Source organism: Lates calcarifer, linkage group LG21, assembly GCF_001640805.2.
Source record: "Lates calcarifer isolate ASB-BC8 linkage group LG21, TLL_Latcal_v3, whole genome shotgun sequence".
Taxonomy (NCBI): domain Eukaryota; kingdom Metazoa; phylum Chordata; class Actinopteri; family Centropomidae; genus Lates; species Lates calcarifer.
In genome coordinates, this window is record NC_066853.1 from 2,413,864 (window position 1) to 2,555,681 (window position 141,818).

At 42.6% G+C, this 141,818-nt stretch overlaps 10 protein-coding genes across 12 annotated transcripts in view; 5 read left to right on the plus strand and 5 right to left on the minus strand.

The window, feature by feature from the left end:
* Positions 1-5,731: 5,731 nt before the first annotated feature.
* On the minus strand, positions 5,732-10,687 carry LOC108883134 (homeobox protein otx5). The gene is made up of 3 exons (XM_018676030.2): positions 9,916-10,687; positions 8,698-8,849; positions 5,732-8,597 (listed from the first exon to the last, which is right to left on the minus strand). The coding sequence occupies exons 1-3, from the start codon at positions 10,013-10,015 to the stop codon at positions 7,959-7,961; spliced, it is 891 nt and encodes a 296-aa protein (XP_018531546.1). The 5' UTR covers positions 10,016-10,687; the 3' UTR covers positions 5,732-7,958.
* A 13,764-nt stretch (positions 10,688-24,451) lies between these two features.
* Positions 24,452-28,904, minus strand: LOC108883136 (proteasome subunit alpha type-6). Its single transcript, XM_018676032.2, has 7 exons — positions 28,671-28,904; positions 27,468-27,562; positions 27,037-27,118; positions 26,301-26,456; positions 26,042-26,220; positions 24,948-25,042; positions 24,452-24,851 (listed from the first exon to the last, which is right to left on the minus strand). The coding sequence occupies exons 1-7, from the start codon at positions 28,744-28,746 to the stop codon at positions 24,794-24,796; spliced, it is 741 nt and encodes a 246-aa protein (XP_018531548.1). The 5' UTR covers positions 28,747-28,904; the 3' UTR covers positions 24,452-24,793.
* A 138-nt stretch (positions 28,905-29,042) lies between these two features.
* Positions 29,043-34,048, plus strand: LOC108883135 (inositol-tetrakisphosphate 1-kinase-like). The gene is given in 11 exon segments (XM_018676031.2): positions 29,043-29,372; positions 30,417-30,441; positions 31,617-31,739; positions 31,845-31,962; positions 32,052-32,153; positions 32,639-32,679; positions 32,764-32,919; positions 32,921-32,930; positions 33,054-33,121; positions 33,595-33,757; positions 33,924-34,048. Coding segments are annotated over 11 exon segments (1,098 nt in total). The 5' UTR covers positions 29,043-29,205.
* A 3,457-nt stretch (positions 34,049-37,505) lies between these two features.
* Positions 37,506-43,010, minus strand: LOC108874209 (parathymosin). The gene is made up of 5 exons (XM_018662673.2): positions 42,712-43,010; positions 39,289-39,329; positions 39,131-39,200; positions 38,659-38,724; positions 37,506-38,044 (listed from the first exon to the last, which is right to left on the minus strand). Exons 1-5 carry the CDS (start codon positions 42,755-42,757, stop codon positions 37,860-37,862), a joined length of 408 nt encoding a protein of 135 aa, XP_018518189.2. The 5' UTR covers positions 42,758-43,010; the 3' UTR covers positions 37,506-37,859.
* An 813-nt stretch (positions 43,011-43,823) lies between these two features.
* On the minus strand, positions 43,824-51,212 carry sars2 (seryl-tRNA synthetase 2, mitochondrial). Its single transcript, XM_018662672.2, has 16 exons — positions 50,816-51,212; positions 49,805-49,900; positions 49,692-49,721; positions 49,464-49,604; positions 48,603-48,657; positions 48,458-48,521; positions 48,273-48,378; positions 48,149-48,196; positions 47,953-48,061; positions 47,031-47,076; positions 46,845-46,932; positions 46,234-46,346; positions 46,055-46,148; positions 45,158-45,250; positions 44,997-45,062; positions 43,824-44,904 (listed from the first exon to the last, which is right to left on the minus strand). The coding sequence occupies exons 1-16, from the start codon at positions 51,089-51,091 to the stop codon at positions 44,764-44,766; spliced, it is 1,566 nt and encodes a 521-aa protein (XP_018518188.1). The 5' UTR covers positions 51,092-51,212; the 3' UTR covers positions 43,824-44,763.
* A 147-nt stretch (positions 51,213-51,359) lies between these two features.
* si:dkey-260j18.2 (uncharacterized protein LOC325231 homolog) lies at positions 51,360-56,551 on the plus strand. Its single transcript, XM_018662670.2, has 5 exons — positions 51,360-52,781; positions 53,842-53,995; positions 54,135-54,213; positions 54,307-54,534; positions 54,621-56,551. Exons 2-5 carry the CDS (start codon positions 53,842-53,844, stop codon positions 56,116-56,118), a joined length of 1,959 nt encoding a protein of 652 aa, XP_018518186.1. The 5' UTR covers positions 51,360-52,781; the 3' UTR covers positions 56,119-56,551.
* A 4-nt stretch (positions 56,552-56,555) lies between these two features.
* On the plus strand, positions 56,556-68,225 carry slc5a2 (solute carrier family 5 member 2). 2 transcript variants are annotated; one of them, XM_018662671.2, is made up of 15 exons: positions 56,556-60,899; positions 60,976-61,047; positions 61,366-61,470; positions 61,563-61,622; positions 61,704-61,808; positions 61,886-61,991; positions 63,099-63,179; positions 64,341-64,570; positions 64,651-64,786; positions 64,877-64,984; positions 65,060-65,210; positions 65,955-66,123; positions 66,202-66,417; positions 67,399-67,534; positions 67,609-68,225. In XM_018662671.2, the coding sequence occupies exons 1-15, from the start codon at positions 60,801-60,803 to the stop codon at positions 67,818-67,820; spliced, it is 1,986 nt and encodes a 661-aa protein (XP_018518187.1). In that variant the 5' UTR covers positions 56,556-60,800; the 3' UTR covers positions 67,821-68,225. The 2 variants fall into 2 exon arrangements, with proteins under 2 accessions (XP_018518187.1, XP_050921673.1); XM_051065716.1 differs by having other exon boundaries at positions 65,955-66,417.
* Positions 68,226-69,229: 1,004 nt separating this feature from the next.
* On the minus strand, positions 69,230-79,233 carry fbxo46 (F-box protein 46). The gene is made up of 3 exons (XM_018662669.2): positions 78,716-79,233; positions 73,038-73,670; positions 69,230-72,943 (listed from the first exon to the last, which is right to left on the minus strand). The coding sequence occupies exons 2-3, from the start codon at positions 73,521-73,523 to the stop codon at positions 71,108-71,110; spliced, it is 2,322 nt and encodes a 773-aa protein (XP_018518185.1). The 5' UTR covers positions 73,524-73,670; positions 78,716-79,233; the 3' UTR covers positions 69,230-71,107.
* Positions 79,234-80,928: 1,695 nt separating this feature from the next.
* coq8b (coenzyme Q8B) lies at positions 80,929-91,326 on the plus strand. 2 transcript variants are annotated; one of them, XM_018662675.2, is made up of 17 exons: positions 80,935-81,028; positions 81,295-81,373; positions 81,587-81,768; positions 81,953-82,091; positions 82,551-82,756; positions 82,866-82,932; positions 83,782-83,856; positions 84,197-84,316; positions 84,414-84,499; positions 85,333-85,473; positions 85,562-85,643; positions 87,319-87,412; positions 87,493-87,634; positions 88,484-88,591; positions 88,676-88,741; positions 88,855-88,941; positions 89,723-91,326. In XM_018662675.2, exons 3-17 carry the CDS (start codon positions 81,589-81,591, stop codon positions 90,017-90,019), a joined length of 1,890 nt encoding a protein of 629 aa, XP_018518191.1. In that variant the 5' UTR covers positions 80,935-81,028; positions 81,295-81,373; positions 81,587-81,588; the 3' UTR covers positions 90,020-91,326. The 2 variants fall into 2 exon arrangements, with proteins under 2 accessions (XP_018518190.1, XP_018518191.1); XM_018662674.2 differs by lacking the exon at positions 81,295-81,373 and having other exon boundaries at positions 80,929-81,028.
* Positions 91,327-133,644: 42,318 nt separating this feature from the next.
* numbl (NUMB like endocytic adaptor protein) overlaps positions 133,645-141,818 on the plus strand; it is a 22,807-nt gene continuing 14,633 nt past the window's right edge. The window contains exons 1-3 of the mRNA XM_051065719.1: positions 133,645-133,870; positions 135,909-136,059; positions 139,101-139,175. Coding sequence (XP_050921676.1) covers positions 133,785-133,870; positions 135,909-136,059; positions 139,101-139,175 — 312 coding nt within the window. The 5' untranslated portion in view covers positions 133,645-133,784. The remainder of the gene's footprint in view (positions 133,871-135,908; positions 136,060-139,100; positions 139,176-141,818) is intronic.

The window sequence follows — 141,818 nt, forward strand, 5'->3', positions numbered from 1 at the left end:
ACTGAAAGTGACGGAGGAGAAGTGTGTGTGTGTGTGTGTTTGTGTGTGTGTTCAGATGGTCTGTAGATGAAGAGAAGAGGAGAAGAAAAGAGATGGTGAGAGATTGAGACAAAGGAAGAGGAGGGAGTGCAGGGCGGCAGAGGGAGGAGGTGTGTGTGTGTGGGGGGGTGAAGAGAGCAGGATTGAACAATACAAATGTAGTGTAGCGATGGGGGCAAAGGTCAGAAGCTCAAGCAGGAACTGAGACTCCACTGTAAGTGTGTCAGAAACATTCAGAGAGAAACTGGACTAACACTCAGATTTTTCATGTTTTTGGTTGTAAATGATTGACAGGAGTGGCGTACCCGCCCACCAAAAACAGAAAAACAGGAATTTTACCGAGCAGTTTTCAGTGGTGCAGTGTAAGTAGTTTTCAGGTCAACCACTGCCTCGATCTGTTAGTTTATTGTGTTACTGTGTGATTTTCAGTGGTGGGTAAAGTAGTCAGATCCTGTACATAAGTAAAAATACTACACAATAACACAAACACATGAATAGATGGTGGCAGTGATATTCCAGCAACTCCTGTGTTCTGCTCTGTAAAATTACTGTTTTTGTCAATGGAGTCTGGTGGCAATAAAATGTCTGTCAATCATTAGCACCCAAAAACATGGGAAAATAAGGGCCAGGTTGATCCAAAACACATCTCAACAAAACAGAAAATTATCTGACAGTTAAATTACATCAGTGTTTTTGTCCTGGTAAACACTTGGGATCCTAAACTGACCCTGCAGTGGCACGGCAGAGATCAGGGTGAACCTGGGAGAGCTAGACTACAGATTAGACTACATCACACTGGCATGAAACTGGAACTGGACGGCCTGACTGGTTCCTGCTGTCCAACCAAGGACACGTGGAGACAGTCACACACAGCTACGCTTTTATTTTGAAAGTGTAAAGTGAAAAGAAATGAAACTACTAGAGATGGGAAAGTTTCATCTCCCTGTACAAGTTGTACATGCTGATGTTTGGTGGACTTCATCTGTGTTATGTCAGGGTTTTTTTCTATTTTTATTTGCAAGAGGTCAAAGTTTAATTAACAATGCTTTATGTCCCATGATGCACTGGGCCTGTGAGAGCATCTGTCACAGAGGGAACATTGGAACCAATTTGTCATCTGGAGAGGGAGAAGGTTTTAATCCCGCCGATGAAAGGAAGAGAAATGTCCAGAGAAAGATGGACATGAGAGTGGAGAAATGATGAGGAGAGAGTGACAGCGTGGAGAAGAGGAGGAAGAAGGAGCAGAGGAAGAGGAGGACGGGAAGGAGGAGGAGGAAGAGGAGAGACGGTAATCCCGTCTAATTCACTTAGTGTTGCGCTGAGGGAGCAGGACACTAAGAGGATTTGGGACATTCTCTAAATTAGATCAGCAAGAATAACAAACTGCAAGGAGAAGTGGAGTGAAGGGAACGAGGGGGCACGCGGGGAGAGGTGGCACTGAGGAAGAGGGGGCAGATTGAAGGAGGGTGGCACGAAGGAGGGCAAAACAGGAGCATGTGAGGAGAAGGTGGAAACAGACGAAGAGACGGGTTCGATCCATCAAGAAAAAAATGGATGACGGGAGGTTTAAGGAAGAAAAAGGTTTGAATCATTTTGACAAACCTGCTCTGCAACTAATATTCACCCATGAGCAAGGCATTCAGTCCCCAACAAGTGAGTAATCATAGAGGTACTGAGGGAAAATGAAGATGCACAGACATCGAAGAGTCGCCACCTGTTGCCCAACACACCTGAAAACCTGTTCTAACCAACACCGAACGCCGAGCACTCCCATAATCCAACTGTTGTAGTCCAACATATCATTAATCTGTGGCTCTAAACTCTGACTTTTACTATTAGTGATATTAACTAGGTGTTAAGTTGTAATCTGCAATAAAGCCCTTAGGCAGAAGTGTATGCTGAGGTTGACAGTGGCCGGTTGATCCATTCATACTGTAATACTGATCCTGTTACCACCACTAGCTGCAGATCACTCTCACCTACTTACACTGCACCACTGTGTGATTTAGCAGTATTACCACACAAGTGCAAATCTTATTTAACGATTTATGCAAATAACTACATTTATGAGTTTTACAAGTTGGTTTGATAATTCAGTGAGGACATAATGAAAAACAAAGGGCAGGTGTTGATATTGACATTTATAAACACAGGGAAAATTAACCCCAGGAAACAACCTCAATCATAGCTACCAAAAATAAATGAATAAAGATTAAAAAAATAAACATAAAACACACTGAAAAGAAGAGCTTTTAAGGGGACAAAAACCTGCAGCTGCCACCTGTTCACCTCCTGACTGACCACTGACCACCATTTTATCTTCTCAGTTAACTGGAACATAGCTCAGGTAAGAACAGGGGTGAACTACAGAGTCCACAGAACACAAATGCACCAATAAACACTAGATTTTTCTGTTACTGCTGAAAACCACAATCTATAATAAGCACACAAAGTGTTCAGAGTTCAGTGAATGTAATTGACTACACAGCAGTTTTACCCACATCCTAACAATGTCCCAATCCCTCAGTCAGAGAACCTAATGATGCAAACCTGTTTCCACTCTCCCTGATTGAGAGGCTGATCTCAAGACCAACTGAAAACACACACTAATCCTGAACATGTAAACTAAAAATAAACTACACATCACAACCAGTGAATTCAAATATCAAAACAACTGGACAAATTCATAGAAACGAGATATTCAGCAAAGAGTCATCATGAATAACAAAACACAGCACACATAAATGTTTCCCCTGAAAAAAAAACTGAAAAACTGCTCTAACTCAAATGTTTAAAAAGGTAAAAGTGTCCATTACTTGAAGTTCTAATAATGGCTTAACTGTTTTGTATACTAATCTCATGTTGTTATATTATTTCAACATCTCAGTGTTTGTTTTGTTCCTGTTTTTATTTTAAACATGTACTTTGTTGTTAAACTGAAAACATTCTTTCTTTAAGGAGGTGATTCTGTGTTGAGCAGGAAACCTTATTGAATTGTGGCCTACAGCACTGAGTTTGTCACTGGACTTATCGCCCATGTGTTACAATTAAAGTTGGTTTAAAAACAGCTGAATAAGGCAGATCCTCCTTCACTGACTGCAGACTGATACTGATGGAATGGAATGATGGAGTGAAGTTCTAGAATGTTCAGCACAAGGATCAAAGGCAAACTGGCAGCACAGAGGGGAGGGGCGCACACACACTAAATACTGTGGGAGGCAATTAGACACAGGTGCAACACATCAGGGCGGAGCAGACAATCACAGGAGCGGGAAACACACAATTTCTTTATGGTGTGTCCTTACTCTGATCTGCTCATTTCAACAAAGTTAAAAGAAAAATAAATGAACTAAATGTGATGCCCTCTGGTTGCACACATGAATCACAAAAGTATGAAACACCTGTAAAACTATGGAGACCGCTCTAAAGACTTAAAAATGTCACAATATGCATTTTAAGTCAATACAGTTTGAAAAGCCGCCAAAAGTCGTATCAACACATTTACGCAGACGATGAGCCACTGCACATGTATGGAACGCGTCCTCCAAGCAGAGTATTAACGAAAACAACTACGTGTCCACAAGCGAGTACAACTGAGACTTAACAGAAACTGACAGTGGGGTGACTGTGGTACCACATAAAACACAATTTTAGTCCTTTTTGAACAAAACCAGACTTGTGTTGTATTTCCAGCCGCTGTTTTAACCTGGTCTGACTCTGTCTTGTTCCCACACAACAGAACAAAGTGTTCCTCACTCAGTGATCCCACGTTATCGCTCTGAAACTCATCATGGATTTTACTTTTCGTTCTATTGTATTCTTACCCAACCAAAAAAAAAGTACAGTTAAATTTAGCAACTGTGTGTCCGTGTGTGTTGTTTTGTCTGTAGCATGTGTTTAGTGATGACTTTCTGTTTGCATGTGTGTGTGAATCTGCATGTTTATGTTTGATGATTATAACCATGTCCATGACTATGCCTGTACATATGTGTGCGTTTGGGCGTGTGCTCAGCGCGTGTATGCTTGGCGGCGTTGGGATTAGGAATCGATTAAGAGGAAATTGGACTGCAGGCAGGCAGAGGGAGGGAGGGAGGGAGAGCTGATGGGGGAGGCTGGTCAGCTCTGGCAGCAGCAGCAGCAGCCTGTGGCATGATTACAGAGTGCCTCCAGAGCAGGCCGGCCACCAGCTTGTTCGTAGGGGATTAGATAGAGGAAAGAAATGAATCATATTTCTAAGTCCTGAGTGTATCTGTGTCTGTGTCTGTGCCTCACAGTCCATATGCTGCTGCTGGGGGATTACAGGAGCACAGGGCCTGCAGAGCACAGGAGGGGGTCTATCTATCTATCTATCTATCTATGAAGATACTCTTAAAGTTTAAAATTCAGTTGTCAGAGTAACGATGTAGCTTTGTCTACAGGTGTAAACAAACAACTGTAGTCAACTGCACTTTATTAATTAGCTTTAGGACAGGACAGTGTTCTGCTGTGTCACCATGAAGCTGAACACAGCTCAGTTTAAATCCCAGTCAGAAGGCACAGTCCCAGTCGAAACACGTGGCATAACGAAACAGTGATCAGTACTGACCGTCTGTCTGATTGTGTTCAATTGTGTAGCCCCATCATGTGTTTCACAGTGCAACATTCTTTGATGTACAAAGTTCGACTTCAACTCCAATGTGTAAATTTTACTCAAAGTTACACTATAATGTCTGAAACAATGACAAGTTTTGAACCTGGCCCAACACTGAGCAAGAGGTGTACCCAGCCACCACTGAACAGTTGCTGTTGCATAAACTAACGATGCAATTGTTTGATTACGATACAACTGTTTTTGTTGCCGTTTTTTTGTCGTGTGAGTCAGTCTGAGTGGAGTTTGTGTACATGGGCACGAATTTACCTTTTTTTCGTGACAGCTAGTATGACGTGCAGTTTGTCAAATATTCACAATGTTGAAACGGGCAAACAACTTGTTTTGTATCTGGTTCGTGAACTCTCCTTCTTCTACTCTGTTCTGTATTATAGCCGTAAAGGTAACCTGTACCACCATCTTCTGACAGGTTCCAACATTCAATCCATTTGCTTCAGTTTATCCATGGTTGGGTCATGGTGGCAGCAAGCCAAGTACAGTATTCCGGATGTCACTCTGCCCAGCAACATTTTCCAGCTCCCCCTGGGGGATCCTGAGGCATTCCCAGGCCAAATGGGATATATAATCCCTCCAGCAAGTTCTGGGTCTACCCTGGGGTCTCCTCACAGTTTCCCAGAAAAGCTCCAAAGGAAGGTGCCCAGGAGGCATCCTAATCGGATGCCTGAACCACCTCAACTGGTTCCTTTTAACCTGAAGGAGCAGTGGTTCTGGATGTCCAAACTCCTCAGGTGGATTGGTGTGTAATGCGGACATTGTACCAGACCGTTGTGGTGAAGAGGGAGCTAAATTGGGAGGTGAAGCTTTTGATTTACCGATCGATCTATGTTTCAACCCTCACTTAAGGTTATGATCTTTTGGTAGTGACCAAAAGAATGAGATTGTGGATACAAGCAACCAAACTCAAGGTGTTTCGACTCTTAGAGAGTCTTAGAGAGTCTTAGAGATAGGGTGAGGAGCTTCAAAACTTTGCGGCAGTTTGACTTGACAATTATACGGAAACACAGCTATTGTGATTCAAGGCCTTTGCACCTTTAGATATCAAGCATCAACACACCATGCACTGATAGCGTGCCTAAAACCCCTCATGCAGTGCACTTTTCACAACCCTATGGAAGCTGACCTTCTGGCCTACTGGTGGCAGGAACACACAGAAACGTTCAGCAATCCAAAAATAATCTCTTGTACTTCAGTTTGGGGCCGGTGGAGTGGTTAGGACTCAGTATTATGGTTAGTTCTAATCTGTTTTCTGTCCTCTCTGCCCTGCTCCCTCTCATCTCTGCCTTATATCCATTCAACCTCTTGTATGGATTAGTGGACCGCTCCCAGAAACAGATTCCCGATCTCCTCTCCGTGGATGTCCAACACTCCCTTTTTTTCCCCAACTCCATCAGCGATATAGAAGGATAACACAGTCAGAGGTAAAGCACAACCTTGATTCAACACTTACAGCCAATGTTTAGTGATTAAATGCTCAGATCCAATGACTTACAGAACGCAATGAGTTTTAATGAAGTTGTTTAATGTCTCAGAAACATCGTAGCTATCTAGCATGGTAGTGGTGAGACTGGTCAAACACAGGAGACAAATGAAATATACAAAATAATTCATGTCAGAAAAATAAGCAGAGAAGATTATAGTAATGCAAAAGATAAAAGTACAGTAAATGATTAGGAAGCATAAACAGAATTGTATCCTATTACTGCTACTTTTATTGGATAAACCCCTGAGTTTGAAAACAAAAAACAGAAGAAGCAGAAACCAGAAAAAAATATAAACAGAAAAAATAAAAAGTTGGCAGTTTTCTAGAAAGTTAAGAAAGAGAGATTCTGTTGGGTGGAGTGCCTGCGTAACAACACATCGCTGATACCAGACATGATTGCATTTTCAAGTTTTAATATTTACAAAAAACCCAGCAAAAAAAAAAAAAAAAAAAGAATATTAGCAATGTCTGTGTCAGCTGGAGACATAATATTAATGATGATAGTAATAATACTGATAATAATATCAACTTCAAAACAAATTACGACAATTTTTACTTCGACGAATTCACAAATTTTATAATATTGTTTAAGTCTAATACAAAAAAATACATCAAACACATAAAGTGGTACCCATCACATCTTTACAGGTTGGACGTTGAGAGAGGCACCGAACTCTCTGTGCAAAGGGGGACGGGGGGGGGGAGGATGTTGGGGGGGAGGGCGAAGGGGGCTGCATGGCGGCCGAGTCCCTTCCCTTTTTCTGGTGCAGCCTCTTCTCTCCGAATCAAATAATTTTAAAAAAGACAATGAGATGAGAATTGCTTCGACAATCCTCAATCCTCATACGAACACTGCAAGGTGGAATGGGGGAGGAAGGGGGGAAGGAGGGAAGGAGGGAGGGAGGAGGGGGGAGTAGTCGGCTGCCAAGAGCCACAATGTGACTATTGTTGCCCAAATTGTCTGGAAGTGATCCTATTAAACTAACAATGTACAAGCCATTCTGCTGATCATTACAACCATGCTCAAAGGCAACAGGTTCGTACTGCAGTCCTACCTCCCCCCCTTCACTTGTATCACCCCCACAGGCTGCAGAGGGTCGGTATCAATACAAGGCTACTGGGAATCATCCACCGTCTGTTTCCACCCCTGTGAATGTGAAGACACCCCTCTTTGTTTTTTTGTTGTTTTTTTTTAGTTGTCTGCGTGGGATTATCGCAAAGTCAAGTTGTTTGGCTCAAAGCTCGGTGGTGAAAAGCAGCTTCATGAAAGAAAAGACATCACAGAAAATACAAGACAAAAAAAATCAGTCTAGGAGGAAAGAAATAAAACGTAAGCAAGCTCGGGATCTCATCGGGTTTAACACGTCGATTTTCAAGGCTTCAAATTTGGTCCAAGTCGAGGCCAAAAAGGGCGAATTCTGCATGTGATAAGTAGCCTCAGTAGTAGTTTTTAAAATCAAGAATTTCTGAGAACTTAAGCTGTTGTCGTGATTTTATCGTAAAGATATCGCAATCTTGCGTTCCTTTTACACATGCGCCCATTCCTTGATTGATTTCTATGTTGTTAAAACTTAAAAACACTACTGTTGTCTCTTTGTTGCGATCGCTGAGGCTAGCATCAACAGATTAGTTTGACGCCTCCACACGTATTTTCGTGATTAGTTCGTCAAAATATGACTAATTGATTTCTGAGTCCCAAGTTCTCTTCCTTCTTCTAAAAACACACCAAAAAGCAAACTTGAGTTCCCCTCACCTCCCTCCCCACCGCACCCCACCTCCACTTCCTGTTATTTACAGGACCTGGAACTTCCAGGAGTTCTGGTCTTTGTAGTCTAGACAGTCAGTGGCGTTGAAATTGAGCTTCCAGGCAGCTTGGTCCTTGTAGTCTAGACAGTCGACAGCTCCGAAGCCCAGCGAGGCGGCCGTGTAGCCCTGCGAGGAGAGCGAGGCGGGGGACTGGCTGAGGGGGCCCCCCATTGAGGAGGCCGTGATGGGGCTCAGTGCTCCACCGGTGCCCGACAGCTGCGGGTGCATGGGGGACAAGTAGGAGCTACAGTCCAGGCCGGTGAAGTAGGAGGAGGAGCCGGCGTAGCTCTGGCTGTAGGCCGGGGCCTGGGTGTAGGTCATGGGGTAGGTGGTGGTGCGCTGCATGCAGGGGGTGGTGGAGGCAGACAGGGGGTCTGGCAGCGGGGAGATGGAGGCCGGGCTCCAGATGGACACCGTGGCGCTGGCTGAGCTGGAGCTGGGGGTGATGGCGGTGCCCGGCGGAGGGGGCGGAGGGCTGTAGGGTCCGTTGGTGGGATTGGCACTGGCCTCTGTGTTGGCCTCACGAGCCGGGGACGCCTTCTTCTTAGGGGGCCGTGGTTTGGACTGGCCTGTGCTCTGCTGCTGCTGCTGGCGGCACTTGGCACGACGGTTCTTGAACCAGACCTGGAGCAGGGTGGAGGGTGGTTATAAAACCAGAGTTTAACTGAAAAGACAAACCTAAAACACACAATACTAAATGAAATACTGATGTGTGGTGTGTTACCTGGACTCTGGACTCAGGCAGGTTAATCTTCAGGGCCACCTCCTCCCTCATGAAGATGTCTGGGTAGCGGGTTTTGGCGAACAGAGCTTCCAGGATGTCCAGCTGTGCGCGTGTGAAGGTGGTGCGCTCCCGACGCTGTTTACGCGGGGTGCCTACGAAAAAAAAAAAAAAAAAAATATATATATATATATTATTGAATTAATTATTATTCGCAGTTTTATGATGTTGGTTTTTAAAAGATTCTTCACAATTTAAAAATCATTATCACACTAAAATATCCTGATTATTTTTGTGTTTTTATAAATAAAATTTTAGTTTTTGTTCGTGAATAAACAAAATAATTATTTTAGTTCCAACCTCGCAGCACAAATCATAAAACAAAGACCTGTAGTTTCTCCTTTACTTCGTCCGAAAATGTCGATTTTTTCCGAAATTTCTTGCAAATTACCGGATTAGCGATAATTTTCATCATGTTTCATATACAAGACGAAATGTTTCGTTAACTTTCGATGATTGATGCATTTTATTGGATCGAATAAAAATGACAAAACACGTCGTATGTTTTTATCTTTAATAAATGAGACCGTTAGAATCGAAATCTATATTTTAAAGAAACGAAAGTTTCTCCACATCTATTTTTAAAATGGTTTTTAAACGTCTCTAATCTGCGACAGGAAGGCCGAGCTCTAACACGCCTCCTGTCACCGATGCCAAAACCTCCGCATCACTTTACTCCTCTTCCTCAGGAGGATGACAGATGCTGATCAGGTCATAAACAATATAAGAAAAGTCCCATTCATTCACGAGAAAACACTAAAATACAATGAGCATCATTTTTCTAAATAGGTTAGACGATAAGAGCAACAGATTGGAGTCTGTTTCTGATGTTAAGTCTGTGTGAGAACAGGCTGCGTTTCTATTCACACACATTATTTATTGTTTTTTGACTCTGTAATCCGCTAAACTTATAGGTCAAGTGAACACATGTTCTGACGCCTGAGGAATCAGACACTTCTGTTCATGCACATGAAGTAAAACTCAGCTGAATTTAAAATAAATAAATAACAAACAGGAGATTTCTTCCTTTTTTACTGATCATTTTACGCAAAACAGTTTCAGTTGCAGCGTTTCAGAACAAATATTTTCGCTACAAAAATAAAATAAAAAGCGATAAACGACAGATTTAGATAAAGATTTACAGGTAGAGTTAATACTCACTGGGGTATCCAACGGCGGCGGTGTGGAGCAGATCCATGCCCGGGCCGGACAGCGTTAACCCGTTCACGGCGTAATGTGGTTGCTTAATGTAGGACATCATGTCTCCTGCCGGCTTTAAAACACTCCCTCACTCCCTCACTCTCTCTCTCCTTCTCTCAGACCGGGGGCCGGGTCTCCTAGCTAGTCTCCAGGGGGTGTCTCTCTCTCTCTCTCTCTCTCTCTCTCTCTCTCTCTCTGTCACTCCCTCCCTCTCTTGTTTATCTTTTTTTTTTACCCTGGGTTGTTTGTCACTTAGTTGTTTTTGATTTTTCTCTCTTTCTTCTCCTCGCTGGTCTTTACTCTGACTTTGTGCCGTGGAGCCAAAGTGATGCGTAAAAACCTGATGCAGCAGATTTAAGAACCCGGATCGTATTTTCTGCTTCTTCTGTGCAGATAAGAAGAGGAGCAACAACTCAAACCAACCCTGAGTTTTAAGACCCCGCACTTAAAAAATGAAGGAGAACTAAACGAGACTATGACACAACCGCTCCAACCGAGTCGTGCGTAATTACCGTGCGCAATTACGCATGTGAAAGTTGCCCCCAAAACAGCAGCAGTTCCCAAAATAAAGAAAAAAGTTCTTTCGCTTTGTGGCCTGACGGGTGCTGGGACGAGTATCTGGGCCCCCTGACGGTCTCTGGTCCCTGAGGAAGACAGGATGTGGATCAGCTGCAGGTTGGACAAGTGAGGCGAGCGAGAAGAGACTGGCTAATTAGAAGTAACTTCTTACCCAAGTAGACACCCAGAGCCCTCCCTCCTCTCTCTCTCTCTCTCTCTCTCTCTCTCTCTCTCTCTCACGTGGGCGCGCTCACTCAGACGCGCGCCCACACACATGCTGTCATTGTGTATTCATGTTGGGCCTGTAAAACTTAATATGTCGATGATATTTGATGATGATAAATTTGCGCAAACTCGTTTTTATTTTTGAATTTGTTGGAGAAACTTCCTCTTGTAGCAGCAGCAAACACGTGTTTAGATGTGAGCGACGTGTAATTAATGCAGATTTATTAAAAAAAGAAAGAAATAAAGACAGAATTAAAGTTTGTTAAAGACAGATAAAGTTTAAATCTTGATTTGAATCTTGTCCTGGTGCCTTGAACCATCTTCTAAACATCATTTTTAATTTGTTTCTTACGCACAATTGTGAAAATTGGCCTCCTAAAATAATGGGGAGTGTGGAGGAGGCAGAGGTAGAGCAACAGAGAGGCGAAGAGAATAAAGGGGAGGTGGTGGAGGGGGTACAGGCCGGATTAAAAACAGGCACAAAGACCGCGTTGTTCTGCTATTAAATCCCCTTCTGATCCCCAACATGCTCCCTTCACCCCATTCATCCTTTATTCATTCACCACACAGTCAATACAAATAACAATAACAGGGAAATAGGTGTTTATTTAATTATATGAAGTAATGCAGCTGTTGTAAATTTAATATTTGCACTGAGATAATTCGACACATTAACTTTAATTTCCTATAAACCTGAAGGCCTCAGCGCGGTGAGCTGCTCTCCTGCTCTGCACCTAAAATAAATCTAATCATAAATAAAACATGGAGCGCTGTGATGTCGGTGTGTTATTCTGTGGATGTTTGTCTTCAGCACCGTGTCGCTGTGTGTCCGCTCTCCTGTGCCATCCTCGCGCTGCGGGCGAGACAATTTCACTGCGTCCAAAGCCGATTCTCTCGCGCTTGTTAATTGAATCGGATTTCTTATAGTTTAAAATCCACACACACACACACACACACACACACACGCAGACCCATGTTAGCTACAAGCCCAAACTGTATAAGGGGTTTATCTGGCTGTGTAAAGCCAAAGCGGAGATATAAAGACACAGAGCGACAGAGAGACTTCACCGGAGAGTTTCAACCGTTTCCTAAATGTCCAATAAAATGTCTTCACCTGCTGCACGAGGGCGAGTGTGTGTGTGTGTGTGTGTGTGTGTGTTAGGCCTTCATGTGCTGACGTTTGGATACCTCGTGTCTCCAGTGGACGCTTCACCTGCTCCACATCCAGGTACGATCTGTTTTTGTTTTGTTTTGTTTGTTGTTGACAAGAATGTCTCGAGACCCCCAACTGAGAGAGAAGAAGAAAAAAAAACGGCGGGAATAGAAAAGAGAGAGAGAGAGAGAGAGAGAGAGAGAGAGAGAGACCTCAGAATGCGCGCGACACCTCGCTGCTACGCACGCGCGCGCGCGACACTTCACGCACCTGCCTCTCCCAGACTCTGAACTAATTTACCTTTCAGATTTAAACATTTGCTCTTATTTTATTATGTGTAAAGTTTTATTTAAGAGTCTGTTGCAGAAAATGAACAAATCGATTCCTCAGTGTTTTTAAAAATGTTTTAATGTTTATTTACGAACAAGAAAACAAGATGAGAGAAGACAAGCTGAAAAGCTCCTAATTAATCAAGTAATTAGCCCAGAATGATCCATTATGAATAAATACAAGAGGCCTTTACATTCATCTCTAACTCTGAATGAGCCTTTAAAATATTGTCACATTGTAAAATATGGTTTAAAACGGTTGTTTTTTAGTAACTGAGCAATGACAGTGATTTAGACACAGGTCCACTGTGAACCTGGAAGAATAACTGGTATTTTTGAAACTTATTTTCTCCTGTTTTTTGGTGTAAATGATCGATAGAGACAAAAACAATTCAGACAAATTTGTCCACGTCAAAGTACGTTCACTAAAGTCCTTGTTTTTGCCACTGACAGATTCAGATTGTTATAAGTGTCTGACAACATTATGATATGATTCCTACAGAGACAGAGCTTTTTATTAAAGAGGAGGATCCTTTTTGTTTCACCAGAAACATCACTATTTATCACTACCAGACTCCACTGAGAAAAACAGGAGGTTTTCAGTTTGTTTGTGTTATTGTGTGATATTTTTACTTTAATAAAGGATCTGAAAACTTCCTTCCACCACTGAAAGTCACACAAAGACACAAACTAACTAACAAATGAGGTAAATTAGCCACTCCACTGTTCTACTCTGTAAAATTCCTGTTTTTCTTAATGGAGTCTTGCAGTGATAAAATGTCTGTTTCCGGTTAAAGAAAAAGGATCCTCCTCTTTAATATAAAGGTCTATCTCTGTAGGAATCCTCTCCATAATGCTGTCAGACACTTATAACAATCTGAATCTGTCAGTGGCAAAAAAAGAACTTTAGTTAGAACAGTTGTGCCGTTTATTTAAGTTGTTCTTGTGCAATCATCTTGTGCGATCATTTACACCAACAAACATGAGAGAAAAGTCCCAGGTTCAAAAACACTGTCAGTTCCTATAGAGTATATAAAGTGATTTGTACAGTGGATTAAGGAAATCGATTGGTGAGTAATTTAGTTTGAAAACTTTAATCTTGTTTTTTTTCCTTTATGCTCACATGTATAATTATACAGGCACGCTAAGTACGATATATTAATGCTCTTTAAGATTTCATTGTTGCACGACATGTGATGTTTTCTGGGTTGTTTGTGGGGAAACTGCTCCGTGATGACGAGCGGTAGTTTGGACGCACTAGGACCCGGAGCAGAAGCAAATTAAGGACAACCAGCACATAAGAGGCTTAGTACATCTAATCTACACACACACACACACACACACACACACACACACACACAGCATTTCATAAACATCCTATTTTGAAATAAGCACGCATACACGTCCCACCGGCAAACACAGCCATTGTATTTTTTTCATTTAGTTTTTCATTTTCTCCAAACTCTTTTTTCCCCCCTCACCGCCGCCGCCGCCTCGTTGACCTTAACTTCCATCCACCACTTTGTCGCCCATATGCTCCGCCATTTCTCTCATCCATCCTCATCTCATGATGATGATGATAAACATCGCAAACGCACAGTTTTCCTCTTGAATGAGCTGTTTTTACCGTTAAATCGATCAGAAATGAGTTTAAACTGACAGAAACTTAAACTTAATTCCTGTGTAGCTGCACAGAAAATGGAGCTAAAATTTTACCCAGAATCCTCCCTGCTAAACAAGGCTTTGTCGTGTGCGTTTCCTGTCATGTTGCCGCTACTGAGCGGCGTTAAAAAAAACACACACACACACACTTTTCCAGCTGTTAAGCACCTCTGACATCATGTTGTTCGATACACAGTGTGTGTTTTTGTATGTCTGTGTGTGCTTATAGTGTTATGTGTGTGTATGTGTGTAACTGTCACACACACACACACACACACACACACGCACAGAGTTCAGCCGATTTATCATAATATGCTTTATCTGAAAAGTAAGTATCTTACCTCGGGATAAAGGGAGGAAAGAGGGGTTTGTGGCCAGATTGACAGAGGAAGGGTGGATGGAGAGAGAACCGAGCGCCGTTTGCTGCACGGTTGGACGGAGAACCGGGACCTTTACAAGTTCTGCAGGGGCCCGGATCGATCGTTATTGATAAGGTAACTGTGTGACGGTGGTGGTGGGGGTTATGGGATGGCGTTGGACAGAGAGAGAGAGAGAGGCTGAGACTCGAGAGAATCGTGAGGCGTTCAGGGACTGGTCGGAGGTGGAAATCGTTACTGGGCGGACAGGGTGGGGTGGAAGGAAGAAAAGGAAGGAGGGAAGGAAGAGTAGAGGAGTGTGGTGATAAAACAAGGCAGAAATAAGTGGAAGGAGAGCGAGAGGGGGAGGCAGATGGGGAAGGGGGGAGTATGGGAGGGGCAGTGGGACAAACCTCGCCTACAGATTCCTGCTGATGTCTTTAATTTGACATTTTTAAAGTATCTGCACTTGAATTTCAAAGTGAATTTTAAGCGTTTATCAGGTCACCTCCACTGCTTTTACACTCGTTCAGCTAAAAACATGGTGTCTGTGTGGTGTGTGTGTGTGTGTGTGTGTATTGAGGTCAGTGTGTGTTAACTCCTCATTAAAGTGATGTGAGGATTTACTCTGCGTGAGTCCAGGGCCAGACCATGTGTCTCTTCCATCTACACCAAACACAATGGGGCCGCATGAAACTGAGAGCTCCCACGCTGCACACAGGTTACATTAAATGGACCTGCTGTTAGGCCGCCATTACACGCCATTAATGTGTGTGTGTGTGTGTGTGTGTGTGCGGAAGCATGTGTGTGTCCATGTAGTAGGATTTGGGTTGTCAGCTGTCTGTTATGGGTCCAGGCTAAAGATAAACTCAGGCTATCGACGCTTATATAATTATGAACTACATAAGTGTACATATACAACATATATATATATATATATATATAACCTACAGGGGTTATATAAAGAGATTCAACAGTAATGGTTAGTTCACTATCACTTGAACGCACTGTAAGTTATTTTCTGCCGCAGTCAGTCAAAGACGTAGTTAAATGACGTTGTGAACTAGCTGCAGCTCAGGATTCCTTCAGCGTTCATCGTTCAGGAGCTGAATTATCCACAGAGGTCTCCTCCTCTACGAAACAAACACACCCGGTGATTTAAAAAAGTAAAAACGGCGAATAAAGTAGTTTCATGTTAAAAATCAGGGTTTTTCTAAAGCGGTTTGGTGGGCACAGCATGTCACACGACGTCTGCTCAGCTTGTTTCTCTGATAACTTCAGATCCAGACGTTTAATAGAAAAATTTGTAGTTAAAACCGACCAAAATCTAAAAAGTAAATCTTAAAAATGAGGCGTAAAACTGGGAAAAAAGTTTTTGACGCTTCTAATCGCCACAACACTGACATACGAGTAAAGTGGAAGTGACATCATTGACAAGATGGAACTACAGATTTCTTTAAGTGTAAAAATTGTTGGAAAAAATTGGGATAATGTAAATACACAACTCAGCAACGTTTATAACATAGATCTAGTTGTTTCTAAACATAATGTCAAAAAGGTACGTATTATACCTTTAACTACAGGATTGAAACTGTAAATACAGTCTTAAACATTCAGGTTTATACATAAAATATTTAGATTACAATTTTATGATTAAATATGTTTTATATGCAGCAAAAAGAGCGAGCTTCATCTACAGCAACATTTTTAGAATCAAGGTAAATATTTATGGTTCTTAAGATTAAAATAATTTAAATAAGTAAAGTCATATTTCCCACATTTAAGAGAAAAAAACTCCTCAACCATTATATTTCACGCAAATCAGCGTCGAGCTTATTAACACGGCACGTGAAAATATAACAATAACAATACCTAAATTAAATGCTCCCAAAACATCTATCCCATCAGTCCAAACATTAACCCAATGATCAACATTCACAATCAGAGAATAACCAGCTCTTAACTCAACTACACTCAGGCTAAAGATGAATTTCAGGTTGGTTAGAGTGTGAGTTCATCTGTAATAATGTCTGGCCAACATCTCGATCAATTTCACAGACTGCCGACCCCCCCGCTGTGTGAATGTGTGTGTCCTGCTGTCTTCTGAGGGTAGACAGATCTCTAATCCACTGCAGACGGCAGCAGGTGGGGGGGGTATGTGTGTGTCATCGTTTAGCCCCCCCCCCCGTTGACCACTGTCTGGGGGTTTTAGCAAGTTAACACCTGTTCACGGCCTCATACTCATACACCTCGATAAGATGAGCGGTTACATGTCGAGACTGTTTGAATTTAAGTGCTAAAAAATCTCGCGCGGGACGACGTTCATGTAGGATTCGTAGAAATTAACGTACACAAGATGTAATATGAACGTTAGCAGCAACAACAATGGTTGAAGCCTGAATCCAATCTCCAGAAGTAAGAAGCTAATGTTAGGCTATAAACCAACTACACCACGGTCACATGACGTCAACGTCTCCACCACTAAGCTTCCAACTGGTCATTTCATTTAGCTCTGAGCTCTTCTACAAAAGCCTTTCTTCTTAGAAAGTTAGTGAGAGTTTGAAAGAGCGTGAGTAGAAACACAACGAGGCTGTAAAGGTGGACTGGTGAGTAGATGGGTTTTCATCTTAACGTCCCCGACAACCTCTGTAGTCTCATTTAGACACTCGTTAGCAACCGCCTTTTTTAAGACACGTAAAAGCTTCAAACATCAGGAGTGGGGGATTTACTGACCCATTTTATGTCGGAGAATAAAACCTGAAAATGTCCTGAGCTTGTGTTAAAACCACAGACCTTATTTCAGACATTTAACCAGAAACACACTGACTTTGGGACGAGGGAACAGGAAGAGCTAACATGCTAACATGCTAACTTACTTCCTGGTTTTAGGACCATGCTATACACCAATTTCAGAATTACTGTACTTATGTATATCTGTATGATGTGATGTGACGACGCTGTCTTTTCCTGCTGTGACAAAATAGTAACATTTATCATCATGTTTACAGTTTGGTAGCTCTACACGTTCTGAGCTCTCTGCTGCGCCCTCTAGAGGTGTCCTCCAGTAACACGGGTAGCACAAGTAGGAAATATGCGAAATATCTATTACGTTCATGATGCAACAATGGATGGCAGGTTAATAAGAGGGAATGCATCCTTCCTCGTCCCACTTTGTCCGACTCCTCAGAGTATCTGGTCCTGAGAGGGAAATATTTTATCTTCTGTGACTTATGAGATACTATTTACCAGATTTTGTTACATTGGCCGAACCCCTTCTGCTCATCGTGTGCAGCCATCTTTGGAGGGTCGCTACCGGAAGCCAAAACACTTAAAAATCTAATATTTATAAACCCCAAAACAAAACCAACGCTTGACTGTAATTAAATCAGGTTCACCTCTGAATGGAAAACAAATAATCTCAGATGCTGTTATTTACTGTATATATAGATATATAATTATACTGCATGTTACAACAATTTTTCTTCATAATTTATAAAAAGTCCAGTTAAAACACCAGACATTTAAAAATAATATGATATAAAATGGATGGTGCTTCATTAAATCTGTAATTTAATTTATATTTATTTATTACAGAATGAGTGTCTTGTCTTACAGTAAACAGTCAGTGAATATTCTTTCTATACTCAACATATTATTCTATTATTGTCAATATTTCTAGTGTAATTTATATTTATGTTTTCTGTAAAACACTACTTACTTTTTACTTTTACCTTCTTATCTTTCTTACTGTATCATTATATTATTTATTACTTTCTTGTTTATTATCACTGTTTTGGCACCAAGACAAACTCCTCATATGCGTGAACTTACTTTGTGATAAATGATTCTGATTCTGTTTTAAAATAATCTTGTTAATTTTACTGATATTAGACGACTGAGCAGAGAAGGAAGTTTTTTCTCGGACACACACACAGCTCATTAAAACAAAGCTCACGCATGATTTCATTCATGTGTGTGGTTTAGGTGGACGTGGGTTGAGTTTGAGTGTGTGTCTGTGTGTGTGTGTGTGTGTGTGTGTTTGTATAGTGTGGTACAGTAGCTTGCATCCCCCCACCCCCCACCTGCACCCCCCACCACCCCATATGGCAGTAGACAGCAGTAGTAATCATGGAAGTGGAGCAACAGGCCCTGAGCCTCACTAATCCTCAGCCACGCTCCGACACGTGCCACACTGATGCATATACCCACTCTACACACACACACACACACACACACATTATATACACATGCATACACACACATAATATACAACAGCAACACACAAATGCACCAGGTGGACTCACTGGTGGTGCCTTCACAAACCCAGGATTAACTTGCATCATTAAGTATAAAATAAACTCTCATATCTTGTGACTTGCAGCCACTATGAAGCACCCACTACCCATAATGCATCACTTCTCACACAAGCCACAGAATGAGGTTGCACACATTTAAACCGCAAGCATGCATTTTCATTTAAAACCTCACACAAGTGCAGCATGCCGATAGAAAAATCACACAGTCTTTTTGAACGACAAAAAAGCACCTTGCACACACACACACACACGCGCACTCTCCGTGACACGTACACACACACACAAAACCCTTTAACTGTGACGCACAAGGAGCCAGGGCCACAATGGTTCTCTTATTGTTAATTGGCTGTTTAATCCCGAGGAATGCGTCTGATTAGTCCCCGTCGGTGGGTCAGGATCTTGCTCAACACTCTCCTTCACAATGGACGGGCTGTAACAGAGATCTGGGGGCGGGCACACACACAAACACACACATGGACAAAGGTGTGTGCATAAACATCGCAGTCACACAATCGGGCGTCAATACATGTGTGTGCGGCCACGGTGGCCTCATACACCCCCTGTATTAACATACGGTGGAGAAGATCCAGGTCTGACTTTGTGGAGGTTCTGCTGTTTTCAAGATGTCGCAGTGTCGTGTCCCGAGTTGTTTGAACTGATCTGACTCCAAAAAACAAGAAGGTTCAGTTGTCAGTCGGCTGCTTGTGACGAGAAAGAGAAGAGGAAATGGCTGCAGTTGATAAGTTTCAATTCTTAAAAGGATGAAGAAAAACAAAGTTTGATGCCAGTGGGTGCTAACGTTAGCTAGCAAACCTAGCTAACGTTAGCACCAGTTAGCACCCTCTGGTAAAAGCGGGTACCCCTGATCTAAGCTATGGGTTTTACAGGGTGTTTCTTGCTATGAGCCTGCATCTTTGTGTTTCAGTTGTCAGTCCATTTCTGCGCTGTCCAGCTAAGGCATATAAAGGTGGTATTAGCTAGCTATCTTCGCCAAGGTACGGTGGAAACAGATGACCTTAGCTAGCTATTTTTAGGCAGCACAGACAAGGACTGACAACCAAAACACTGATGTGAGCTCATAGCGAGAAACACCCTGTAAAACACACAGCTTATATCAGGGGTACTTGCTTTTATTGGTTAGCTAGCTAACTTGACTTTTCTTTACTTGTTTAAACTGAAACTTATCAGCTGTTGACTCATATCAACTTATTACTTTGCTGCTGTTTTTTTGTAAAGGTCTGCCCTGCTATAAATTGACGATTCGATGCGTCCACTGGGGAGGGTAGAGCAACTTGTTTCTATTGGCCGCTCCAAAGCTCTCAGCTCCGGCGTCTGTTCTATTTGCTAGTCGAGAGAACATGCACAGCTAAACCAGAAACTACTGTTGTCATGGCGAGTTAAAACCGAATGACGACACTGTCAGCAACCCGGCAGGAGAGGCACTTCGCAGTGCGTTAGGATTTCAGAACCAAGCTGTGACAGAGACGTCGCAATTTCACGACTATGCAGAGGGCTTTTACTTTGCAAAGTCGGTTATAGGGAGTGGAGACAGTGGTAGTACCCAGTTGAGGCAAGAACGAATTGTCAAATCTTTGTCTTGAACAGCCAAATCCGATTCGACTGACAAAATTCAAAGTCTGCTGTGGATGCTGGTCTGACTGAGCCCTAATGTTTGTTTTGTGGTCTGCATGCATCACAGAGTCCAGTGTGCCTCAGCACATTTACAGTAGCGTGAAAAGATTAAAACAAACTACAGGAAACAAGTGATTTTACAGCACGAAGATACATTTCTAGCTATTATGAATGGATAGAGGAAGTGACATAAGAGAAAGGGATGATGGGTAGACTGGTGACAGGTGGACAGGTAGGGTCATAGTCGACCAGGATCTACGTGTGTGTGCTGGTGTGTGTGTTCTGTAGGAGGTCCAGTTCAGGCTGCATCACTGCTGACACACTGCTGCTGGTAAATCCAGCTTAGTGTGTCTAAAACAGGCCTACGAAATCTGCCACAGGGCCCCTAATGCTAGGGCCGCTGTCACCCTCAATCACTCACACACACCTAATCCCCACGCCGTGACCCAACACACACACACACACACACACACACAAAGACACACATGAGGCCTGGCTATACCCGATGCTCTGGGCCCATTCGGCTTGGCAGGCAGTCCCAGTACCAGGAGACACCAGCCACAGGGTCAACATTTCATACCAGGGGGTGGGTGGGGGAGGGAGGGGGGAGCAGGAGGAGGAAGGAAGGGGTGTGTGGAGGGGTAGGAGGGTGAGGAGGTGCTGAGTAGGTGGAGGTGAAGAGAGGAGGGAAATGGGAAAGCAGCGGAAGTGTTGGAAGGTTAGGATGACGTATTTTTGTAGAACAACCTGGAAGTTAGCATCACCTGGTTTCCTCTACAAAACGCCAGTAGGATTATTACAGAAAATAAACTGATGAATAAACGTTTATGATACTTAAATGCAGTGTTCAGCAAGATAATATTCACAAACGAACACCACTTTGTGACTTTTGAAGCCTAAATACAAATGCCAGAAGTAAAAAGCTAATGTTAGCCTAGCCAAAAAAATAAGATTAGAAAAACAACAAGGCTGTTTTCATGTTAACATCCCCGACAACCTCTGTAGTCTCATTTAGACACTCGTTAGCAACCGCCTTTTTTAAGACACGTAAAAGCTTCAAACATCAGGAGTGGGGGATTTACTGACCCATTTTATGTCGGAGAATAAAACCTGAAAATGTCTTGAGCTTGTGTTAAAACCACAGACCTTATTTCAGACATTTAACCAGAAACACACTGAGTTTGGGACGAGGGCACAGGAAGTGCTAACATGCTAACATGCTAACTGACTTTTGGGTTTTGGGACTCAAGTGGAGGGGAGAGGCAGAGGAGGGAGGTGGGGGTGAGGAATGTAGAGTAGGGAGGAAAGACACAGTACTTTGTGGAAATGCAGCATTATTAGTATTAATAATATTTCAAACTATTTCAGCCACTAATTAACTGACTGACTTATTATTTAATGCGACACATTGTCTTTGTTTACAAGTTACACCATTACAAACGTACTACCAAAAGAGAGAGGACACTTGTAGTGCATCAGAATTGCTTTAAGTTAAATGTAGCTGAAAGTGATGTATTTGTTTTAAATTCTCATAAAGAAATGTGGGTTTAAGATTGTGTATGCTAAAAAAATCATTAGCATTTTCTGCTGCAGATACAACAGGCATCATTTTACAAGGGGCAATTGATAAGTTGGTGTCCTCAGGTAAAAGAACTGCCCCCATTACCTGCATGTGAACTTCAACTCTTTGACTGATTCTGCAGAAAATTTGAAGTTGATAACTTTTGTGGTTTTTCTGTTTCGGGTGATTGAAAATTGAAAGTCAGCTCTGTCTAAGAAATGGCCAACTACAACTATGATGTCAAAATGGCGCCCACCGAGCCTCCTTCTTCATCTTGGGGTTTGCCTGCTAAGATGAGTCAAAATGGCTGCTCTGAAAAAGCCTCATGTACAAGCTGCAGCTGCTCCAGCTCAATGCCCAGTATGGACAATTTAGCAGTGTTTGACAATGCCTGCTGGTCTTAACCAAAGCTCAGTCTTTGTGTTTTTTCCCCAGGTTGTCCTGGACATGAAGATGAAGAGACAAACCTGAGACTCGTTTTGAGTCCTCCAGTGTTTACCCATATCCTGCTGTTTCTGTCAGGAGTTGTATGTTCATACACCAACCTTTCCTGGCTGGTGTAGTAAAGTGGACAAGAGGCAAAGAATTAAGTTAAGAGGCCTATCAATGTAACTTAGGGCCGTCTTGCTTTAAGGAGACTAACAGGGCTTTTTGCTGCTCTAACTGAGAGTCACTGATACAAGCCTCTCAGCCTAAATCCTAATTGTGTCTGCATACAAACTGAGGATCCACTAGTTAACTACTTATACATAACTATAGTTATTTTAAAGGGATTTCTGAACCTGGGTCCTATGTTTTAGGAGACAAAAATCTTTGGAATCAGTGCATAATTTAGAAAGAACGATAAAAAGCTTTTGCAATTTGATAAAATGATGCAACTGTACATCCACAAAAACATCATTTACAGGCTCAGGTTGTTATTTTAAATGTCTGACAACATTATGGATAGGATTTCTACAGAGATAGGCCTTTTTATTAAAGATTAAGATCCTTTATGACTTTTTGATCCTGTTTGACCAGAAACAGCTATTTTATTTTTATTTTTCACGTTAATAAAAAGGTCTATTTCTGTAGAAATCCTATCCATAACGTTGTCAGACACCTATAATAAGAACCTGAGCCTGTTAGTTACCTGTTTGCCTTGCAGGTAAGTCAGGATGGAGTAAATAGAGAATATTGTTTTTATGTACAATACAGTTTACTCTCTGGTTTTAATAAAAGAAAAGGAAAAAATACTTATGTTGCTGTTTTCTGTCGTTATATGTGTTCATGTTTATATATATATATAAGTGCATTAAGACTGCCAGTAACGTTCAGTAATTGAAATAGACATTGATCCGAATCCTCCGATTGGTGGGTCACTGTGGTGGAAACTCAAGAATGACGGACACACACACACACACACCAAGATTATCTGTCTGACACACACACACACACATACAAATATACACAGGACTCGGAAGTGTAACTGTTTACAAGAGTGAAAATAGATTTCCTTAAATAGAAAAGTACAAACAGAAACTTTGACTTCTGTTATGAAAGAGTTAAAGGCAGACACAACACTGCCACCTAGTGCTCAAACAGAGCAACGTGCTGTTCTACACAGTAGACAGAGAGAAGACAAAACACTAAACAGAGGCAGAATAATTGATTATAAATTCTCTATAAATACTCTTCATGCATCTTGGTGTGGATATGAGTAACTGGACCCTGGACCTGCTCCCTGTTCAGTCCTCTAGACCAGAAAACAGACCTGCTACCGTTCTGTAATAAGACCTGAGGTACTGTTAACGCCTCACTGATGCCATCTGCTGTTCAACAAGGGCAGTGCTGCTCCCTCAGGACAACCAATATATTTCTGTAATCTAAGCGATCCCACAAGTTATGATTCATTTAATCAAAGCTACGCTTACGTATTCTGAGAACCTTCATTGATTCTAGATGGGTATTGATTCTTGGACAAAAAATGCAACAATAAATTATTGAGAACTAACCTCATTTCAATTTGTTTCCCCTCACAGTTGAAAAGAAAAAACACACTCTCTTTTCTAGTTCCACCTGAAGTAAAATAAGTTCATTTTTAAATAATAAATAAAATTTACCCATTTACTGTTTTGTTACATCAACAATTTACTTTAGATCTAACACAGAAACAACTGAGCATTTATTTTTCTCATGTAGACTGGTCAGGATCTTTTGGAATATGTTTAAATATTAGTTAACTTCCAAATAAATAAACATCCAAAATATATCATATCAAAACATAAAGTTAGATTTTCCCCAAAAAATGGAACAGTTTGGAAATAAAAATTTGATTGTATTGGAAAAATATTTTATGCACAAATATTGTGTCCTAAAAATCACACAGATTTTTAACGTATATTTAAATGAGATAACCATGAAGATATTTTGCTTTTTTAAATCTACAATATTTTAAGTATTTCTTAAAATAGAAATATTAAATTATCTAAGTAACTTAATTCCTGACCACTTTTTTAAAATCATTTATTTTTAGTTGCTCATTAATTTTTCTTATTTTCCTTATTTTATATCTTGATGTTGATATGTTGCTGCCATTCACTTGGTTCTTGGTTTTGAAACTGAAGTGCCTATTTGACTTGTGTTATAATAACGGATCAATTTTTAAAAAGTCAATAAAGCTCCTTAACTATTTAACCTAAAGCAAAACATCACATTTCTTCAAATTATCTTTTCTGTTCTGTTTTATTATGACAGGTGTTTTATGGACATTTTTGTTGCAATGTTACAAGGGTGGTGTTAAATTAAGCTGTATGACAAATGCAGGTGGTTTAATGTGTCAGATCAGAATTTAAACATCACGTTCCTACAGTATATCGAATTAAAAAAGCCCAATAGAAATGTCTCAGTATGAATCAAACCTACATCAGTTTCTTCTTCAGGTGTGCACAGTTAACCTCCAGTGTACTGCTGCTAACAGTGAGTGTTGTTAAATCAGGCTTTGTTGAGCACTCTAAGAATGAAATACTATGAATATGAATTGTGGTCTGATGCTCGTGAAGGCACCTTTACTCCCGTTCTGCGATGGCGATCAGGTGGGTTTCGATCTCCGCCTCTGTCAGCGTCCTACAAGAAGGAGCAGAGGGCGATGAGTGAAAACAGGAACAAGGTAAAAACGATAATCTAGAGCACTGGTGATGAGCAGAGTGTGACTCAAATTACCTGAATTTAGGTTTTTCTTTGGTGACCACGCCGACCTCCAGCTCACTGGCCTTGAAGTCCAACGACAAGACAGAGGATAGACAGGAAATGGCCAACTGGAAAGACAAGGAGGGGGGCATTATGAACAATATGGATAGGATTCCTATAGAGAAAGATCTTATTACGAAAAAGTAAGATCCTTTTTGTTTAACCAGAAAATCGTTGTTATCTGTACCAGACTCCATAGACAAAAACAGCAACTTTACCAAGCAGGAAAACAGGAGCTGCAGGAATAGCACTGCCTCAATCTGTTTGTTAGTTTGTATTATTGTGATGTTCTCTTACTTATGTAAAGGATCTGAATACTTCCTCAACCACCGAAAGTCACAGAATAACACAAACAAACTAACAGATTGAGGCAGTGGTATTCCAGCAGCTCCTGTTTCCCTGCTCTGTAAAATTTGTGTTTTTGTCAATGGAGTCTGGTAGTGATATATAGTGACGTTTCTGGTTACAAAAACAAAAATGATAAAATTTATGGACAGGATTCCTACAGAGACAGACCTTTTTATTAAAGAGAAAGATCCTTTTTGTTTAACCAGAAACATCGCTATATATCAATACCAGACTCCTCTGACAAAAACACAAATTTTACCAAGCAGAACATGAGGAGTTGTTGGAGTACTGCTGCCTTGATCTATTAGTTTGTTTGTGTCATTGTGTGACTTTCAGTGGTGGAAGAAGTATTCAGATGCTTTATATAAGTCAAAGTACCACACAATAACACAAACAAACTAACAGCTCCTGTTTTCCTGCTTGGTAAAATTACTGTTTTTGTCAATGGAGTCTGGCAGAGTTACACAGCAATGTTTCTGGTCAAACAAAAAGGCCGCAGCACCCGTGTTCTGCCATGTAAAAGCAGAAAGATAACCTCAACTCACTCCTGGAACTAGTACATAACCATATATATTAATTTTTGATATTTATATTAGAGAGCAAGCAGATACTAACACTTAACCTTTATAAAGACCAAACTACTCTTTCTTGGACTACAACCATAATTCATAACAAGACTGTCTTATTGGCACAGTCCACTTCATTACAGTTCACTCTACCTGCACAGTTCTGTCGTGGGTCAGTTCAGGCTTCTTCTTCAGCTTCTTCTCCAGGTAACTGTTGGCCTCTGTCTGCTTGGCCCCGACCGCCGTGGCTCTGAAGCCACAGTAGTAACCCGCCGGGTCGCATTTATACAGGGCAGGCCCCTGCTGGGGGTCGATAGCCACCATGATCATACCTGGAGAGAAGAGTGATGAATTTAAGAGGCTGAAGAGCAGGATGAACAGTTTAAGAGGTAGAAATCAGACTGTCACTCACAGCAGCCTAGAGGCCTCATCTCGGCGTTTTGCGTGTAGACCTGGGAGATGTCGGCCAACCTACGGCACAACACATCTGCGGTGATGTCATAACCAAACTTATATTTCCACTCTCCTGCCTCCATCCGCGCCCGGTGAACCTGAGAGCGACTGTCCGCTGCACAACACACAAGAAGTGGGACCATTAAACACAACAATCTGCTTTTTAAAAGATATTAACCCAATATAATCTCACAGATCTCAAAGATAACTGGGGATTTTTCTGATTTTTCTCATGTTTTAGGTTTAAATGATTGATGTGGGCAAAAATCTTGCCAATCAGTGCGGTATTAAGAGACAACGGTTAGCCATTGTTAGCTGTTATATCTCTACCAGACTTCGTTTTTGTCAGTGTGGTAGTAATACACAGTGATATTCCTGGTTTAAAAAGGGATCTTACTCTTTAATAAAAAGGTCTATCCCTGTATGAATCCTAACCATATTGTTGTCAGACACCTATAATAACAATCTGAGCCTGTCAAAAACAAACACTGTAGTGGACGTCCACTGATGTGGACAATGAAGTCCTTATCATTTTTTGTCCCTATCAATCATTTACACCCAAAAACATGGGAAAAATAAGGTTAAAAATACCAGAGTTATTCTTTAACCCTCGTCACACTGAGTCATGGATATTATATTAAAGTATTAAAGTTACTTGGACAATGATGTGTGTGTGTGCTGAATACATTTTTTACCATTGTGTCCAGTCATCACGCAGCCGATGCGAGGAGTTAGTTTGAACATGTTGGTCACAGTGGAAGAGTCCAGCAGCTTGTCCTGCAGTGGAGAAACATCACAGTATAATGATAGAGAGATATTGTATCTACTTGTACAGTAGTGATATGTAAATCAGATGCATGTGTTTTAGATGGAATGTAAAATCTACCTTATGTAAATTCCATTTTACACAGTTTTGAATAAAAGTACTGGGTTTGCTATTCACTGTATTCACTCTGGCTTCGTAATGTGAGTATTATTACCACAGTATCTTGTTCATATTTGTCAGCACAACACTGGAGTCGTGACTCTGTTGGGCTTCACTGTTTTCACTTCCACTCTCAGCATCCTGGTGAATGTCTGAGAGTGTGTGTATCAGGTGTATATGTGTGTGTGTGTAATATCTTACAGGTACTTTCTTCTGTGTGACCACCACAACGCTGTCTGTCCCCCGGACCCCTACAGACGTCAACCCGCTCTGAGAGATGGCTTTGAAGGCATACTCTGCAAAGTTTTTAATGATAGCAGTATGAAATATTATTAATAGTATTATCAATTATGGATTATGTCTGACAATATTATAAATAGGATTCTTAAAGAGATAGACTTTTTCATTAAAGAGTAAGATCGTTTTTGTTTAACCAGAAATATCACTATATATCACTGCCAGACTCCATTGACAAAAACAGTCATTTTACTAAGCAGAAACACAGGACTTGTTGGAATACTGCTGCATTCGTCTGTTAGTTTGTTTGTGTTGGTGTGTGGTGTTACATTACTTATGTAAAAGATCTGAATACTTCTTCCACCACTGAAAGTCACAACAACACAAACAAACTAACAAATGGAGTCAGTGGTATTTCAGCAGCTACTGTTTTCCTGCTTGGTAAAATCGCTGTTTTTGTCAATGGAGTCTGGTAGTGATAAAATGGCTGTTTCTGATGCAACAAAAATGATCTTAATCTTCCTTTAATAAAAAAGGTCTGTCTCTGTAGGAACCCTGTCTATAATGTTGTCAGATACTTATAATTACAAACTGAGACTGTCAGTGGCAAAAACAAGAACTTTAGTGGACATAATTAAACGTGGACAATTGCCCATTGGATTACATTGCGGCAGCTGTTTGTGGTTCCCATTTTTGCTGAATACTGCACCCACTCCCTATCAGTCATATATACCCAATGACATGGGAAAATAAGGCCCAGGTTCAAAAACACCGGAATCAGCCTTTAAGGGACTATCATATGTATGGCTCATTATACTAAAAGAACGTTTTCAAACAACTAAACAAAGAACGTGACACTTTTTACCGTGGTAAAACACACCACAGCTTAACAAAACCTCCAAATTGTGCAGTTTAATGTAACTTTAGACTTGAAAAGTAACTTTAGGTTTAAATATTAAAGAAGGGAGAAACGTGAGAGGACAAACTTTGATGCTAATCACACGAGACTATAGCAAACATGCTAGCACCTTTAGCACACTTAATATGTGGGAATCTGTTTGAATCACCTGTAGGTCCTGGTAACCTGTGTAACACTAGTTTGTGATGTTAGCATACTAGCTGCTCCACAAGTGGCTAAAACACCAGAGAAAATATATCTCTTCTTACCGACTTGGTAAAGGCGGCCCTCCGGTGAGAATATGGTGATGTGTCGGTCAAAGCCTGCGTTCGAACCGCGCGACATTCTGTTCTGTCTTTGATCCGCGTGACCTCAGATGAACTTTGAAGAACTTAATGTATCTTAAAGGTATCAAATCAAACGACGATTAATGTCGTTTTCAGAGGTTTTTAGTGAAGAGGAAAGAGCATGACTGTGCAGCTGCTGCCGGGGGATAATGGAGTAACTTCCCTGAGAGAGTTTTACTTTCTCTTTCATTTGGGCATAGAGTGAGGAGGTGTAGCGGCTCCATGACACCGGCCTCCCTCCCTCCCTCCTTCACTCCCTCACCTCTTATTATGATCGGCAGCAATAAGGAAGTCAAGTGACTCTACCAGTCCGACTGGCCCCTTTCTCTCCGTGTTTGCACCTGTGAATCATGAATCAGGAGGAAGCACTCCTCAGGTTTAGATTTCAAGACACGTCGGCGTAGATTTTAGGGAGGAGGAGTGGGAGGAAGAGGAGAAGGCGGAGGAGGAGGGTTGAATGGATCAGCACTCGCACATCATCCCTCTCTTCGACCGTGTCTGCGGTCATTTGGCCGCTGGTGACCCCCGGACACGCAGACCAATGTCAGGCCGCAGGGTTGGCTTCTGTCTCAGCGATAAGAAACGCAGGAGAATGAATCTGGACGCCTTTGCAGACTTCTGTGCGTAAGTTGACGTTTTAAAAATTCATACAGAGCTCATAAACATTACAGTTGTCTGTTTGGACTCCATGAGTTCCTTGAAACAAAACTGAATTCTTATAGATTCAGAAAGAAAAATTCTAAATTTGTTGCTTGCTCAGAGACAGTTGATAAAGTATTCCTGTGGGATTTTCCATTTGAATAAACTGTCTAACAAAATATAGTATGATACAAAAACTACTATCAAATGAACGGTACTACTGGACTCAAAACAACTTCAATTTGAATACAAGTTTTGATCCATCTGATATTTAGCATGTCAAATGTGTCTACTAATTAGGGCCTGATAAATATATGGAGTTAAAAGTTTTGATTTTGTCACATGTTGCCACGTCTTTACAGTTTCCACCGTTAACAGAAAAAACATGCTGGGCTTTTCCTTATCATAATAATACACTCATTATCCATTAATGGGTTCATAGATATGGAAAGTGAGGAACATATTGATTTCATTTTACTGAGAATAACTATTGTAAGAACAGGCAGCTCCCTCACTATTATCTAGTGTTCACAGAAAATCTGTGACGCTTCATTGTTACATGAGAAGCCTTGTTCATTGTCAGAAAGCATTGTTTTTAATCAGGAAGCTGTTTAAGTGGTAGCTCACATACTTGAAATGACATTCAGGAGAATGGTGGAAATCCTAATCTTTTGACATTTAACAGCTTGGTTCAGCAACTTGAGTGAGTTGTTGAGTGTAAAGAGCAAAAAGAAACAGGGACGGTGATTGGCAGCTGGTCACAAGAGCAACTTTGTGATATATTTGACGTCACTGTTCACAGGAAGGTGATACGTATAATCACAGTTACCTCACAGCCTCTGCTCTCAGAGCTGTCAAAGCACTCGTATGCAGGCATCAAACACTGAATGACGGCATCAGTGCTCATGTGCACTGTTGTATGTTGTTTATGTTGCATGTTTTTACCGCTGTGTTTCGTGCTAAAGTCACATCAGTCACTCCTGTGTGATCATCACTGTTAAAATAGAAAGATTTCATATCTCCCTGCAGGTCACATGGAGTGGAGGTGGTGGAGGTGAGTTTTTCTTCACATGAAATCAACACGAGAGTGTGTGTGTGTCTTTCTCTGCTTCTGTGTGTGAACCCGATGTTTTCATACTTGACATTTTATTTTTATACATGCCATAACACCCACACACTCACACACACACTCACACTGTAGAATGTCTGTTCACTCTAAACAAAGGTTATTAAAGAAGAAATAAAGTATGACAGTAGATGGGAACACTGTGCAGCCACAGACTCACATGTGTCATGTACAGATGTCCACAACTTTAGTAATCCATGTCACAGCCACCTGCAGCCACCTCCTACAGTCAGCTTCTAGCAAAATCCCAAACAATGGCTGCCTGACTGTACCTGCTCACTCATTTCACTGCATGTGGATATTTGTACATTTCACCTTCCCCTTCATAAAGTTACCTCAGATAGATGAGATCATTGCAGAGAAGAACACGACTGATTCATGAGTTCACTGAATCACTGCTCTACAGAATGTTAACACTCACTGCTATACACTAAGTTTGTACAGTTTAAACAACAGGTGGAACAAATAACATTAATTATAATACAGTCCATGTGCTGTAGGTGTGTCAGTGACAGAGGAATAGTTACACCTGTGTTTTTTCTGCTAACACCAGTCAAAATGTTTGTCACTAGAAAGGTCAACTGAAATTTTCTTTTATGGTAAACTAAAGCCAAGAAAAAGCTGTTTTACAATTCTTTGGTGATAATTAATTAATATATTAATCACCTCTTAATATATTAATATTAAGAGGTGATTAATATATTAATAATTCATAGAGCTGTCCTAGGTGGACTCTCACACCATGTCAACCCCACACTCCTCAAAGTATAGGTGCTATAGCTCATGTATGGATGGTTAATAGTTTAGAACCCAACTGACAGAGGGTTCCGGAACATCTCAACTGTGATGTCATCATAGAATGTTGCTTTGTGTGTAAATGGAACCCATTAAACCCACCAGGCTGTTCGCTTTTTTGTGAAGTCACAACAGGCACATTTTGAACAGGCAAAAACATAGTTATTAGAAATCTTAAATTTACCATATATTATCACGTTCCCAAAATGTTAAGGAATATAAGGAAGATTATTGAGTCCCAGATTTATCATATAGGGTGTAAAGGGTGTAAAGGAGTGTATTTTATTTTATTTTTTCACCTGTGGCAGATTGACCTCGCCCAGCCGCTGGCACCTCAGGGACCCTTTGACGCCATTGTTCACAAGCTGTCTGATGTCATCGTGGAGGCGGAGCACGACAGCCAATCACAGCAGCTGCTTGCCAACTTTGAGGTAAGGCTGAAGAAGTATGTCTCTTGTGGCTACTCAGTGCTTCAAACAGTCATACTGAGAGTGATATGTGAAAGTGAAATTCCCCCTCTGTCTTTTACATTACAGACTTATGTGTCAACTCATCCCAGTACAGTTCTTCTGGACCCTCTGCCTGCAATGACCCGACTACTAGACCGCTTCGCCTCTTACAGGATCATGAGCAAGTTGCACAACTCACTCCGAGGTGCATTGTAGCTCCAAAGTCTTAATTACTGCAGTTTTCTGTTGCATGTAGATGTTAACAGCACCTGCCTTTCCTATTCTGTTTGACAGACTGGCGTATCTGCAGTCCTCCTTACCTAGAGGTCCACAGAGCCAGTGACCTGCCATCCATTCAGCAGGCTGTGATGGCCCAGGGTCTAAGTTTTCCTCTCAGTCAGTGCACTTTCTTATTGCCTTCTTCACTTAGTTCTTGTAAATGTATCTGTGAGGGTTAATAATATGCATTTAATTTGAGTTACATAGATTCATCCACTTGTATATTATTTGTATTTGTGGTCAGAAACATCTCTATATATCAGTACCAGACTCCACTGACAAAAACAGTAATTTAACCAAGTAGAATAAAGGAGTTGCTGATCAACCACTGCCTCCATCTGTTTGTTTGTTTGTGCTGTTGTGTTGTACTTATACTCCTGTAAAGGATCTGAATGTTTCCACCACTGAAAGTCACACAACAACAATGGTTGATCAGCAACTCCTTTATTCTACTTGGTTAAATTACTGTTTTTTGTCAATGGAGTCTGGTACTGATATATATCAATGTTTCTGGTCAAATAAAAAGGATCGTTGTGGAAAACATAAGTATTGTCCATTCCTGCTTCTCACTGACACTTCCACTTTTTCTCTGTTGACCCCAGTTTGCAAAACTAGAGTGGCACATGGCTCACTTTCCCATGAGGTAAGGGGTTTGATTTTTTTTTTCCATTTTCACTTCATTGTTTTTTCATCCACTGATGTTTATTTCCTCTTCGTGTCTCTGCAGATGTCTCTGATCTTCAGTGCAGGCAGCCTGGCTGATATCCATCCTCCCTGTGTGCTGCAGAGCTTCGTCAACCACGGAGCTGTTCTACACAAGGTCTTTGTGGTAGGAGACAAACACTTCTGTGTAGAGAGGCCCTCACTCAAGAACTTCCCCTCCCGGTCCCTGTGGTCAGTCTGCACCCCACCAACAGACATAATATATCTCCTTTCCTTTGCTTTGTCCTGTTTTACCATGTCCTGCTGTCCTATCTCATTGGATCCACTGTAGTTCTGGTTTCTCTCTGCCTCCAGACAGGAAAACCATCTTCTTCAACAGCCACCAGGTGTCCAAGCCAGAGTCGAGCTCTGATCTCACAGCTGTGAGTATATGAAACAGTGCAACGAGTGTAACCAAATTAACCACACCGTACTTACTACATGTCACATTAATAGATGTGTCCAAATATAAATTTAAATTCAGATAGATATTAGTAACAGATGGGCAGATGTAACTAGAGTTACTGCTTTGCGGTTGATTGCCTCCGCTAACCAGTCCAGTTTCAGTTAATTACTATCTTGAGTTATAGTCAAATCCATTTCCTGTAGGTGAGAGCACATCTCAATCTTCAGCTGTGTCTGGACCTGATGCCTGATCTGGAGTTCATATGTGAAAACCACTCAAGTGAACATTTGTGCAGAACCTGAAGACAGTCCCTCGAAGCATTCTGGAGATATTGCATTCACCAAAATCTAATCTAACCTTGAGTCAAACTGAATGTTTGTTCTAAATCTCAAGAAATTCCTTCTAGGTGTTCCTGAGATAAATCCTTTTTTTGCACCTTTGCCCTCCAAGCTGGACGAGCAGATGCCGTGCCTCCCTCCTCCCAGCTCCCAGGCCGTGGACGCCCTGGTCCGGGAGCTCCGAGTTCAGCTGGGCATGGCGCTGTTCGGCGTGGACGTCATCATCAACATACACACACACACCCTCACCGTCATCGACATCAACATCTTTCCAGGTACTACAGCTACACACCCACACACTCACCAGTCAGGCCTAAATGCATCACGTTGCTGCCATGTGATTGGCTGAAAAGATATTTGCGTTAACGAGCCAGTTGAACAGGTGTACCTAATGAAGTGCCTTGAGCAAATATACTCTGATAACCTCTTTCTCTCCGTCAGGATACGAGGGAGTGCCCCAGTTTTTCTCTTCTCTGCTCAATCACATCGAGTCAGTGTTGGACAAACAGACGTCAACTACCAGCTCTCTGAAGACGACTACAGGTGGTCCACCTGCTGGCCTTTAACTCACCTCAGAACCAGATCATCAGCCTCCCAGGACAAACAAATGTCACTGGCTACAACCTGTTTAAACTGTTTTGTCAGGACCAAACAGACTTTGCTTCAATTCTAAGAAGTTATTTATTTATATTTTCTAAACATCCCCTGTAAATAACACCAACACTCACAATGGTTTGATTTCCGTTTATTGATCGACAGGTAGCGTAGAAGAGGATACAGCAGGCACAAAATACAGCACTCTGATTGGCCAGTAATATTACAAATGGTGTTTTTTATTATAATTTTTGTTTGAAATGCCCCCTCCCCAACATGGCAAAGACATTTCCTACGTCTTTCTCTCCTTGTGGAAACCATTTTGCACTTCCTATAGAAAAAAGAAGAAAAACTACAGTACATTCATTTTTCACTTATTTCTCAGGTGAACAAACATCTCCTCTTTGGAATAAGACAGCGTGTTGACTGATTACTACGTGTTTACGGCTACTTTCCCAGTGTTCAGATACATAAACATGTTGTAAATCTTGGCTGTGTGTAAAAAAGATTATATTTGCTAGATGACTACAATATGATGCAATATGATGCATTAAAATACATGAAATTATGAGTTATTCGAGTACTTATTGCATTCACATGTGCTGTAGTTGTGTATTGTGTTATTGCAGTTACTTTGGGCCTCCCAGTGGTAACCCTGTTTATCCTGTGCATTTCTACCCAGTGTCCTCTTGGGGGCGCTGTTACTTCATATTTCCTGTGACCTTGGCTTGAAGACTGATGTCTGATATTTACACAAATGACATGACAGCTGTGGAAACTGAAAGTAACACTACTGAGCTTTTTTTCTTCTTCTTTTTTTGTTATTGTTGCTGTTACCAAAAGACAACAAAAATGGCTTTAGTGTCTCCCCTTTCTCCCTCGACTCCTCCTTGGCCTTGTTAAAGATAAGAGTGCAAAGCTGGCTGAGAACTCGAAGTGACACTTTTAGACCTTGTAAGCTCTAAGTACATCACGTCCTGTTGCCACAAACTAACCACGTGCTGCTCAACATCAGATTTAACGTGCAGAATTACAATCAATTTCCTGTTTTTGTTGTTCGTGTCACTCCGGTTCGTCACAAACAGTCTGGTTTTAACAGTGCATGAGCCAAATAAAACACAATCCTCGTTTCTACTTTATCATCAAAGAAATTAAGAGGAAATAATGACTTACTCCTGTGTAGAAATATCAGTAATATACATCGTTAACAGTCAGACAGCAGGAACAGCTTACAATTATTGCACAAAATATATATAATATATATTGAAATACACATATTACTTATAGTAGGGAATCTGTTTGAACACACCATCGAGGATAACTGCCAGTATTCATGACTCAAAACTAAGGGGGCAAGTTTCCGTGAATTTTCAAAGTTGGAAACTTCCCATGGGAATAAACTGGGAAAATTTGGTTAGCCTACAGGTTAGCCTATAACAGGGAGCTTAAATGTAGTTGAAAATAATAACTTGTAGAATAATCTTGGTTAAAACAACCAGATTTAATGTAAATACACTTGAATTTCTACCTTGCACAGACAATATCTAGAATCCTGCTCACTACAGCCACACTACTGCATCTGAGCCACAGACTACATCCAGTCAAGTCTGTTTGGATCATATTACTGTTGTAGATACATTTGATCCATGGTATTAAAGTCTAACTTGTGAAAATAAATCAAAATGTGTTACAGTAGCTAGCTAGCTGGTAAATCACATATGCTAAATGTAAGCTGGCTAACTAAGAGGCATATTCAACATTCACGTTTTATTTTTGTTGAAAGAATGAAATTTCTACTCAGATAAATCAAAGTCAAAAATGTCATTTTTTAAATTTACATTTGTATTAGTTTGCACACACCATGACAAAACAAAATGTTTATGTTTGATACAGTTTGTATAAATTACCCAAAGTTTCCTGTTAATTCCCATTAATTTCTGTTAATTTTCATATATTCCCATGTATTCCAGTTAATTCCAATGTAACTTTTCCAACTTGGAACATTTCAAAAATTCCCCAGTTTAACTTCCCATGGAAAGTTTCTGGAAATTTACCAGAACTTTTCCACCCCTTTGCAGCCTGCTCACAACCTGCAGTCAAAAATCAAAATCTGAATGAAAGTGCTGAATGCTGTGCGTCTATGGCAGGGTTTTTTACGACTGAGGGAGAAATATCCTGTTGACCTTACAAAGAGTTTTGTACCGGTACAGAGACAGGGACACAACAAACTTTCAAATTCTCCCAGAAAACTCATCTCTTTTTCCTCAACGCTTAAAAACATTCAAACATGCACTGGGGAAAGAGGAAGAGCTTTTTCTGGGCGATCTAAACGCAGAAATGAAACAACAGTTATGTACAGTTTCTACTACTGTCCATTCACAGATTCACATCTGAAGATATTTCTCTGAGTGCTGAAGGGATCTGAAGGCTGTTAAATTGAAAAATGTGAGAACTGGATGTGTGACTGCGAATGTAACAAAGGAGGTTTTGTCAGTCTGGTGTGTTTGTGTGTTTGTGTGCATCTTATCCTCTGCGAAGTTCCCTCAGCTCTGCAGCAACTTTGCGCAACTCAGCCTTCGATCTTCCAGTAGCTCCTGTCGACAAAGAAAATAAGTTGGAAGTAGTAATTGCTTCTGTTGGGCTCTCAAGTCTGAGGGGTTAAGTAGTTTTCATGTATAGAAAAACAAAGACTATCAATTTCCTCCACTCAATGAACTGAAACATGCTGATATTACCCATGATCCCCAGTTTCTGGAGCAGGAAGTGTTATCGCTGTGACAAACACATCAAACTCTGTTTCTAATTCTTGACATTTTCAAAGTGATGAATGCTGGGTGATGGGTTCCATTACAAAGCCACAAAGCAACATTCTATGATGACATCACAATTGTAATGTTCCGGAACCCTCTGTCAGTTCTTACTGTTTGACAGAGGCTCCATTAAAAAGTATTTTCAAACCCACACGTTAACTTACCTCCCTTCATCCTCTTCAGCATTATCCTCATCGTCATCTTCCTCCTCCTGACCCTCCTCATCCTCCCTGACGTACTCATCCTCGTCTTCCTCATTCTCTCCATTTTCCTCCTCCTCCTCTTCCTCCTCATGCTCGTACCTTTCCCGCTCAAACTGCCGTGTGGCCTCATCACTCGCTTTCTCCATCACTCTCTTCTGCAGCGGCTCCTTCACCTCCTTCACTTCCTCTTCCTCCTCCTTCTTCTTAACTTCATTCTCTGCTTTCTCATCAGGCTCCTTCTCTCCTTCTCCCTCCTCCTCTTTTCACTCTCTCCCCCACCAGCGTTTCCTCTTTCTTGCCGCCCTGCGTCTCCTCTCCTCCTCCTCCTCCTCCTGCACCCGCTTCATCTTCCTCACAGTTCGTCCAGCTCCTCCTGCTTCTCCTTCCTCTTCCTCTCCTGCTGTGGCTTGTTGCTGTCCTGCTCTTTGAGGAGCTCTTTCAGCTCCTTCTCCACCTTCTCCTTCTCCACCATCAGCTCCACCTCGCTCTTCCTCCTCTCCTCGATCTTCTGCTTCTCCAGGTCCTCCTCCGTTTCTGCTTTGTCCTTCTTCTTATCCTCCACCTCCTCCTTCTGCTCCACTTTCTGGACCTCCCTCTCTTCACCGCCTCATATCTCTTCTTCTTCAGCTCTTTAAGCAGCTCTTTGAGCTCCTCATCGTTCCTTTCCTCCTTCCCTTTCTTGGTGATTTCCTCAGCGAGCAGCTCCTCCAGCTCCTTCGCTCTCTCCTCTTCCTCGTCCGTCCCTCTGTCTTCGATTCGTGGATTCTCCATCATCTTCTCTTTCGTGTCGTCTCCCCTTCCTCCTTTTCCTCCTCTGTTTTTTTCACAGTGTCAGCCTCGTCTTTCTCCTCCTCCTTCTCCTCCTCCTCATCCCTCTGCTCAAAGTCGCTCTCATCGTTGGCCAAGTTGTACTCGTAATCCTTCTCCCTCTCGTCCTCATGCTCCCTTTCTCTCTCTGCAACATTCAGATCACAGAAGTCATTTACAACATTGGTTCCACTAACAAAGTCACAAAGCAACATTCTATGATGACATCACAGTTGTGATGTTCCGGAACCCTCTGTCACTTGGGTTACCAATTATACATTATTCTCCATCCATCCATTAGCTATAGAGCTCCCGAGTTGACATCACACAATCCCAACTTTAATATCTTGTTTATTTTACATGCTTTTATTATGATTGCTAATAGTTCTATTTTCATAAAAGGCACTTTAGACCCATGCTTTGTGGCGTGGATTTTTGTGGGGCTAACTTGTTGGATGAAGAAAGTTGCTTGTAGATTTCTGAATGCTGCAGCTCTGAAACATTGTCCACACTGGGGAACAGTAAGAGTCAGCTTGAAATCAGCACATTTTCGGTCATGCTTTTACTGCTTACATGGTGGTGTAAACGAGTCACGTGACGTCCGGAGCTCTATTACAAGTCAGTGAACTATCAAAATGATTCTGACACTGTTATGTTCAGGTAAAATAGTTAAATAATGTTGCTTAATTGCAAGCAAACAAAAGGAAACACAAATTCAGGGTGTTTCAGAGTGATGTGTGGGTGTGAATTTGTGAGTAGTACCATCATCAGCCAACTTCTGCAGCTCCCTGAGCAAACCCTGATGTCTTTGCACCTCATCGAGTTCCTCTGCAAAGAACGAAAAGACACATTAACACTTGGATAACACTAACAAATGTAACAGTCATCTTGCAAATGCCGACTAATCATTGTAAAAAAAGACTGATCACAGATTAGAGTGATTGTAAATTTCATCAAATAAGGCAAAAGCTTGTTTGATAGTTGAATTGCAGTATTCCCATGCACTTTTAGATTTAAAGTTAGTAAAATTACTTGTTTGATCTCCAGTCACTTTTTTCTTGTCTTGACCTTCCAACAGGTCAAACTATTACATTAACAATGATATTAAACAGAGAAAAGCAGCAAATCTTCTGGTATTTTTGCTTAAAAAAGACTTTACTGATTAATCAACTATCAAAATATCATTTCACAGCGTATTATTGAGTTCAGATGTACAGATAATTAGAGACATCACCTGTTAGCTTTGGGACACACTCATGTTGTGACCCGTCTTCATTCAGTGTCTCCTGAATAATACATTCAACCTGAATGCACAACACAAAAACACACGATTAGTGGCTGAGTAATTAAAATGATGAATGATAGGGGAAATAAAAATGACTTGTTTCTGACCTTTGCATCATTGAGTGGTGAGGTTACTGGCCGGCTTCCCACTGAGGCACAAAACAAGAAGAGTTTAAGGGAGAATGTGAATAAAAATCTGTATATTTATGAACAGCACCACAGATTACTGTTACTTAGCAGTGGTTTGTCCTGCCGGGGCGTGGGTGGAGCTGTTCCCTCATTAAGGTTAAGCACAGTTATCTTGGTAAAGTGACACAGAAAAGAAGCTTAACCCTCGTCACTCTCTCTCTCTCTCTCTCCCAGAGGCTTTATCTCACAGGTAGTTTCCCACCAGGACTAAACCAGTCACCGATCGGCCTTTTCTCACGGAGATACATCGACACTAACAAGGACCTAAATGTCAGAGTAGTTCACGATCCGTGTTCGGTCTGCAGCCGGCGACCTTTTCTTTTATGGTTATGTGTGGGGACGAACTGAGGAACAAGATATGATGCTGTTCAATTACTGCAACTACTTCATTTACCCATGACTCTAAATGTCAGCCCGTCTCACTTTCAAATTGGAAAGTTTTTTTTTCTTTTTTTCTGTCCAAGTTATAAAGTAAATCAAACTTAAATGAAGGATAATTCTTGCAAAATGTCTCAGTGTCTGACAACATTATGGATGTGATTCCTACAGAGACAGACCTTTTTATTTATGAGTAATATCCTTTTTCTTTAACCAGAAACATCACCAAATATCAATACCAGACTTCATTGACAAAAACAGCAATTTCATCTTGCAGGACACAGGGATTGCTAATCTACCGCTGCCTCAAACTGTTTGCATTAATATGTGGTACTTTTACTGTTATATAAAGGATCTGAATACTTCTTCCACCATTGAAAGTCACTCAATAACACAAACAAACTAACAGATCAAAGCAGCGGTAGATTAGAAACTGCTGTGTTCTGCTCTGTAAAATTACTGTTTTTGTCAAAGGAGTCTGGTACTGATAAAATGGCTGTTTCTGGTTAAGCACTCTTAAATAAAAGGTCTATCTCAGACTTAAACAAAAGCTACTCCTTTTAATCCAGCTGCCTTTGCTCCTTTGCATGTGTAGAAGCTGTAAATTCAATCTGAACTCTGTGCTCAGTGTCAGCAAACAGCCAGATCAGTACAGACCAGAATCAATAGGACTAATTGATACCTTTGACCAGCGTTGAACCCCCCATACAGACACGTGAGCTGGCTGCAGTTTGTCCCTGTAATTCTCTGCAAGTCCATGTGATGAAGATAGAGAGTGTGTATGTGATTGTGTGTAATCCACAACCTCTTCCTCTAAGCTGGGACACCCCGGCACCATAATTAACACAGTGATCTGGCTCTGGTTTCACTGGCTCGTCCTGCTGCTCGCGGTCAACCAAACTCCATGTTAAAAATTAAGAAATTAAGAAACTATAAGCATCTGTCCAAGGGGCTGCAATTACAGTTACAGTTTAAATAGTTCCTAATCAAAATAGTTACATTCTCAAAGGGGGGTTACTTTTAAAAGTCTACATTATTCACTCTGAAATTTACAAGTAGTTGTAGTTTAGTTTAGCACTTGAAACCTAGCAAGCTACCTATTTAGCTGATCTGCTAGCCGACCGTAGATCAGCCTGTTAGCATAGCTGCTAGCTTCCTAAGTAGCTCTAGCTAAAAAAACAACAAACCACCAATTTACAGCATACATGATGTGTACTGTTTTGGTCAGTTATTTCTATCCAGTAACAGAGTGAATGCTTTTTACAATGTGGGATTTAAAAGTAGTTGTAGTTTAGTTGAACACTTGCTACTTTGCGAGCTACCTACTTAGCCGCCCACAGATAAGCCTGTTAGCACAGCAGCTAGCTAGCTAAGCGGGTTCAGGTAACAAACAAACCGCAGGGTGGACACTAACCAATTTACAACATACTTGATGTGTACAGTATTTTTGGCCCATTATTTCTATCCAGTCACGAAGTGATTGATTGTTTTTATTAACTTCATTCTCTTTTAAATTTAAACGTAGTTGTAGTTTAGTTGAATTCTTCCTACCTAGCGAGCTACCTATTTAGCCGACCACAAATCAGCCAGTTAGCATAGCAGCTAGCTTGCTAAGCAGGTCCAGCTAACTAGCAAATCATTCATTTACAATATACATAATGGGCAGTTATTTCTGTCCGATTATGTGTGTATACCTACATAAATGTCTAACTTATTAAACAAATGTTTGAGACCTACAACTTTTCACTGTGCAGCGTTGCAGATTAACATTATTGTTATATTTATCTTTTGGGAAGGTAAAACTGCCTTTTCTGGATGCTAGCAAGAAAGCAAAATGTTCTGTGTGGCTGTAAATTCACATTTTTATTTTCACCTTGTTTTCTGATTTTCACTGTAATATGCTGTGGAAAATAAAAGGTAAAGACAGAAAGTCAGCATCACAGTGACTCTACTTTAGGCAGCAGTATTGTGTGAATGCCACATTCAGTCACAGTGTTACATGCAATAATAATAATAATTTGTAGTAAATTATTTGAATAAATTCTATTTAAGGACGTGTATTCTGTAATCTGTGGAGAAATATAATTTTTTTATTTTGAGTTAGGAACACATGCACCTCCTGTACAGGGACAGATGCACAATAATGACTTTTTAATGGGGTTACCTCTCTTCTTGGTATTTGCTGTGGAGCTGCAGAGGCATTCTTGGTACACTGTGATTGTTATATTACCTGCAGATGCTGGTTCTGAGGTTTTATGTATTTATTTGTTAACTGAGTGTAGTTACAGGTGCAGCTGCACTGTGTCAGGGCGGGGTTTGACTACAGTTAAATATAAATGAAACCCACAGTTTATATTCTGCTCTATGTAGGTTAACCGCTGTGTTACTGAGTAACACCCCTGCAACCTAATATCAACCCTGTTCTCACACGCACGTCCCTGTGGGGAGGTGGAGACATTCCCCTCTCATCCTCACTCATTTTAAACAATCAACACCATCTTCACAGCCGCCGGCGCACGTGCATCATGCAGCACGCGCTCGCGTGCGCAGTTCCGCTCACCTGTGAGATTTAAAGCGAGAATTAAACGTACAGTCTCACTGTTCGGCGGTTAAACACGACTCTAGGTGTGAAACCAAGGTTCCCAGCATCGAAAACGGAGAGAAAACAGAAAGGTGGGCGCACAACAAATTATGTAACAACGCATTTGTTTAGCCTATTAGTCTAAACCCCTGAGGCTGTCGCCATTAGGTGAGCACACACCTAAAGCCCTGCTGCCTCAACTGTTACTATAATGACTGTTTTTTATTATAAGGCTGGTTTCATGCCGGTAAAATGAGCAACAAGGACAAAGGCACACACGCGTTTTGTATCGTCAGTTCGTACTAAGCGCCCAAAAACACACGCACGCACAATACACACACGCACATACCGGGGCAGTTAAATTAACATGATGGATGTCTTACCCCCGACGGCAGCCCACAGCAAAACTGCAGTTATCAGAATTCCCATAGGATCCGAGGAGTGAGGCTCCTGCAGGAGAGATAACCTTGAAATAACGGGGCTGGAGGATTCTTCACACACCCGCCGAGCGAGGTGGAGCCGAGCCGAGCTGAGGACAACCGTGTGCGGTGTGCATGTGTGCGCGTGTGTGATCTCATATCGTGTCAGGTGACTGAGGGTAGATCAAACCCTGTTAAGGTGCCAGGGATGTCAGATGGTGGTTGTTGTGGACTTAACACCATGTAAACGACACATTTGTACGTTTAAATAAAACACAGTAAATCTCCGGCATCAGTGTAAATCATAGCGAAATTTAACACATTAAACTTGCAATTCCACTGAATATACACAGTGAGAAAACAGTTGTAACTTCTTCCTCTTCATTTGCAAACATCATCACCTCCTGTGGCTGCAGGTTAATCACTTTTACACACCAATTATTGGTGATTTGTAACAGCTGGTTGATGTAACACACATTGCCTGTAGCTACAGTGCATCACCTCTGGGACCCATTAAATATTCTACTGTGCAGCCCCCACCACCCTGCCTCAAGGTCACAGTGTTATTCATGTTATTCTTGAATTGCCACCTTGTGGTTATGCCTGTTTTGTGAAATCACAGTGACCTTGACCTTTAACCCTCAAGCACCAAAATCTACTAGTTCACTGTGAGTACATGTGATTGTTAGTACCAAATTTGAACAGATTCTCTCCAGGTGTTACTGAGATATCCCAAATGTAAACCCAAAACATCAGCATTGCCCCCTGGTGGCTGGCTGCGGTAAACGTCATAAACTAAGCCCCGCCCCTTCTATTTTAGTGAACGGGACATGAGACAAACTAAAACATCAAAGCACACACCAAATGAATGATTTCTGTCGATTTAGGTGGCTCATGTTGATGTACATTCAATGTTTATTTTATCAATAAAAAGAGGTGTAATGTTATGACTGACAGCTGTGATTGACTTGTGATTGGTCGGGCAGGTGTAGCAGCGCTCATATCTGTGACCTTTTGGCTGCCATCTTTAAATACAGGAATTAAAAGGAAAAAGAAAGCAACAGATAAGACAGAAATTAAACACTTACTTTTACTTATTTTTCCACATTAGGGTTCTAATTATGTGAACAAAACACATTCAAGCTTCCATTCACAATATCATGGCATTCGACATAATAAGACATAAATACTGTTTATTTACAGTGACAGTAAACTGCTTGGTTTGAAGTCTGATCCCTGATCTACCTCAATTCACACTCAACTCAAAAAGTCAGACTATTTTATTTTATATGAAGCACAGAGATATATATAAAGATCATTTGTAACAAAATATGTAAAGCTTCCTTCTATGTGTTAGTTAAAGGGGATATTTGTATGTTTTCTCTCATGTTGAACATGGTTTCTTGCTTGGAGCAGGTGGAGGTGATGGTTGCTCACAAAGAGCTTCAGCCATCATTAAGTTTACAATACAGTAAGTTAGAATACGTCCTCTGAGCAGCGCTATTTCTTCAGGGCAGCTACAATGAGTTGCGATCGGAAAGTGATGAGAAAGGTTGGGCTGAGGCTAGCTGGTTAGCATGCTAACGTCAGTAAAAGAAAAGAAGTGGTAGAGGTAGAAGCACCCCTGTACACCCGCATCTGGCAATACTTTAACATAACTCCAATCACCACTCTTCATGCTAAAGCTAAACCAGGGGAACTTTTCACAGTGCTAGCTGGTTAGCATGCTAACTTCAGTAGTGATAGAAAAAGCAGCAAAACTTTGGCGTTGCTTTCGACTGTTCGTGACAGCTCTTGGCGCATTGAGGAATGAAATTTGACGCTGAACTTGCAACGTTCCTTTTAGACTGGTAAGTAAACACCTGCTAATGCTAACGTTAGCTACGTAGCGATAGCAAAAACATACATATAGCACCTTTAAATATGGACTCTCTGTCTGACTTGGTGGTGTTGAATGTGAACCGACTCCCACCTCAGGCGTTTCAGGACGACAGTTGCACTACATGTGTGTTAGCATCATGTAGTCTTAGGACCAGGTCTGGGTGGTCGATGGTGCTGGTTTGGTCCGATGTATCTCAGCGGAACGTACTTCGGCTTCTCGATCACTTCGAGACCCAAATAAGGCTGCAGGGCTCGGGGGACACGCACTGTTCCCTCCTGGAAAGATGAAGAGAAGGGCAACAAACATCAATAATGATCTATTATCGTAAATATAACAACCAGAACATCATTTATTTTCTTGGTCTTACTTTTGTCTGGTGAGTCTCCAAGATGGCGATGATGGTTCGGGGGATGGCACATGCTGTAGCATTCACCTAGAGAAATAAAAAAACAACACAAACAAAACCGTTATGGAGGTGGTATGGTGTTTCGAGCTAAACCAGCAGCGCTGCCTCATCTGCAGTCTTACTGTGTGGGCGTACTGCAGGCTGCCGTCTTCTCTCTCATATACGATGTTGAGGCGTCTGCTCTGGTAGTCGGTGCAGTTGGACCCGCTGGAAATCTGATAAATATACAGAATATAATCATCAGGAACAAGTAAACCTCTTTCAGTACCAAGTCAGCCTTTTTTAAGACCCAACTGATTGAGGCAGTGGTATTCCAGCAGCTCCTATTTTCCTGCTTTGTAAAATTGCTGTTTTTGTCAGTGGAGTCTGGCTGCGATAAAACGTCAGTTTCTGGTTAGACAAAAAAGATCTTACTCTTAAATAATAAGATCTCTGTAGGAGTCCTAACCATAATTTTTATCCTCTTTGTCTAACCAGAAATATTGCTGTATATTTCTACCAGACTCCATTGACAAAAACAGCAATTTTACACAGGAGCTGCTAGAATACCGCTGCCTCGATCTGTTAGTTTATTTGTGTTATTGTGTGACATTTAGTGGTGGAAGAAGTATTCAGATCCTTTATTTAAGAAAAAGTACCACATAATAACACAAACAAACTAACCGATGGAGGCAGCAGTATTCCAGCAGCTCCCTGTGTTCCGGTCTGGTAAAATCACTGTTTTTGTAAATGGAGTCTGGTAGTGATAAAACTGCGGTTTCTGGCTGAACAAAAAGGATCTTACTCTTAAATGAAAGCTCAGGCCTTATCCTTTAAAGACCTACTTTTAACTGTTAATGCAGCATTTTTAGATTCTGCTAGATTTTACTCTGACAAATCTCTGGTCATTCATGGGCACTACAGAGTCTGCTCACTATGAATAACTGAATTAAGTATTGGACTTTTTTAAACCAAGGACAACTACAAAACATTTATGTTATGATATTTTGTCTGTTTTGTAGTTGTTGTCTGGGGCTGACCTCTCCATAGCTGCTCCTCCCCGGCATCCAGGCTTCGATGTCGTACTTCCTGTGAGCAGGAGGGCCCAGCTCCTGTGTCGGCATGTCCAGCACTCTGAGGGAAAACACACACAAAAGTACAACTTAGAGCTCAAAAATCAATCAGTATAATACATACTGATATTCAAAATGTTCCTGACCTGTAGTGTAACTCCAGTGCAGAGAACATCTCCTTCTGTAAAGAGACAAACTCCTCCAGCAGCTGAGAACTCTCCTCTCCTGTCTCATCCGCCGTCACCCCAAACATCTCAACCTGAACACACACAAACAGATCATTAGCATAATTATAGTTGGTACTTATACATGACATCCACTAGTGTCTGACAATATTATGGATAGGAATACAGAGATTATAATCTGCCAGAAACACAATACCAGACTCCATTGGCAAAAACAGTAATTTTACTGAGCAAAAACAAGCAGAGTAAGATCCTTTTTAACATCTGTTTTATCACCGTACTTATAATCTGAGCCTGTCAGTGGCTCCAACATCTGACAAAACTCCATTGACATAATTTTACCAAGCAGAACATGAGGAGTTGCTGATCTACCACTGCCTCAATCTGTTAGTTTGTTTGTGTTACTGTGTGGTACTTACTGTGGTGTTCTGCTCAGTAAAATTCCTGTTTTTGTCAATGGAGTCTGGTAGCAATAAAACATTTCTGGTTAAAGAAAAAGGATCTTACTCTTTAATGAAAAGGTCTATCGCTGTATATTCAGAAGTTTTTATGTGGTGTTTCTGCCCTTTGACCTTGTTGAAGTGATGAACTCTGTAGAGGCCCCACGTCTCTCTGCCGGTGTCGGTCTCTGCTCTGTAGCAGGTGCTGCTGCACACGGTCCTGCAGAGAGAGACGACAGCACATGTCAGCTGTAATCACTCAAATATACTGTTGCATACTGGGAGTGGAGGGGGGATGAGGGTGGTGGTGCTCCTAACCTGACAGGCAGGTCCTTCCAGTTTACTGCATGATCCATGAAAAAACCTGAGGATGACACACAATTTTTTGTTGTTATATAATTTTATTTTATTTTAAATTGATAAGTAGTGTCAGGCAACAGCATGGATAGGATTAGAGATAGACCATTTTATTCAAGAGCAAGATCCTTTTTCTTTAAACAGAAAGAGCCGTTTCATTGCAACCAGACTCCATTGACAAAAGCAGCAATTTACCAGACAGGAAAACAGGAGTTGCTGGAGTACTGTTGCCATTTGTTTGTGTTATTGTGTGACTTTCAGTGGTGAAAGAAGTATTCAGATCCTTTACATGAGTAAAAGTACCACAAAATAACACAAACAAAGAGAGCGCTACCAGAGCAGCTCCTGTTTTCCAACTCTGTAAAGTTAGTGTTTTTGTCAATGGAGTCTGGTACTGATATGTAGCGATGTTTCTGGTGAAACAAAAAGTAGCTTACCCTTGAATAAAAAGGCCTGTCTCTGTAGTAATCCTATCCATAATTTTCCATTCTCTTTGTTTAGCCAGAAATATTGCTCTACATATCGGTACCAGACTCCATTGACAAAAACACAAATTTTACCAAACAGAACACAGGAGCTGCTGGGATACTGCTGCCTGTTATTGAGTGTGTTATTGTGTGATTTTCAGTGGTGGAAGAATTATTGCTTTATATAAGTAAAAGTGCCACACAATAACACAAACAAACTAAGAGCACTAACAGAGCAGCTGCTGTGTTCTGCTCAGGTAAAATCTGTGTTTTTGTCAATGGAGTCTGGTACTGATAAAACGGCTAAAGAAAAAGGATCTTACTCTTCAATAAAAAGGTCTATCTCTGTACATTCAACACTGCCAGAATTATCCTTTAATACAGTGCATTAACATTAACAAAGAACCAGGTTTCACCTGCCACCCCGACCTCTCCGGTCCCAGCCAGGTTGAGATCCGGGAAACGAGCCGGGTCCAGCGAGTAGACCTGAGAACGATGAGCGTTGGGCTGCATCCCACAACCCTCCTAGGAGGATGAAACAGAATGATGGATCAAAGGGAGAGAGGAGGACTCAGGGTCGTAAAATATTACTTTTGAAATATCAGTACTCACAAACACCGCCCCCTTCAACATGTCAGGTACAACCATGGGAATGAAGCCCTGAAAATCAAAAAGAAAACTCATGTTTAGCTCGTCTATATGTTAACAAATATACGCTCATTTTGCAGAAATTTACCCGTCGCTGCAGGGTGTCGAGGGTGAAGTTCTGGAGTGCGATCTGAAGTCTGGCCCCTGCCCCCCTAAGATAATAGGACCTGTGGCCTGAAATGTGAGACAGATGCCTGCATGGGAGGAAACAAAACATAATGATCCACATTCATATCAATTGGTGGAAATATCAGCCACCGGAGTCGTCCTCACCTCTGCCTGATGAGACCCAGCTTCTCCCCGAGCTCCACGTGGCCTCTGGGCTTGAAGTCAAACTCTGCAGAGGATTGTGAGAGTCAACATTAAAAAATCCATTCATCCACACTTTGCTAATAACAGCACAGATCGCGTCAGTCACCTGGTTTCTGCCCGACCAGCTCCACCACCTTCGCCTGGCTCTCATCTCCAACTGGCTGAAACAGGAAAAAAGACACTTGGATTAAAGGATAACGCAGATCCTTTTTGTTTAACCAGAAAAAGCTGTTTTATCAGTACCAGACTCCATTGACAAAAACAGGAATTTTACCGAACAGGACATAGAAGCTGCTCTGTTAGTGGTCTTAGTTTGTTTGTGTTGTTGTGTGGTACTTTTACTTATGGAAAGTATCTGATTACTTCTTCCGCCACTGAAAGTCACACATTAACATAAACAAACTAACAGATGGAGGCAGCAGTATTCCAGCGGCTCCTGTTTTCCTGCTCGGTAAAATTTGTGTTTTTGTCAGTGGAGTCTGGTAGTAATAAAATGGCAGTTTCTGCTCAGGAATCCAAAATGTTGTCAGACACTTATAATAATAATTTGAGCCTGTTAGTGACAAAAGCAAGCGAAATAGGATCCTTTTTGTTTAACTAGAAACAGCTGTTTTATTGCCACCAGACTCCATTGACGAGAACACAAATTTTACCGAGCTGAACATGGGGAGTTGCTAATCTACCGCTGCCTGGGTCAGTTAGTTTGTTTATGTTATTGTGTGGTAATTTTACTTATGTAAAGTATCTGAATACTTCTTCCACCACACAATAACACAGACAAACTAACAGATTGAGGCAGTGGTAGATTAGCAACTCCCCATGGTCTGTGAGGTAAAATTAGTGTTTTTGTCAATGGAGTTCTGTGGTTTTTAACAGTGAATGTACTTTGATACAGACAGCAGCCCTATAGGTTTGCACTGGATTTCGTAGTCTCTTGATGCCGTGGACAGATCAAGTGTGTGCTCACCACGTCAGGGTGTGTGGTGTTGGGCAGTCTGAGCGCTCGGCTGTAGTGCTCCTCATCCAGCACGGCCTCTCTGGAGAGGAGCTGGCTCAGCCTGTTGCGAGTGTCTCGACCCTTCTGCAGAGCCTGGGTGTACTCTGGGACCTGTCCGGTAAACAACAAGGACTCAGGAAATATTTAACCTCTCGACAGGAGACTGAGAAAGTGAAAAAGTTCTGGAGATGAACTCACGTTGGCGAGAGCTTTCTTGTCGTTCTTGTTCTGTGGGGAAAGTTAGAGAAAATGATTCAACAGTCCTTTAGTGACGAGAGATAAACATGTCTCCTGTAGTAACCTTTACTGACCACTAGGTCTTTGACTGTTTCACTGATGTGTTTCTTTAGCTTCTCCAGCTCAGAGATCTCTGTCCTCACCGCCTGGAGCTCCTGCCACACACATACCTGCAATATGGACACACACACACACACACACACACACACCAGTGACCATCAGTGAGATCAATTAAAGACTAAGATCATTTTTGTTTAACCAGAAACATCACTATATATCAGTACCAGACTCCATTGACAAAAACAGGAATTTTAACTCACAGGAACATGGGGAGCTGCTGGAATACCACTGCCTCGATCTGTTAATTTGTTTGTGTTATTGTGTGGTACATTTACTTATATAGAGGATCTGAATACTTCTTCCACCACAGAAAGTCACACAACAACACCAACAATCTAACAGATCGAGGAACTGTACTCCAGCAGCTCCTGCTTTCTTCTAGGTAAAATTGCTGTTTTTTTCAATGGAGTCTGGTAGAGAAATAAAGTTTCTGGTTTGAAAAAGGGATCTTACTCTCTAATAAGGAAAGTTTATCTCTGCAAGAAGTGTAGGCTCATGCCCACAACATCCTTTTTGGAACTGGAAACATTGCCACATTTCAGTACCAGACTCCATTGACAGAACAGTCATTTTACTGAGCAGAGCACAGGAGCTGTTAATCTGGTGCTGCTATGATTTGTTAGTTTGTGTTATTGTGTGACTTTCAGTGATGGCAGAAGTATTCAGATCCTTTACATAAGTAAAAGTACCACACAATAACACAAACAAACTAACAGATCAAGGCAGTGGCAGGCAAGTTTCTGTGAGTTAAAATTCCTGTTTTTGTCAATGGAGTCTGGTAGTGATAAAACATAAGAGATCTAAATGTAGGATCTATCCATAAGTTGAACATATAGTAAAAAAAGTATTAAAATCTCCATTGTCGACGTAGTGTGACATCATAACTAGTGGACGACCACAGCCACAGAAGTAACGTTCGGGAACATTTTGTGTCCGCTAGTTTAAACTTTGTTTACAACACTTACAATCTTCCTGACATCGTCCGCGCGCAGGTCGCCCTTCCTCCCCTCCACGTTAGCTATGACTTTGTCGGTCTCCTCGCACACCGCTCTCATGTCCAGCTCGGGTTTGTCGCTGAAGCCCTCGCGGACATGTTCGTACAAACTGCTCCGGACTCCGTGCGACAACCGGTGCGGGACGAACACGCTCGTCCTCTGCCGTGCACACTGTCTGGAGACCGGCTTCAGTACAGTGAGAGCGGCGCCTCCGACTCTCGCAACCATGCCGATGCGCGTCGCCATGTTTGTCCTGAGGTCGGTGTTGCATTTAGTGCGTGTAGGAATTATCCGGTTTGTCAGCCTTTTTGACTATGAACCTCAATAGTTGTGCGTGTGAATTAAATGAAAGCACAATAAAAATGAATACAGACATATATAGATGTAATATAATTTGTAATTTTTAAATGTATCTTTTTTCCTTAAAATCTGTTTTACTGTTTTTCAATTGTCAGCATTTTCATTTTTATTTTACTTATTTATTCTGACTTTTTAATCTTAACTTTTAACGTCTTGTCGTATTATGAGCTGTCATCTTGCCACTGCACAATCCTGTATGAATGGAACTATACAAATAAAGTTTGATCGATCGATTGATTGATTGATAATACATGGTTCTACCAGGGAGCACTATTTATGGCTGTAAAAACGGTCTATCCGCCCTGAATGCAGCACGAATGCGGAAATTAATATTCCGGAATAGGATTAAAAATAAACATTACAAAAACACAATTTTCTACATGTTAATTTAAATATACAGCAGAATTTTAACGTAACAGTTCTCATAAAAAAAAAACGTTGAAAGGCAGTGGACGATATTGTAATATTAGCAGTGACAGAAAAACGACTCATGCTGCGTTCAAGACCAGGGTAAACTCGGAAAATTCTTAATGGGAACTTGTTACGATAAACGTATCACGTTTACGTGATAAATTCGGAAAACAACCCGCACAAGGAACACATAACAAAGTTCTTGCAGATCATTGAATGTACTTGTATGTGTCGACTCGTGAGCTATTATTAAATAAGACAAACGTCTAAACAAAAACTGTAACGCTGGAGACGTCACTTGTGTGTTAAGAACGTAAATATATCACGTACAACAGCACATTACTCGTTTAAAGTGATTAAACCGCATTCACAATGCCACTGTCCCTTCCAGTCACGACAGAGGACGTCATGATTGTAGTTGCTATGGTGTCAAGTCAAGGACCGGTATTTTCGCGCGAGTTTTCCTAGCACCTTCTTTCCGTTAAGGTGCCTCACCACCACTTATTATTGGAGAGTGGAGCGGAGTTAATACGACCGATTCAAGCGTTTAATATTTTTTTTCGAATTGTACTTTCCGACTTACCGCCGTGTCGTAAACGCAGCATCGGCTCCAAACAGTCGTCACGAGCCAAAGGTCAGCCAATCAGATGAGCGGAAGTTTAACGTTGCGGTAATCCGGTTCAGACATGACAAGTGCGGCCGACTGAACCTGAACTCAGTCCCCTGATTTTCTGCCCCGTAGGCTCCCCCAAAAAACTGCCTCCCCCCGTGCCTCTCCTCGCGCCGTCTCACCGCCGACCCGGACGTGAGCGCTTCCTGCCATGGTGGACTGAGACGTGTTGGGTCCTTGTTCCTTTGTGAGCTAGTTTTTGGTCCGTTAGTCAGTCAGCGGTGATGTTGTGTTCACGGGGCTGGAGGAGGAGAAGCAGCGGCGGCGGCAGCAGCGAGTAGCACTGACGCGTCTTCACCGCAGGCCGGGGACGAGCCTCTCGAGCCGAGCCCCGGAGGACCAGGACGACCAGATGGGAGCCGGGAAATCCTCCAGGAACTTGTGGTAACAGTCGGGTACTTGGACACGGTCAGTCTGCTCCAAACTGCCTCACCAATTCCTGCTGAGAGTGAGACCCGAACAGCTTTCACGGTGGAAACGAGAAGAAGAGCAAAGGTAGTGAGAGCTAAAAAAAATTAAAATAAACCCCGAACAACCTCAGTTTGTGTTATTTAATTTATTTAATTCAAGTGGTAAAAGAATAATGGAAATATGCTGTAATAATGGGGTGTGGTACATGTGTAGCAGACAATATTAGCTTAAAAATAACCTGCACAGCTCATATGCTACCATGAATTGTGGCTAATAAAGCAGCATTTTTCACAGAGATAGGTCTTATCTGGGTCATGTCTGTTAAAGGCCTCTATCTATAACACAAAGGCCTGTGTGTTGCAGATAGCCTCTGCATGCATGAAGGTAAAAGCCATGTAAAAATGAACTAAATGACATTTCCCACATGGTTATAGCCCAGTCGACTTATTTAACAAGTTACGTCTTTATTATCTGCTCTAGCTTTTCCACATTTCTGTGCATAAATATGGTAAGAGTAATGCTGTAAAATGATGTGAATTTGCATCATTTTTAATGAAAAAATAGAAAGTTTTCAGGGGTGAGAGACCTGCAATCTCCCTCCACAAATATGTGAACCTAAACATGCCACAAACTTTGGGAAAACAGGGTAAAAGTGGAAAAACCTGGCCCTCAAACCCATCAGAGGACCTAAATATTCTCAGGATTGTTTTCATCTTGAGCTAATTAAACTAGCCAAAGGACTGGACCAAAATAGTCACATGACTCAAGTGGAGGATAATGAAATAGGTGAAAACCCCACAAACCTGCCACCAATTAGCGGTGGCAGGTTCGCTAATTGGTGGCAGGTTTATGGGGTTTTGGAAGGTGGTGGTGGTGGTGGTGGTGGTGGGTGGGGTGTTAATGTGGTTTACCCCCATCCCGACACGATATTGTGGACATTTTTATTGTAGTTTCCATCTCCTAATTGTGTGTAATCCTCAGTTGAAAGACAATAAAATAAGTGTAAACCCCACAAACCTGCCAAAAATGAACGGTGGCAGGTTCGTGGAAGGTTCAGGGTTTATCGTGGTTTACCGTATCCCGACAAAATATTGTGGACAATTTTATCGCGGTTTCCGTCTCTTGATATGTGTGTAATCCCCAGATGAATGCTGTGCGGGGGGGCACAGTGACCTGGCGTCCCCAGCCGTGGCAGGACGGCGACGGGGGAGGAGGGGAGCCTCTGTCGGACAGCGACTCGGAGGAGGAGGACTTCCCCGACGACAGCACCACCCCGCTGGGCGACTACATCACACATGGTGAGACAGACCTACACAGATAAGAGGATAGAGAGGGTGGTGCTGGGACTTTGGAAACCAGCCCTCGTCGTCCGGCTCTCACCTTTTCACCTCCCTTATCCCTCCCCTCCCTCCCTCCTCACCCTCCACTCTGTTTTAGGACTGAAGCAGCTCCTGGATGCTCAGCAGCTCTGCGACGTTACTCTACTTGTCGAGGGGAAGAAGTTCATGTGTCACAGGTATCGTCTACCTCCATATCCCACTTTACACATACAATACTTCCTCCTCCCTCCAACCTCTCTCTTCCTCCCTCCTCCCTCCTCCCCCCTCAGAGTCCTCTTGGCCGCTGTGAGCCCCTACTTCCGGGCCATGTTCACCAGCCCCCTGGTGGAGTCCCGCCTCACCGAGATCCGTCTGGAGGAGGTGACGCCATCCGTCATGGAGACGGTAATCCAGTTTGTGTACACCGGCGAGGCGGGGCTGTCCCTGGACACAGCAGAGGACCTGTTTGTGGCTGCCAACCGGCTTCAGGTGATGCCGCTTCAGGACCTGTGTTCCAGGTAAATCTGTAGTGTTGACTTTTGTTTACGTTTTTCCCGCCCTCCTTCTTCTGTCACATTTCATCCTCTTCCTCTCCTTTCGTCAGGTTTCTGTTTGAGCACCTCTCGGTTGATAACTGCCTGGGGATGTACTCTCTGGCTCGCTCTCACCACGATCAGCTGCTGCTTCGTGCTTCCCTGCGGCTGGTGGCCCAGCACTTCCCCCGGGTTGCCCGGCAGAAAGACTTCCTCCTCCTTGATCACGGCACCTTAGGCAGCCTCCTGAGCTCAGACCGCCTGGGGGTGGACTCCGAGGCGGAGGTTTATGACGCAGCGCGCCGCTGGGCCGAGCATCAGCCTTTGGACCGCTATGCGCACATGCCAGCGCTGCTTCACCACCTGCGGCCGGGGCTGCTGTCCCAGGAGGAGAGCCGAAGACTGAGCCAGGAGCTGGGGCCGGCGGCAGCTGGCGAGGGCCTCGGGGGGCCTCTGAGACCTCGGGAGGGGATGTTTGAGAAAAAGATCGTCTGTGTGGACCTGACGCCTCGGGAAGACGAGAATTTAGCCACGAGAGACTACACAGTGGACTGCTTCGATCCTCGGACAGGGAAGTGGGAGAAGTTGGCGGCGCTAGGATCACTTGTGAGTCCTGGTTGCACTGCGGTCGGTGACAGGCTGTTTGTAGCTGGTGGGATCCTGCGGACGGGCTCCGTGTCTGCAGCCGTGCATGAATACGATGCAGTGTTGGACCGCTGGGTAGAGCGGCCGTCGATGGTCCAGCCCAGGGCTATGCTCGGCCTGCTGGGCTGCGGGGAGTCGCTCTTTGCCTTGGGTGGCAGCAACCGCTCGGCTCTGCTGGACTCCAGTGAGACCCTGGAGCTGACTACGCTGCAGTGGGCTCCGGGGCCTCGGCTACCGCTCCCACTTCGCGCTTTTGCCTGCGCGGCGTTACGTGGACGACTTTACCTTCTGGGTGGAACCACGCTAGAACAGAACCGGGCCGTGGTCCACTCAGGCGTGCTTATTTATCACACCCTCACAGACTGCTGGACACGTGTGGCACTGGACTCTGGCGCCACCTGCCTCGCCGGAGGAGTAGCAGTGCGAGGGGGAGTCTGTGCAATTGGGGGATACATGAGGGACACCACCAAGTTCCTGGATGGAAACTACACTAATCTGGAGACCTTAGACGCCACTGGGCGCGTCCTGTTTTTCAGAGAGGGCAGGGGGTCCGGGGTGGAGAGGGAGGTGACTGGGGGCGGGGTGATGGTCACTGCAGAGCAGCGAGGGGGTGCGGGGGGTGGGAGCGACCGAGCCCCGAGCCCTGTGGTGTTTCCCGGGCTGCCTCGGCGGATAGCTGCCGGCGGTGTGGCCCGATGGAAAAGGAGGATTTACGTGCTGGGTGGGGAAAACGGTTCGCGGTTCTACGACAGCGTGTACTGTTGGAAGCCCGGCTGGCGCAGCTGGGTCCAGAGACGCGAAAAACTCCCCGGGGACACTGGAGGAGTGAGCCAGTTTGGGTGTACCACTTTAAAATTCCCTAAGAAACACATCCTGTCCAGACTGAGACTAGCCAAAGAAAACTGCAAGAAAGCCGCTGATTAGCTTGACAGGGACCAGTATGAAGTGAAGTCGAGGCAGCCGGTCACGTGACGCCGAGATGAGATGCGTCAGTGTTGAGATGAAGTCACGAGGAAGAGGCCATCGGAGCCAAAAACTGGTTAAAAACAGGCAACATGCACCTGAATGTAACCTAATCCACGAGCTGTCAGAGCAGTAGAGTCCTTTGAGAAAGAAAAGGGGCCTTTTTAATCGTTTTCTCACAGCGTAACATCGTCAGGTTTCTGCTGGTGTAATATTTTTTCAGGCTTTTTAAGAATCATTTCAACGCTGTGAAGGTTTCAGCAGTTTAGACGGAAGGATACCTGCACATTTCTGACGAGGCTGTTTTTCACTCTTACTGATTTGGCCGTTCAAGACGATTCGTTCTGGTTTTTCATTCGGACATAATCTTGGCTTCTTGGTCGCAGCTCAGTTATAAAATAATAAAATCCTGCCGCACCAGGAAGTGTCTCTCCTGCTGGGCTGCTGACAGCGTTGTCAGTCGGGTGTAACTCGCCATAACGCCGGTAGTTTCCGCTTTAGCTGTGCGTACAACAGGCAGAGTATCGAAGCGTCCAAAAAATAAATGAGTCGCATTGCCCCTCATTTTATAGTTTTGTTGTTCAGTCATTTTAAGAGAAGACTTAATTGCCTGTGTGAACTTTGAGGCAGTTAAATGAGAAAGTGTAATGAAATCAAACAACCTTTATTAGAGCCTGAATCTCCTTGTTGGACTCAGCACTTCCTGTTGCAAAGTCTTGATAGTTACTGCTTCTGTGACTGAAAAAATTTCAGAAAACAGGAGAATTCAAAAGGAGTTAGTATTCTAGTATTAGTAGTCAGTATTTAGAGACTGATTACACTTACACTAGGCGTTTTTTAAGCCAACTTTATTTGTAACAGGTGGAGGACGTGTACGGTGACAAACTTGGTGCTGGGAACATTTAACCATCAATTACAGAGGAAACGAGAAGAATTGAAATGTTTAAATAATATACATTTAACTAGAGAAAATTTATGTTTTAGTTTATTCCACAATGAATGAATCTTAAAGATTTGGAGCCCAGCCAATCGAGAAGGATTTTAAGAAGTCTCGGATTGTATGGTTTGGAAATGTTTTCTTAAAAATTGTTGCTAGCTGATCGTGTCACAAATATAAAACAGGAGCTTGTTGCATCTACGTGTCCATGCGTTGCTTTAAACACTGCTGCTGCAAAGAATTGTGGGACAGTATTCTCTCCTTTCCTTTCATAAAGGAAGACCCAGTGTCTCCTCTGCTAAAGGTGATAAGATATAAAGCATCTTAACATTTAGAGAATTCGACCAGCTCTTATCATGGCTCCCACTGAGATACTTCAGGACCTTCCTAAGCAAAAAGGACTGTTTGACTGCAGACTTAATCTTTTCTTCTGCATTTTATCACTAAATTCGTAAACCATTGAAGAGGTGGGCTTCCTGTTCGGTCTATCTTAGAAGCGAATCCCAGACAAGTCCGGGCTGCTTCACAGGAAAACTCCCCGCACTGATCTTTCCGTCTTTTTCTCGTCGATCTAATCCTGAGAAAACCCTTAGTGTTTGGTACAAACAGAGTCCCGCGAGTTTTGGTAGAAACTCTGCTTTTATTCATGTTTTGAATGTTCTCTGCCAAGTCAAACAAGTGGAACATAGTGTTGCAGGAAATGTGCAGGAGGAGGGAATTAAACATGACAGCTTCTTCCAATATCAATATACAACAACACGTCTTCTAGGGATGGAAGTTCACAAGGTGTCGAGGTGGTTTGGTAGACGACGCTGCTGCAGAGTGATCGCTTCGTCTTGTAAGTTACACTCTGTAAATACGTGTCTGGACTATCGCATCTTTTCCGAAAACATTCAAGTCAGGCAAACAGTTCGTCTTTTAGGTGATTAAACAGCCGTATCACATTTACATTTTTCTTTCGGTCGCTCCAGGACTTGTGAATGTGTTTAACAGAGGTCGTGATTTATCAGAACACATTGGCATTGCACATTATTTATTTAAATGTATTTTTAAAGGGGTTTTTTGTGAATAAGGAGCATATTTGTTTAGATCTTAACGTGACTGAGGGCTTTGAAGCAACTGAATTATGAAATTATGAATTTATGAAATGTCAGAGTTTTGCCCAGAAATGTTAGCACATTGTTTTGCTGTCAGCTGCTTTTTTCTCTTCTGTTTTTCCTGTTTTTATTTATTCAAATTGATTAAATCCAGATTCTCTTGGGGGGAGATTTGTGCGAATGGAAAACACTGCCAACTGTGTCTGAAATCTGAGAATCACTGAAAGATGTCTGAAAAATTATAATTATTTTTGGCAGGTTTCATTACTGTAGTCAGTTTCAGAGGTGACTTTAGATTAGTGAACACTGATACAGTTTAGATACTGTAATGACATTGTCAGGCTAAAACAGGAAATGAAAATGGACGTGCTTCTGTAACGGAAAAACTGGGTTTTTTTATAATCCAACTCTTCTTCCTGAGACTCCTGAGTATTTTTTAACCCGGGCCTTACTTTCTCATGTTTTTGGGTGTAAATGATAATAATGATGATAAGGACAAAAATCAGAGTATAACTGCTGCAGCACTGAGCAAGAGCGGTGAACAGCTGCTGCAATTTAAACCAATGGACAATTGTCCACATCAATGGACGTCCACTGACAGGCTCAGATTGTTATTGTTATAGCATCTGACAAAATTATGGAGAGGATTCCTACAGAGATAGACCTTTTTATTAAAGAGTAAGATCCTTTTTGTTTAGTCAGAAACAGCTGTTTTATCACTACCAGACTTCATTGATAAAATCAGCAATTCTACCAAACAGGAAAACCAGAGTTGCTGCAATACCACTGCCTCGATCTGTTTGTTTGTGTTATTGTGTGACTTTCAGTGGTAGAAGAAGTATTCAGATCCTTTACATAAGTAGAAATACCACACAATAACACAAACAAAACAACTGATGGAGGCAGTGGCACGCCAACAGCTCTTGCGTTCTTCTTGGTAAAATTGCTGTTTTTGTCAATGGAGTCTGGTACTGATGTTTCTGGTTAAACAAAAAGGATCTTCCTCTTTAATAAAAAGCTCTGTCTCTGTAGGAATCCTCTCCATAATGTTGTCAGACACTTATAATAACAATCTGAGTCTGTCCGTGGCAAAAACAAACACTTTAGTGGACGCCATTGACGTGGACGATTGTCCATTGGATTACATTGCAGCAGCTGTTCACAGTGTCCAGGTACACTGTTTTTGCTCAATACTGCATCGATATCATTTGCACAAGAATTTAAAGCAGTTAAAAAGCAGTGAGCAGTTTAGTGAGGAAAATAGAGGCTCTTCACATTATATAACAAATTGAAGCAAAATTCATGTATCTTCCCAAAAAACGATTAAAATCAGATTGTGGTTTGTCTCAGCAGCTCTGCTTTTTACTGCTTTCCACTGCGTCGCCCTGAATCAACCAACTGAAAACTACATTTCATAATCTTCAGTCTGGCCATCCTCCCTTTTTTAAACTTTCCAAAGTGTTAAAATGACTCAGTTTCTCTTGAGAACAGAGCAGTGGAACTTCCCCAGTTTTCCAGCCAGCAGCACAGATAACAAGAAACTCTGCAGTAACACAGCTACTGTATCACTTAATTATAGCACTGTGATCACCGCTGGTCCTCGTATTAAGTCTGTTTTAATACACAACGTGCTTAAGTTTATTCCACTATATGTAATTAACACATAAAATCAAACAATATTTGATTTGTGACACTTGTCACTTTCAGTTTTATTTCCCACGACGACGTGATTTTTCTTTCACTTTGTGCGCTTACAGCTTGTATGACGTGAAAAAGTGATTATTGTGTGCGCATGCATGTTTTCTATGCCGAGGCGTAAAAATCTCCTTCAACACAAGCTCTTTGCACACGTGTGTGTCCATTCAGAGAAGTAAAAAAGCTGCCCTCATTTGTACAATCCAATGAAGTTTGTTAACTGGAAGGAAAATGGATGTTTTGATGAAAGCAGTGCTATCAAACGATTAAAGGACTATTTGCTTACTTGGTTTTCTTTTACTGATGCCTTTATTACAACTGTAACGAGACACATTTCACATTATTTAAGTGTGATAAGTCCCAATTTAATGGCTTTAATGCATCCATTGACTAATTATGCATTAACTGTTTTACCTTAAAATAACAGCTTATAATAATGCAGAACTGTAAAGGAGTTAAAAAGACGTAGAAGTAATTAAATATCCCATGAGGAAACTCAATATCCAAACTAAAACATCAAGAATTCTGAATGGAGTTTGGTGCATTTTTTGCATTTTGGAGCATTTGTGCTCCAGAAGCCGGGGATCGTGGGTAAAACCCAGTGTTTGAAAATGTTTTGGCTTCTGTTTCTCCACTTATTTTCCAGGCTTTTCCTTTAATTTGTCACCCGTCTGTAACACAACCCTGTTTTTCAAGCTGTGCTGTTAATAATTACTATAATTAATAAACTGCTGAATCTGCCCGTTGCCACTGCTGGACAAAGTTCCCCCAATCCCACCTCTCTGGCTCGTACATCAGTCAGCCAGAGGTATAGTACTTCATTTCTTGTAGCTGAGTTTAGGTGTTTTTTTGGCTGCAGATAAATCAAAAGCAGGTTGTAGTTTACTTAAGTGTTTTCAGGCAGAAGTGGAGCCATGGAGAAACCCTCGTCAGACAAGGTGACCATCAACAACCCGGCGGACATCACCATCATCATTGTATATTTCATCATGGTCATCGGAGTCGGCGTTTGGGTGAGTGTTTTAATTAATTGTTAGTTATTAAATACACACATCATAGCATAACAGATTTGTCCTGTCTGTGTTCTAGTCCATGTTTCGGACCAACCGTGGGACAGTTGGAGGATATTTCCTTGCAGGACGGACGATGACCTGGTGGCCGGTGAGTTCAATATGTATTTAGACCAATAACTGACAACTGTCCACGTCAAATGGACGTCCACTAAAGTGCTTGTTTTTGCCACTGACCGGCTCAGATTGTTTTTATTAGTGTCAACAGAGATAGCCCTTTTTATTAATGAGTAAGATCCTTTTTGTTTAACCAGAACCAGCAGTTTTATCACTACCAGACTCCATTGACAAAAACAGGAATTTTACCGAGCAGGAAAACAGGAGCTGCTGGAACACGATTTCTACCACTGAAAGTCACACAATAACACAAACGTGTTGTGTATGTGTTTCTATTCTTTTTTTAATTCAGGTCGGTGCGTCTCTGTTTGCCAGCAACATCGGTAGTGGTCACTTCGTGGGTTTGGCCGGCACCGGGGCAGCTAGCGGCATCGCTGTGGGAGGGTTTGAGTGGAACGTAAGTCACAATGTAAACTTATATCAGATTCAACTCTGCACCTGAGATGATATATAATAATCTAATCTAACATGTTGTTGTTGTTGTGTCAGGCTCTGTTCATCGTGCTGCTGCTGGGCTGGCTGTTCGTACCTGTCTACCTCACAGCTGGGGTAAGTATCTCCAGGTTTAACGATGCTTTCAGTCTGTAAACTGATGACTTTTGATTTGATGACTCCTGATTTTGGTCTCAGGTGATCACGATGCCCCAGTACCTGAAGAAGAGGTTCGGTGGGACCAGGATAAGCCTCTACCTCTCTGTTATCTCGCTGTTCCTCTACATTTTCACCAAGATCTCAGTAAGTCGTCCTGCCTGAGAACTAAACAACTATATAAACTGTATTCCTGTCCTCATTCTTCTGCTCTGCCCCTACAGGTGGACATGTTTTCAGGAGCTGTGTTTATTCAGCAGGCTTTAGGGTGGAACATCTACGTCGCTGTCATCGCCCTTCTGTTAATAACAGCCGTGTACACCGTTACAGGTACAATGTTTGTGTACGTCTGTATTGAACCTGGTCCATGAAGAATAGCTATTGTAAGTAGGAGGGAGAATGTCTTTCATGGTGCCCTGATGATGTCATAGTGATGTCATCAGCTAAACCTCTGAGTACCCGAAAACGCGATCAAATGAGAAAAAACAATATGGACGCCCACAATAACATCTTAGCACTGTGTTACAAGGAAGACGTAAGCTAGGATTAACAATAAAAACGCATAAGCTAGCAGTAGCATTACAAATTTGCTGTGGATTTCGACAGATGTGGGTGTTTACGCTGTGTTCAAGATGACGCTAAATTTGGTAACTTCTGAGCGGGAACCTCTGAGTTCCAAAAAAACACATGTCCACACAATCAATTCAGAAAAAACAATATGGACGCCCATTTTAACATTAGAACTGTGTCGTTATTAGCATTGCGAACACAAAAGTTAGCATTAGCATTACAAACTTGTGACGTGGAGTTTGACAGTGCGTTTGACAAGACTGAACTTGGAAACTTCTGGGCGGGAACCTCTGTGTTCCCGGAAAAAATGCGTCCACGATCAACTCAGGAAAAAACAATATGGACGCCTGTTTTGCACTGTGTTGTTGTTGTGAGTAACACATAAATTAGCATTAGCATTACAAACACATAAGTTAGCAGAATAAGATAAATAGAAGATCAGATTTAAAGGGGAAAATACACTTGGTCTCGCCTTCAACCACAGAAACAGCCATTTTGTCACTACCAGACTCCATTGACAAAAACTGTAATTTTACAGAGCAGAATATGTGAGTTGCTGGGATGACACTGCCTTGATCTGTCAGTTTGTTTGTGTTGTTATGTGATTTTCAGTGGTGGAAGAAGTATTCAGATGCTTTACATAAGTTAAACTACAAAACAATACACAGATTGAGGCAGTGGTAATCCAGCAGCTCCTGTCTTCTGCATGGTGAAATAGCTGTTTTTGTCAATGGAGTCTGGTACTGATATATAGCGATGTTTCTGGTCACACAAAAAGATAAAAAGGTCTGTCTCTGTAGGAATCCTATCCATGATGTTCATCAGTTTTTAAAGTATCACTGTATTTAAAGGTGTGTGTGTTACCAGGTGGCCTGGCTGCTCTAATGTACACCGACACCGTTCAAACCATTGTCATCATTGCCGGGGCCTTCGTCCTCACTGGCTTCTGTAAGTACTAACTATACAGCATCGCACACCCCCACAGCTTCACAACAGGAAAGCATTTAACCAGGATCACTAATCATTAATTTCACTGCAGCGATGTACAGTGTGCTGACTCTGCAAAGCTCTCTGACACAACAACAATGACTGCCTCCTACAACCTTAATCAATATATATCAGAGTCTAATCCTGGTGTAAAGTGTAAAGAAACCAGGAGGAAGAGCAGCCTCCTCTTATTGTGAACTAGTGATCCGTTGAGCTGATAGTGCTGACTCATATCTTCAGTTAGGACAGTATCAGACAGCAAGAGAGCTCCAGCCTGCTGAACTGAGTAGGAAATAAGAAATATAGTGCACTTAGTTTTAACATTACATAGTCCTGTTTTTCAATGTTAGACCATGGCCTTTTCTGTCTTATATTTTTGGGTGTAAATGATCGAGACGGACAAAAATCTATACCAGACTCCACTGACAAAAATGTTTGTTTGTTTCTGTTATTGTGTGACTTTCAGTGGTGGAAGAAGTACTCAGATCATAGAAATACCACAAAATAACACAAACAAACTAACAGAAGCAGTGGTATTTCAGCAACTCTTGTGTTCTGCTCAGTAAAATTAGTGTTTTTGTCAATGGAGTCTGGTATTGATAAATGCTATTCTGGTTAAACAAAAAGGATCTTACTCTGTAATAAAAAGGTCTATCTCTGTAGGAATCCTATTCAGAATGTTTTCAGACACTTTTTGTTTAACCAGAAACAGACATTTTATCAGTACCAGACTCCATTAACAAAAACAGTAATTTTACCAAGCAGAACATGGTAGTCGCTGGACTACCACTGCCTTGATTTGGTTTGTTTGTGTTATTGTGTGACTTTCAGTGGTGGAAGAAGTGATCAAATCCTAAAAATACCACACAATAACACAAACAAACTGTTCGAGTTACTCCAGCAGCTCCTGTTTTCCTGCTTGGTAAAATTACTGTTTTTGTCAATGGAGTCTGGTACTGATAAAATTTCTATTTCTGGTTAAACAAAAAAGATTTTACTCTTTAATATAAAGGTCTGTCTCTGTAGGAATCCTCTCCATAATGTTGTCTGACACGTAGAATAACAATCTGATGCCAGATTCATCCTTTACTAAAGTCACACTTTCTCCTTTTCCACTTCTAGCCTTTGCTGAAGTCGGAGGCTACAGCACTCTGCTTGACAAATACCATTCTGCCACGCCCAGGAATTTCTCCTCCATGGACCCCCAGCGCTACAACATCTCCCCCCAGTGCTACACCCCTAGACCGGACGCCTTCAGCCTGCTGAGGGACTCGACCACGGGCGACCTGCCCTGGCCTGGGGTGTTGTTTGGGATCGCTATAGTGGGCGGGTGGTACTGGTGCACAGACCAGGTGAGTTATTCCAGTCTGTGGACTCTTTTCTCACCATGAATGCACAAAATAATCTATATCCTGTTGTTGTGTGTCTTCAGGTGATAGTGCAGCGGTGCCTCGCAGCTCGAAGTCTGACCCATGTGAAGGCCGGCTGCATCATGTGTGGCTACCTCAAACTGCTGCCCATGTTCCTCATGGTGTTCCCCGGCATGATCAGCAGGGTCCTCTACCCGGGTCTGTGGTGTACACTCGTCTTTCCACATCAAAAAACAAAAGACGAGACAAATTAAGAGTGCAGTATTGTGTGTTTGTGTTCACCTGTAGATGAGGTCGGCTGTGTCGTACCTGAGGTGTGTAAGCAGGTGTGTGGGACGGAGGTGGGCTGCTCCAACATCGCGTATCCTAAACTGGTGGTGTCGGTCATGCCCGACGGTGAGGACGCGTTACAACAATCTTTTAAAGAAGAAAAGGTGTAACGTTTCTCATCTCGCCTTCTTCCTCTTCCAGGTCTGCGAGGCCTGATGCTGGCCGTGATGTTGGCCGCCCTCATGTCCTCCCTGGCCTCCATCTTTAACAGCAGCAGCACCCTGTTCACGATGGACATCTGGACTCGCATCAGACCACAGGCCACAGAGAGGGAGCTCATCATCGTGGGCAGGTAAATGAACGCCGTCGTCATTTATCCTAAAGTTTGGAGAGTTTCTTTAAGATTTTGTGAAGTTAGGAAGCTTGTGTAAAAAACTTCTTAAGTCAGGATAACAACACTGACTTTGGAACTATACATCTGTAATGGTCCTAACCCTAGTTACCATGGTTACCAATCAGTTAAGATAAGATCTTTAAGTCAGGAAACTGTGTGAACATGAGAAGAAACAAATCTCTTTCTGTTTACTTCTGGGGTTTGGGTTATGACTTTTTGAAGGACCTTTTTATTTACCAGACTCAAGCAGAACACAGCAGCTGCTAGAATACAGCTGCTTTGATCGCTTAGTTAGTTTGCGTTATTGTGTGACTTTCAGTGGTGGAGGAAGTATTCAGATCATTTACATAAGTAAAAGTACCACACAATAACACAGACAAGCTAACAGATTGAGGCAGTGGTATTCCAGCAACTCCTGTGTTCTGTGAGATAAAATTGCTGGTTTTGTCAATGGAGTTTGGTAGTGATATATCTTTTCTTGTTTTTTTTTTGTACATTTTTCCAACACACATTTTTAAAAATAAGAAACTGTGTGCACATGTGTTATGTTTCTACATGAAAAGAAAGTTGTGCCATTAAATATTTGGAAATGTGGGTATTTAGTGATCAAAATATCACAATGTTCCCCATTTCCTTCTTTTATTATCATCACAGAAATATAAAAAAAACTCATATCTTTTGTCGTATTTTCCTTTCTGTTAGAGTCTGGGTGCTGTGCATCGTAGCCATCAGTATCTGTTGGATCCCGGTCGTCCAGGCAGCTCAGAGTGGTCAACTGTTCGATTACATCCAATCGGTCTCGAGCTACCTGGCCCCCCCCATCGCCTCAGTCTTCCTCCTGGCTGTGTTTGTTAAGAGGGTCAATGAGACGGTGAGATGGATTTATCACATCATGTTAATTATTAGTTATCAGAAACACACAACGTTTCATGTTTTCATCTCCCTTCAGGGAGCTTTCTGGGGCCTGATGGGAGGTCTGGCGATGGGTCTGTGTCGGATGTTACCTGAGTTCTGGTTTGGTACTGGCAGCTGTATTTTCCCCTCTAACTGTCCTTTCCTGGTGTGTGGGATCCACTACCTCCACTTCGCGATCATACTCTTCTTCTGTACGTCAGTGCTGGTGCTGCTGGTCAGCTACTGCACCGAGCCCATCGACGACCAACATGTGAGTGACTTAACTCAACTTAGACCCATCAGCATCAACGTTAAAACAGCTGACAGATGAAGTTACTAACACTGATATTGCTTATGCCTAAAGTAAATGGAAAAGACCTATTTTTCTCTTTAAACTTTGCTTTGTGACCTGTGTAATGAAATTTCAAAACACATTTTTCAGAAAATTCAAGGTAGATTCAGTGCTGAGTAGCTGAATGAGAGAAGAGCATTCTAGAATGTTGCAGGAGTTACAAGTCTTTTCTCTAGAATGTTGTCGAACTTGATCCTGGAGCTCAGAGAATTCCCCAAGAAGCTCGGTGGGAAGGAAAAAGAAGCTTAGGACTTGGTTGAGTAGTTCGGTGGTTTGGGTCTTCTTGGGCGATCACAAGGCTGAAAATCATGTCCTAACCCTAGTTACCATGGTTACCAATCAGTTAAGATAGGATCTGTAAGTCAGGAAGTTTCTATAACACAACACCAGAAGATCATATGATACAAAAAAACACCTGTTATCCCCACACGGTTTACTATGCACATTAAAAGAACACCATGTCCCAGTAGTATAATGTAGTATATTTTTTTTCTTTTCTTTTTTTTCCCCAACACACATCTTTAAAAATAATAAACCATATGTAAATGTGTTTATAAATCTAAAAGTAGCAGACCTTTCAGACTACTACTAGGTTTCAGCGTATGACTTTTTGAAGGATCTTTTTTGTAAATGAATGATAGGGAGAGAAATCTGTCTACCAGACTCCATTGACAAAACCAGCAATTTTATCTCACAGAACATGGGAACTGCTAGTGGAACTTATGGTGACAGAAGACTTCAGATCCTTTACATAAATAAATGTTCCACACAATAACACAAACAAAGATGGAGGCAACAGTATTCCGGCAGCTCCTGTGTTCTTTTTGCTTAAATTACTGTTTTTGTCAATGGAGTCTGGTACTTATTAGTGGATGTCTAATCTCTCTTCTTTTCTTTCAGCTCCATCGTCTGGTGTTCAGTCTTCGCCACTCGAAAGAGGAGAGGGAGGATTTAGACTGGGAGCAGGAAGAGAAAGGGAGAAGAGCCCGGGAAGAGGCTCAGGAGAGGGCGAGGCAGAGAAACAACGGCGATGCAGGTGAGAAAGACAGGAAGTCACCAAGACAAGACAAATCCAAGAAACATAAAGCACTAACTCTTCCTCCTTTTCAGTGGCAGAGGAGGAGGAAAAGTCTGGTATCCGGCGCCTGGTTGGACGTCTCTGTGGAGGGGGCAGCGGCAGCTCCCAGGACCAGGAGGAAGCACCTGAGGCAGCGGAGCAGATGCCTGATATAAGTGAGGACCCGGTGTGGAAGTACATTGTGGATGCTAATGCTATCATCATGATGGCTGTAGCAGTTTTTATGTGGGGTTACTACGCTTAACAGAGTCCAGAGCTTAACGTCGATGTTACAATGTAAATTTTTATCTTCGTTAAATTGGGTTTAACCACTTTGGTGCATGATACAGTCATAGAGATAAATGCAGTAGTGCTGCCATCTGGTGGTAATGTCTTGACACTACACAAATAACATGATCTCATCTCCAAAAAGGTTCAAAATAGACATGTAGTCTCACTTCTCTTTAGAGCACGTTTAAATACCATATGTAATGCAGAGTCTAAAACTGTTTTATCAGGTTACAGCACCATTATTATCTACTGTTACAACCTGATTTAATTACAAACTCAGTCCTAACCTGCTGCTAGCTCTGAAATAAAAGGTGTGAGACAAAATTAAAATTTGGAAACCGGATAAAATGTAAACTTAATAAAGACTCAAGTAGCTCGATTTGTCTTCAAAGTTTTTTTTTTTAACACTTAAGGCTCAAGAAATCAATGAAAATGGTGGAGTCACTTTACAACATCCTCCCCCTCGGTACAGTAAGAGAACTAATGCATATCTTTGCTTCTACTGAGTTTCTGACTTTTATTTACTTGTGCTTGGTCATTTAATCAGGAATAAGTACATCACTAGTTAAAGGATAACTCTTTTATTTTTGAACCTGGGCCTTATTTTACCAATGTGTTTGGGTGCAAAAAGATAAATATCTTTAGAAGCGGTGCAGTATTGAGGCAGGCTACCGTTATTCAGCTGCTCCAACTTATACAAATGCGTCAAAGTACATCCACCAAAGTGCTTGTTTTTGTCATTGACATATTCATATTGTTAGTATAAGTCTGACAACATTATGGATCTGATTCCTACAGAGACAGACTGTTTTATTAAAGAGTAAGATCCTTTTTGTTTAACCAGAAACATCACTATCTAATTGTACCAGACTCCATTGACAAAAACAGTAATTTTACCAAGCAGGAAAACAAGAGCTGCTGGAATACCACTGTCTCCATCTTTTAGTTTGTTTAAATAAAGGCTCTGAATTCTTCCACCACTGAAAGTCACACAATAACACAAACTAAGTAACCGATAAAGACAGTGGTAGTCCAGCAACTTCTGCGCTCTGATCGTTAAAATTACTGTTTTTGTCAGTGTAGTCTGGTAGTAATAAAACGTCTGTTTCTGGTTAAAGAAAAAGGATCTTACTCTTTAATAAAAAGGTCTATCTCTGTAGGAATCATATCCACGATATTCACTGCTCTTGCTCAACACTGCACCGAATCTTTATCATCCAAAAACATGGGAAAATAAGGCCCAGGTTCAAAAACACAGGAGTTGGTCAAAGTGCAGCTCTGATAAGATGTGATGAGCATTGTTACTCTCATTGATGATTTAATCAATCACTGTAGATGTAAACAGCTTCACACACAGCACACAAAACCAGGCAGTACTTCAGATTTCCAGTTTTTAATCATCACTTCTGTTTTTATTTAAGCAGATATTTTCCATTAGCATTGTACATGTCTGGAACCTACAGAGTTCTCCCATTACTACCCAACCCATCTTCCCACCTCCATGCAGAGTTTCAGCATCATTCATCACATCAGTCCTTTAATTTCCAGTCTGTCAGCTTGCAGGTGGGGGAGGAGGAGGAGTGTAAAAGCAAGGGAGAAAGAAAGGGGAGGAGGGGAGAGAGGTTTATTTTCCCAAGAATGAAGAGTCAGAGCCGTCGCCAGGCACTGTTTGTCCTCCACACTCAAGAGTAGTGGGTGGATCCAGTTCAGAGCTCGATTCGAGTTTATCGGAGCGTCTTGTAATCTTGCCACTTCCCGTGCAAATCCCAATTACACATGATCATCTGTGAGGTATCTGATGCCTCTGGGGGTGGGGTGGGGGAGTTGTTGGGGGGGAAAGAGGTAGGGGGGCTTTTAAGGCTGGAAGCTGGTGTAGAGAGAGAGTTTTCTGCAGTCTGTGTGTAGTTGTAGTTGGTTTCACTCGCTTTTTCGAAGCATAAACGACAACAAAGATGGCGGCTTTGGCAAAAAACACTGCCCTCTGCCGAATCGGGAGGACGGAGGAGGGAGGAGGAGGAGGGGGGAAGGAAGGAAGGAAGAGAGCTGGGCTAAAACAAAGATGGAGTATTTTTTTAAGGTATGAGTAGGCCCACAGACTGATACAGGGAGAACACAGTCCTCAAGAATAAAAGCAAATACAACAGCAAACATTCTCTGACACACACTCCAATAAAAACAAAAAAATGGCAAACAAGCAAGTCAATCAAACCATACAAAGTGACATCAGGCCTTTCCAAAGTGACATCAAGTTTCTCTTTTTAATCCCGTTCAATCCCACTGGTCTTTAATCAACAATTAAGTCCATCTCCCATAATTCTCTGTAAACCAGGAAGTACTCGGTGGCTCCTCTTTATGGCTGGTCAGCAAGGTTAGGGTCCACTCTGAAAAGAAAAGCCGACGGGAACAGGTCCTCGGTCGTCCAGAGCTGAGACCGTGGAGACATGTTGCCCATCGTCCAACCAATGGTATGGCTATTTCAGAATCAACATCAGTGACGCAGGCAATGATTTCAGCAGCATTATCAGGGGACTGATCGACATAATACGTTACAGCACATTCAGAAAAATAGAAACGCATGGCAGGCGCAGGGGACAGGTACAGATGGCGATCTTGTACAATGGAAAATCAAGTTTGCTTTATACAATCACATTTCTATAGCGACGCTGAACATTCCTCCACTCGGCTCGTTCCTTGAAAAGCACCATTGTACAGCTATTAACATGGAAGTTTTGTGATAACGACACAAGACCACAGAACAAGTATCGGGGAACAGTAAAGCAGGCTCTAGGGCGTTACATTTCTATGCGTCACTTTTATGAATCTCAATCAAAATACACTGCAGAGTTTTCAACGTGAATTCACCAAACGAACCATGTGTGGAGTTAAGACAGAAACCCAACTGATTACGAGGCAGAAAGAGGGCTGACTGACAGCAGCAGGAGGGGACCCCAACCCTGGTATTCAAACTTTTTAAAAGGTGCCACTTTTAAGAGGTGGAGGGAGGGGGATTCTGGAGGGCTTGAAAAAACAAACAAAAACAAGGCAAGGAGAGTGACACACCTCTCTTCCTTCTTTACCTCTCAACCTCCCTCCACTGAGGGCAAGTATGAGAAAGGACTGCTGGAGCAAAGAAAAACAAAAACAAAAAACAGTCCTGGAGTGCTGATTTCTCCTTGTACTCCTCAGAGATGAGGGGAAGGAAGGAGGTGGTACAGAGGAGGAGATGAGAGTTGGTTATCCGTGAGGTGTACTCTGTCCTCTCTACCTGGCCTCCTCCCTCCTGTCCTCCCTCTTGGTGCGGATAGGCTGAGAGCCGTCAGCAGGCTGCTGGACCCAGTTGTTGTCGTGGAGCCCAACTCGACAGCCCGGCGTGTCCTTGTCTGTGCGCCGGCAGCACATCCAGTAGGAGCGTCCATAAGGCAGGTCGTGGTGGTAAGGTTTGGGGTGCCAACGGCACAAGGAAACGTCCCCGCGCTCATATTGCCGCTTACACTGCTTGCAGGGGTCGTCCCTGTACAGAGGGTCTTGATTCCAGCGCGAATCCACCGCCCGCACCCCGTAAGTCTCAATCAGCGCCTTGAAGTAGTGGCAGGTGCACTTGAGGGCCGCCAGGGAGCGTGTCGGCAGGTAGCTGAAGATGTTGACCATGATGTGGTCGGGCAGCAGCAGCATGTACTGGCGCGGTTCAAGGAGGCGCTGGATCTGAAAGCGGATCTCCAAGAAGTCGTGAGACACGTGGCGGTAGAGGCGACACAGCGAGGGGTCTGAACAGTCCTCCACGACGCTAGGAGAGTCCGGTCGTGTTGTTCGCTCCCCGGAGCCCACAGCGACCCCCGCCCCGGGGCCATTGTTGTTGGCACAGTCCAAAGAGCACATTCCTGACCCACTGCCAGGGCCCATTCCTTTTACATCTTCCTCCGGGCCCCGAGGAGGCTGGAGGAAGAAGAGCTGTCCAGGAGGGGGGTCGTCCGATGAAGGGTCAGTGGAGCTGCCTACGCCCCCACCACCCCCTCCCCCATTAGACATAGCAAAACACACAGTCTCCTCCTGCACATTCTCTGTACTGTCCTTGCCATAAAACACACATTGGTCCACAGCACCTGTCACCACCACCTCCACATGGAAGCCAGTCACTCGCTCCCTCCCCACGCCCACAGCTTTCTTCTCCCCAGAGGAAAGCTCCTGAGCTGGGTCTGGGCTGCCACAGGCCGGCCTGTCTGCATGATGGTGGTCTCCGTCTGGTTTGGGGGCAGCAGTTGTGGCAGCAAGCAGGAGACTACTGGGGTCTCTTGAAGAGGGGCTGACGAGCTGGTAGAGGTCACAGGTGATTTTCTCTTTGGCCCTGGCTGCTGCCTGGTTGCCTCCACCACCACAGCTCATAAACATACAGCGGGACCTGCCAGCTGGCTCCAGCTGCGACCGCGGGTCCAGATTTGAGACTCTGAAAGCTATCCTGACCTCGCCGTGACTGTGGCTGGGGGGCGGAGGAGGGGTTACGATTCCAGACTCCCCTCCTCTCCTGCGCTCCCTTTCTCTGTCTCGATTGGAAGAGTCTATTCCAGGACCGGTGCCCAGGTTGAGCCGGTTCTCCAGGTTCTGGGACTCAAAGTGTGCAATGGCCTGAGCAACCCTGCACGACTCTTGCTGCTCCTCCTCCAGCTCCTGGTCTGTCTGGATGGGAGACGATGACGATGTCTCCTGGGCCTCTTTGGAGGGCTGGCTATTCGAACTGTCCGACACAAACACCATAGGCGTGGGATCCGACACCGTGCCCCGGAGTAGAGTGTGCTGGTGGGGTGCAAGGCCCTGATTGTGGGTGGTGCTGGGGGGCTGCTGGTGCTGGTTCCCATGAGCAGCCACAATCCCCTGGAGGGCCATGGCGGTCCTCTGCTCAACCAAGGCAACCATCTCTGCCACAGACAAGAGGTCCGTTTCATTCGCCCCTCCTAATGGTGGCTCATCGGGGCTAGGAGGTGCAAGGGAGGAGTCATGGTTGAGGTGTGGCTCTGAGGCTTGGGAGCGAGTCGGAGGGTCGTAGGAGGAGCATCGTCTTCGTCTTTTGGCTTTACTGCAATCAGTCGCCCAGTTGCCTTTGACCTGGACGGATGGGAAAAAATAAATAAATAAGCAAACACCAAGAAAACAAGAACAAGAAAATCATGTTGCTGTTTTTTTTGTCTCAACCTCTTACCTTCATGGCGCTGGGTCTGGGCTGGCCTGCTCCACTGAACTGGTGTGCAACGAAGAAGGCAATCTTCTCCTTGGTGTTGCCCGGCTTGATGACATACCAGGTGTCTAAGAGCACGCGGCCATCCTCCATTTGGGACCCGGAAGAAGGTGGCGAGGGAGGGGCCGAAGAGGTCGGAGGGGCTTGGCTCTGCGTCAGGGAGCTGGAGTCAAGTTCGGGTTCGGGTGGTGTGTTCTCCGAACCCACATCCTCTTCCTCTCCGGTCTCCTCCTGCACCCCGACTATCATCCCTCCATCTTCACTTCCGTCCACCGTCCTCCTGGCGCCCGGAGACGGCTCAGCCTTGCAGAGGGAGGGAGACCCCGCTCCTCCGCCGCCTCCACCTCCGCTGCTGCCCCCTGAGCCTGGGCTCCTCGCTTTGTTCTGGGAGTAGGTGCCAAAGGGGCGCGGGCACCACAGACGGATGTGGGAGAAGGTGTCTCGGTCCATCAGGATGCGGACCACCGGGGCATATCTGCATCTATGCTGGCCAGCAAACACCCAGAGCCAGAGCTCTCATCGTCAACTCCCAGCCACAGTGCCAACCCGACAGGCACCGTCTGCCACTAAGTTCACCGGTAGCACTGGGCATACAACCTAAGAGGAAAGGGTGGAGAGAAAAGAGAACAGCTCAGTCACTGAAAACAGAGTTCATATAACTTGACCAACAATGCTCATCAGTGCTGGGATCAATTCAGATAATCAATGACCAATTGAGGCTGCATTGAGGCAACTGTTCAGATTGCCTTTACAGGGTGTCAGCTTGTACACTAGCAGCACAGAGAGAGACCAGAACTTATCACAACTGGCCTTGCCTCCTACTTTGGCCAAACTCAATTAGCAATTACATTTGCTGCTGTGCACTAAGATCATCTCCTCCCTGCTTTCGGAGCCTCTAAATCAAATTAAAGGGATTCCATTTCAGGTTCGGTGTCTGAGGCTGGCAGATGAAAGGGAAGAAAGATGGAACACAAAAGCTCCAAATGGACCCTCCCCTCACCCCTCTCCCCCTCTCCGCTCCTCTCCTGCATCTCAGTGCTTCAAAGAGGACTTTGCTTAATAGGAGGCAACACAGGGAGGAGCATGCAGGCATATGCTGGACCTATTTTTAGCAAACAGCAGGAGGGGGTGGGGTAGTAGTGAAACTGCTGTAGCGGTCCTTCCCTGTTCTCACCCCTTTTCTCTCTGCCAAAGAGCCTATGCTACAGGCTGGGAGGGAGGGAGGGAGAAGCCTTTAGTCCACCCAGCGTGCTTTGCTTCTGCAGCTATGCCAGCTGTCAGGGCTGCCAGGAACGTGCCTGCATGCTTAAGGAGGGGAACAAGTGGCAATGGAGCAACACGTTTGGCTCGGCGCTGGTCTGAGAACAGCTTGTAGCAAATAGTACAAGTTGTTAAAGCTGTATTGTAGGATTTAACTGGATGTGACCTTTCTTTTTCATGTGACTGTGACTTGACACAGTGAAATTTCCCACTAGAGATAAGTTGCAACAGACTAAGACAGTGAGTGCATTTGCACACTTGTATCTTGGTTCGGTACCAACAACGAATGTTCAGACACCTGGATAAGGTGTTTACATGCCACGGTATCCCTGGTTTCTATACTCCTAGTGGTTTCTCAAAGCTGACATTAGACCACATACAGATTTATGAAACCAGGAGAAGACGTTTTCACACTCAAAATATAATAATAGTAGTGTGCATGTAAACACAGAGTGCTGAGTACAAGTTGGGGTGTGGTAGCAACTTGAAACTGGAATTCCTCCACTAACCAGTCCAATTGCAGTAATGTGAATTCTTGAATTATGGCCAAAAATGTGTTTTGTGCGGTCACAGTAACCTTTGACCTTTGACAACCAAAATCTAATCAGTTCATCTTTGAGTCCAAATTTGAAGGGAATTCCTCAAAAGGTTACTGAGATATCACATCCATGAGGCAAAAAAACCCGTTTTGTTGGGTCACAGTGACCTTGACCTTTGACCACCAAAATTGAACTGCTTCATCCTTGAGTCCAGGTGAACCCTTGTACCAAATTTGAAGAAATTCCCTCAAGGTGTTACCGAGATATCACATTCACAAGACTGGGACCGATGAACAACCCCAATTGTCCCCATTACTGGCAGGTAACCAAGCTCTAGTACTGGCTCAAATTTATCTATATAACTAAGGGAAAGGACACAAAATAGCAAAGCTGACAATAAACCAAAGTCTACAAATTCTAACAGACAATCCCTGTCTAACCAGCTCACCTTGCAAGAAGAATAATATACTTAAGTTTGGTTTCAGTTGCCTTTTTCCCCAATCCATAGCCTTTTCAAAGCAGGTCAGGTTGTTGAATGGGTGGTGCTTTGTACATTCGGACTAATGGAATGGCTCAGAGAGGTGCAAAAAGCAAACACCGCCCACACACTGTGGTGAACCAATTCAAATGTTTCCTCTATAATCACACAGCAACAACTCGGCTGAGAGCAGCCAGATTATACTGCTGTGAGAGAGTGAACCTTTTTTTATTGTCCTTTCTCTCCATGACCCCTTATGACTCGCTCTCTTTAACCACTTTTACTCTCCATCAACTCCTCTCCCCTCCCTCCCTCCCACGGCATCATGCAATCCATCTTTCGCAACAGATTGGATGGTATTATAATAGAAAGTCAGCCCACTGCAGTGCTCGAGTACAAAGTCATACTTTACTCTACTACACCCTTTTTAATTTTAAAACTCCAGGGTTGCGTTTTAGTTTTAAAACTCTGGGGTTGCGCTTTAGTCTGGATGGATAAAAACCGAGACTTTTGGAAATGATGACGCTTCCTGCAACCCCCATGTGTTACTTCCAATAACAGTTCTACCTTGTCGTCAGTCCAAGCAAAAGAATCTCTGGTCTTTCTTACTTTTCACCATTGCCGTTCCTTGTTTGTAGTCATTTTTGCAACCAACTCCCTGTTTATACTGTCATGCACATGCTCAGTGTATGTAAAAGGTCATGTGACATGTGTTTACAGGTGTGTTAGCATGAAATTGCTAAAATCTGGAACAAGATTGTTTTCATTTTAAAAACGTGGTTTTAAAACTGCCACTAGTTGGTGAGCAGTAATTTCTGTGCTGCTGCACTGAGACTGTCAATCAATATAACCATTTCATGATTGAGATATCATCTGACAACATAAACATAATGACACCAATTCTATTGTGTGATTGTCTTAATATAATACAAAAATACTCACTAAAATCGTGACTTGGAAATAATCATACCTGTCAAAATAATCATAAATAATTACAAACCAGTATTTCCTGTTCTATCCACTACCGGAAAGTGTCTTCCAAGAACTAATTTTCTGGGTGTGAAAGAGGTAGACTTAATGTAGCCTTGGATGCCAATTAAATAAAACTTATTAGGGTTGATATTTATTGATCAGTTTGCAGACTTGTGCTGCTGCTGTTCAAAAATAAACTACAAATTAATACAAGTAATGCCATGAATGAACCACTGAAGAGAGTCAGATGCTGAACATACACTGTTCTCTCCTGTATCCACAAGTTTAAGTTAGTACTGAGCTACTTTTCTTTTCCTTTGAGAGAGTTCCTGCAAATGAAGGGCTTGGGTTTGGTTTTAAGCTTTCTGCATCAACCTAATCCTTCAAATCCTGTCAAAGCACAGTGGCAGCCAGCGACACCACAGCAGCGCTACAGTGCCGGGGACTGCAGCGTTAGGTATCCAAGCTGTCCGACAAATTAACTGTCAAACGAGAGTGATTCTCTGCATGTATTACTTAACACTTCGCTAATGGTGCAGTTCTAAATGTAGGCAGCAGATAGGACCTGGATGACACTAGCTACTGTACCACAGTGTGCAGGGACGGTGCAACTGAACCTTAAATGTTTGTCTGTCGAAAATTAAGGAAATTTGGAGTGGACCAGATACAGCAGTTATGCTATTTAACCCACATACATCTACATTTAGTCAATAATCCAGAGTGCGTCACTCCTCCTCTGTCTGGACGATTCTGATTAAAAGTTTTTCTAACGTTGCGAAATATGTCTAGATACACAAATGACTTACTCACTGCTGGAGCCAGAATGTGGAAATCCACACAACACATAAACATAAACAAATGTTAACAAGGTGCTGATGTGTTCAGAAATGTCTATTCTGCTGTTTGTATAGTAACAGATTGACTTTAAAACTTAAGTTCTGCTAGACTGGGTCATTTCCCTACACAAATCAAGACAGTTTGGCATGCACTTTTACTACCATAATGGTTTCACTATGATAGGTGTGTGCAGCTCAGAAAACATAGTGTAATACATCTCAATTATATGCTAATTTAAGATTTAAAGGTTGGATTAACAAATGTTGCTCCGATCATCTCACGGGTCTTAAGCAACCTTTGCAAAAACACCAAACAGTGTCACTCCTCCCGCTCTCTTTTTTTAACAGCATTTCAGCCAGATGGCCAAAAGCTGACAAATGATAACACTGAAGCACGCCAAAAAAAGTCTTAGCTCAATCTCCCTCTCTCTGCGTGTGCGCCTGTGAAGACAATGCAACAGAAGCAGGGCCAGCAGGCCGGCTTTGCTGCAAACTGTCAACAGAACAATAGAGCTGAGTGCATCACTCCGGCGGCAGCAGTCTGCCCGGGAACATTATATGAAGAGCTGCCTTTCTGTCAGGACACCTGGGGAAGAGTGGCTGACTGTCCTGCAGGGCTGTCTGAGCGTGTGTGTCTGCACGTTTGTCACGAGTTAGACTTTAATGCAAGTCTTGATACTACAATCCCAAAGGCCACAGTGTAAACAAAGTGTGCTTGAATATCTGAAAGGCTGAGGGCAAATCGTGCATCCTCTAACAATATCACATTAGACAGCTCTCCATATAAGTGGGCTACTTCAAACTCTACAAAACCGATGGTTTTATAACAACCACAGAGGGAGATTTAAACAGAAACAAGCAACAGATTCGCTCTATTTGTTCATCTCGACTCATTTGCACATATATCTCCTTACAGCACTAGTTGTGCAGCATAATGCACCAATTAGTTATATCGCATATACAATATCAACAATCAATATTGTGGTGCGTACTGTGATTCACATTTCTTTGTCGAAAACGAAGGCCTACAGGTCATTTAACCACTACTTTTCCTGCTTCTGTTTTAGATTTAACCCTTTAACCCTGCGCAATTAGCGGTAATTAAGCCAACTCCTCCGGTGACAACCAACAAGTGCGGTGTCTCAAGAACATAACAAATAACAGCAACAACATTCATCTTATTGTTCATTTTAACTCTGGTAAATCACCTTTGAACGTCTTTGACCAGACACTAGCTGGTTACCCAACTAGCAAACAGTTAGCCTTCATAGCGTCGTAGTAAAAGGTTCACACTGATCAAGTGGCACCTTGTACGTTTTTCCGTCCATTAATATTTAACGTTAACTAGGCCCAAACCAGTTACGCTTCTAGGAACTTTGACACATAATCCAGTTTATTAATAATTACTTACAGTGTAAATAAATAGACCCGTCACTAGCTAACGAGCTTGCTAACTCGGCAGCACAACTTACCTGCATAATAACATAACAGCGTTTGCTAGCAAGCTAACAAGATAAAAAAAAAACCCTCAACATAATGTTATGCTAGCCAACTCACCTTAGCAGTGTTGATCTCCACCGACAACCTCTTTGATTCACAAACTGTCGATGACAAGTGTTTCCTCGCTGTATTTCCCTCTAACCAAACCAGTTTGTCTGGTGAAATGCAGGTGACACGAGTTAACTATCCGTGTCCACGTAGCTAAGCTAGCTCACTCGGCTGGCTAACGTCGACATTAGCCAGCAGCTACTTCTGTTATCAACCTTGTCTAGTGGTGGCTGCTATCGAGGCGTGTGTGTCCCTGTCAGTTCTCTGATCACAGTCCGGCTGACTGTACGCCTTGTTAGGACTCTCAGCAGTCGGTCTCCCACTATCTATTTAGAAGTGACACAAGCTTTTACGGTATGTTCTCGGGGATACCAAAATAATCAGTGTCAAAACGGCAGGAGGAGGAAGGCCATCTTGTTGACAAGCAGCTGCATAAGGCCCACAGCCAATAGCAGTGCAGAGTCGATGGTGTGCCCATATATGGCGTCTGCACAGCTCCCTCCCTCTCCTGCCCTGTGCTCCCCCCACTCTCGCTACACTGGACCACACGGACAAGCCGCAACATCAAAGGTCACTGTGCCAGAGACAGGTGGGAGTGTACTGACACAGAATTCTGAGAACGGAGAATTCTAGAATTCTGAGATTAAAGTTTTAGAATTCTGAGGTGGAAATTCTAGAATTCTGAGTTTTAATAAAATCCAAATAAATTTTTCAAATGTGACCCTGTTCCTCTTCTCTAAACAATATTTATGTCTTAATATTTTTTCTCCAACAGTATCTGCCTTGCATATTTTATATATTTATGTTTCCCCATGTGAGTCTGCTGTTATTTTTGCCCATCTCAATATGTCTTATTTTTATACTCTTGTTTCAGTTCTTTATTATATTTTTTACTCACTGTGTCTCTTGCAATGACCCAGTTTGCCAGCAAGAATCATTAAACTTTCATCTTAGCTTCCAAAACCTTTATGTGCGTGTGTGTCAGAGATGAAACAAGAATTTTTAGGCATCAGCTGTTCTTCACTAGTATGGCTATATTACATATGCTTATAGTACACATTCAAATCCATCTGCAGATAGGTAGTGGTGGAGGAATACAGCGAGTGTGTCATAGTGGTCAGTGTGTTTTGCACATGTTTGCATTTCAGATAGGTGATGGAGAGCACGACCTTAGGGCAGAACCTCCCCGGTCCAGCAGAGGGCCAGACATCACCGCACTCTGTGTATGTGCATGTGTCCATCCTAGAAACAGTATTTCAGTGGTGAAGACCTCACTGACATTCATTACAGAAGTCACCATCAGCCTCTTTGTTTTGCTCTAGTCAGATGCTCTTCATAGCATTACACTCTGACAGACAGAGGTGATCAGTGTGTTACAGGAAAAGATAATCATGAGGCAAAGGACAAAACTTAGGCCTGTTTTCATAAAAAACTAATATTCTGTAAAACACAGGATCAGTCTGCCTGGGCAATTCAGTATTCTCATTTATCAGTTTTTATAATAGTTATTATATATATAATAGTTATTATCATATAGTTATTATATAATTATATAATGTTAATGTTTTGGAAATGTATCTTTTTTTGTCCAAAATGAATTATTCTAAACAAGTTGTGATTAAAAACAGGTACTTTTCTTTTCCTCTGAACTATTAATGGTCATCTAAATTAAGAAATAAACTGTATCATAATACACACAAATCTGTCTTATTGAGAGTACAAAAATACCCCCAATGCAGAGTGAGAGTTGTATGTAATGCATGATGTTAAAACTCATATCATACAAACACGTTTCCTTTGCATTCTTTTTCTTCTTTTCATACACAAATGTTGTAGAACTAGTAAAAGGAGCATGTAACAACAGAACGAGTATTTTGTATATGATGTCTGAACTGTAGCCGAAGTGTGTCGTTGCATAATCCCGCTTGGAAAACATACATAGTATGTACAATACTTCTCTTCTCTAGTTTGGTAACTGTACCTCGCTCCACGTGCATACAGGCATCCTCCAAAGCGACAACACCCCCTTCATTCTCATTAGACGGTGTTTCATTCTAGACCCGCCTTACTTTGACTCTAATTGGACAAACTGTCCCCATAATTTCATTTTCTGCACTGCCATTGGTTAAAGGAATAGACCCCTCCTTGTTTTAACTTCTGGGTCCCGCCCACTTCAACTCCACCTGGCTGCGATTGGATCCTAACCACATCAGTCAAAATTAAACTTCCGGGTGTTGAGTCGTTGCAAAACAGACCATCCAGCAGCACAGTGGTAGAGGAGGACAGTCACCGAGAATCCTGGATAACGAAGCTTTAGGAAAAGTGAGTAACTTAATTTATTGACAGTAGAAAATCAATCAATATCGTATTTTTTCACGTAAAAGACAAATACGTTGATTACGGTTAAGTGTTTAGTTGTAGCTAGCAGCTGCAGACGTTATACAACATGGCAACACTGTGATATAGAAGCTAGCTTATGAGTAAGCTAACGTAGCCGAGAGTTTGTAGATGCTGTTGTCTTTTACAATGAACGTGTCTTATAAATTTGTGTTGCTAGCTACTGTTCGACACTGTAACGTTTATTGCAGGAAACACGTGTTCATGACACATTAGCATGTCTTGGAACATGAGCAGCCAATCACAGCCAAGGTTACACCACGTTGCAGGGTAAAGAACATGATACATTGTTGCCCCAACATTCTATACATTGTTCTGTCACGTTCCAAATAACTGTAGATGTATTATCAGGCAAACAGGGGTTTATTTGGTTTGAAGAGTGAGGTGGGTGTGTCTGGTGAGGTGTGTACATTTTCCTATATTGTAACTACCCGTCTCACATCATGTAACCTGTCTCCCTCCTCCTCCTCTCTCCACCTGAAGTGATGCTGTCAGAGGTGCTGCAGGTGCTGCGAGGAGCAGGTAAAGTGGGTTCTGCCCTGGTCACCACGCAGGGAGAGCAGCTCCGGTTAATGGCCTGTAACTCCTCCCTGGGAGCAGGAGTCAAAGCTGCTCAGGACGTGGTGGAGGGATTCATGGGCACTTTTATGGGAGGCAGTAATGCGGTGAGGCTCTAGAAAATATTTTCAATCTATCATTTTTTTAGGCTCTGGGAACTTGAAAAATTATTTATTAAAATTTTAGAAAATAATTTAGAGATTAATTGATGATTTTAAAAGACGGTCCAGGTTATATTCACACAGAGTAATTACTGACTAAATGATCCCTCCAACTCTGCTGTGTCTGTAGCAACAGTCAATAAAGGAGGATGTGTTTCCGGATGCGGAGGGCTGGGAGAATGTGGACCCTGATGAAGCAGCTAAATGGGCTGTTGGGTCGGACTTCTCCCCTGATGCAGAAGCTGGAGCTGCAGGAGATATACCAACAGGTACTGTCAAGGTCCACTTGTTAGGATGTACATGAGGTGACATTTCACTGACATTGACTTTCAGTGGTGGAAGAAGTACTCAGAGCTTGTACAAGTAGTAAGTCAAAGTACCACAAATTAACACAAACAAAAAAAGATCGGAGCAGCTGTTGACCAGCAGCTGCTGTGTTCTGTGAGGTAAAATTACAGTTTTTTTCAATGGAGTCTGGTAGTGATATATAGTGATGTTTATAGTTAAACGAAACTCTTAAATAAAAAGCTCTGCCTCTGTAGGAATCATATCCATAATGTTGTTAGACACTTATGACAACAGTCTGAACCTGTCAGTGAAAAAAAACACTTTAATGGATGTATTTTGACATGAGATATAACTTTTATCTTGTGTGCTAACAGGCCAGTCTCTCATGTTCAGGTCATATATTTAATAAGAGATTCTATCATCTCCTCTCTCTACATCAGGAGCGCATCCTCCTCCAGGGGCAGCAGCTGGGGGGGCCGGCTGGCCGGGTCAGAGTGCTCGGTTCCTCCACACCTTTCCAGGCCTCCACCGGTACTACTGCCAGACCAGGTCTGTCCATGACACTGTGGTGGCCAGACTCACACCAGAGGACATCAAGAAGGCCAGGGAGGCGAAGCAGGCTGCGGCCAAACCTGTCAGACAGAAGGTCTGTAGAAGAGTTAGACCTGCTGTAATATTTTACACTACTTTACACTCACAGATGTTGGACTTTGTGATGTAATTCTTATTTTATTATCTGGTGTGTCTTCCCTCAGCTGAGCGAACGTGCCAGAGAGAGGAAGGTTCCTGCCACCAGAATCAGCAGGCTGGTTAATTTTGGGGGTAAGAACAGTGGACGCTTTCTGAATCGCAGACATTCCTCCTCAGGTCGCCACATGGCTCAAGCCTTGTACAATAAAATGAAACGTACAAGCTCACTGTTTGCTGTAAATACAGAGCCTAGTTCAACTAAAGTGTAGGTGTCAAGGAACAACTCTACAAGACAGAGGTTCAGATGTTATTATACACATTAAACATAACACCTATGAACACCTTCGTTATAAAATCTGTTAAAAGTTCAAATGCAGCCATGAGTGTTTGGCTCTGAGTCTGAGAGGTTACGTGGTTTTCATGCACAGAAAACAAAGCCTGCCACTCTCTGAACTGTGTGTATTACCCATGATCCCCAGCTTCTGGAGCAGGAAGTGCTGTCACCACAACAAACGCACCAAACTCCATTTAGAATTCTTCATATTTTAGTTTAGGGATTAAGTTTTCTCACTGCATATCAGAGATAAACGCTGTTTTTAACGACTTCTACATCTTTTTAACTGATCTACAGTTCAGTTTTACTCTTGAACTTGCTGGGTCTGATTCCAGCAGTTTAAGCCGCTGTCTCACTCAGTTAGTGAAGGGATCGAACCTGCTCACCAGGATTACGGAGCATAAAAACAGACATCTCTCTATACAAGTCAGTGAGCCATCAAAATGACTCTGAAACTGTCATTTTAAGGTAAAATAGTTGCGTAATAAAGTTGCTCTAAGTGACAGAAGTTAAAAACCTTTAGCAGAAGATGCCAGACTTCCTCCAGCAGCAGCAGCAGCAGCTGTGTCAGATCATTCCCTCCCCTCCATTGTCTGTTCAGTGGCTCTAAATTTAAAATCACTTGTGTCTCGGTCTCTGTGCTGCAGGACTGGCAGTAGGTCTGGGGATCGGTGCCATCGCTGAGGTGGCAAAACAGTCGCTGGGCGGCAAACAGAAAGGAGGTAAGAGTACTCTCATCTTCCTGTAAAATAACTGCTGGTCCAGTTCACATCTGGCTGATCCAGCAGACGGACAGACAGCTGCTCGGCCTGTGGAGAAGTTACATTCTGATGTGTCAGCGCTCGACCGGGCTTTAAATCAAACCTGCTAACAAGAAGCTTTATATGTGTTAAATGAACAGTGTTTAATGACGCCCCAGTTTTTACACTCTGCTGTCTGCACTCGGCCCAGTTCAGGGCTGAAGCTTCGTTATTTACAGGCAGTTTGAAGATAATTACTAAGATAAATGACTCTTAATTGTGCTGTTGTAACTAATATGTCGTACTCTCTGTGTTTCTGTAGACATGAATGCTCTGTTAGACTCTCCTCTCCTGTCGGAGGCCAACGCTGAGAGAATAGTCAACACGCTGTGTAAAGTTCGTGGTGCTGCGCTGAAGATCGGACAGATGCTCAGTATTCAGGGTACGTACCGAAGTCCTCGCAGTCACACAGGATCTGTAGGTGGTGAAAATGTTTTCCTGACAACCTCTCGATCTCTTCTTCTTCTTCTCCTCTGCAGACAACTCCTTCATTAACCCCCAGCTGCAGAAGATCTTTGAGAGGGTCCGGCAGAGTGCAGACTTCATGCCCACGTGGCAGATGAATGTAAGTAGAAATATCTTGTGATGTGGTTATTTTAATATAAACTTGAATGTTTCCGTCACCACATAAGATCCATGTTTTTAAATTACTGGTTTTTGCCCCAAATGGTAAAACTTTAGTTGCGATTTTGCCTTTTCTTCACACGACAACAGTGTTTTGAGCGGTGTGAAAACACAAACTTTTGAAACCAGGTTCCAGAGTGTAACCTTTTGAAAAACTGAGACCGTTGTGATTTTAGTATATTTTGTTCATTTGTGAATAGAAGGACAACATTAATCAAGTTACATCGCCGTTTACTGGCGCACACAGTGCACGCGACTGTTGATTTCAAAGATCGCAACTTTGTCATGTGAACGCAAAACTTTTTTTAAACGCAAAGGAAAAAACTTTTCTGTTTTTAGCTAAACTTGTCATCAAAACAAAGCCTCTCACATTTTCTAAATCTAACTCTTGGTCAGTGTTTGGTAATGTTACTTTTTTAAAGTAACTTGATATGTTACAAAATTACTAGTCTTAAAAAAGTAACTTGTTGCATTTGTTACTCTGTTGTTACTGAGAAAAGTAGCTCATCAGAGTACTTTTGTGTTACCACCAGGGTGAAAGCCGTAGCACCGACGTCAATAATTTGCATTTCACTGTGATGTTCTTTTCCCTTTCACTCATGAATATTTGTGAATATTTCCACAGTTTATGTCCCTCTCTTGCTTCAAGAATCTCTTTGAGATTTAGTTCTAAGTGTTTACTTCACTGCACTGAAGCTTTAGTGTTGTCCCTGACTTGTAGCGTCTCCTGTAGTGAATATAAATGTAACTCTCTGTATTTGTGTCCGTCTGTAGAAAGTTTTAGAGGAGGAACTGGGACCAGGCTGGCGAGAGAAACTATCGTCCTTTGAAGACAAACCATTCGCTGCAGCTTCCATCGGCCAGGTGCATCATGGGGTGTTGAAAGACGGTAGAGAAATAGCCATGAAGATCCAGGTACTCGCACATGCTCTATATCTCTGTCTGTCCGTCCTCTTTGTTTTTCTGTCTGTGTCATTTAGACTTTCTGTAATTCTTCTTGTAGTATCCTGGGGTGGCGGAGAGCATCCACAGCGACATAAACAACCTGATGTCTGTGCTGAAAATGAGCGTCGTCCTGCCAGAAGGTAACAATCACCTGTTCTCTTTAATTCCAGCAGCAGTGTCACTGTTAGACCAGAGGGGGGCGCTGTAGCTGCAGGTTCAAACTAGGTGACACAGTTTGTCAGAGGGGACTGAGGATGTCTGCATCATTCATGGGAGATGTGTTAACGTGTTTTATGTGGTAGTCAGTGGTGTACACCAGGGTTTTTCACAAGTGCATGTAATGTTCAGCTGGGTGACACAAGTTGTCGGCTTGATTGCATTGTTCAACAACACATTGCATTTTATTTGTAGGTCAGGATTCCTTCAGTGTTCATTGTTCAGGTTTTTACAGGCAGCCGAATTATCCACAGTGGTCATACTTTATAATTAAAACTGGAACACTGAATAAAGTAGTTTCACTTTAAAAATGTGTGTTTTTCCGGCGCTCTTTGGCGGACCCTACGTCAGTAAGGGGCTGCGGCTGTTAGCCGAGCTGCTGCTAACGCTAACCTAGCTTATTTTTAGGGTGGGATTCCTTCAGTTTCAGTAGTTAAGGAGGTGCTTACTGGAAGCCGAATAATTCACAGAGGTCTCTTCCTCTCCAAAAGAAAAAGACTTGATACTTAAAACCTGAAAAAACACCGAATAAAGTAGTTTCGTGTTAAAACCAGTGTTTTTCCGGTGCTTTTAGGCGGACACACGCTGTCAGTAAGGGACTGCGGCGATTAGCCGAGCTGTCGCTAACGATAGTTTAGCTTGTTTTTAGGCTAAGATTCATTCACTGTTGATCAATCAAGGGTTTATTTACTATAAGCCGAATTATCCTCAGAGGTTTCCTCCTCTCCAAAACAAACAGACCAAGTAATTAAAATAAGTAAAAACGCGGAATAAAACTGTTTCACGTTCAACATCAGTGTTTTCTGATACGGGATGTCAGTTGATAGCTAAGCTGCCGCTAACGTTAGCTTAGCTTGTTTTTACGCTAGGATTCCTTCAGTATTCATTGTTCAGGTGGTTTTCACTGGGAGCCGAATTATCCTCAGTTTTCTCCTCCTCTCCAAAACAAACAGACCTGGTGATTAATATCAGTAAAAACACTAAATAAAACAGTTTCATGTTAAAAATTAACATTTCTCTGTGACGCTCTTGGCGGACACAGGACGTCGAGAGGGGCTGTTTGCTCAGCTTGTCTCTCTACCTAAGATCCAGACTTTTAAAGTGATTTTTATTTATTTATTTATCTTATTTAATGGATATGTTTTTATCTGTTTTGCTACTCTGCATTTCTATTTATTCTATTGTATTTTCTGGATTGTTTTACCTTTAATTTCTAGTTATTCACTTCAATACATTTTTTCTCTTTTAAAGTATTTTTATTATCTTTTTTCACACCTCACTTCTCTATCATTGTCTTTTTATATTGCCTCTGGTGTTTCCTCATTTCAAATTCATGAGATTTATGACAGCAGTTCCTGTTTTTATTGAGTCCTTTATTTATAACAGAAGTGTTTATTGCTTTGAGGGTGGATTGAGGTTGTGTTACATTGTATTTGTGTGAAAGTGTTCTACAAATAAAGTCTGATTGATTGGTTAATTGATTAAAGACCCAGATGTATCACGAGAATTGTATTCACTCCTTTTTTTTTAATTGCAGAAACCTTGTCGATACGTTCAAAGTAGCTGAAGTTTGTTTTTTCTGTGTTTATTTTTCCACAGGTCTGTTTGCAGACAGCAGCTTAGAGGTTCTTCAGAGGGAGCTGGCGTGGGAGTGCGACTACAAGAGGGAGGCAGAGTGCGCCAAGAAGTTCAGGTGGGTTTACGTGACATTATCTGAGCTGTTAAACCTCCTCACCGGCTACTTTTCTGAGTCATGTCGTGTCTGACCTCCAGGTCCCTGTTGGAGGGAGATGAGTTCTTCCAAGTCCCAGAGGTGATCGACGAGCTGTCGGGAAAGAGGGTTCTGGCCATGGAGCTGGTACAGGGAGTCCCGCTGGACCGCTGTGTAGACCTGGACCAGGAGACCAGGAACCAGGTATGAAGTGACTCAGCAACAGGCAAATGTAATTTCTGACAGGGGGTATATTGTTATTATAAGTGTCTGACAACATTATGGATAGGATTCCTACAGACATAAAGCCTTTTGTTTAACCAGAAACAGCCGTTTCATCACTACCAGACTCCATTGACAAAAACAGCAATTTTACCGAACAGAACATGGGGAGGTGATGGAATACCTCTGCCTCAATCTGTTAGTTATTGTGCGGTATGTTTACTTTTATGTAAAGATCTGAATACTTCTTCACACAATAACACAAAAAAAAAACAACAACAGATGGAGGTAGTGGTATTTCGGCAGCTCCTATTTTACTGCTTAGTAAAAGTACTGTTTTTGTCAACGGAGTCTGGTAGTGATAAAATGGCTGTCTCTGGTTAAAGAAGAAGGATCTTACTCTTTAATAAAAAGGTCTGTCTCTGTAGGAATCCTATCCATATTTTTTATTTGTCATTTAACTAGAATCATTACTATATATCACTGCCAGACTCCATTAACAAAAACAGTAATTTTTACGAGCTTAGAGTTGCTGGTCACACTACTCGATCTGTTAGTTGTGTTATTGTATGACTTTCAGTGGTGGAAGAAGTATTTAGATCCTCTACTGAAGTAAAAGTACAGCACATTAACACAAAGAAACCAACTGCAACTCCTGTGTTCTGCTCAGTAAAATTCCTGTTTTTGTCAGTGGAGTCTGGTATTAATATCACAATATTGCTGGTTAAAGAAAAAGGACCTTACTCTCCGTAATGTTGTCAGACAGTGAAAATGAGACTGTAATAAGAGCTGTAGCATGAAAATATCTCTCCTCTCTCTCTCTCTCTTCAGATCTGTTTCAACATCCTCCAGTTGTGTCTCCGGGAGCTGTTCGAGTTCAGGTTCATGCAGACGGATCCAAACTGGGCCAACTTCTTCTACAACTCTGACACTAACAAGGTGAGGTGACCGGCTGTAGGAACCATCAATGAACCGTCTGTGTAGCAGGTATATAACACACCCACACCCTCCTCTCGCCTTCAGGTCGTCCTGTTGGACTTTGGAGCGTGCAGAAGTTACCCAGAGTCATTCACAGACGACTACATACAGGTAACGACAAATCTAAAATTATGAGACACCTACCTGTGAATTTCTGTCCTTAGGGGAACGTCTTTAAATAAACAGGGTTACCATATCCGTGCGATCGTTTTGTCCGTGTTCAGGTGGTGCACGCAGCCTCCGTGGGCGATCGAGCGACTGTTCTTTCCAAATCGAAGGACCTGAAGTTCCTGACAGGCTTCGAGGCCAAGGTGAGGTATTTTAGTCTCTGCTGCTGCTGTGCTCATTTATTTTTGATATGGTTTATCCTCCTCTTTATTGGTGCCTCTTCTTACCTCAGTTTCACTGCCTCCTCCTCCTATCTTTGCTAAATAGGTCGTGTTTACAGCTCTGTTTGAATGGATTTCTGTGAACATAAAAAGAAAAGGGGATGATTCATGTTTGAACGTGACAGTAAAACAAACTGTGAGACAGATGGATGTGTCAAATGTATCATCGAGTGTTGGTGTAGTGTCATCTCTCTTATTATATAAAGTAAGACCCAGAAGTTTTTTGGGTGTACCACACTCCCTTGACAAAAACTGGGAATTTTACTGAGCAGAACACAGGAGCTGCTGAAATACCACTGCCTCCATTTGTTAGTTTTTTTATGTTATTGTGTAACTTTCAGTGGTGAAATTAGTATTCAGATCCCTTACATAAGTCAAGGTACCACACAATAACACAAACAGACGAACAGATGGAGGCAGCAGTATCCCAGGAACGCCCATGTAAAATTCCTGTTTTTGTCAATGGAGTCTGGTACACCCAAAAACATGGCCCAGGTTCAAAAATACCATAGTTATCCTTTGTGTATGGGCCACATAAGATATTATGCACACTTCAGGTCTAGTGCACACATTCAAAAAAGCAGTTTCCACTGTGTTTGTACTGTGTAAACCTTCAGTGTACTCTTCTACTTTACAGCTATTAGCCTCTGTGTTATTATACACACAAACAGTGATTATAAGTCTAACTCCTCTCCCTGCTCAGGCCTTTGAGGATGCCCATGTGGAGGCGGTGATGATCCTCGGCGAAGCCTTCGCGTCGGCGGAGCCCTTCGACTTCGGCACGCAGAGCACCACCCAGCGCATCCAGAGCCTCATTCCCGTCATGCTGCGCCACCGCCTCACCCCGCCGCCCGAGGAGACGTACTCCCTCCACCGCAAGATGGCCGGCTCCTTCCTCATCTGCTCCAAGCTGAAGGCGCGCATATCCTGCAGGGACATGTTCCTCGACGTGTACAACGCCTACAACCAGAGGAGGCAGGCGGAGCAGGCCAGTGTGTAGAAGCTCACGGACGAGGTTAGCGCCTAAATACGCCCAGGACTTTTTCAGAGTGGGTGACCAAGTAAAGGGACAGAGGGTGGAGACTTGAATCTGGATCAGACTCTACACCACGTAACTGACTACACCAGTGTGCTCAGGTGACGACTGTAACATGGAATTTAAATATTAATGAAAACGGTGATAAATGTGTCATTACTAGGGTTGCAAAATTCTTGGAAAGTTGTAACCTTTCCATGGGAACTCATGGGAATATATAGGAATTAATGGGAAAATATGGGAATTAACAAGAATAAAGTGGAAATTTGTGAAATTGCAGGTTAGACTATAACATGGAATTTAAATGTAATTGAGGAAAAAAACATCTTGGAGCATAATCTTGCTAAAACAACCAGATTTAATGCAAGTTCAGTTGAATTTCTATTGTCTTCTAATTTATTTGTGAATATTGAAATAAAATAAACATATGCCCTCTGATCCTCTCACCCCCAGGGTAGAAATTCAACTGAATTTGCATTATATCTGGTTGTTTTAACCAAGATTATGCTGCAAGATGTTTGTTCTTCCAACTACATTTAAATTCCATGTTATAGGCCAACCTGCAATTTTGCAAATTTCCAGTTTATTTCCATTAATTCCCATATATTCCAATTGATTCTCATTGAAAGTTTCCAACTTTGAATATTTCCAAACTTAATCAGCTTCTTTCCATGGAAAGTTTCTGGAAATTTACCAGTTTTCTGCCCCTTTGCAACCCTAGTCATAATAAATATATACTGACGCCCAGATGACTTCATTACTAATTAAACCTGTATGTTAATTGATGATCTTTCATTTTAAGTGTTGGTGTGTTTGATTACATCAGTTACATTTCTCAAAAACAAAGATGTATATTTCACTTTTTTTCCTCCTTGACTTCTGACTCCAGCGACGTCCACCATGTTTCCCAAAGAGCTGGGAATCTTCTGTCTTTACAGGACAGATCATTGCCAAGCTGACGCTGCCAAGTGCTCGCTCTCTCTCTCTCTCTCTCTCTCTCTCTCTCTCTCTCTCTCTCTCTCTTTTGTTAGAAGGACTTTGATGTGCTGCCTGATGAGTTGATGAATAAAGCTTTCTCCTAAACTGGCAGACTAGATGAGCAGATTATCAGAGGGAATTAGCGAAGGCAGTCTAATGGAACCCCGCTGAGTAATGGCCTTGCATTATAAAGCATATTTGACATAAAACGTCATAATGCAAAACACTGATGGTCCTTTCTTTTTTAAAGGTTGTTGCGTTTTCTTTTATAATTAAATAAAATGTGAAAAATATTTATACGCATCCCATATTGAGCTTTACTGGCAGGTGTTCAAGAAGAGGATACAAGCCAAGGATTCTCCACGCTGTATTGATCTTTCCATTTCAGTTCTAGACCTCTTTGGGAAAAGCCATCGACCGAAGGCCATGTTCGACCTCGCACTCCTCCTACAGTGTTCTGGTATTGACCAATTGACCAACAAGCATCATGGTGCAACAGTTGAGGATCAAATAATGGAGGACATGATGGGTCTTTTTGTTTTTTGAGGATCTATTTTTGACTCTTTGTCTTTCTGCAAGCTGCTCAAAAATGTTATATTTCGCGGCACAGGAGCTGGGATGCGAGGCGTTCACTGACATCGTAAAAATCTGATGGAGAAAGCTGCAGAATTTTACTGTATCTCCATTAGTACTCTGCTGTTAAGTGCCTCTGCTGAGTGAGGTTGGCTTTTGATGCACTACATCTAAATTAGAGTTTATTTTTCTGAGTTTTTTTTTTTTTTTTAAGGAATTGGCCATGGTTAATGACTGCAGCACATGTCGAGCACACAAACGCACATTCTTCTCTTGTAAGTTTGCGCAACGGAAAGTTGGAGCCTTTCTCGGCACGTAAGAAGCAGCTGGCTTCAGTTTATTGGAGGAGAATTTGCTCTTTTTCCTTTTTTTTTGTTTTGGGCACAGTCTCAGGCTTTTCATTAGGGCTCACACTGGACTGTTGAGGGATGATTTCTATCAGGACAAATTCATTTAAAAAGTTAAAAACAGGAGACTGACTCTGAGTGAGTGTTTCAGTGTCTATATTTTTGAAAAGTCTCAGATCTTTACCATTTAGATTATACAGGCTTAACTGGCTGCATCATATCTATAATATATCGTGAAGGACACTGAGGTCACAGCCTCTAGTTTACTGGATTGGGTTTCCAGAGCCTGGCAGGAGTTTGTATTCTACAGTGAAGAAGCATCATTTTCTGAATATTTCATAGGCTGATTCCAGACTTTGTTTTAGGCTGAATACATTTGCTAGTCTCGGGGCAACAAAAAATAAATACATAATGAATTCATAATTTTCCCACCAGAACTTTTTTCCAGTGGTGGAATGTAACTAAGTACCTTAAGATTACTATTTGAATAGCTTGTTTTAATGCTACTTTGTACATTTAATCAGATTCAAAGGTAAATATTGTACTTCTTACTCCACTGCATTATTCTGACAGCTATGTACTGTTAAGTATTTTTATGTAGGATACATTTTCACTTACATGAAAGGGGGTCATAGACTGAAGACCTCGGTGTTCTGCTCTGTTCAGCAGACACAGTGTTCCATTCATATTTACTGTAAATACCCATTAATGTAAAGTGATATCAAGGCTGAACACTGACTCAAGACCAGACCATAAAGAGTTTGGCATTAATAAACAGAGTGTATGTAAATACTGTAAAGGATTACCTGCTCACTGTAATGACCTGAGCTCAATACAGTGGCGGGTTAGAGATGTATAGGAAACATTTTTTGGGGGAAAAAAGTTAGAATCCTGAGATTAAAGTTAGAACTTGTGAAAACATTCTAGAATTCTGCTTTTGATTTCAGAATTCTGAGATCAAAGGCAGAATTCTAGAATGTTTTTACTTTGAGCCCCAGTCACCTTCCGTCCACATGGTCAACCTGTAAAACATCCCAAACGCTCTCCCGTGCTGTTCAGAGAGAAAGAAGAATTTCCCTTCAGGGATGATTGGAATTAACATGTTACTACAGCAGGTTAGACACCACACGGTGGCGCAGTGGAGCGCCTGAAACAGAGCGCTGCGTTTTTTTTTTTTTCTTCTCTGGAAAACATCAATGGGAAGAGTGGATTTGCATGTCCGGCCGTCTGTGCCAATGGGTGCACTGGAAAGGCTGGGTTAGCGGGTGGAGCCGGGGGAAGCAGCCCAGTAAGTGCACAGTCAACAACCAAAGCATCCGAGATTACTACAGATACACCAATTTTCACCGAGGTCTCCCTTCAAAGCCTCGTGTCCGTGCGCCTTTTTTGTTTTGGTTTGATTGCACGAGTGAGGTTGAATCGCTGTTGTTGCTTTTTTATTTGCACGCGCGCGTGTGTGGGTGTGTGTGTGTGTGTGTGTATGTGTGTGCACCGACCAGGTTGATTTTCGGCTCCACATCGCCTTCATACATCGCTCTCTCAGTGCGGAGGAAGAAGATTTTTGTGAAATTACCCGTTTACAGATCATTGTCGTGTAGACTCCTTTTCTGTCCGGGGTCCTGGATTTACACAGAGGAGGAGCGGGGAGCCGATCATCCGTCGTTCTCTTGGGTGAGTTCACTGGTTTCTCGTCCACATTTACTGACACTTTACAGGGTTATTTAGAGACCCGGTGATGTCTTTGTAATGAATGAATCCATATTCAGGAAGTGAGAGATTCTGTCAAAACCACGTTAAATTCTTGATTTGTGAGTTTCCCTGATCAGAGTGTTTTAATACGACTAAAGCAGTCGTATCCCTATGGATCGCCAATGGGCCCATATGTCTGAAATGAATGAAATATGGAAGCTCCAGCGTTAATGATAACGGTTTACATCCTTAATACATACCCAGAGTGGAACAATATTCTAATAGGACTGACCGGCTCTTACACATGAATATCACCTTATAGGAATATTCCAATGATGCCATATTGAATGAAAAACTGTAACTTTACAGGTCTAATGTTCAAATATAGCTTGCATTATGATCCAATTACACCTGTAATTGAAGTTAATTACGTCATTATTGGTGTGGGAATGAGATAATGTGGTATTGATTAAGCTGTAAAGAGTCAGGTTGATTATTGGGTCATTGTTGGTTCATGGGTTTTCTAGGTATTATCTCCAGGACAGTGTGGCCACTGAAACAAGCGCCCTGAGTTTGAATATGTGAGACTATTATAATTCTACCTGTCTCTATGATTCCCTCTATCCCCCACCACCACCACCTCCCATTGCATCATGCTATGTGATGAATCGTGTCTTTTGGGTATGGTTACATCATTTTTCAGAGTTATTCGGGGCTTATTCTGCAGCTCGCTGTGATCTCTCCTGACATGAATGGGGAGATTGATAAAACGTGACAGAAAAAAGTGTCCTGAGTATGGCATTCAAAGGACTGAGAGAGGGACTAGAGTCGTAATGAATTCAGACACACACTTACACACTTGGCACATGCCTTCGTATATAGCCCGAGTAAATGCATGCGGCTCTATTGTCTGTGGAGCTCCATCTGTTCCATGACATGGCATTCCTCAGACAGCCAGTCATGCTGTTAGGGGGTGGGGGTGGTCCACCCTGACCCATTGCCTCACAGAGAGAGAGAGGGAGTCACATGGGGTGTATTAAGTAGGTGCAGGGCTCAGGGTGTCTCAGCCCGCAAGCCCTGGACCACCTGCATGGACAGCTCCTGGGCTGGGGTGGAGAGCTAAGTTTGGCCGAGGGTGGCCTGAGATTGGACTGAGGATGATTTGGTTAAGGCTAGGTTTGCTGGAGTTGGTGCTGTGCTAGGGCTGGGTGTGGGCTGTTGCTCTGGCTAAAAGGTCTAGGTTTGGTGTGGCGAGATGGGGTTACAGAAAGGTTTGGTTTGGTCTGGAGCTGGTGATAGTTAAAAACTAGGTCCAGGTTGTGACTGAGAAAGACTAAGTTTGGTCTAGAAATAAGGCTAGAGGAAGGTTAGGTTTGGTCTGGAACCTGGTGATAGTGAAAGGCCAGAAATAGGGCTAGAGGGCAAGATGTGGTTAGAGAAATTTTAGGTTTGATCTGGAGCAGGTGATAGTGACAAGCTAAGTTTTGTCCAGGTTTGTGTCTGAGGAAGGGTACGTTTGGTCCCGAAATAGGGCTAGAGGAAGGATAGATTTGGTCTGGAGCTGGGGGTGGAGGAAGCTGATGTTTGGTCTAAAAAGCCGGGACTTGAAGAATCCTGGGTTTGGTCTGGGGCTGGGTTTAGAGAATGGGTAAGAATGATGATAGAGGTTGCTTGTAATTGAGGTCCAAACGAAGGGGCTGCTGGATGTAAATTGGCTTTGCTGTAGCTAATCACTGCTGCAACTCAGTCATCACAACTACAACATAATTACAACCCCACCACCCCCTCATCCATCCACACAGCACTACACACTCTCCATTTCCCCTTAGACCATTTCCCCTCTTCCACAGCTCTGATTGCTGCATTAGGACTTGGCCGTCTTTTGTTGTACTCACTCACTCACATACGAGGGGGGAGGGCTGGGCCCAGCTGAGACCACAATACAACGGGGATCAAAGGTCATCCAGCTGGCCAATCATGTTGCTGTCTGGGTTGGTTGGCTGGTGGCGGAGGAGGGCGTTGCGCGCTCCCCCCACCCCCCCACCTCCCTTTTGTACTGGTCAGGGTGGGTCCGCTAAACAAGTAGCTCCACTTCCAGCTCCTGCTGTCAGCAGCCACACTGTGCTTCCTCAGAGCCAGCCACACCAGGACCAGGACTTTATTAGACTGCAGATCAGGGGCCTGTCCAGTTTAGAGGAAGTTCTTTATTAGTTTATGATTAAATTACTGGTGGTTAAAGCTAAAACTTGAACCCTTAAGTATGAAAAGTTATGATTTAAACTAGAAACTATCAACACAACTGCTCCAGTTTATTTTCTGTGGCTGATAATTGGTGCTGTGTTTGCATGTAGAGTAAATTTGTAAAACACAGAACTGTTTGTGCGCACGTGGGTGTTAATGAATGAAACCAAACGCTGCAAATAAACCCCTCTTGAATTGATTATGCATTTCTATTTCTGGTTCTGGTGGTGGGATTTGATTGAAGAAACAGAATAAGACGATGAGATTTGAGAGAGTGAAGGATGGCGAGAGGGTGATAATGTAAAAGAACAAGAGGGGAAAGATGGACTGAACAGAAGGGAGAGAACAAAAAAAAGTGGGATTTGGCCACCAGGGAAACTGGAAACCATTTGCTCTGCTGGTGGCTTCCTCCTCATTGGACGCGAACTTCCGACGAAGATGAGGCATTTACGTCCACAGACACACTTCCATCTTTGCTGTCTGATGCCTAAGTGCCTTCAGTATGTGCTGAGTGGAGTTATCTGATTTCTGCATTCTAGTTAAATGCAACCACTCCCCCCAGTATTATTCCATTAGTGCACAGGCTAATGGCACGCTCACAGTGCAAAGACCCAGGCCTGTTGTTTCGTCTGTTTGTGTCCATAATGTTGATGTGGATTGATAAATGATGGATTTGAATGGATGTCTAGTGGACATTTGTGTGTGAAGGCAGTGATTTGTGTTTGTCTGCGCTCACTGGCTTCTGTATGTATGTGCCTGTTTCCCTTGCGATCAGCAGTTTATTTCTTTGCTTCAGTGGCTTCTTTCTCTCATGCCGATAACACTGAAAGTGGAAATGGGTCTTTTCTCTCGAGTGCAGCGCTCATTGCAACTAATAACTGTCAGTTTGAGTCGGGAGGGTCACATTTTTTTGCTTCATTGTTGTCTTGATTTATGTTTTGGTGGTGACCTATTTCAGCTTGAAGCTCAGATGCAACAACTCGATGGAGGATGATGCATCTAAAAAACCAAAAACCAAAAAACCTAAATGCTAAAAGAGTAAGCCTCTGAAACACCACATGCCTCCCTCAGGGTCTGATTTGATCTATATCCTTTTTACAAGCTTTTAGCAACTGCTTTGCTCGCTGCTTGTCAATTGTTTTCACATGGTTTGTCCCAAATTACACTTAGCACCTACTGTGAACGTCCAATACAAAATGCTTTTAACCCCGTTCCTCCTTCTGCAGTGTGAGCACAGTTGTTGTGCTGCCTTTGCACAATTTTTTCAACAAAAAAGAGTTCCATAAAAACAAGAGGCTTCACACAGATACATGGCAGATTGACAGAATCACCAACTGTGTGTTTGTGAAATGTGATGTTACAGTGAGGAGACGATTAGCTCGATATTCTCATTCTAATGCTCAGGTAGAAAGCTAATAATAATTATTATCATCTAATTTCCTAGAATGTGGAACTTCTTTTTCCTCAAAGATGTGTGATGACTTGTGTGTAATGGATACATCACTATATATCAATACCAGACTCCATTGACAAAAACACAGGAGCTGCTGAACACCACTGCCTTCACCAGTTAGCTTGTTATTGTGTGACTTTCAGTGTTCAGATAGTATTCAGATCCTTTATAAAGTAAAAGTTCCACACATAACACAAACAAACTAACAGATTGGGGCAGCAGTATTTCAGCAGCTCCTGTGTTCTGCTCTGTAAAATTCCTGTTTTTGTCAGTGGAGTCTGGTATTGATAAAACTGCTGTTTTTGGTTAAAGAAAAGATCTTACTCTTTAATAAAAAGCTCTGTCTCTGTAGGAATCCTGTCCATAATGTTGTCAGACACCTATCAAAAAACGAGCACTGTAGTGGACGTACTTTGATGTGCTACATTGCAGCAGCTTTTCAGTGCTAGCTGGGTAGACTGTTCTTGCTCAATCTTGCACCAGTTCCAAAGATCTGTGTTCCATTTACACCCAAAAACAGGTTCAAAAATACCAGACTTATCCCTTAAAATATCCTTGAACAAGACGCAATGCCCCATCTCTTGTCTGATAGAGGATTATATTTGTTCCTGGTCAAGTTCAGTGGCATTTAGCTGTGTGAAAGTATGGCAGTATATATCTGCAACACAGTATACATGCTTTCAGTTTTCCCCTGGATTAAAAAAAAAAAAAACAATTGCGTAATCATCGGGATTCTCCATTTGATCTATACAGGGAGGTAAATGAGTCCAGATGGTCTGTCAGTGTAATGCATCGGAGAATCCCTGGCATTGTCAGTTTTTAATCTTGTGTTATTTACAGTACCTACAGCCCACGTACGACGACTTTCTCCCTGCACTCTGTTTTAATTCAAAGCCCTGTACAATGTGTGTTCAGCTGAGCTTTGGTTTCACAGCGTAGAAAAAAAAACACCCTTTAATATGACGCCGGTTTCTCCTCTGCAACTATTTCAGAGCAACGCCGGGGGAGAGAGATTGTTAGCAATAGACAGAACCCAAGTTAAATCTTCCAGAGCACAGAGGAGCCTATTCACTGTGCTATGTGAAGAGTGGAGAGGGGTGGGGGGGCAGAGGGTGAGGTGGGGGTGGGACAGAGGAGTGGGGTGACACTTAAAGTGGTTTTTATGGTCGATGGCGTGCATCTGTGTGTTGTATCGCTCCACAGGCCTGCCTGAAGCAGGGACAGGGTGAAGGATGGGGGACAGCTGATAGCAGTCGTCTGATGATGGAGGACACATGGAGAAATCAGATCTCTATACGGGTGTTGAGAGAGAAAAAGCTTCATTTTATGTGGGAAAGCAGCCACAACTTTGCAGTTTTGTACTGTATGACAAAACGTGACGACCTGACGAACATGAGTATAAATCAACACTGTACACAGGGGGTGTAGGAATGGAAGGTTGGAGGACTGCTCTGTATGGTTTTCTAATGAAATACAATACTTAACCACGCTTATTAGAGCTTGACTGATAAATTACTCAAGATGATTTATCATCCTCAGAAGATATTAGCTTATTGCAGACATGTTGGCGTATATGCTGTCTGATGAGAGAAGAATAATGGAGTACAGAAATGGCAAAGACTTAAATCACCAATGAGGACTGCCGAGTTTATTTTTAATTGTAAAATGTGTCAGGTTACAATTTTTAATTACCAAATTTAAGGGAACTTTATCTGTGACAGGTGTGTCCTTATCCAAATATGATTAGTTATCTTACCATTAATCCAGAACTCTCTGTGTCTCTGTCTGTCCTTCAATTTTCTCGTCATCCGCTCATCCTATCGACTTTAAACCTGACGGGTGTGTTACTGAGGAATCGAGTAAGTGCAGCGTTGACTGTGAGGTTTTTTGGGTGAGGGGTTCTCGAGAAAATCGAACATACAGATCTTAACCCATCTGAGGGTTCTGTGACATCACAGCTGTAACATCAGAACTGTGACATCATCACGGAATGTTGCTCTGTAAGATTCTAAATAGAACCCCTGACCCTGCCACGACAAAAACATAGTTACTAGTGTTACGCTGTTATATATATTTCTTGAAATACCATTATATTAATGTAATTTTATCTTACCGTTCTATTTTAAAAAAAAAAGCTCAAATATTGACGTTGATATCTGCCCAAAAACTTGAAAAATCTGTGTTATTGCTGATGCTAGGCTACTGTTTAATGCCCAATGAAGTGTGAGTAAGTTTTATTCATACTGTTGTAGCCATAATTCAAGAATATAAATCTTGGTGGAAGGATAAAGAACATTAGCGCTCTCACTTTGTCATTGTTGAATCAGCTGGAAGCCACTTTGCCTCAGTCCTCTCTGCACTTGTATGCAGTTCTTTGGTTATTGCAGCAAATTGTGGTCTTTCAGTTCTTTTTGCTTGAAGTTCATGACCATCAGCTGGTCAGTTGTTTCAACTTACGGCCATCTGATCTTGTATTTAGTTTCTTTGTGATGGAGATGTAATGGGAACAGAATGGGACATCAGCCATTGCTTCAGGAAGTGCTGTAGTAGTTTGGTCAGAGAATTGACTCCCCCGCTAAAGTTCATCATTGACGCCAGGAACAAACAAAGAAACGTCTGTTTTTTTTTGGTTTTTTTTGGCTCGCAGACTCTGACAGGTTCCTCTTGTAAAGTTAACTTGCAGTAATAAATCCTCCTGTTTAAAAACAGACTTAGCAGCATGTGTTATCATTTGTGCGGATCGGTCTTCCGGTGGCAAACGATGAACGTGACATGACGAGACTTATAAAACATTCTCTCTGTTTACCGGCGCTATGACTCACGGTTGCTATGGCGAGGGGCTCTGACAGCAATGCAGCTGATCAGGAGCATCTGACTCCACATGACTGTCCTCCCTTCATCTCTCTCTCGCTTTCTCTCTCCGCCTCCATCAGTCTTTTTTTCCCTTCTTACTTTCATCGCAGGTGTCATGTCTTCTCCTTTTCCATCCCTCGTTTTTGGCTCAGCTGGACTCACCAACCTTTAATATTACCTATAGATTTTCTTATCACACCATTGCCCTTCAGTACTCCTCTTTTCTCCCTTCCATCTGCCTGTCTTTCTGTTGGGGGGCCAGCTGCTCGCCAGATGTGGCCCGCTCTCTCCCAGCTGTTGGCATCGTGATCGTGAAGAAGAGAGGAATGGAGATGGAAACGATCCCACATAACAAACGAGGCGTAGTAATCCTTACAAAACACGTGAGAAGGATAAATAAATAAAAATATCAGAAAGGAAATAACACAAAAATTATTAACCACAGCCCTCGTACAGGAATGTTAGAGTAATATCCTGCTACATGAGATTAAAATAACTGATTAGCTTTATGAGATTTAAGGAAAGCCAATAATAAATACTGTACTGAGTACCACAGACACGCTGTGAATCCCTATAGGGCCATTATAGTGATTCCAGAGAAGATAAAAATGCCATTAAGTCGAGTAAGGTCACTGTTGAGCACCACAGACGGACTGTACTGTAAGTCCCTGTTAGAACATTAGAGGCTTGTGTTGGTCAGAAACCATGTAACAGAAATACATGGCAATATGTGAAGCAAGAGAACATGATGATGTTTTCAGTAATATCAACAACAAGAAATCAGATGAGAACATAAGGAAAACTACAGACCGAATTGTGAGCAGAGTTAAGATGCTTTTTCCTGAACGGGAAACATCACTATATATCAATACCAGACTCCATTGACAAAAACAGTAATTTTACCGAGTAGAACACAGGAGCTGTTGGAATACTATTTGTTAGTTTCTGTGTGTTATTGTGTGGTACCTTTACTTAAGTAAAGGATCTGAATACTCCTTCCACCACTGAAAGTCACACAGTAACAGAAACAAACTAACAGATCAAGGCCGTGGTATTCCTGCAGCTCCTGTGTTCTGCTTGGTAAAATGACTGTTTTTGTCAATGGAGTCTGGTATGGATATATAGCAATATTTCTGGTTAAACAAAATGGATCCTCCTCTTAAAGAAAAATGTCTATCTCTGTATGAATCCTATCCATAATGTTGTCAGACACTTGTAATAACAATCAGAGCCTGTCAATGTCAAACTGCGGACAGAGGTAGCCTAGCTGTTCCCCCTGTTTCCGGTCTTTGTGCTAACCTAAGCTAAGCTAACCGTCTATGCTGATGTTTTTACCCACAAAAGCGATACTCCAGAAATGTGTAGTGGCATGATATTTACAGGTGATAAATATTAGTATAAAAACATGCAGAACATATTTTATTTTTGGCTGAAAGTAGCTTGTAACTGTGGCAAATGTTACCCAATTTATCCATCACTTTTTCTGAACTTTGGTCCAAGATATTAAGTGTATTTACATCCTGGTCCAACCCCAACACCACCATCTGAACCTGCTACAAAAGCTGCTGTCAAAAAGAGACGACACAGCAACAAAAAGACGGGAGAAATCTGGAAAATATATCTGACCTAGCTGTTAGCGGAGAGCAGATGGGTGAGGCTGGAGGCCAAGAGGGAAAAAAGGTGTAGGTGCTGGGGAGATGGACAGAGTACAAGGGAAGATGAAAGGGAGGGCAAGATGGAGGGAGGAGGGAGGAGAGAGGGAGGGGAAAGGTGTCTTGTTTTACAGTAAAATGCCACAGATGGAGATTGTTGATAGTGTTAGCATTTAGCGTGGATTGTTCCTGTCGTAGCTGCTTTAGGGGCTGTGAGGCTAATGCTTTTTGGAAAGGGCAACGTTTTGATTGATTGTAGGTTACAGGAGCCATATTGGACGATATACAGCTAATCGGCAGCTCCCGACCTGCAGACCTTTACTCTACATCTCCTTTTCCTCTTTCGTTTTTTCACACTCTTTCCTGTCTTTTTCCAATTTCCTCTCAACCCTTGCTCGCTAAAAAGCTCCTCCTGTCTTTCCTCTTCTGCTCTTTATCTTTTCTCAGTCCTCTCAAAACATCCATTTCTTCTTCTACCTCACTTCCACCCCCAGTTTTTCTCTCTCGGTCAGGGGGGAAGCGGCGGTCTCGGCCTGCCGGCTCCCAGAGGAACTGACCTGCCTTTGTCTGTCTGAACTGTAGGAAGATGAGTAGCCCGGTCCACCCCAGTAAAACTCAGCAAGATCAGTAGGGGATTCAGGGTTTGTCTGTGGCTAACTAGCCACCCAGAACGCCTGTAAAGCAGACAGCCACTCAAGCCAGGGCCTTCCTGATCTGCAGGTATTATGACAGGCACTCACCTCATGGTGCAGACGGAGACAGAAAGACCTTGGTTAATGTTTTCCAAGCAGAACCAAACGTACAATGCCATTAAAAAAAAACTCCCGCATTTACTTGGACAACTTCCAAAATGTGAAATTATTGCAGCCCAATTCATCACCTCCTGTCAGGAAGTGAGAGCGACCAGCAGGAACTGCCAGATGATTTAAAATACTACATGACATTATAACGTGTTTTTAGTTTTATTGTTGTGTTGAACGTAATTAAATTATATTTTTTCTTTCTTGACTGTGCACTTCCACTAATTATTATAAGTGTCTGACAACATTATGGACAGGATTTCTACAGAGACAGACCTTTTTATTAAAGAGTAAGATCCTTTTTGTTTAACTAGAAACATTGCTGTGTATCAATACCAGACTCCATTGGCAAAAAAAATTACAGAGCACCACACAAGAGCTGCTGCCTTGATCAATTAGTTTGTGTTATTTTGTGGTACCTTTACTTAAGTAAAGGATCTGATTACTTCTTCCACCACCACAAGTCACATAATAACACAAACAAACTGACAGATCGAAGCAGCAGCTCCTGTGTTCTGCTCGGTAAAATTCTTGTTTTTGTCAATGGAGTCTGGTATTGATACATGCCGATGTTTCTCGTTAAACAAAAAGGATCGTATTCCTTATTAAAAGGTTTATCTCGGGGGGTGGTGGTGTTGTGGTTATGTCTTTTTGTTGCAGTACAAGATTGTGGATGTTTGTAGAATACAGATTCCTAATGAATGTCAAATTATTCCTTTAAAATCCCACTGTAAAGAAAATATACAGTGACGATTTAAGAATTAGGAGTAAATGCTAACACTTATTTAGTTTCGCTGAGATAATAAGTCAGACATCTGTTTCTCCTTCAGCAGTTTGAAGATTCCCAGTCTTGTTCCAAAATGAACTAAATAATTAAACTTAATAAAAGAAAGAAAGCTCACTGGTGGCAGGTTAACTTCTTATCTGTCTGTACAAGCTCATTTGATCACACCTTCCTCACAAACTCCTTCCCTCGACCACATCCAAACCCTTTTGGGACAGGAAACCAAAAACATCCAGCAGCATTGATTTTCTATTGTATTTCAAAGCTGAAACTACTTTACATCATTACACACAACATGATCCTTCTGATATCATTTCCACGGCTTTGACTATGCTCTGATATGACGATGAAACCGAGAATAAAGCCAGGTTTTTTAATGTTATGTGTTAATGGATAAGGCTCCAGGCACCTGAGGCCTCAACAAGCCTTAACAAGGAGATCAATAGAAAAGTATATAGACCGTCCTCCCGCCGGCTGTGTCAGCTCTTGCCTTGGATCACACGGAGGAATATTTTGGCGATGCCAAGGCGACACGCAGCCAGCGCGGAAATGATTTGATGTAATGGGAACGCTATGGTGTGATTAGTGGAGCCTCTCTTCCTTTATCTCTCACCCCTGTACACCACCACTACACCCTCTGTGAAGTCAATATGTCAGGGGAGGTGAGCCTGCATTTGCCATTCTCTTTACACCTCCCTCCCTCACCTGCCTGTTTTCAAAGGATGATGTGAGGGTAAAAGCAGAGTAGTATAATGTATTTCACCACAGATTACAGAATATGTTCCCTTAGATATTCTGTTAAATTCCTCAAATACTTTAGATTGCTTCAACATTGACTACATTATTATTATTGCATATACACTGTGAATGTGTATCACACAATACTGCTGCCTAAAGTAGCGTTATGTTAGCGTGAAAACCAAGAATTGTGTTTTCAGTTTGCTGTCTTGCCTCTTAAAAAAGGGACCAGTTTTAACTTTGTCTGTTTTCTCCAAAAACATATAAATAACCACAATGTAAATGTACAATGTTGTATCAACTCACTACCAAAAAGTTGTAGTTCTCAAAATAATCAAAATGTAGTTCTCAAACAGTTCTTTAAAAGTTCCCAGACATATTATGTTGGTATATATACACTTTACTGGATAGGAATTATTGACCAAAAATACAGTACACATCCTGTGTGTTGGAAATTAGTGATTTGCTTGCTAGCACCTCCTTACCAAGCTAGCACTATGCTAACAGGCAAGACTAACAATTTGGCTGAGTAAGTGGCTCATTGGGTTTCAAGTTTTCAACTAAACTACTACTACTTTTACATTTTAGAGTGAATAATGTAGACTTTTAAAAAGTTAGCACTTTGTCACTGGATAGAAATAATTGGCAAAATAGAGTACACATCACGTATGTTGTAAATTTAGTTGTGTCCACTCTGTGGTTTGTTTGTTAGCTAAGCTGCGTAGTAAGCTAGCTGCTGTGCTAACAGGCTGCTCTGCGGTTGGCTGGTAGGTAGCTCACTTGGTAGCAAGTGTTCAACTAAACTACAACTACTTTTAAATTTCAGAGTGAATAATGTAGATTTAAAAAAGTAAACACTTTGTTACTGGATAGAAATAATACAGTAAAAAATACAGTACACATCATGTATGTTGTAAATTGGTTGTTTTGTTTGTTAGCTGAACTTGCTTAGCAAGCTACCTGCTATGTTAACAGGCTGCTCTGTGCTTGGCTAGCAGTTTGGATAAGTGGGCAGCTCATCATATTGCGATTATTTTTGACAGATACTTCGATATTAGTCACAATAAATAATGGATTTTACCTTTTATCAAAAAAAATTGCAACTCCTGTGGTTTGGATATCGCACTTAGCTAATTGCGAATTTTGATAACAGTTTGATGGATTCAGCCCTGTAGGCAATCCCTTCAGGTAACTGATAATCAGTAATCGAGTCACACCTAGTTAAACTGTAACTAGAACTAAATACAGTTACTCATATTTACTCAGTTACTCAGTATGGGTTTCGAGGAGAGGGAGAAGTGGTTGTGAGGAGAATGAAGATAAATGGCTGCAGGACTGGACAACAGTCTGACTCAGTCCAGGTCCTGGTTCGTCCAGTTCACCAGATGGCTGCTTGACATGTGCAGGGAGAGAACAGACCAAGACACACCAGACCCTCTGTTCCTGTTCCTGTGTTTACATGCGATCCGTCCGACGTTGCTCGCTGCGCTCCACATAGGGAATGTGTTATTGCTCTCGCTCTGCATTCTTGAGTCAGAGGAAAATCTCAACCCCTTTTAACCCAGCTGTAGACCAGCTTTGAAGCTTTTTTCTCTCACACCCTTACACTCTGCACACAGCTTCTCTCCTCACATGGATTTTGTTTACATCCTGGCAGCCAACTCCCACAGGCTGCATGGAGGATATACTATATACTGTAGGTATGTTCTCTCGCTGTAGTGCTGCACAGTCGAGTATTTGCATTTTCCCCTCCTTTCTTTTTCCCCCGGAGACTTGTTTTGATGGACAGATCCTCAGTCGTCGGGGCTGTTTATGCAGGCTGCGTAGTTGTGCGATGCCCACTGCACCACAGCAACTCCTGCACATTGTTTCCACAGACAACAACAAGGATTTCTAGCCGACGTGCTGCTCTGTGGTGACGTGATAATCACTTGATCGCCATATTACCCGTTACGCTCCTTGCACGACAACGTGTGTGTGTGTCCATGTCTCGTTTTGTGAATGAGATAAGATGTTCAGAGGCCCCGACGAGGCACACACAAACACACAAACGGAAACCACCCTGTTCATGCATTATGTATGCACATTCATATCCCCATTATGCTGCATTCTGCATCGCCCTGCACTCATTTCTTTCTCTCACAATTTTCTGCACAATTCCCCAAGCGCACATCTACGGTTTTTAAAAGTTGCCTAACGTGCAAAGAAAAATCTATCTAAGTGTTTGCCTGAGGCCCCAGCTTTACAAAGTAAAGTTAGACAGATTTGGTTAGCCCCCACCTGTGTGCTGTGTAGGCCCCTCCTCCCCATGTGTATCAGTAGACGACTGTATATGTGTCTTACAAGACAAATGAATTGTTATTGTCCTTATTGGAACTCCAATGGAGTTTGGTACTGATACGTAACAATGTTTCTGGTTAATATAAAGGTCTATCTCTGTAGGAATCCTTTCCATAATGTTGCCACACACTTATAATAACAATTTGAGCCTGTCAGTGGAAAAAACAAGAACTTTAGTGGATGTACTTTGATGTGGACAAGATGCAGCAAATGAAATAACTTTGTAAAACAAAACTAATTTATTTAGCAAAATGTATTGTTGTGCAGCACTTATGAAGTATTCTTCAAGTATACACTTCAGACCATCTGTGTTTGTAAGTCATAAAGCTCCCTGTGTGTGTGAATCTGTGCATGGCTCTATGTAGGTCTGTGTTATCTAATACAATCTGTCCCCATCTAATATTCACACTGAGAACCCTGGAGGGTAAAGAGGGAGAGGAGAGGTCTTTGCCTGCCAATAAACAGAACTCTTCCTGGAAGTCTTCTGACTTTAAAAGGGAATCCTACACAAAACAGATTTAATACAAACACACGCACACACATTAGCAAAATGCTATTGCACTCAATTAGCCAGTGCCCAGTCCAGTATGTCTGCACTGTGCTACAGACCCTTCAGTAGTAGTTGCATTAAAACACAAGTGTGCAACTGATTTAAAGGTCATGGACTCACACACACACACACACACACACACACACACACACACACACACTCACTCACTCATGGGAACTGTTGCTGCAGGATGTTCACTATGAGCTTTAAAGACCCAGAAACCAGATTTTCACAATATAAACACACATTATCCCGCAAACCAAACAGTTGTGGTTCTGCTGCGTTTCTGTATGTTGTTTTAAGTGTCTTTCTCATTGGTTTAAGCAGGCGGAGCTGTTGATATTGTGTATTTAGTCATGAGTATTTAATGTCATAGAGTGAGGGGTGTAACGATTCTGAAACGTGATACAAACGTCTACGACTGCGACATGCCCCTCAACAAACCTCATTTTTTATTTCACAGTTAACACCTCAACAAATTATTATTCAATTTAAAGTTAGGACAAGCTGCATTTTTTGTAAATATTACACCTTATTGCCCTCCAACTGTGTGTGTCATGTGACTAGTTTGGTCCAATCACTATCAAGTGATGACGCCTGAGATAAAATTTAAGTTAGTTTCATTAGCTTACAGTGAATAAACCCTGAGGCTCTGTGTACACAACACCACTTTAGCTAAACAGAATGAGCGGTGGTGAAACTTACTATATTCTTCTTTATGACGACTTGGAAATATTTGTAGGCAAGGTGTCTTGTCACTTGGACATAACGTAGCATTAGAAAATACGAGCTAACTACTAACACGATATGACAACAGCTTTGCTAAAAACAGAAAAGTTTCTCCTTTAAGTTTCAAAAAAGTTTTCAAAAAACACAGTTTGACAGTCCACCATTGTCGTCGTTGTCCTTCTATTCGGCATATGGCTATTAGGCTAACAACGTGACAGCTATGTGTGAGGTGGGGCAGTGTCGTAACAGCTTGTCGCAAGAACTGCGTATTTCCTGTTTCCATGGCGACAGTAAGGGTGACGTTTTCAAAAGATTACACCTTCAACCCGGTTTCCCCAAAGCAGCAGTGTCGTGTGAACAAAAGGTAAAAGTAGTTGTGTAAAATTGCGATCGCGGAGTAGAAGAACAGAGAAATATTTTATAGATATATGTTGATTGAGTCCATCTGTCTTAAACGGGCTGTAACACGGATCAATCATTTTTGGATGTAGTTTTTCCCTGAGCCAGTCACAAGGCACGGTAGGTAAAATTCAATATGTTGTAAAGTGCTTCTAATTAAAACTGCGAAATTAAATTCAGGAGAGATTCACTGCAGCTCTGAAGTGACTTTCCTGACTTTGCCAATGTTCTGCACGACTCTTTGCCGGAGCTTCAGCTTAATGTTTCTTCTTTTCTCTCTAAAACAATCAGTGTTTTTGGCCTCGGTCTTTTTCTTCTATTTGCTTTCTCTCTGTTTTTTTTTTTTTTTTTTGGTACTGTTGTCCTCCTCCGACACACCAGATTCACTCCGCCAGCTACACATGATGGTGAAACAAGAAACAGAGCTTGAATGAATTACTCTGTGTATGCACTTGATTTAGTGGTGCTCTGAATAAGCACTTCTGAAGTGGTGCTGGCTGCATCAGGCGAGGCAACGTTTTCTTTTTTTAATATATAAATCAGAGCTGATCTGCGCTGATCTGCTGTCAGCCTGAATGCAGATCATAATGAAGGAAGCAGTAAACGGGGAGGTGGTGAGATCCATGAGTCAGCCTCTCTCCTCCAAGAGGCTTGATTTGAGAAATATGAGATGCGCTGCTGGGAGAACGGCAGAGGAGCGCCATAATAAATTATTCTTCCATTAAAACATCATATTTATGTCATAAAATCTGACAGAAATGGTTTATTTTTTTCTTAAAGACGTTATGAAAGGCGATCAGCTTCGGTTAGCAGAGGCGTGACCTGAACTCGCAACATAGTGTAACTTTGCTGAGCAACAGCGCCCTCTGCAGGAATAAGTGGTAATTAATTGTGTTAGCAATTAAGTGGTTTTCATGTACAGAAAACAAACTGTTCACTGAACTGAAACACAACCCAACAGTGTATGTTAAATGCACCAAACTCCATTTAAAATTCTTGATATTTTCAGAGTTTCCTGGCTGGATATCAGAAATGAACACTGGTTTTTAATGACTTCTGAGTCTTTTTAACTGATTTCCAGTTCAGCATTACTCTGCTGCTGATTATCACTCAGTGAAAGATCGAGCATGTATTTTGGGCGCGAATGAAATGAGGCTCCATTCTCCCTATTACAAGTCAGCGTAGCATCAAAAGCATCTGAAGCTGCTATTTTAAGGTAAAAGTTACATAAGGTTGCTTTAAAAACTTTGCACTGTCTTCAAAAGACGCTGCTTTCGTTCCATTTCCAGCGCTGCTGAAGATAACACTGCTTTTCTGCTTCGTGTATGAGTCACAGCCTCTGAGCCGTAGTGATCTATCCAGGGAACCCGTCTCTGGGTTTGAGATGTCAGAGGAGGCTTGTTGGGAGACGTCGGGTTAAGAATAGTTCCATATCTCCGGGGCTTTTGTTTGGGGCGTGGTTGCTGTGTTTCACCACCGACTGTCTCCATCACTGTGTTATGGAGCAATCAGAGAGACAACTCCTACTGACAGATGGTCGTGTGTGGTGTGTGTTGCTGCCTACATTTGGGTGAGGTTTTTGGTTCATGGAGGGGGAGGGTAAGTGGAGTTTGGAGAGGAAGAGGAGGTGGAGAAGTGTGGGGAGAGGTCAGCAGGAGGCACAGCTGGTGAGACCCCCACTCCAACCAGCTGCTGCCTCAAAAGAGGCCGTCAGCAGCCTGCCCGCCTGCCTGGCCGTACGTCCCTGCCTCCCCCCACCACTCACCCTCTGTCGCCTCCCTGCAGCCTCAGCCCAGCTGTTCCAAACTTTCTGCTCTCCTCCCCTGCCACTATGCACCCTGACCTCCACCCCCTGCCCTCCCTTCCTGCATTTACAAACAGGCATGCATGAGCTCCAACAAGTCACATCAAAGGTGTCCCAGGAGAGGTGGTGCATCTGTACGGCCTCTTCTGGACCGAGTACAAGCCTGAGGCTGGAGTAAATCCACCAGCTGGGTCTGGGCCCTCCAGGGTGGCTGTGGGCATCAGTTATGCTGTATGACATGTATGAAATGCCAGAGCTATTTTGTGCTTATTAACTACATACTTTGAATACTACCTGGAAGTCATTACGTTCATTTTATCCTGTTACAGTATAAAAATCAACTGGCCAAAACTTGAAACACACTTTGGCTAGCCCATCTTTCATCGTGCAGGTAGGTTAGGTTTTATTGCTAGGCGACCTCTAGTGGCCACAGTGATAATGACTGGAGCTAATGAGGAAGTTGGGTGATATATGTAGAGGAACAAAATTCAGGTTATACACACCCCACGACCGGTTCTGGACATATTTAAGGATGTTGGTGGGACAGTTTGAGTAGAAGTTGCTGGAATACCACTGCCTTAACTGGTCAGTTTGTTTGTGTTATTGTGTGGTACCTTTACTTATGTTAAGGATCTGAATACTTCCACCGCTGAAGGTCAGTGAGTCTGATAGTGATAAATAGTGATGTTTCTGGTTAAACAAAAAGGATCTTACGTGTTAATGAAAAGGTCTGTCTCTGTAGGAATTCTATCCATAATGTTATCAGACGCTTATATAAACGATCTGTACCTGTCAGTGGATGTACTTTGATGTGGACAGTTGCAGCAGCTGTTCAGTTGCCTGGTTCACTGTTCTTGCTCAGTATTGCACCGATTGCAAAGATTTTTATCCCTATCAATCATTTACACCCAAAAACATTGGAAAATAAAAATCAAAAATCCCACAGTTATCCTTTAATAATAAATTATTAGCCTCACCAAGTGTACACCGTTCAGACGGAACACTGCTGCGGAATGTTCCTGCGGAATGTTCCTTTGATGTGTGTTTTTTTTTTTTCTTTTCTTTACCATATTGATTTGTGGCTATGCTGCTCGTTATTTTCTCTTGATTAAAATAGCTAAACCTTCCAAGTTCAAATCTTAACCCAGGGCCACCCAGGATGCACCTTGCCATCCCCTGTTGCAGTGGGTGCTGGGTTGCCACACCCTCCCTCTCCCCTCCACAGTGCTATTGTTCCCTGGATGACAGGGCCCACGTGCCCCCCTATTCAGCATCCTGGTGGTGATGGTGGGGGGGGGTAGGCGGGCTCTTTGTCTGGCTGCCATTGTCCCAGACACACGCTTCCATTTGACGGACACACGTGCTGACAAAAGAGAAAGGGAGCGGAGGAGGAGGAGGAGGGGCTACCACTGGCCATTATTCTCGGGCGGTGGTGGCGGCGGTGAAAAGACGAGACGCGCTGGCCATCTGTGGTGTGTGTCTGTAATCTGTAGTGACGGGGGGGTCTGCACACATACACAAACATACACACACTTCTCGGTTTCTCAAAGAATCCCTCTCTTTTGTCTCGCCACGCTTTTCTAAGGGCATGACGCCTATTGAGGCAGCTTCCCCTTCGAAACAGAAAGGGAGAGTTTGTGTCAAAGAGGCCGATATGGTTGAAGTGAACCAACTATCTCAGGAGAGAAAGCGACTACAAGAATGTCGTATATCTCCTCTCTTCTGTATGTTAAAGTGTCCATTGTTGAGCAACAGGCCACTTGTTGTTTTCTTTTTTTTCCTCTGGCCTCAGTTGACCCACGTCCGCTCAAGGGTCTTCACCTCTGCAGTGTTTACTCTGCTTCTTCGGAATCCCCTTCAACTTCCCTTTTTTTTCTGGAGAGCATGAGGCTCGGACATGGGCGAGTTCCTGGAAGTCACTTGTTGACCCTGTGGACGTCTTGTTCCTTATTCCTGTGTTCACTCATTCACTCCTACTTCCCTCCATTCTCCTCCAGTCCAGTCTGTGTTTAATTCCCTCCATCCTTCTTGCCTTTTTTCTTTCATTTCCTTTCCTTTCTTCTAATTCTTCACCCAATCTGTCTTTTCTGTCCTTTCACACAGCAGTTAATGAAGCTCATGAACGGAGAACAGCCATCTTTTCAGTTTTCTTAATCTTATTAAATAGTTATGGGATTATTTCGTTTCAGATCCGACAAAATCCAGTCTCTGATTTTGTTCAAAGTTCATCTCCCAGAACCTAAGGCCTGTAAAATATCTGTTCATTTCCAGTGTTTTCATATGTTTTTGTTACTGTCTGTAGCAAAATTCCCCAAACGAATGATATTGAAGGTGTTATAAACCCATATGATAACAATCAGGATCTTTTCTGCAAATATATTTTAATTGTTGTGCCAGTATCTGAGGTCTCTGCCACTAATGAACATGAAGATATTAAGAATAAAACATTTTTTGGACCAAAACGTACGTGGAATTTAGTTTACAAAGTGCCAGTATCCTTCCATGTTCCCTTCATAGATAAATACACATAATTAAAAGCTTTTCTGCCACTGTGATTAAAAATTGAAAGCTGGTGATGGTTGGTATCAAAGGGTCAATTTTGCCCAGATTGCAGTTTCATTAGCAAATAATTAGCAAGTGTGGAACCTACACAGCTCCCAGGGCTCATTAATATCCACACATGGATTATTATTTAATATTTACTCTGTCAGACACGTCAGTCCAAATGTTGTGGTGTCTGTGAAAGCAGTGTGAGTCAGTGTCACCACAGTGCACGTCTGCTGTTTCTGCGTGACCAGCTTTCGGCTTTTAGTGCCGGTCGATAAGACGCGACCACCCTGTGAAGGTCATTTAGTCTCGCCCTCTCTACACAAACAAGAACTCCCAAAGCTGGCCTGCTGGCACAGACCAACATTAATATTATTTTATTTTTTTCTCCTCTTGTATCTCTTTGCTCTTTGTTCTTTTTTGTGATATCTCAGTGTAGGAAGTTCCTGTGTCACCAGATGTTGCTGTAAGGAGGATTGTTGCTCCTTGTGGCCCAGAAAACGCTGCAAGATTCGGTCTCTGAGGACAGATTTCAGGGCAGGGAGACAGATGGTGGATGTCACCGGCAGATAGACTGACAGATGGAGAAATAGATCAAGATAAGAGATACATATATATACACAGAAAAAGGGAGTAGATCTGGGACAGAAAAATAGTCTCTGCACTACAATTGCAAATGTAATTTTGGAGCTATAGCATTAAGTCATCCTGTTTAGGAATGCACGGACATCAGCCTGTCAGACAGAGTGACGGAACAGATGTTAAAAGCTTTAAAAGCCTTATTGATCTCAGCGTTCAGACCTTGTATTCAGTTGCTTTACATGCATAAACATGAATTATGTATGAGTGCATTGTGTCGACGTTCGAAGTCTGATTTTAAACAGTGTTCATGTTAAGACAGCGTGTGTGTGTGTGTGTGTGTGTGTGTGTGTCAGCAAAAATCCTCTTCCTGTCTGGACAGATCTGACAGGAGGTCAGAGGTCAGAGGTCAGAGAAAGTGACCTGGATAATCGCACACACACACACACACACACACATTGTAAACACAGGCAGCTGGTGTGTTACCATGACAGCATGTTATACTACCTCTGTCCAGCAGGAGTGCTGTCACACAGGAAACAGAGATCTGGGATTTGGCCTCTTTTCTCTCCTCCTCTCTCTCCTCTCCTTTCCTCTCTCCTCTCCTCCTCTTTCCTCCCCCCTCTTTCTTCCTCTGTCATCTCTCCTCCTCTCCTCTCCTCTCCTCTCTTTTCCTCTCTCCTCTCCTCTTCTCTGGAGAATAAGGGAGTAACAATTTCTCAATTTTCCACCATTTTGATCCAGGCTGAAACAATGATTTGATGGATTACCATGAAAATCTATACAGATGTTCATGGTCCTCAGAGGGTGAATCTTAACTACTTTAGTGATCCTTTCATTTTAGTCTAGCACCACCCACAAGTCAAAGTTTTTTTTTACATATTCTGTGAGATGTGTCAACATCTATTGGACTGTTTGACACAACAATTGGTACAAGTATTCATGGTCCTCAGAGGGTGAATTCTAAGTGCTTTGGTGATCTTCCTTTCTTTTTGTCTAGCGCCACCAGCAGGTCATAATTTACATGTACTGTGAAATATGTCAGGCCCTGTTTATACGACGACGTCAGTTGGACAGATTGGCACAAAATTTGGTACAAATATTAATGTTCCCCAGAGGATGAATCCTGAGTACTTTGGAGATCCCCTGACTTTTCCTCTAGCGCCACCAGCAGGTCAGAGTTTGCCCATATTCCATCAAAAACATCATCAATTAAATGGATTGGCACAACATTTTGTACAAACATTCATGGTCCTCAGGGTGAATCGTCACTACTTTAGTGATCTTTCTTGTAGTTTCCTCTAGCACCACCTGCAGGTCAAAGTTTTTAACTTACTTTGTGAAATACATCAGCATCTATCAAATGGATTGGTACAAGTGTGGTACAAATATTCATGTTCTCCAGAGGGTGAATCCTGACTACTTTGGAGATCCTTTGATCTTTTGTCTAGTGCCACCTGCAGGCCAAACTGCATTTACAAATGACTGAAAACCTGCAAAACCTGCTAATTAGCAAATGTTGCCATGCTAACATGCTTAACTAAGATGGCTAACATGCTAAATATTAATTAATAACAATAATTCTGCTTAGTAATAGCATACTTTTGTTAGCATTTAGGACAGAACGTCGCCATATTTATTGTTATGTAAAGGCTGTAATCTAAAACGTCACTAGAAATGAATCTAAGGAGGACTTTTCCGTCTATTTCTATCTCTTCCCTGTTTGTTTCTTTTCCTTTATCTTGTTTTTCCTCCTCGACAGGAAGACCTCGTTGTGATCGGCGCAGAGGGAGGTCTCCTTTCACCCACAATGTTGTCACTGTCTGTCCTTCTCTCTCCTCACCCCCTGATCCTCACCCCCATCTGATCTCAGCACAGTGAAAGAAATGTGTGTGTTTGTGTATTCATGCTGCCTCCCCCCTCCTTCCTCCCCCACTTCCTCTCTCTTTTTCTATTTTTGTTCTTTTCCAGAGTTGCCGTTTTTCTCCCAAATATCTGTCATCCCCCTTCTTCCTCTCCTTCCCCCCTCTCTCTCGCAGCCATACCATCGGTTGCCATGGGATCTGGTTGCCATGCAGCAGCGAGGTTTTCACATGGCCCTCGCGTGAATGCGTGTCCACCGTAGTGTGACGGAGTTTGGATGCCACGTTGATTGGGAAGAGGGAGAGAGGCTTGTAAACTAGCCGCTGCCATCCACTCATACACAAATATACAGACGCAATCCTCAAGGATGGAGAGCTATTGATCATGTAATCTAGTGTCAAGCTTGATCAATTAACACACACCCAGCCGATACGTATATATGTGTGTGTCCAAAGGCACTCGAAGGCACCCACTCTTCCATCATCTCACAGCTGGTCAATGAGGCTTTGTCTGTAACTACAGGCTTTGCGTTGGTCTGTGGAGAAAGATAAGTCGGGGGGATAATGGAGACATATGATGATGGAGAGTCATTGAGAGAGGAGAGAAGGATGAGGGGAGGGAGAGAAAGAAGAAGAGAGTTGTATTGACCAGAGGCTGAAATCAATGAGCGGCCTGTCAGGATAAGGGAGTGGATTTTGGCCGTCATGGCCGTCCAAACCGAATTCTGTTTTACAGAGAGTGATTGAATGAAACAGAGGATTCTTTGGCCCGGGCGACCGGCTTATCGAAATGTATTAGGGTTTCTTATCAGCGGCTGATTGGATGGATTGTGTTTGGTTGAGCAGAAGTCACCGAGGCAGGAGAGATAACATGACGATGAGTTGCAGTGGCTGAAATCTCCTAACGAAGCATGTAAAGATTACCCACCTGCCTCTTTAGAGATCGCACTTGATCGGCTTTAAAAGCTGAGATAAATCCTCACTGAATACCACTGTTAGGCCCTGTTTATACAACGTCAGTTGGACAGATTGGCACAAAAAATTCATGGTCCCCAGAGGGTGAATCATAATTACTTTGGAGATCCTCGGACCTTTCCTCTAGCACCACCTGCAGGCCAAATTGCATTTACAAATGACCAAATATCTGCAAGACTACAAGTGGTGCTTTGTGTTTGTTGCTAATTCACAAATGTTGGCACGCTAACACAACTCAGCTAGGATGGTTAACATGCTAAATACTATATCTGCTTAACATCAGCATGCTCGTGTTAGCATAAACATGGTAAACCTTTGTTGCGGTTTCACCTTTTTTCACAAGAGCATTTTGGGGGCGAGAATCTTTTGAAAACACCATCCTTACTGTTCTTAACGTGCAGTTAGGGCGTAAACTGACAATACTGCCCCACCCACAACAACAATGCTGGACTATCGAGCTGTGTTTATACTGCAGACTCATCAAGTTACATCGCCATCTACTGGTCTGGCATGATACTGTGTTTCCGAACGTTTTTAAAACGCAAAGGAGAAACTGACCTGTTGTGTAAAGGGCCTTAGTAGTTAGCTTGTATTTTCTACATTATGTTATGTCTGTGTCAACAGACAACTTTCAGCTTGAATGTTTCCAAGTTGTATTAATGTTGGTGCCACTGTCTTAAAGAAGAATATAGCAAGTTTCACCACTGGTCATTCTAGAAAGGTCAATGAATCATCTGTTGTTTCTGGCTGCTAGCATTAGCATTAGCAACATGGCTCCTGTCCAAACCTTGATCTCAGTGCTGTGATAAAGGCAGAGTAAAACACCTGGTTGTATTAATAAGTATCAGGTGTTGTAACTTACTGACTGTTGGGTTTGAACCCTCTCTAATACCAGGGCTCTCTTCAGAGTCGGACTGGTCATGGAGCTACCAGGACAAATCACAACGGGGCCGATGGACCATAAAAAAATCCATATAGTCAGTCTCAGTGGAAAAGTCCAGGACTGAATTTCTGTCCCAGTCCGACTGTGACTCTCTCCATTGAGCGATTGCTTGTCCAAGGTTTCTATTACTCTCACTCTTTGCCTTCTCTGACAGCAGAGCTCTTTTTCTTTTGCTGGGTAAAGTTTCCACAGTCACTTCCTGTTGTTCGACTGACCGTCATTTCCTCTACCTGGGGGAAGCTATCGATAGCTACCTGGGACAACAGAAGCCCTGTCCTCTTTCTGTTTTGGTTGTACTGTGGCACTTCCTTTGTTCCATTATATTCAATCAACATTCGGTTTATAAGTTAAAGCAAAAAGTTGTTCAGTGTCACTTTAACGCTATGTTATTGTTGGATTTAAAGCTCGACGTGTTGCTGCATAGCAGCCACAAAATGATAAACTCCTCACATCCGTCATTCGTAGCTGTTCTGCTGAGTTACACACCAGTCGGTCCATGTTTTGCAGTCACACATTGGGGTTTGGGGTTCATGCCTAAAGCATGTGGTTCGTTAAAGGAAATGATGTCATGGACAGCGGTTGGTTTTTAATTTCCTTCACTTGACTCAGTCGTGGTCACAGAAAAGAAAACAAGAAAGCAGAACATTATTTTTGTTTTCATCGGTTGTAAATCAGTCATGTAAACGTTGAAACTCTTTATTCCGTCACATGGTTTTCTTAGTTTGGCCTGAAGAGAAGACTCATGGCTGTAGTTTGATGTAGACGACGCTGAATGCATTTCCGTCCTCATAAAACATTTGTAAAGTATTTTAAACTGTTTACATCCATGTTTTCTTCCTTCTTCTACCCTGTCTTTACTGGTGCATTGCAGCATACTGTGTGTTTTGCTGCAGGATACTCCATTCAAGTCTGCAAACGTTTACTCCGCTGGGTCGGATCTTTTCGAGCACGTTATGAATTCAAATCGTGTTAATTTGAAGTGAGAAAAAAAGGCAAATCAGCTTTAATAAACTTCTGCTAAACGAACGACTCGCTCAGTGATCACACTTCATTTACTTTAGTGTCATTACAGTTTCCAGCGAGGATACAGTAAGTAGGTTACTGCTTGTTACTATAGGCTTGCCTGTGCTCGAGGGCCTGCTGGTCACTGGTGCTTTGGAGGATTGCTTATTTGCACATAGAGTTCGATTATTGACTATTTGTACCCCCACAGATCATTAATTGTGGCTGCTTGTGTGTGTTAGTGGGAGACTAATTTACATTCAGGCAGCGTTGGTTAAAATATCAGGCAGGTGTCAAGTCACTGAGGCACGTCGGTGGCACAAACCACAGTGTCTCACATTGAACATGTTCGCAGATGTGATTATGTGTCTCTGACTCGAATCACATGCCTCAGGGCTTATTTATCATGAGCAAGAAGTGTGTCTGCCACCACCTGGCTGGTGAGATCATCATGTTTCATAACTACTACAGCAGCTTTAAATGGCTTACGTTAGACAGATATACACGGTGAGGCAGGTGGAAATCCCTGCACAAGCAGAACAGCACAGTATATCACTGTAGAGTTAATATCTCCTGCACCTTCCTCTGATTAGTTAAAAAGTCTGGCCTCTTTTGTTCTCCTCTGTGGCTTTGTCTTATTTTTAGACCCTTTTTCTTTCTCACCCTCCTCTTCTTTCTGTCTGTGCATCTAGAAAAATAAAAGAAGAGGAGGAGGAGGTAATAATGATCAGGATAAAAGCTCGTTATAATACAGAACAAACGATGATGAAAGATGACGGTTCTTCCTTTAATACCGACGTTAACAAGCCGACTTTGTAGCACAGGTGCAGTCATGTTACTGAAAGTTTATTTTTGTTGTCAAATAACAGAAATTTCTGTTACACAAAATCATCGGCATGCAATTATGTCCCACAGTCCATCACATTTACAAAACAAAGGACCACAGTGACATTTCTTTGTGTGGGGTTTTATCTGGCCACTGTTGCTGTTGCTGCTGTGCACCTTTAAACAACAGAAAAGCTCCAAACCAGCTGACAATAATGTGGTAATATGAGGTTGAATCTGTATCTGTCAGCGTGTGGATTTCAGAAACGCTACCAGGAAACGATATGAGGCTGTTTGTGGTTGTGCAATATGTGGATTACTTTAGATTGTTGATGTGTACAGATCTTTGTTTTCGCTGCACGGGGTTATGTACTTACAGTTGTTCGTGCTTTATTGCTTTTTGTAATTAATTCGAGTCTAGCGCGATGAATGCTTAGTCATGTTTCCCCACAGGGACGTTTAAGTACATCGGAATCAGCGTGACTGTCAGTGTTTAATATAACCTCTGTCAACAAAACTGTGAAAGGGAAACAACCGACAATAAGCTTAGAGAAAGATGGTGTTGATGAATGTTGCCAGTTAGCTACAAATACCCAGAGAGCTGTGTCTGTAACAGACACGTGAACAATGCCAGAGCACAACAAGGACGTTTTGATCCCTCTGAGTCTCATCCATTGTTGATCTCTGGCTCTGGGTGTTGGAGGGTAAACAGCTTAGGGGATGAACTGGCATCATGAAGGTTAGGAATGTGTGAGAAGAGAAAGATAGCATTAACACACAACACTACAATATCTCCGGGCTCAGCCTCGGTTCCAGCTTACTCTCCTGTAACCTGAAACACTGCCTGGAAAGTCTGGATTCAGTTGAAATTCACACTTGGCCTGACATCAGGACGGGTCTCAAATGCATCCTCAGTGACCACTTGTGGCCAGATTCTGCAGATTCCCCTCTCACATTAGATTTTATTGGTGTGCAAACTGAGCTAAACTGCTGCTAAACAGGACAAGAACACATTGAAGCTCAGCCCGTCTGCCTCTACTTTAAGTTCTGTACGCCTGTGATTAGATAACCCAAGATGCTTTATGGTGTAATGTGTGGTTTTGGTCTGCTTTAGTTGTTTCTAAACCCACCAGCGCAACACCCAACTCTTTTTATCTTGGGTGGTTGCTTTCAGACATGGATCCATGACTCTGCTGTCAAAACTCTACTGCTTTGGAAAGTTATCACTGTAACTACAGCAGTACGTTTATCCTTGATTCTACCTGTTTGTGGTCGACAGTAGAAATATGTAAATACATTTACATTACCAATAATGTACCAGGAGTGTGTGCATCTGGGCCAGTGACGTAGTGTTGTGTTTTGGGAAAAATTTTGTGCCAAGTTCAAAAAATGTTTTACTGTGTGTGTAAACGCACCGTCAAGTTCATGTTCAGGATTACAGCCACGAGTGAAACATTTATTTTAATTAAAGTCCGGAATTCAGAGAGAAAAAAGTTGAAATTCTGAGATTGAAATCAGAATTCTGAGAAAAAATTCATAATTTTAAGGTTAAATTCAGAATTCTGCAAGAACGAAGTCAGAATTCTGAAATTGAAGTCAGAATTTTGAGAGAAGAAAAGAGATTAAATTCCTAATTCTGAGAGGAAATTCAGAATTTTGAGTTTAAAGTCAGAATTCCAAATTAATTTGTTTTTCATATTTGGCCCTAATCCTTCTCTGTTTGTTCAAATAAATGCAGCTTTAGTCTTTACCCTAATCCTCGCCTAGTCCTAACCTTAAAATTTAAACTCTACCTTAAACCCTGGTTCTAGTCCTGCACTAGCTGCAACCACACGATTTCCATGTTTACCATTTGCATACCACGTGGTCATTCGTGATGTAGCCCAGTGCAAGAGTCAGTGTGTCACATTGACTGCCCCACATCTGATATACAGTTAAACAGTATGTAGATGAGGACTTCGCAGCGTGACCCACAAACCTCTGGAAACTCCCGACCCTTGTGAACAAGCCTTTAAACCAGATTTACTGTAACTGAGCGGTCCAGTTCTCACCTCAACGCCTCATCAGAAAGAGATCGCCCTGAAACATTCGGATGATCTAAGTTTCTCCGGCTTTGCCAGCAAATGTTTTCCCAGCTAGAGAATCTGGAACAGAAACCTGGATAGCAGAAACCCTCAGCGGCCAGGTGCTCGTTCGGGTGTGGTCTGCGGTCTTTCATCACTTCATCTGTTGGGAACTCTGCCTGCTGTGTTTCTGTATCCCTGCCCTTCTTCAGCATCCCAGCACTGGCACAGCAGCTCCCTCCCCTCATGTCCAGAAACCCCCCCTCCCCACACTACTACAATCACCAGGGATCGGTTCCAGTCCTCAGGTTCACATCCTCCAGCCTTGGCCCTGTTCCCCACTTCCAGCTCTGGCCGCCTGTCTCCAGGCTCCAGCCCCAGTTCTCGCCCTCTCCCCCAGTGCACTCTTGACCAGTGCGCCCACAGCAGATGGAGAGCAAGGAAAACTGTGTCACCACCCGCCATGACTCGCTTAATCACTCCTCCCCTTCTCTCTCCGTTACTCTCTCTCTCTCTTTTTTCTATCCTCCCACTCTCTTCTTTCCTCACTCCCAGGATTTGCAGCATCAAACATTGATTTGTCTTGTATTTTTAGAGCAGCTGTGCGTGTGTGTGCAGCGTTTTTTGTTTGTGTGTATCTGTAAACCAGACGCTCGTAGACGCCGGGGCAGTTTGATTGTGTTTGGGTGCATCACTGTGTTTGTGTATTTGTGTCCGGGCTTCTTCTTCCAAGTTAATCCCTTAAGAAGAGGTGTGGTTCTCTCTCTCTCTGTCTCTCTCTCTCTCTCTCGAACGCAATATCATCACATGCTCTCTCGCTCCTCTCCTCCTCCTCCTCCTCCTCCTCATCTTTTTTCTTTCACTGTTGTTATTGCCGTGGCCGCTAGTCTGAGGGACTTCTCTTCTCTCAGCTCGTCTCATCTCTGCATCTCGCCGTCGTTCCTGTGATGAGATGAGTTCTTGCGCCGAGATGGGGGAGGCCATCGAACTCAGGTGAGTTGGACGCGGGCGAGTGGCGGGCGTTGAACTTTTACGTTTTGTGTAGAAAACTGTCAGGTGGCATCCAACCTGCCCTTCACTTTAAGGGTATTTCTTCGTACATTTATGATTGTTTCCCTGCGTTTGCGAGTGCACCTGGGTGTGTTTTGGTTTCAAACTGGGTCGACTGTTACCGTAGCAATCAGCACCTTGAGCTATTTTCCTCAGCCATCAAGTTGACCCTGTTTCAAGCTCTGTAGAGGTCAACAGGAGGATCTATAGTTTTCGTGATAACCGTGGTTTTGTTGTTGTTGTTGTTGGGTTATTGGCTGCGCCAGTATTTTCAGTCACTGCCAAAGTGATAATAGGTCTAGTGTAGCCTGTATCCACAGGGCTCATAGCGGCTAATAGCCTTAGCAGATGCATTAGCCCCCATGCCCATATGGAAGAGATTAAACCTGCTAAATTGATACAAACGCCCAACATGGGTTTATTTTTTTGCATGGTGTTAAAGCCTGCACATGTTTTTCTGTGCACGTACATATATGAGGGCGTCCACGTGTGTGTGCATGCATGAACACCTGCAATGCCTCTTTAACACGGCAGTAAAGATGTGTGTTTTCAAGCCCTGGCTGAAGGGTTTGCTTCTTAATTTCCCTCCAAGATTCAACATGTTCTCTCTCTTTTTCCTGAGTTTCTGTCTTTTTTCTCTCTGCCCTCACGATTAGATAATTGAGAGAGACAGCTCTCATGTGTTTTGGGAAAAGACGAGTACAGAGGACGACTGAGACCTGTATGTGTGATAAGTGAAACGAGGACAAACGAAGAACAGCATGACGGAGGGAGGCTCAACAGGAGGGAGAGGATGGAGAGGAAGGAGGGGAGGGTGTGAAACTGAAAAGTTGAGTTTGACAAGGGAAGGGTGAAAAATGGGATGAGGGAAGAGAGAGTGTGTCTGTGAGCGAAAAAGAGTCAAGGTAATGTAGATTTATTGCGGAGAAATTATGAGTTTCCTCCGTTTTTCAGCAGAGGAAGCAGGAGGTAAAAATAGACTGAAGGTTTTTGACGCTTAAAATTGGAGAGAGAGAGAGAGTTTGAAAGAAGTGAGGACACAGAACGTCTTGAAAACCAAAAGACTAACCTTAAATCTTGCTTGTTTTTGACTATGAGGTGAGAGTCTGATGTAAAATCTGCACAGCTGAAGTTCAAGGGTGGGGTTGACAAGACACTGAGAAATTACAGCAGCAACAATAGCTCCTTCAGCTCGGGAACAATTGACCGAAATCACATTGTGTTTAAAAGTCGTGTAAAGTTCACCGAGGAAAACTTAGCAGTCTTGGAATATTGATGTCTATCTTCTGTTATTAACCTTTGGTGAGCAGGTTCGATTCCTCCAGCTTAAACTGCTGGAATCAGGCCCAGCAAGTTCCAGAGTAAATCTGAACTGTGGATCAGTTAGACTTAGAAGTCGTTAAAAACCAGCGTCCATCTCTGATATCCAGCCAGGAAACCTTAAAATGTCAAGAATTCTTAATGGAGTTTGGTGTCTTTGCTACAGTGGGAGTACTTCCTGCTCCAGAAGAAGAAGAGTCAAGGTCAAGAGATTTGTTTTCTGTTGTTTTCTGACTCGAAGACCAACAGAATTTAATTACTACTCGTGGCTGCAGAGGGCGCTGTTGCTCAGGCAAAATTACATTTTGTTGCTTTAAAGCATAGATCGTAAAGAAGTGAGACTGTCTTGTCAAAAAACGACCACATATGTCACTTGTTACAACAAACCAGTTACGTCTTCTTGTTAAGCGACGTCTAGTGGCCGTAGTTATTGTGACATCTTTGACGTAGATGTTATGGTGTAAAGAGGAAAAAAGTCTGAACTAGACGGAGGTTGGGATGGATTGACGGGTCAGTCGAGCACAGGACTTACTCACTGGAGACCCCAGTTCAGTTCCTGTTTGAATCTGATAGTTGTTGTTTCTTGAACAAGCAATTTTAGTCAAAACCACAACTTTTCCTAAACCCAACTACTTATTTTTTAATGGCAAGTCCTAACTATGTACTTTTATTTCCTAAATCTAACCATGTAGTTTTTATGCCTAAACCTAACCAAACAGAGACATTAACTGCGTGTTTGTTATTGTTACCATGGCGACAAAGTGCTGGCTGGGTCGTATCTGATGGCAGAAACAAGTGACCTGTATGGTCATTTAGGTTTGAGGACTTGTTGAAATTAAGGAGTAAATACAGAGGTTACTCTCTGGTCTCCGAGATGAAAGTGTGTCACACTTTGCCGTCCCTGTCAGTAATGTAGTACAGATGATAAACTGGCCGTGGCGCTGGTCTAGACCGATAGGAGCGAATACAAAGTGGGAACACGGCACAACAATATGATACTGGAGCATATCGACTGGACCGCTCCACTTCACGCCTGGCTGCGCTGTGTTTAGATTAGCTTCCCAGCACACACACACACAACTTTTCCTGTCACAGTTACAGACACACACTGGCATGCAGGCACACTTTGACACGCCACACACTCGTGTGAACGCACACAGACACACACAGGGATCACGGATAGCGTGGTCTGTACCCTCCTTGCCTGCTGTTCCAAGGGCAGAGGGGGATTTGGATATTGTTATGTTAATCTGCCTCTCTTTTGTGTCTTGGAACCCATTCAGACTCATACACAAACACACACACACACACACACACACACACAGGTATGAACACATTCAGACTTTAGTGCACAAATGCATGCATGCGTGCATTGCGACGTACGTATACACTGCAGGACACAAACACCTTTGCTTACAAAAATAGAGAGGAGGAAAGTCACCCTGCAGAAACACACAAACACAGACACACAATCTTCTCCAGGCTTAACTTGGGTGGGTGGGAATTGAAACAGAGGCAGGAGGGGCATTGACACAGCACCGTGCTAAGCCTGGGGGAAGGAGGATAATAGGTGTGTGTGCAATGTGTGTGTCTTCCGGTGTTGTGTATACATGTGTGTGAAGTGTGTGCGCGTCTCCCGGGCTTCACACTCAAAGCTAACACGATGTAATTTTCAAGTTTCCCCTGTACATCCTATTTTGCAGAGAAGAGACCGGGACGCAGGATGATTTTAATTGCAGGATGTTGTCTTTGTTGGACTGACCTCCTCGTTCAGTCCCTGTGTTTTATCACAGCTGTGAATTAGGAGATTAAGGCTTTTATTGAATTTAGCTGATCTCACGGTTATTTGTTGTGTTGTGTTGTGTTGTGTGTGCACAGGTGCTCACATCTTCTGGTGTGTGTTTGAGCGCCGGTAAATCTCATTTAGCTGTAGTCAAACCATGACAGAACTGACTCTGGAAACCTGTGCTGCTTCCTGGATCCATCTGTCTTCATAGTGATGATATTTTATTTAATCCCAAGTAGTTTCCATAGAGTTTTAAGTTGACTGCAAGGAATGTGTCTTAGTTGGCTTTACATTATATATTCAGTTGCTTCAGAGTGGACTTACAGGGTATTTTTTAACCTTATTTTCATGTTTTTTGGTGTAAATGATTGATAGGGACAAAAATATTTGGAATTGGTGCAGTACTGAGCAAGAGCGATGTACCTGCACACTATTAACTAACTAGTGTGATTTGTCCATGTCAATGGACGCCCATTAAAATGCACTGAGTGTCTGTGCAACATTATGGATCAGAACCCTACAGAGATAGACCGTTTATATAAGAGTAAGATCCTTTTTGTTTAACCAGAAACATTTCTATTTATCTCTACCAGACAAAAACTGTCATTTTACAGAGCACAATTCAGGGGTCTGTTTGTTTGTTTGTGTTATTGTGTGACTTTCAGCAGCAGAAGTATTCAGATCCTTTATATTAGTAAAAGTACCACACAATAACACAAACAAACAAACAGACTGAGGCAGTTTTCCAGCAAACTCCTCTGTTCCACTCAGTAAAATGACTATTTTCCTCAATGGAGTCTGGTAGTGATAAAGATCAGTGTTTCTGATCAAACAAAAAGGATCTTACTCTCTTAATATCTATCTCCCATGTAAACAAAATGGTTGCGACACTGATCTAGTATTTATCTTTCCCTCAGACATGGACTGCGTTAATAAGAATGACCTGTATTCTGCCTCTTTCCCACTCTCCTCCATCTGCGACCGTGAGTCACTTAGACAAGTTTTGATTGAACAAAGTGTCAGTGACAGAACTGATCCTGGATAAGACGTTTGAGTCACCTCGCACTTCATTCACCTGTTAATGTCATAACGCAGCACATTCCCACTCTGCATTGCAGCCAGACGAACATTTAATCTCATTACGTGAGATGACGACCACCAGCCTGAACAGCCAGACACACACTGAGTCTAATTATATTAGAACTGCTTTCTGTAATGCTTCACCCTGCCCAGAACAAGCCCCCCTCGAAAGATCATATTGCATTACAGGGTCAGACGAAGGACAGGAATGTGTCTGTGGGTCGACCAGTCAATGCTGAGCCGATCATAGCGTCATAAATTCTTTTTAGGGTCTTGGTCAGGAGACCGGTGGCGCTACAAGTTTGACTCGACCAATCATCGTTCACGTCCTTGCATGTCAAGAAATCGTAAACATGCTGCCAAGAGCGTGCCAAACAGGCGTGCCCATGATCTCATTTTCCTCTAGCACTTTTTTGTTTTGCATTTTTTTCATTGCGAACGTCAAGGCTCTTTCCTGAAAAGATCCCAACAGACGTGGCGACATCCATCCACGCTCTTGATTTCAAATACTGACAGTGGTAACCCTTCAATTTAGATCATAAATGTTTTTCTTCCACCATTGTTAACAGTGTTGATGTCGTGAGTCCCTTGGACTTCTTGGTTCTGATTGGTCGGTGAGAGAGCAGTGACATCAAAGAATGTGGCAGTGTTCCAAACGTGTGACCATTTTCAGAAGCTGTGCGTTGAAGGCAATTTTTGTCGTGAAAATAGATGCTGCTAGCATAAAACCAGCTACCTTTGGGCGCAGACCATTAACTGTGTGTCATCCTATTGGTCAGCGTGAAGAAACACGTCGTAGAAGACGTTACAACTAGGCAGGAAAGTGCGGTTTTTGGAAGCTGTCCATAACCACATCGTTGATCTTCAATTATGTCACAATGCAAAGCCCCGTTGGTCGTTCCCGATGTTTGTATTCGGTGATAGCGCTAGAAATTCGTCGGCCATGGCAACAACATTGTGTTGCAATTGAGCTGAATTTGTGTGCCACCTGAAAACATTATTGATCTGTTGGTTCTTGTGAGTCAGTGAAGAAATAACTGCAAAAAACGTACTTGAACGTGAACAGAACATCGTGTTTATTATGGCCCACAATGCCATTCCTCAATGCCCTCATCTCAGTTAAGATAAATTTCTGTCAAATGTACTGAGAAATGACTTTGCAGTGACTTTTTCTACATAAACTAAGTGTCTCGCGCTGCTCTGCCTTGTGTGGTGTTTTGAGTAGTATTGACCGGTGCCTCAGTACGAAGAGCACTGCGTAAAAACCACTATGGATTGTGATATACGAACCCACCGACCCGTTTATAGACTAGACCTGGTTTATGGAGTATGGTGAAGTGTCTGAAATGTCCATCAGTGTGGACACTCTCAAACACTCCTAATCTTGACAGAAAGAGCCATTACTGATGCATTATGGTCGTTTTTGCCTTCCTCACAGAAAACCACCTACACACACACTGAACTGTATATGCAGCACTCCACCAACCTGTACAGTATGTGCTGTTTTTATATTTCTAGCTGCTGCATCCCAGGACGAAGCACAAACACAGACTGTATGTTGCTGTTATTTTACTTTTCTGTGGAAATTGTCTTATTGATACAGCGATTGAATGATTTGTGGGATTGCATCGTTTCCCAGCCACAGATATTGACGTGGAAAATTTGAGCTCACCAGCTTTCCACAGGTCTGTGTTGTAACCAGTCGGACTCTGGCTGTCTGATCGTTGTGTTTCAGGACACTCATGACTCCCTTGTGCATCAGATTGGACCAGTATAAGTTTGTGTAGGTTAGATACAGACGTTGGACCAGGATGCTTTCAGCCAGACTTAGCACATTAGCAGCTTCTAGCACAGGGAAACGGCTAGCTTACAAGACAAAAGCTCAGCAAAACAAAGGAACAGAACTGAGGCATTTCCCTGTTTTCAGTCCGTGTGCTAAAACAAAAACCTCTGTACTGAGCGCCAAAGAGCAATGCTTGGCACATTGGTAAAGTCAGAAACTACAAGCTCTAACTATCCCCCGATTTCCCCAGTTTAACAAGTCCTCTGTTTTTACTATTTTAACATTGTTGATTTATCAGTGAAGTTGCTAATGTTACTGTTTTTGCAAATAATAATTGACATTAGCCTGCTAATCTAGAAATAGAATTACATTCACCTTAGACGTTTTCCATCTCGCTCAACCAGGGCAAGAAGCTGGAGTAACTTGTTTATGTGTTCCTTATGAAGACAGCAACAGAGTACGAAGTTTAGCATCATCTCGAACGCAGCGTAAATACCATCATCTGTCAAACTCCACACCACAAGTTTGTGACGCTAATACTAGCATATGTGTTTGTGTCGCTAATGCTAATTTACGCATTCTCCTCAGAAGTTTCCAAGTTTAGTATGGTCTTGAACACAGCATAGATACCCACATCTGTCAAACTTGACATCACAAGTTCGTAATGCTAAAGCTAATGCTAACTTATGTGTTTGCGATGCTAATGCTAACTTATGTATGTTTATCAGGAACTTAGAGGTTCCCGCTCAGGAATTTCAGGTTTCAGGACGCATTATTAGCCACAAATCAAGTCCAGAATCCTCGAAAAACAAACAAGCTCGTTTTGATGATGACTGTTTCTTTCTTCTAACAATAGAGGTGAGATTTTATGAGTGTAGCTTCTTGATGACGCCCTCATTGCTTTACTGAATTGTTTGTCTAATACAAACCCTGTTGAGCCATATTTCCAGGAAGTAACACTGACCTTACAGGAGCCTCACTCTCATTCATATTCATCCACACTCCTGCACAACCTCATAAACCACTGCAGTGAATAAGGCCATCCTGTCCTGGGTCAGCCTTCAGTCTAAACACAAGTGCCCTGGTTTATCTCCGGCAACGTCACACTCCTTTATTTTTTAATCACGCACACACAAACACAGACCACCTGTCGCTTTCTGTTCTGTGTGTCTGAGAGAGAGAGGAAGAGAAAGAATGAGAGTTTTGATGATATTAAGTGTCAGCGTCTAACCGGGTCATTCAGTGTCAGTTAAAGTCTGCAGGGCCCAGAAACTGGGTCAGTTTTCAGTGTGTGTTTGTGTGTGTGAGAGAGTGTGTCAGCATAATGTGTCTAATGTGTTTCTGATTTAATTCTGTTAACTAAACTGGATATTGGCTAATATTAGCCCAGAGATGAGTCACCACTGAAAGTGACATTTAACGCTGGTTGTAAAATGAATGGAGAATCGAGTGCACATGTTGTTTTTTTTGTTGTTTTTTTTTTTTTTTTTTTTTTTTTGAGTATTAAGGAATAACAACAGTATTTTTTAATCCGGGCCTTATTTTCCAATGGTTTTAGGTATTAAAAAACTGTATTGGGCAAGAACAGAGTACAGCAACCTCTAAACAACTGCTGCAATTGAAACAAACTGCAGTTGTCCACCTCAGTGTATGTCCACTAAAGTGCTTGTTTCTGCCACTGACAGGCTCAGATTGTTATATTATAAGTGTCTGACAATATTATAGGTATGATTCCTACAGTAATCAACCTTTTTTTAAGAGTAAGATTCTTTTTGTTTAACCAGAAACATCACTATATATCACTACCAGACTCCATTGGCAAAAACACAAATTTTACCGAGCAGAGCACAGGAGCTGCTGCAATACCACTGCCTCACTTGGCAAGTTTGTTTGTGTTATTGTGTGACTTTCAGTGGTGGATGAAGTATTCAGATCCTTTATACAAGTAAAAGTACCACACAACAACACAAACAGATGGAGGCAGTGGTAATCCAGGAGCTGCTGTGTTCTTCTCTGTAAAATTCCTGTTTTTCTCAGTGGAGTCTGGTAGTAATATATAGCGATGTTTCTGGTTAAACACGAAGGATTTTACTCTTTAATAAAAGGGTCTATCTCTGTAGGAATTGTATCCATAATGTTGTCACACACTTAAAATAACAATCAGAGCCTGTCAGTGACAAAACACTTTAGTGGACGTACATTGAGGTGAACAATTGCCTATGGGATTACACTGCAGCAGCTGTTCACTGTTCTTGCTCAATACTGCACCGATTCCAAAGATTTCTGTCTGTATCAATGATTTACATTCATAAACATGTAAGAAATAAGGCATTTGCTTTGCATTAACTCGGCTGTAAATCACACGGCTTGTTTACACGATTACTCTGTTTCCCGAAACAGTACAATTAACACTCTGTACTGTGTGTAGCTGTAGTAATACTGACTAATACTTTTTCTTTTAATTCCACTACAACTTTAAAAGTCCTCTGAGTCACACTGAAAGCTCTGGCAAAACACATCAGCCGTTCAGTCGTTCAGCCAATAAGACGCAACTTGAATTCAGCTGAACTCAGATAGAGAGAGAGAGTGGGGGGGGGGTAAAAGAGAGGGAGGTACACTGTGTCCATGTAAAGTGGTCAGCTCAGTGATGACTAAGCCAACACAATCCCCTGCTGCTCATGCACACACATTAACACACACACCCTTACTCCATCCCCTCCTCGTCTCTCCGGAGCTTCGCAGACATATGGCTTACCGTAATACGAGGTGGCAATGACTCATTCGTGTGTGTGGCAACATCACCGCCGTCTCGCCCATCCCTTCCCCTCCTCAATGAGGTGTGTGTGTGTGTGTGTTTTTTTGCAAGCATCTGGTTGAGTGTGTGAGGGAGGAGTGTGTCCCGGTTTTTGCCAAAAAAATCCCTGAGCCGCCGTTGAACACAGAACATCTGGATCGGGGAGGAACAGTGTGTGTGTGAAAGGGAGGGAGAACGCCAAATATATCAATCAGACGCACATCTGGCGAGCGCAGAACACAGCTGGACACACATGAGTTCATGCAGTCTCAACACAGTTTATATGGAGTGAATGAATAATGACATTTTAACTTTGTATAACACTTTGAATGCAAGCTAATAAATTCATTTTAACGATATTCAAAGAAACGCGTTTGTATTAGTCGGCGAATTGTTCACGCTAAATTCATCAACGTTTAGTTTCGGGAACGTTGTTTTTGTGTGTGTGTATCTGTCGTCGCATCTTTTGGACAAAGCAGAGAAAGAGGGAGATGAAGAAGAAGAAGAGGGAGGAGGCAAGCGATGAAAGGGAGGTCAGCTTGGGTGAACAAACTTAAAAAGTGAACGACATAACATCATATGATCGTCAGTCGTCTCTTGCAACAATACATTCCAGATGGCTGTGAACTCAAACCCTGGACGGGGGACAACTATGTGTTTTTTGGCAGCGGGCCTTCTGTTTGTGTAGTCTGCGCTGAAGCACTTATAATTTTTTGCGTGGGTTTATACGACGAGAGTGGGATTTCATTTTTGTGCCGCTGATTTATAGATTTATTTTGATATTTTGCATCCTCCCTCCACCCCCCTCATCCCCTTTTTTTTCTTCTACTTGTCTTCATGCAGATGGTTCTTGTTGTACTGGGTGAAGTCACAGCTATGCAAAGCCCGTTTTCTCTGTGTTGCATGCTGGGTAATGTCTCCACCCTAATGTGTCTCTGTAGACTCAATCAAAGAGCAGTTACTACCAGATTTCAGTTCATTTCACACTGTGCTGCTCAGCAAGATGAGGACAATCAACTTGTTTTCATTTGTGTTGTGTAATTTTATGGCCTGTCGTCTGTGCTGGATCGCCCCCTGGTGGCTGGCTGCAGTACAGATCGTGAACTTCGCCCACTCTACGTCAGTAGAGGGGTATGGCAGTAGTTTCTGTCATTTTCGATCATTCTTATCAGGCTGATGTGTGTTTAAGTGGCTATTTTACTGATAAGTTTGGTTTTAATTAGTTATATGATGCTGGTAAAACGAGATGTGACGTCATGATTGACAGCTGTGATGGACTTGTGATTGGTCAGGCAGGCATATGGGCGGGACTTTGATACACACTAAGGTTGACAAAACAGCTGTAACTGGAGACATGTTCCTAGGTCGTCCATTCGTCTTGTCTCATTCTTGTGAACGCGATATCTCAGTAACGCCTTGAGGGAATTTCCTCAAATTTTGTACAGACGTTCACTTGGACTCAAGGATGAACTGCTTAGAATTTTGGGATCAAGGGTCAAAGGTCAAGGTCACTGTGACTTCACAAATGTTATGTTTTTGCCGTAAGTGAAGAATTAATTCGCTAATCATGACAAAATCTTACACATTACACAATGTCTATTAGGATAAAATCATGAAGTGATGACATTTTAAATCGAAAAGGTCAAAGGTCAACTTCACAGTGACATCATAATGTTATATGAAAACACTTACTAAATGCCGTAACTCAGGAACAGAATGGGAGATTGTGACCATTGTGAGATGGTAATTCTTGTTTCTTTGGACAGATCCAGTCGAGCTATTCCCACCTGTTTTCAGTCTTTATGCTAAGCTAAGCTAACCAGCTGCTGGCTTCATGTTTCATCTAACTCTTGGCAAGGAAGCACATTTCCCAGAATGTCAAATTTTTGCTTTAAGATACAGTGTTTATATTAATGCTTCCCATGTCACATAATCAATATTTTACATCTGCTTATACTTGCTTTAACATTAGAGAAATAAGTGTATATATTAGCTGTTGGTGGTGGTTTGTTGGTCTGTCTGACTTCCCAGTAAACTTTGCATCAGAGCAATTAACGCCCTCATATTTCCACACATACACTGGATGCATTGTGTGTCATTGATTCTCCAGAATCCTCTCACATATTCTACAATCTTTGGAAACTCTGACGTTGTTGAGTTGAAGTGGGAGCTGCTACTGGACTCTGTAGCAGAGTTAATAACCTCATTAGCATATCTGTTTAAGTTTAATATATGGTGGTAATTACAGAGGGAACATTTAGTACAAACGCCTTTTGTAAGATGAAGTCGAGGTGAATGTGCTTCTCAGGCTTTGGAGCTATACTTTGAAGCGGCAGGCGAGGAGGAGGAATTTCTTTTTTTGTCCTTTTCAACACGATTAAATTAAATACCTGTGAATTGTTGTGGTGATGAAGGTTTGGTTTTAATGATTTGGTTTGTAGCTGTGAATTGAAACAGACCTTTTCTGCTACAGTTCCAGTTTATTAAATGACATTTGTATGAAGAAAAGGAGGATGTGGTGGTTTGTGTTGTTAATTTTCTCCCCTCGTTTCCTCATTTGGCCACGTTTTGTCCTCGTATCCTCGGTTCACATTGCCTCATTTCTGTGACTTTCCCCCGTGGACTGGTATCAGATGCCAGTCCTATTCGCTCACGCCTCCTCCTCCTCCTCTCCTGCTGTCCCAAACCATATGAGGGCAGTTACAGGGCATGTTGTATTCCCTAACCAGCAGCCTCCTTCCCCCCTTTCACCCTCCACCCTGCCCCCGTAACTCTCCTCTGCACACACACCGTTCACACCTGCCCCGGCGGTGCTGCTTCCAGCCAGGTGCCCGTCATTTGGCGCTTCGCCCAGAAATGACTGGCACAAGCCTCGACATGTGTGCAAATCTAGCTGCAGAGGGGCTTGGCAGCCGACTCGTGCCTCACATGCCAGGAATGAGCGAGGCCACTCGAGCTGCTGCATCTGAATACTCCGCATTGCACACGCCTCTGAGTGTGCGCGCAAGATGCATCTAATTGCATTCGCTTCCGGCACGCCAGCATTTGGCACCGACTACCAGTAACACAGCAGTGATTATGAGAAGTGATGAGCCGCTGTGTGTGTCTATATATTGTATTTAAACCCTGACCTGTGTGTAGAAGAGCAGACAGACGTTTCCCTCTCTTCAGGATACAGTAAACTTCACATATGGATGTTACAAGTCTTCAGTGTAATATCTGTGCACTTTCGCACCCTGTTAAAGCCAGGATGCCACCTTACGGAGCAACAAGACGGTAGGAAAGCAATACAGTTTTAGTCTTTATGGGGGCTGTACCCAGCTTTTGTCAGTCAAATCAGATTTGGCTGTTCAATGCAAAGCAATGCAAAGATTTGACGATTGGTTCTTGTTGCTAGGTGAATCTATTTTTCCCTCACTTCTTTTTCCCTTCGTTCTCTCTCCTTGCCTCACCATTTGAAGAAATTTCCTTTTTCAATCATCGAGAAAATTAACAATTCATTATCGATTAATCTTTATTTTTTCTAGTGAAAACGTCTATGGCAGAAAAGAGGCTGCTAAGGAAAGTTTGTTTTCCCTCAATGAAATCAAAGAAATTATAGTCCAACAAGAATCTTAAACAAAGTCTTTAAAGTTGAACTAAGAAAGAAAAACAACAAAGATCTGCAGCTAATAAATGTTGGTTTTCTCCTGCTGGTTGCTGCTACGTAGTGAAAATCATTATATTGCTTCAAGACACACTACACAACCTCGCTGATATGGCCACATCGATTAAATTGACGAATTGAAGTGACTGACAAAATTATTAGCAATCAATAATCGATCATCGATTAATTATACCCATTCCTAATCACCACTGTCTCCACTTCCTGTAACCGTTGTTTCAAATTAAAAGCCCTCTGCAGAGTTGTGTAATTGTGACTTAATGACTTTGCAGCAGCATCTTGGTCATGAAATCCTAACGCACTGCGAAGTGTCTCTCCTGCCGGGCTGCTGACAGCATCATCAGTTGGATTTTAACTTGTCGTAAAACCAGGAATTTCCGGTTTATCTGTCCATGTTCCTGCTTTCGGTAACTAGTCGTTAAAACCCTTTTTTCCTGAGTTGAATCAGGGTGTTCCCAACAAATGCAGCAAATCGTCGGCTTTGAAAGGGCAGCCCGTGTCTTTTATCAAAGTAACCCAAGATTTATGGATGAATAAAAGCAGAGGAAACATTTTACATGAATATGTCTTCTTATCCCCCCACAGTTTTTATTTAATTTATTAAAAGTTTGATGCTCTGGCTCTGGGGTCCTTGGTTGTGCGTAGTTGATGGATTTAACATTGTGGATTTAGGAGCTGAAGCCTGCTGGAGCCTTTTTTATCAGATCAAAGTGCACAGGGAGAAAATGGTCTAGTTACAACAGAGATTGAGGACAAGGAACCTTAAAGTCAGACTTGAAGTTTTTTGAAGTAGATAATAGAAGAGCTGGTGATGCAGTTAATTCAGTTTTGATAAGCAGAGAAGAAGAAGAAGAGGAGAAAGGAGGAGGAGATGTGTGGTGTTTTTTTTTAAAATTGTACTTCTGTCGAGGGGGGATGTGACTGTGGAGGAATGAAAACAGTAATTATCATTTTTAAGCAGGTCATGTTTTGATGGCGTCATGTTTCATTATGCAGGGGAAATTAGCATCGCTAAACAGGCCAGCGGGCTGAATGGTCTAATTAAGCAGCAGAGAGAGAGAGAGAGAGAGAGAGAGAGAGAGAGAGGGAGAGAGAGAGAGAGAGGATTGTGTGTCTTTGTGTGTCCATGTGTGTGTTTGTGTGTCGCTCAGCATTTCTTGATCTTGCAGATGAAATCATGCACTCTGCTTTGTGGTCATTACTCTACCTGTGTGATTTGTCTCTGAATGGGGAATAAACGGGGCGTCATGGTGGCGGTGGTGTGGGGGGGGCGGGTGGCGTGGTGTTTATGACCCTCACGTACTGACTGCCTTGTTATTGGATGATTACTGCATAATGAGCTTGAGATGATCAATGAAATCCATCCCTCTTCGCTCGTAATCCTGCATGAAACACGCAACTATAGATCCTGTACAAAGCTCTCGAGTGGCGTTTCTTTAAATTATAGCTCTGCACTGTTGCATTTAATTAGCTTTTAATGAGTCTTACTGTTAAGTCGAAGGGTAAATTCATGTTGTTTGTTCCTTTTGTTAAAGAGAATTATTTGAATGTGGTGATTCACTTGTGTTTTTTTAAACCTGTGAAGCGATTTAAGAGCTCAAAAACCAGCCTCTGGAGAGTTAACCGAATGTCCGCCTCCTTTGTTTGCAGTACCAGGGAGCACGTGACCCCGGAGATGAACAAGCTTCGTCAGAGTCTGAGGAGGAAGAAGCCCACCTACGTGCCAGAGGCCAGCAGACCGCATCAGTGGCAGGCGGATGAGGAGGCTGTACGCAAGGGCAAATGTAACTTTGCTGTTCGGGTGAGTTCACGAACCAGTATGATGTAGATTTATATGTCTCCTGGTTAAATGTCTGAAATAAGGTCTGCGGTTTTAACACAAGCTCAAGACATTTTCATGTTTTATTCTACGGCATAAAATACGTCAGTAAATACTTTATAATAGACAGTAAACAGTAATAATTTTTTAAGCTCCCAAAAAAGGCAGTTGACTACAGAGGTTGTTGAAGTCATAAAACCAAATGCAAAAACTGAATCAAATTCAAGTCACTAATGCTGCCTACAGAACAACATCCTGGTCTGCACCATCTACTTGAACTCAGGCTTATGCTCCTCTGCCACTATGTTCTTCCAAGGATCGTCGCCTGGCATCACCCTGCACCCAAGGTGCTCTCAGTCCAGACTGTTCTGGTTTGTGGTTTCTGGAACGAGCTCCTGACAGCTCATCTAACACCCTAACACGCCGAAGTAGCATTTACTATGTACTCTCTTACTTAAAGGTCTCCTGCTGTACTGGGGCTTTAGTGTTGTCCCTCACTTTTAAGTTGCTTTGGATAAAAGTGTTGATAAACATAAAAATCAGTGTTTCTCTGATGTTCTTGGGCAGACACAGGACATCAGGAGGGGCTGTTTCCTCAGCTTGTTCCTCTGATAACGTAAAAGGCCAGTGTGTAGGATTTAGTGACATCTAGTGGTGAGAACGCAGATTACAACCAACTCAATAACTACAGGCCATCAGGTGACAGAATGGCGTCAGCTACCGCATTGGCTTGTCTGTCAAGTTTGTCTATGTAGCTATATTTAGATACTGTAATCACTCTCTCCTTTTGTCTTCTTCGTCTTCCGGCGTCAACATTAAACCCTGAAAGGTGTTTGGTTTGTCCATCAAGGCTCCTGTAGAAACATGGTAGACTCCGTTGAAGAGGACCCGCTCATAATTGTTACACATTGGTCCCTTAAGATCTAAAAACACTTCATCCGGTTAAAGATTTAAGGTTATAAAAAGTAGTAGTCGGCTGGACATGTTTTTTAATGTCACATGAATCACATAAATTGTAAATGCGCTTTATTAAACATTAACATGACAGAGTTTGGTGTCTTTTATACATAAAGAAAACCTTGGTTTCTTGTGATATTTGGCAATATGTGAATTTAAGTTTATGGTATTTACATCCTCATGCCTCTTGTTTGATCCTCATAGGAACCATGTGGTGTTTTGCACAGACTTCGTATTTTAGCTGCACTTGCAATAAATGCAGAAGAAGCGTTATTAATGGCCCAATTTGCCGATAACCAGCCCTCATCTGTGTCGCTGAAAACCGAAGTGATTTGTTGAAGAGCCGGAGAGACAATGTCAGCGAGAGACGGGAGGGAGGAGTGACGATGAGGTGGAGTTATAGATTGAGGAGACCACAGGAAATGACAGGGTGATGGATGAGGGCACGGAAAGACATCGTGAGATATGAAATGAGAAAGTGAGAGATGTAGAAGTGGATAAGAGAAGAGAAGGCTGGAAACAAAAGGAGTTAGCGATGAGATGGCAGTGAAGCTCCGAGCTTCACAACAAGAGACTGCAGTGTTAAATAAAACCTCACTGTCTTTATTCTCTTCCTCAGCTTCTCTTTCTCATTTCTGTTTTTCCCTCCAAATGTATTCACGCGTCATGCACTATTAATGCTTCTTCAAGAGCTGCTGAACTGCGACAGAGAGAGAAAAAAACTGAAAAGTTTACTTTTAGAGCAGCAGAAACTTAAACAAGTGACGCAGACAGATACAGAAGTTACATAAGCGTCCTCAGTAGATCATTGGTTGCTTTATTGATTGATGTTTTTCTCTATACTGTCTCACGTAACCCACCAACTTCATGTCCTCTAGGCATGGAAAGTAGTATCGATGGGTTTCAGTCCTCCTGTTCTTCAGACCTTTACTGCTTTGGATTATGGGTAGCTTTCAAGTGGAACAAGATGACTGCTGAGGGAAGACAAACACAGTAGTGCAGTCAAACCAAACTACTCCACCTTCTGTTGCTACCAGCCGCCCTCATTCAGCGAGTGCAATATCAAGTTCGTTTTAGAGCATTTACATATGTGCAAAAAAGTGCTGACTAATTTGTTTCGAGGGCGGAAATCAACCAAGTGTGAAAACATCCCTACAAAGGAAACAGCAGATGTTCATTAGTATTATTTACAGCAATAATTTTAGAAGAATTACATGTTGAATTTTCATCCAAAGCCGTCTCCACATATCTGTCGAACTTACCTCCGACTTGACCTCGCCACCCTTGACTCCATCTTGTTAATTTAACACAAGACTCGGTTGAAAAGTTTACAGCCTGCCACACTGTTGCTCCTTTATTGCTTAAAAAAGTGTAACAAGTCATTGAATCAAGTTTTGTGAGTTAAATCAGGGTCTTCCCAACAGATGCATTATGAGCTGAAAGGGAGGTTTCCTTCTTTGGAAATCGAACCATGACTTTTGTGATTTGTTTCATTTACAAAACTGCCACACTTGGTCACACTTTGTCTACAACAGGTTATTTTTAATCCAGAGACAAATCTCCCCAAAACTGGGAGCTCTCCTTAAAACCCTGAAAACTCGTCTTCCTCTCTCTTCGTCATTTGGCTTCTGACTCCAGCAGCAGTAGCAGTAGCGATGGGAGCTTTAATTGTGTCCCTGCGGACACTCCGTACACCACAGAGCAGAACACTGGAGAGACAACAAAAGGGGATGTGAGGCTATAAATTACTCCAGTCCTCCTCCTCTTCCTCTTCTTCCTCCCTCTCTCCTGTCCTCATTATCAGCTGCAACATGCAGCTGTAAATCCAGTAGGGGTGCTTATTAGCCACTCGCCTGTCAATTTCTTAGCACTTATAGAAATACTGATAGGGACTAACGAGGCTTTGGTTGCTTTTGTGCCACTTTGTCTCTTCCTCTTGTTCTGACAGTTTTCAGTTCAGCTCAGATGAAGTGTTGCTAAATTACATTAAAACTAAGAAATACCTGTCAACATCTGTTTGGTTCTGGCTGTTGATATTTCTACTTTCTACTTTCTTTTCTCCGCAGTACCTGGGGCTGGTGGAGGTGGAGGAGTCGAGAGGGATGCATGTATGTGAGGAGGCAGTGAAGAAGCTAAAAGTTGTAAGTATCCCACACACAGACACTCATACATACCAATCAGCCACAAGATTAAAACCACTGCCAGGTGAAGTTAAAACATTGATCGTCCTGTTATAATACAATGTTCTGCAGGGAAACCTTTGGTCCTTGGATTCATCTGGATGTTACTTTAACATGTACCATCCACCTAAACATTGCTGTAGACCAAGCATACCCCCCAAACAACACTGCCCAATAGCAGTGGCCTCCCCAGCAGGACATACCCACCATGCCAAAAGTACCACTCAGGAATGTCTTGAGGAATACAACCAAGAGTCAGGGGTGTTGACCTGGCCTCCGAACTCCCCAGATCCCAATCTGATCCGGCATCTGTGGGATGATCCAGATCCATGGAGGCCCCACCTGGCAATTCACAGGACCCCAAGTATCCACTGCCGAATGGTCCTGTGTCCATTACCCAATGGGTCAGAGCTGTTTTGGTGACACGAGAGGGACCTACACAATGTTAAGCAGGTCCCACAGATGCTTGATCAGATTGGGATCTGGGGAGTTTGGAGGTCAGGTCAACACCTTGGTCTCTTTGTCGTGTTCCTTGAACCATTTCTGGTCCTGCCATTGGTCCTGGTCCTGTTGGTTTCAGGTTGGGGGCATTCATGGATCTGGCTTGTTCCAGCATTCTACAAATGCTGGATCAAGTAGGGAGGCCAGGTCAAGACCTTGGGCTCTTTGTCGTGTTCCTTGAGACATTTCTGAGTGTTACTTGTGGCATGGTGGGTTTGTTCCCCTGCCATTGGGGAGTGCTGTTGCCATGGGGGGGTATGCTTGGTCTACAACAATGCTTAGGTGTCAAAGTAACATCCAGATGATGCAGGACCTAAGGTTTCCCATTGGAACATTGTACTGTGACAAGACAATCAATGTTATCCACTTCATCTGTCAGTGGTTTTAATGTTGTGGCTGATCAGTGTTCATACACCTCCCTTGCTTTAGCACTGCAGGTTTATTTTGATCTATAGACCTTCGCTGGAGCTTGTTACAGACCCAGTTGCACCAAAGTATCGACCAAAGGCAAACACACATGCTCAATACTCTCTGCAGTTACCTCTCCCATCTTGTTATTTTCTCCTCTTCACCACTTTCATCTCCCACCTTGGCCTCCCTGGTGGGTTTTATTCCATATCTGTCTGCTCATCAGTTGTTCTCTGTCTGATCCCACTACGCCCACGGGAGCAGAAAATGAGATCTGGACTAACATACACACATTAAAAACACACACTGACACACTCACAGAGTTCACCCCCATGGGAAGACGGACTGGGACAGGGAGCGTGTGAACAGACTGGTCAGTGTCAGGTGGCCACACACTCAGCGGTGAAGAAAACAGGTGTTGTCACTGTCTTTACATCTGTAGCTCTGCCGCTGCTTTTCTTTATGGGATCCATCTGGACTATAAAGTCCTGTAGGAATGATTCCTAAAACCTGGAGCTAAATTAGCAAAACCTGGAAATTATTTAACATTTTTGCACTTCTGGTTCCCTCATCCCAAAGTTGATGGGTTTTTGGTTTCACATTTTATTCTACGATACAAAAATACATCAGTAAAGGTGGTTGCTAACATATTAAACTCTATTAAACTGCGATCAGTTTCCCAACACCTTATCAAGATCAGGAAAAACGTATGTACCGGACCTACGCAACATTATTATTTCCACTCTGATCTCTAACTGAATACCACTGCGCGCTTCTTGCATCAGAAATTAGTTGAACCAAAATTGTGCTGTCCAAGCAAAACTGGACAGTTCCTACAGAAACACGTAAATTTGCGAAGACGTTTTTGACAACTACATCTGATAGTCACAGAGGTTTAATCCAGAGGACGGAGATCTGTTTTCGATCAGAAGGGGTGTAAACGCAAAGGCAAGATCGATTATCTGGATAACGTGTCTGGATACAGATCGCATTTTAATACCAGGTGTAAACAGAGTGCTAGCATCATCACGCCGAACATGAAAATCCAATCTACTCTGTAGTGGTGTTTCTACTTGCACTCTTGGAAACGTTTTACGAACTTTCTGAGAAGAAAAAGGCTTTTGTAGAAGAGCTCGGAGCTAAATGAAATGACAAGTTGGAGACATTGATGTCATGTGACTGTTCTCTATTTCGTTTATAGTAACACTAGCTTGTTTCTTCTGGAGATTGTATTTAGAGCAGTGGAGATTATCTTGTATCATGAATGTATTTTCTACAATAATCCAAAAGCCAAGTGAAAAATCTCACTGGCTTTTTGTCGAGGGAACCAGGGATGACGCTAACTTCCAGGTCCAATCATTATAAACTTGATCCCCTAAGTAGAAATATAACTTTATATATCAAAAGGCAGCATTTCGTTGGAGAATCTCAGGGAGAAATCCTGTTAAAAGGATCTAAATCAAAGCTTAATGCGCACAAGAAAGATGTTTTGTGCATTAATTCATGTCTATTTCCTTTCGTTTGTTTCTGCACCTGCTTAGATCAACTGTTTCTTTCTATCCTCCATCTTTATCGGCATCTTTCTTCAGCAGCTCCCTCTCCTCTCTGCGCTGAAAACTTTCTTCTGAAGTTATCTTCCTCTTCTGATTCCTCTCCTCCTTCACTCTTTTCCCTATTCTCACTGCCTCTCTCTTT

Excerpts from the sequence above, each read along its gene's own strand:
- LOC108883136 (XM_018676032.2), bottom strand. The coding sequence starts at position 28,746 with ATGTCGCGCGGTTCGAACGCAGGCTTTGACCGACACATCACCATATTC. Across the intron at positions 27,563-28,670 it reads GGGCCGCCTTTACCAAGTCG|AGTATGCCTTCAAAGCCATC; the intron begins GTAAGAAGAGAT and ends AAAACTTTGCAG. Across the intron at positions 26,221-26,300 it reads GATGAGGCCTCTAGGCTGCT|GTATGATCATGGTGGCTATC; the intron begins GTGAGTGACAGT and ends TCTTCTCTCCAG.
- fbxo46 (XM_018662669.2), bottom strand. The coding sequence starts at position 73,523 with ATGGACCGAGACACCTTCTCCCACATCCGTCTGTGGTGCCCGCGCCCC. Across the intron at positions 72,944-73,037 it reads CCAGACCCAGCGCCATGAAG|GTCAAAGGCAACTGGGCGAC; the intron begins GTAAGAGGTTGA and ends CCATCCGTCCAG.
- slc5a2 (XM_051065716.1), top strand. The coding sequence starts at position 60,801 with ATGGAGAAACCCTCGTCAGACAAGGTGACCATCAACAACCCGGCGGAC. Across the intron at positions 63,180-64,340 it reads CTTCGTCCTCACTGGCTTCT|CCTTTGCTGAAGTCGGAGGC; the intron begins GTAAGTACTAAC and ends TTCCACTTCTAG. Across the intron at positions 64,787-64,876 it reads CAGCAGGGTCCTCTACCCGG|ATGAGGTCGGCTGTGTCGTA; the intron begins GTCTGTGGTGTA and ends GTTCACCTGTAG.
- sars2 (XM_018662672.2), bottom strand. The coding sequence starts at position 51,091 with ATGGCGACGCGCATCGGCATGGTTGCGAGAGTCGGAGGCGCCGCTCTC. Across the intron at positions 48,197-48,272 it reads TCGACACCCTGCAGCGACGG|GGCTTCATTCCCATGGTTGT; the intron begins GTAAATTTCTGC and ends TTTGATTTTCAG. Across the intron at positions 46,933-47,030 it reads TGGAAGGACCTGCCTGTCAG|GACCGTGTGCAGCAGCACCT; the intron begins GTTAGGAGCACC and ends CTCTCTCTGCAG.
- si:dkey-260j18.2 (XM_018662670.2), top strand. The coding sequence starts at position 53,842 with ATGAATGCTGTGCGGGGGGGCACAGTGACCTGGCGTCCCCAGCCGTGG. Across the intron at positions 54,214-54,306 it reads AAGAAGTTCATGTGTCACAG|AGTCCTCTTGGCCGCTGTGA; the intron begins GTATCGTCTACC and ends CTCCCCCCTCAG. Across the intron at positions 54,535-54,620 it reads CTTCAGGACCTGTGTTCCAG|GTTTCTGTTTGAGCACCTCT; the intron begins GTAAATCTGTAG and ends TCCTTTCGTCAG.
- LOC108874209 (XM_018662673.2), bottom strand. The coding sequence starts at position 42,757 with ATGGGAATTCTGATAACTGCAGTTTTGCTGTGGGCTGCCGTCGGGG. Across the intron at positions 39,330-42,711 it reads GCTGTGGGCTGCCGTCGGGG|TGGGAAGCCGGCCAGTAACC; the intron begins GTAAGACATCCA and ends TTTGTGCCTCAG. Across the intron at positions 38,045-38,658 it reads GCAGAAGTTGGCTGATGATG|AGAGAGAAAGGGAGCATGAG; the intron begins GTACTACTCACA and ends TGAATGTTGCAG.
- coq8b (XM_018662674.2), top strand. Across the intron at positions 82,933-83,781 it reads CAGGCTGGTTAATTTTGGGG|GACTGGCAGTAGGTCTGGGG; the intron begins GTAAGAACAGTG and ends TCTGTGCTGCAG. Across the intron at positions 87,413-87,492 it reads GAGTGCGCCAAGAAGTTCAG|GTCCCTGTTGGAGGGAGATG; the intron begins GTGGGTTTACGT and ends TCTGACCTCCAG.
- LOC108883134 (XM_018676030.2), bottom strand. The coding sequence starts at position 10,015 with ATGATGTCCTACATTAAGCAACCACATTACGCCGTGAACGGGTTAACG. Across the intron at positions 8,850-9,915 it reads CGCCGCCGTTGGATACCCCA|GCACCCCGCGTAAACAGCGT; the intron begins GTGAGTATTAAC and ends TTTTTTTCGTAG. Across the intron at positions 8,598-8,697 it reads TGCCTGAGTCCAGAGTCCAG|GTCTGGTTCAAGAACCGTCG; the intron begins GTAACACACCAC and ends ACCCTGCTCCAG.